The 115,957-nt window shown below is 41.8% G+C and overlaps 5 protein-coding genes and 1 long non-coding RNA gene across 8 annotated transcripts; 5 read left to right on the top strand and 1 right to left on the bottom strand.

Moving 5' to 3' along the window:
* Nucleotides 1-12,714: 12,714 nt before the first annotated feature.
* On the top strand, nt 12,715-51,221 carry NRIP3 (nuclear receptor interacting protein 3). The gene is made up of 8 exons (XM_047072016.1): nt 12,715-12,760; nt 13,206-13,366; nt 30,708-30,869; nt 31,370-31,452; nt 33,365-33,504; nt 34,924-34,976; nt 35,098-35,192; nt 50,990-51,221. Exons 1-8 carry the CDS (start codon nt 12,715-12,717, stop codon nt 51,219-51,221), a joined length of 972 nt encoding a protein of 323 aa, XP_046927972.1.
* Nucleotides 51,222-51,345: 124 nt separating this feature from the next.
* On the top strand, nt 51,346-65,711 carry TMEM9B (TMEM9 domain family member B). Of its 2 annotated transcripts, XM_047071567.1 has the most exons (5): nt 51,346-51,541; nt 53,655-53,746; nt 57,846-57,954; nt 59,847-59,981; nt 64,528-65,711. In XM_047071567.1, the coding sequence occupies exons 1-5, from the start codon at nt 51,437-51,439 to the stop codon at nt 64,681-64,683; spliced, it is 597 nt and encodes a 198-aa protein (XP_046927523.1). In that variant the 5' UTR covers nt 51,346-51,436; the 3' UTR covers nt 64,684-65,711. The 2 variants fall into 2 exon arrangements, with proteins under 2 accessions (XP_046927523.1, XP_046927524.1); XM_047071568.1 differs by lacking the exon at nt 53,655-53,746 and having other exon boundaries at nt 51,458-51,541.
* Nucleotides 65,712-73,128: 7,417 nt separating this feature from the next.
* Nucleotides 73,129-73,674, top strand: ASCL3 (achaete-scute family bHLH transcription factor 3). Its single transcript, XM_047070728.1, has one exon. It carries the CDS (start codon nt 73,129-73,131, stop codon nt 73,672-73,674), a length of 546 nt encoding a protein of 181 aa, XP_046926684.1.
* A 3,728-nt stretch (nt 73,675-77,402) lies between these two features.
* Nucleotides 77,403-85,254, top strand: CUNH11orf16 (chromosome unknown C11orf16 homolog). The gene is made up of 5 exons (XM_047070013.1): nt 77,403-77,569; nt 78,841-78,997; nt 80,793-81,027; nt 81,624-82,283; nt 85,121-85,254. The coding sequence occupies exons 1-5, from the start codon at nt 77,403-77,405 to the stop codon at nt 85,252-85,254; spliced, it is 1,353 nt and encodes a 450-aa protein (XP_046925969.1).
* A 713-nt stretch (nt 85,255-85,967) lies between these two features.
* Nucleotides 85,968-94,216, bottom strand: AKIP1 (A-kinase interacting protein 1). Of its 2 annotated transcripts, XM_047072396.1 has the most exons (5): nt 93,777-94,216; nt 93,233-93,313; nt 90,727-90,831; nt 89,070-89,144; nt 85,968-86,875 (listed from the first exon to the last, which is right to left on the bottom strand). In XM_047072396.1, exons 1-5 carry the CDS (start codon nt 93,996-93,998, stop codon nt 86,735-86,737), a joined length of 624 nt encoding a protein of 207 aa, XP_046928352.1. In that variant the 5' UTR covers nt 93,999-94,216; the 3' UTR covers nt 85,968-86,734. The 2 variants fall into 2 exon arrangements, with proteins under 2 accessions (XP_046928352.1, XP_046928353.1); XM_047072397.1 differs by lacking the exon at nt 89,070-89,144 and having other exon boundaries at nt 93,777-94,214.
* A 923-nt stretch (nt 94,217-95,139) lies between these two features.
* LOC124504626 (uncharacterized) lies at nt 95,140-115,535 on the top strand. The gene is made up of 3 exons (XR_006960495.1): nt 95,140-95,268; nt 96,952-97,022; nt 115,282-115,535. It is a non-coding gene; the product is annotated as an uncharacterized LOC124504626 (long non-coding RNA).
* Nucleotides 115,536-115,957: the final 422 nt, after the last annotated feature.

Raw genomic sequence — 115,957 nt, 5'->3', positions numbered from 1 at the left:
CTCTTTTCACCTCAGTTGTTGTTTTTTTAACCTACTTACAACATTGATTAAAAAAAAAAAACCCTAATCCAAATTTTCTTCTTTATTTGCATGGGTCCTAAATACCCATTTCCAAATTGCTTTTCAAAAATGTGAATATTTTCATTTTTTACAATCATCATCAAAATAAGCACTTGGAGTTTGTCATACAAGGACTTTGTCTACATTTCTGAGTCTCATCATAAGATGAAAATTCAAATGTAATATAACCTGAGTCAGTGACCCGATCCATGTGGAGGAGGGGTGAGCTGAACTGTGCCATCCTGTCCTAAGCGCGTTAGTAACTCTATGTTCATGATTGTGTGATGCTGTATTGCTGAGGTCACAGGAAGGCTAGGGATGGAAATACACTGTGGGCTGAGACCCCACACGAGAGCTGTGCTCCTGGCACAAGCATGAGCAACTGAGGTCCTCCCTAAGCTTCCTCTCTATCCCCGTCAACCACCCTGCGAGATGTTGTGGTGGGCTGGCTGCCTGGGGCTACTGTTGCTACCTACTAAATCAATCAATATTTATTGAACCTCTGCTCTGTGCCAGGTACTGTTCTAGGCCTTAGGGATGCCCAGTCACAAGGCAGACAGGGTCCTTGCCCTCATGGGACTTACATTTTAGAGGGAGGAGATAGTCAATGACTAAACAAATCACCACAAAAAAGTATCAGCTAGCATTAAATGTTATGTTGTAAGTTAATGTGACACATGACTGTGTCACTACTTTAGAATTATGGATTATGGATGTCCTTTCTGGGGAAATGACACTTCAAACTGAAAATAGCCAGAAGGAACCAGTCTTAGGACAGGAACAGTCAGGGCAAAGAGTACTCCAGAGAGAGGGAAACCAAGTGCAAAGGCTGGCAGGCAGAAGCCAGCGTGTGTGGGGGTCACAGTCCAGTGAGGAAGCAAATGGGATGAAGTGAGGCCAGGGGACTGGACAGGAGCCAGAGCACATCAAGCTTTGGAATCCAGAATGAGGGGTTCGGGTTTAATTCTGAATATGTTGTGAAGCTTTTAGAGGGGTTTAAGCAGAGGAGTGGGATGACCTGATTTATGTTTGTAAAAGATCGTTCTGGTTACTATATGAATAGATTTCAGAAAAAGGCATGGAGGCAGAGAGCCATTAACAAACTATTGCAACCAACCAGGCAGTCATCCAGGTAGGAGATGAGTTTGTCTGGGTTAAGGTTGTAGAAGTGGAGATGTGAGAATAGTTTCTGGGCATGTTTTGGGGCAGAGTCAAGAATTCGCATGAGGATTGGATGGAGAGGAAGGGAAAGGCAGCAACCGAAGAGGCCTCCTACTTGCCTGAGCAACTGGTAGCTGGAGGAGACCACAGGAAGAGAGAGTCTGGGACATGTGACCATTTTAAAACATGTCCACAACTTCTTTGATGCTTCTTCCATGGAAAGTTGGTGGTCTTTTGACCCTCCCCTTAACTTGGAGCTCTGTGACTGCTTCCCCAGTTTAGTGTGGCAGAAATAACATTTTACCAGTTCCCGGGCCCAGGACTTCAGACACTGGCAATTTCCACTTCTTTTGCTCACACCGAGAACTCAGTCACCACAGCCTGTGGAGCAGCCATGCAGAGAGGAACCGCGGCCCCCGACCCATAGCCCAGCTGAGCTCCCAGGTGACAGCAAGTAAAACTATGTGAGTGAGCCATGTGGGAGTGAATTCTCCAGCCCCATGTCCAGCCGCCCTGGCTAGTACTTCACAGAGCAGTTCCCATCAAGCCATACCAAAATTGCAGACTCATGAGCAAAATCAATGGTTATTGTTTTTTTCCGTCACTAGGTTTTGGGGTGATTTCTTATGCAATAATAAGATACTGGAAAAGGAGAGCTCAGTTTGGGGCATTTCAAGTATAAGGTACCTGTTTAGGAATCCACACTCAAGAGTTCAGGTAGGCAATTGATTCTGTGAAGCCCCAGGAGAGGTCAGTGCTGGAATATGAATTTTAACATCACAGAATTTTAACATCATCATGAGACATGAGGTAGCGGTCACCTGGGAAAAGTATGTACATAAAGACCAGGGAGCTCTGAATTCTGGGATTCCCTGTGTGGGCACAGGACCAAGACTTGGAGGAACTGCTTGTTAAGTAAACAGGAAGAGGTCAGAGCTGTTTCCCCTGCCCTCCAAGAGAGCTCTTTCTGTGGGAGGACACTGAGTGGAAGTGAAATCTGTACAAGACCTTCCTTCCAGCTGTGGATATTGTTCTTGAACCATTTACTTAAGTGCTGCATTTGTGGATTTAGCAACGTTTCCCTTGAGTTTCCAGTGCTAATAAAAGAGTGTTTGCCTTTTCACACTACCAGATGATTATCTTCACTGTGGAAAATTGCTTCCTCTGAATCATTCTCTGAGCTGTTAAATGTGTTGTCTGTAGGCATTCACTGGATTTAGGCTTGCAGGTGATTTTAAAATTGTCATGTGGTAATCTGGGATTGTGGCTGCACAGCACAAAGCAAGGACTCACTTGCCCTCAGGCAGATCTTTGTGGGGAGAGCATCAGGGCTGTTGCTGCAGGCTGCTTTAGTGGGTGGGCCCGTGTGCTGGGGAAGTGCACCCACACCAAGCCCAGCCTCTATCCTCTCTTCAGTCCAGAAGGGATGCCTCCTCCTAGGGCTGTCAGCATCTCTGCTTCCTTTCACACAGCAGGGTGAGTCCTGAGAGCCTTACCCAAGCCTATATCACTCTTAGCCAGTATTTGGGAGGCAAATGGATTAGATGAGGAGTAAAGCAGTTTCCTCACCAAGTTCAGGGAGGTTTGTTATCTATGGCCTCCTTGCTTGGCAAGCCATCCTCAGAATCCAGGCCCTACGTGTGGCCACTAGGGGCCCATCCATAGGAAGTGAGAAGCCTTGGTGAGGCTTCCTTTCTGTGGCATCTTCTACTCCAGGGGACTGTGAACCCAGCTTGGGTTTCCTGAGTATGTGTGGTTCCCTGCTTCCTTCTCCCTTCAGGTAGTCCTGATTGGCTTGCAGGAGACCATCCTCAAGGATCTGATGGCCCAGCAAGGCTGTTCCTGTGATAGACAGTCACAAAGACCTAACTACTCAGTGGGGATCACTTTCCAGAGAACACAGTAGGATCAAAATAGAATTATAGATTTAGAAAGTGAAACCACTCTAATTCTCAGGGAGGCTGCTTTAAAAGCTGAATAAAAGGTCACAAATTCACCTACTGCAAATAATGATAGTAACTTAGCATTATTTGGTTTTCAGAGTATCTCATTAGGGGAATGCTACTACAGACATGAGTTACTAATAATTATTTGTTATGTGTTCACTCATTTATTCATTTATCCAACATATTTCTTGCACACTTACTAAGCACTAAGTACTGTAGGAGCTGGTGTGCTGTAGTGAGCAAAATAAAGTCATTGCTTTTGTGTTTATATTCTAATGGAGAGAGACAGAAAATAAATAAATATAAATAGCAAAGTCAAGTGTGGTAACTGTTTAAAGGAAATAAAGAAGGGTAAAATGGTAGAAGATGAATAGGTGGTGAGAGGGAGTTGCTATTTTAGATAGGGTGAGCTCATCGTTGGAGTCATGAATCCAAGCCTCTCCCAGGGCACTCGCTCCTGAAGTCTACCATGGCAGTGCTGGCCCTGGCAAGTTCCCCTACGCACCCAGCAAGCACTTGACATTTCATCTCATGCCAGGCTGACCAGAGCTCCAAGTTGTGAACAAGCCATTTTGTAATTTCTAGAGCAGGCACCACCTAGTGGTTGTAAAATGGAATAGATCAGTGTCTCATTCACTCCCCTGCTTTGGAGTTTAAATGGCCACAATTCAAGGCAAAATGTTACCAGTGAGATGTTGTGAACCAGGGCTGTGACTGATTGCATGTTGTTTAATACAGCCCTCAGAATGTATCTGTTTAGATCTTTTCCTTATCTCTGCCTGGCCTAATGACTAATGACCAGGTGGGAAGTCATTGAGTTGGGTCTTTTCAAACTGTCAACAGTGCTCTGAATCATGCCCAAACACACACACACACACACACACACACACACACACACACACCTCATTCATTCATTCATTCATTGTTAATGGTCTAGGCACCATGCTAGGTTGGATATATACTGCTGAGACAGGAGGGAAAAGGAGTTGAAAGAATGAGGGGGGAGAATCCCCATATTGTAATCTTGTGAAATCTTTTAGCACATGTAGTTCCAGGAGCTACCATACCCCTGACCTTGGACTGTCCTCTGATCCTATAGTCTACACTAGGACTGAAGGATAACTTTGAAGCACAGTTTGGAGTTTTCTGTCTTTTCCCTACACAGTGCAAAAAGCAGAAATACAAACCTACCTCAAATGGGCTTTGGTGCTGGCTTTGCCTTATTTTTTTTTTAAATTAAAAAAGTGTTTATGAGAGAGAGAGAGAGAGAGAGAGAGAGGCAGAGCATGAGCAGGGGAGGGGCAGAGAGAGAAAGACACACAGAAGCAGAAGCAGGCTCCAGGCTCTGAGCTGTCAGCACAGAGCCCAATGTGGGGCTTGAACCCACGAACCAGGAGATCATGACCTGAGCGGAAGTCAGATACTAAACCAACTGAGCCACCCAGGTGCCCCTGGCTTTGCCTTATTATACACACTTTGTGATTAAAGAAAAATTAATAGCTGCTGAGCAGGAAATGAAACTAATGCCCCAGGGAGGACAGAGCCCAGCAATGTGTAACATCAAGACAGTGTGGCAGTTAAAGAGTGTGAGCTTGTGGTAAACCCTGGCCAGGTCTTCTGTGCTCAGCCCTCCGCAGCCTTGTGGGTAACTCACTGTGTGACCACAAACTGGTCATTTTCACACACTGCCAATGCAGCTGCATGTGCATGATATCTGTCCAACATATAAAACTGGATGATATAGCAGGATGGTAATGGCGACAAAGCAAGAATGTGTGTCCAGAATACCATTGTTAGATCCAGGTGACCTGGCTTGAGGAAGGGAGCTTTCAGCAGCCACAAAGGTACCCAAGCAGGAATTTTAGGTGATGTGGATGCAGGTATCAGAGGCCTGGTAAACCCTTACTGAGGACTTCCAGTAAGGAACTGGTGTGACTCAAGCAGCATCGGTCATCCAATATCCCCCCTCCCAGAATTCCCAATGTTCTCTTTATGAATGCATTCTCTCTGTTTATCTTAGTGAAAGGTTTCTCTAAGAGTGTTTCCTAATGCTCATTTTCTCCAGGACTCCTATTATGTCCTCTGCAGTACCTGGATTGGTATCCCAGCTCTGCCACTTAATAGGTGTGTGACCTTGCACAAGTCACTTTACCTCTCTGTGCCTCAGTTTCCTCATATGGTATGTACACTGACTGGATAGGGTTGTTGTGAGAATTAAATGAGTTCCTCATGGAAAACTCTTGGAATACTGCCTGGAATGTAGGAAGGGCTCAGTAAATGTTAACTATTATCATCACCATTATTTCCCACTTCTGAAGACTTGAGAAGTTAAATCCAAGATGCTTTTTTTTTTTTTTTTTAACATCTGCTGGGTTTATTTGAACATTCAGAAGACAAGGTAGGAAACAATAATAGGAAAGAGGATGGGGTGTAGCAATCAGAGCTCAGAGCACCTCCCAGAGCCAGGAGACACTTAACTTAGCTCAGTGAGTAGTCAGGGGTGCCAGGGCCCTGGAGCGCCAGCCATGTCAACACCATGGGAAAGAGGACTCAGGTGAGTCCACAAGCAAATCTCTGGCCAGCAGATGTGCCCACCTCAGGAGATGCGATGGCGGGAGGTGTCCGCCATTGGTCACCTACTGGAGGGTGTGCTGGGCCTTCCAACCACCCCATGGGTCAGCCTAAATCCCAAATCTATTTTTAAATGGGTTCACACTATGCTGGTTTCTCCCATCTCACTGAAACACAAGGTCCTTTAGTCACAGACTTTGTAGTGGGATGTGTTCTAGGAACAGAATTAGAGCTTGAAGCAGGAAAGAAAGGCCAGAATGCCTGACTTCGGTTCTCACACAAGACCTCTGAAAACCCTTATCTTCCTGAGCAGGGAAAGTGAAATGGACTTGTCCAATCTCCTCAGACTGCTCTCAGGTCAGGAATAGCACACCGCACAGAGGCCTGTCTGTCCTTCATCTTTCCTTACTTCCAGTCTTCATCCCCTGATGTGTGAGGACGTCTGTACATCTTGCTGAGTCCAGGACAACACATTCTCCAGAAATGTCTATCTCGAATTTGATGTTACCAACATGGCAAAGTCCAACTTCTAACTCCAGAGAGGCAGTAATCAGGGTTGTAGGCAAATCAAGCCTACAAAGAGACTCACTAGGCCAGGATGTGAACTCGGGGCCCAAAAGGAAAGAGTGAGGAATCTGTATGAGCCCTCACGATCAGCAGGACAAAGTCCCTGATGAGACATGAGGACACAGGCCTGGCCAACGTGGGTGTGACCACCACGCAACACGTGCCTGGGAGAGCACCGAACTCAAATGTGCTGATGGAGTATAGACAACCTGGAAAAGAGAGAATTTCATCTTTTAAAAAGTCATGAATGGGGGACAAAAAAAATCTAGTAATTATACAGAAGAGAAATCAGGCAATACCTTGATCAGATGTTCAGAATTATCATCTCCAGTAAAAGGCATAAGGACATCACATGGCTCCACATCCCCTGAAAGAACATACCATCACCTATACAGTACTCAGGCCAAGAATGCAAAGCCTCAATGTCAATACAAAGAAATTTCAGATACAAACAAAATGAAGAATACTCTATTTTTAAAAAGGGAGAGGAGTTGAAAAACAACTTGTACACCAATGAAATTTAAAACTTTTGCATTTTAAAAAATACCATCAAGAAAGTGAAAAGGCAACTCATAGAATGGGGAAAAATGTTTACAAATCATATATCTAACAAGGGTCTTGTAGCTAGAATATATAAAGAACTCTTATAGCTCAATCATAAAAAGGCAAATAACAAAAATGAGCAAAGGATCTGAACAGATATTTTTCTAAAGAAGATAAATAAATGGCCAATAAGCACATGAAAAGATGTTTGCCATCATCAGCCATTAGGGGAATGCAAATCAAAACCACAATGAGACACGATCTCACACCCACTAAGATAGCTACAATTAAAGGGTCAGATAATAACAAGTGTTGTTGAGGATGTGGAGACATTGGAATTCTCATACACTGCTGGTAGGGATGTAAAATAGTGTAGCCACTTTGGAAAAGTCTGTTCCTCAAAAGGTTATATCTCTATAAAATAATTTTTTTCTATAATATGGAAGACTGAATTCTTCAAAAATGTCAATGTCATAAAAGACAAAGCTTTGGAACTATTCCAGACGAAAGGAGGCTAAAGAAACACAGCAACCAAATACAATACCTGACCCTAACCTGGGTCCTATATTGGAGGAATATGTCACAAAGAACATTATTGGATCAATGGATAAAACTGGAATATGAACAGTAGGTTAGATAAAAATGTTATATCCATGTAAATTCAAGAAGTTTATATCTATACTGTGGTTACATAAGAGAGAAATCCCTATTCTTAGAAAATACACAATGAAATATTAGTGGTAAAGGGTGATGATATGGGTAACTCATACTCAAATGGTTCAGAAAAAAAAAGTGTGTTATGTGTATTGGGAAAAGCAAATGATACAGCAAATGGAGTAAAATGTTAATAATCTGGTTAAAGGATATAGAGCTGTTCTTTAGACTGTTTTCATTTTTGCAACTTTTTGTAAGTTTGAAATCATTTACAAATAACCACAAATGACTTTTCTCTATGGGCCGTGCAGAGCTGTGTGAAAATAGGTCAGAGTAAATGTTGTATGAGTGTGTGTGTGTGGTGTGTAGATGTCTGCACACCCAAGTGCCTATACATGTTCCATAGGGCGCTTTGTGTCTCCTATACTATTTGCCCCATTTGGCCTTGGACTTGCTCAGCAAGGGCCACTGGCCTCTCGCTGTCACACCCAAGGAATTTTTTTAGCTACTGTGGGGAAAGCAGTAGAGCCTCTGTGTGCCTGAGGCAGGCGGAGGTAACCAGAGTGAGCTGCCCTGCAGCTTTCTTGCCTTCGGCTGGGAGCAGGCAGGTCAGGCCTAGGCTGTATTCTGAGAGGCTTGCCATCTTCAGAGGTCTGTTTCCAGACTGAAGAGCTCTCTACTGGCCTCTGGAGGGCTGATCTTTCTCCAAGTTCTCTGCAGTCCTGGAGAGGGGAATGAGAGGGAAAGAGGACTCATATTTATTGAGGGCTCACTTTGTGCCAGGCCCTGTGCTTTACATGTTATTTTATTTAAACCACTCAGAGCCCTGCCAGATGGGTAAACTGAGGCTCAGAGAGTTGCAGTAATTTGGCCAAGGTTCCACAGTGAGCAGGAGGCAGAGCCAGATTTGGAGCCAAGCCTAGATTCCCCTCTTTCCCCCAGAAACTCTTGCTTCAGATACTGAGATTTTTCCCCCTTCCTTCTCTCCTCTTTGCTGTCTGATTTGAGGTCACAGCCTGTCCTTATCCCAGGAAATGAAACAAAATCATTGCTAACAGGAATGAATCCAAAAGACCTAGCCAACTTTGGAAAACACCAGCAGGGCTGCCATCAGCCCTGTTTCTATGAGGCTACGGTGATGCTGGGAATCACTCCGAAGGAAGAAGACAGAAATATCTCATCTTTGCTTTAACCTGCCAAAGGAGACATAATCTTTGGGGCTGTGTGCCAAGTCATGGCTTCTGTGTAGCCAGAGATCCTGGCACACATATGGTACCTGCAGTGGACAGGTGTTTGAAGAATCTTCCTGACAGAGGGAGTTGGGGTGGGGTGGAGGGCACCAGAGGAGAAAGCAGACTCTGCAGCTATAAGGATGGGGGTGGTGAACAAAGGGGTTCTGGGCAGTGGCCATTACTTCCAGGGGTGCCCAAGGGCAAAGTCAGAGCAAAATATGCATAGGTGGGAAAGAGGGGGATAAAAACTCTTTAGAAATCTCCACTTTCTCCTCTACTCTTCCATTTACTCTTCTGGTCTCCTGGCCCCAGCACTCTTTCTATACCCCATTCTCAAAGGTCTTCCTATTAGCTGAAGACTCAAAGGAGGGGTGCTGGGAGAACAGATTATAAACTGGGAGCTGCTGACAGTCACAAGACAGGGAGAGCCTACCTACGGTGGCATCACCTCAGTGCCTAGAGTGGTAATGTCATTTGAGCCCTTGGATCCAGCCATGCCTGAAGTCCCTGCACTTTTAAATAAGAGGACCCAAAGGTTTACACTTTTGTTTAAGAAATTTTCAGTAGGGCTTCTGTCACTTATAATAAGAACAACACAAATAAAATCCTGATTGAAACAGCATCAATTTGTCTAATACACTTTTCAAGGACTAATCCTCTACAATAGCCAAGGCAAGATGCAGGGAACTTTAGTACAGAACCATATGAATGGTAAATTCAGAATCCAGAGGCACCATGGACAGGAAGAGAGCTGGCCAGCCCCTGCCTCAGGAGGCCATGGCTCCAGAGAAGGTATAAGATGCGCAGGTCCAAATTGCATTGCCTGGAGCTTTATAGAAAGGCTTGGAGCAGGCATAGGTCAGGGCCCACTCTGAGACTTAGCAACCTATGGGTTTTCCTGAGCCTGTCTCAAGTGACAACTATGGTAGCTACCTTCTGCTGAGCCTTTACTCTGTGCCAAAATGTGTTATGTGTATTATTTTATTTAATCCTCACAGCAGTCCTGAGACAGAGATGTTACTGGCATTGCTTTCTAGATGAGGAACTAAAACAGTGGTGAAGTAACTTACTAGTCATATAGCTGGTAAGTGGCAGAGCAGGGATTCAAGCCTAGTTGTTTTTAAAATTTTTTGTAATGTTTATTTATTTTTGAGAGTGAGAGAGATAGAGCATGAGCAGGGGAGGGGCAAAGAGAGAGAGAGGGAGATACAGAATCCAAAACAGGCTCCAGGCTCCAAGCTGTCAGCACAGAGCCCAATGCGGGGCTTGAACCCACGAACTGTATACGATCATGACCTGAGCTAAAGTAGGACGCTCAACCGACTGAGCCACCCAGGTGCCCCTCAAGCCTAGTTGTTTTTAAGAATTACATTATACTTCTTCCAAGACGGGCCAATAGGGCAGGGAAGGTTGGCTATATGGAGAATTAATGATCTTTTCTGTCGGTAAAGCCCTCCAGAGTTCACAAAGATTAATTTTATATGCAATCTTACTGTACTCATCTTACAGATAAGGAAACTGAGGCTTAGAGGCAGGAAGTGACTTTCTCATAGTCATTTGGGAAAACTGGATAAACTTACCAGGGATGATACTCCTCAAACAGAGCAGCCAGGCTGCAGTTTGCAGAAACTCATAGTGTATGTGCAGGCTAGCCTCACTACACTGACCCATGCTTAAGTGAAGTGATGCTATCAGTCTGGCTGAGGATGATCTCTAAGAGATAAGGGGACCAATTGTGGTTTGGCCACAGATCCAATTGCAGAACACAAATCCCATTATAGCAAAGAGCTCTGCATTCATAAAAAGATCCCTAGCTCCAGCCAAAGTCCTGTTTAGTTTTCAGCAACACTTGATATGGACAAATTCCAGTTCAATCAGAGACATTCAGCTTCCTGGTGTTCCCAGAGGGGGAGCAGGGAATCTTGCTATAAAAGGAGCCCCTTAGTTCCACTGGGCCATCCTCAGCAAAAGGGCTGCAAGACTGAGTTAGTTGCCTAAGAAGTGGTAGCTGGAATCTGCCTGCCTGGCTTCCTCCCAGAGGAAAGTCGCTGTCCCAGCTTAAGCCCCAGGGGCCCTCACTGTTGGACCTGCCTTGATGCATTGCCCAGTCACAGGTACCTGTCCTAGAGAGACAAGGCAAGGCTGTCTTTCACTGTTCCCTGGGTGATTCATGCCTGGAGGAGTGACCAGGCAGGAATCCAGGCAACAGGACAGAAGGGGCCAGGGCAGCCACTGTTGTTCACTGCTGGAAGCATACCAAAGGACTGGAAGGTGAGCTGCAATCCCACCTCCTTTTTGCCCCTCCCTCCAAGAGATCCTGCCCTTGATGAATGGGGCTAGGGGGCAGGGGCTTTCTTGAAGCCAGGTGAGTAGCCTTCCGGACTTCTGGATTTCTTTTCCCACAAGCAGGCTGTGAGCTGTGAATCTAGGACAAGTGTTGAAGACAGGAATGGAAGGTAAGAAGCAGGTTCATGAGTTGAAACCCAGTCCTTCCAGGTCTGGGAAGTCCAGCACATGTTCTGGGGGCAGACAGTCTTTCCCAGCTGTGCCACTTGCCTTCCTTGGGCAAGACCTTAACTTCTTGCCATACTTACACTAGTATTATTGAGCACCTTGTATGTGCTGTGCTAGGGATTTAATGGTAAGCAAAAAAATAGACTCAATTGCCTTCTTAGAGCTTACAGTTAGTAAAGAAGATAAATATTAATCAAACAACCAATAAGATGCCCACTACCACATACACACACGAGAAAAGTCCAGGAGAGATGTAGAGCATATAATTAGGGAAAATTCACCCACTCTGGGAATTGAGAGAAGGCTTTCCTAAAGAAATGATAATGGACCTGAGGTCTGTTTACTGAACAGGGTAGAAGGGACATTCCATGCAGAGAGAACGAGATAGTCAAGGGTAGGCCATGTGGCAAGGAGAATGGCTCCTCCAAGGAACGGGAAGAAGGCTCAGGAGGCAGAAGAAGTGCAGATTGGAGACCCAAGTGGGGACAGACCATGCAAGAATGTGGGTCTTAAGAGCAATAGACAGTTTTTTGTGGTGCTTTAAACAGAGAGGTGAGATTAACACACTTGTAGTTTGAAAGGTTTACTCTGGCAGCAAAAAACAATGGATTAGAAGAGAATCAAAGAACATTCAGGAGAGCAGTTAGGAGGTCTCCGGCATTTGCCTGTAAAATGGGAATAATAGGTAATACTATCTCATAAGCTGTTACCAGGATTTCATGAAATACCGCATTTTAAGTATTTATGCCAGCACCTGACACACAGTAAAAGCTCAGTTAATGTCGTTATTGTTACTTTTGTTGGTTCTCTTCGTAGAGCTGATCTTTCTGCTTCGTATCTGCTCCTGTCAGACAAGGTGGGAGAGGGTAGTGGCGGTGGTTTCTAGGGTGAAGTGTGGTTTGTCTTAAGTCGCAAGGTAGAGGCCAGAAGCCAGATGCCTGAAAGGCTCTTTAGAGTGGCTTGAGAGTATCAAGGACTCACAAAGAACACCGAGCTCCGATTGCTCTCGGAAGCATGCTGGAGAGTGAAAGACCCTCCGACGGTAAGCCCTAGGGGTGCTTTTCTCCCCGGTGTTCCGAAGAGCAGGTGTGGGGCACTATGCACTCCTGTGCAGTAGCGCGGAGGCGGGAGCCATTGCCACTCCTCAGCCCTAGGCTGACTCTCAGGATTCCAGCCAGCCCTGCGCCCCCCGGCTCGCAAGTGAGGATGCGGGTACATGGACAGAGGGTGCCAGGAGGTGGAGTGGGGGGTGGGGGAGGTGTCCCCGGAAAGCCGGCTCCAGCCAGCCTGCAGGGGCTGCCCCCTCCCCAGTCACGTGGCCTGGTGGGTGGGGACCGACCTGAAGTTGCAGAAATCCTGAGCCATCCCAACTCTGAAGTGCGCTGTGGACGTTGGGGTTCCTGGAGGGGGCGCGGAGGTGGGAATTTGCAAAGCCGAGCAGCGGCGCGGACGGAGGGACTTGGGGCATGGCTCAGCTGGCGGTGATCCCGGGGTCCGCCACGGCGTGGCCAGGTGAGCGGCAGTCGGGTGCTACGGCGGCTGGGGTGGGAGAGGCTGCTCCACCAAGGGGCCCCCACACCCTATCCCGGTCCAGGGGATGCGGGGCACCCGCAACAGGAGAGGGAGGTGGGATAAAGCGGCCGTGGTAGAGCCTCGGCACTCTGAGTCAGTTCAGCCAGCGTCACCCCTTGTCGCCGGTCCTTCCCTTCAACGAGGTGCCTCAGAGACCCGCAGCGGCCCGCGGACGCTGGGGAGCCGTGAGCAGGGAGGGGGCGCTCCGCTGGCCCCGCCCCTCGCGCGCGCACTGGCTGCTCCCCGTGACGTCACGCTCGGCTATAAAACTCTCGGCGCGCGCCTCTCGCGGCGCTGGAGGAGCTCGAGGCTGACTGAGGGCTGCTGGGGAGAGGAGAGCGACGCGGACGCCGGGCCGCGGGCGCCTCAGCGATGTTTTACTCAGGGCTCCTCAGCGAGGGCGGCCGCAAGGAAACGGACATGCGGGAGGCCGCGTCGCTGCGGCAGCAGCGCCGGATGAAGCAAGCCGTGCAGTTCATTCATAAGGACTCCGCCGACCTGCTGCCCTTGGACGGCCTCAAGAAGCTGGGCTCGTCCAAGGACACGGTGAGCCCCCCGCAGCCGCGCCACCTGGGGATGCCCGCACGCGGCGACCGGTCACCGTCGCGCCGTGCGGTCTCCCCGGGCCCGCCCTTGGCCGCTTTCACTGAGTCACCCGCCCGGCCTCCGCCCCCGCCTCCGCCCGCCGCTGTCCGCTGTCTCGCTCTCGCTGGCTCGGATTCCTGTCCATCCAGCATCTCCCTGCTTCGCTTTCTGTCGGGATTCCGTCGTAGCTTTCTTTTCTAGCTCGCGCTGCCTTCTGCTTCGTGCCTCTGTCTAGAGTAGGAGACCCTGCCCTGCCTTCTGGCCCTCTGGTCGCCGTTCCTTCCCGTTATTCTCATTCGTAGTACCGAATTCGATTGCATGGGGCTTGAGCCTCGCTTGGCCGGGCTGCTTGGCCAGTCCAGTGACCCAGACAGAGGTGACTCCTTAATGGGTGTGGGAAGGAGAGGAAGAAGTGGGAAGGCGGGTTTCTTGGCAGTCACCATACCCAGATGATTTTGCTACATCCATTTCCCCCTTTGCCAAGTCTACTTCTCCGTTTGATTTTGGGCTTATCTACCTTGACCTTCTTCTGAGGAGGGAGAGAGAAAAAGGGTCGAATGTGAAGGTTTTTTGAACCCCAGACATCTCTTCATCATTCTCATCCACCTCTACCTCCAAAGAGTGGATACAGGCAGCCAGGCTGCTCCATCTCGCTGGCCAGCTAACGTGTGGAGCTGGAGCTGGCGCAGGCTTTTTTTCTAGCAGGGTCGTTCTTTGCCTTAAGAAGGAGAAACTCCAGGACAGGAGGTCTGGGTTCAAAGACCATGCTGTCCTCTCTAGGAGGGGGGTGGATGGTTCAGGATTGCTAGTTTAAAGAACTGTGCTTGACTCTCATCCTTCAGTCACTGTAGTGGAACTGGGCCAAATATATGTTTAGGTTTGCAGTTTTATCTGGAGTTTTCTTGTAGTTTACTTGTTTTCTTGAATTTCACAATCACGGTATTATCTGGGCAATAGGTTATGAAGCACTAATTAAATGTCTTTTAAATGAGGTAGGTGGTCTGCATAATTTTTTCAGTATTTTTTGAGATTTTGGAATATTTAACTTGGCATTAATTTGGTATAATATTTGGCAGAGAAAGAAAGGTGTCAGCCTGGTTCACTGAAATTGCCATTGCAAGCCCTAGATAGTATGGAAGGTAGAGCTTCTGAATCCACTTCCTTTTTTTTTTTTTAACCATGACTAATGACACACAGATTCCAATATCAGATTTGCCCTCCCCCATTATGATAGAGAATAATTTTAGTTATTTTTGAGCAGGGAAAGGCTATCCAGTTATTTTTCTCTGATTTTTCCAAGGTATGTTACAGGATAGTCAACCTAATTCATACTCACTCAGAATCGTGAGTGACTGAAATGCATTCCTGGAAAAAAGATAACTCTCTGTCTTCCCTTCTTTCACTTTAAAGTGGTCTAGATTCATGTAGCAAACCAGGTCTAAATCTTACCTTTAGGCCAAAATAATCCTAGTTCCTAAAAGCTTCAGGAACCAATAAAGAGGGAAGTATTTAAGAAAAGAAGTAAAATGTGGAATGTTTTTCTTCCCCTTATGCTGGATATAAGAAATGATTGACATTTGGTTGTCCTGGGCTGTTGGAGTTCCCTAGCCCTGAGGAACTACCACTCTATCCTTCTGCTTAGCATTCCTTATATTACTTCATCCTGTGTAGGAAGAATTCTGTCTGCTTTTCTGACTCCAGTCTGTGTCACTGGAGTCACACAGGAGCTGATAGCATAAAACATAGGCAGTCAGTTGGAAGGAGAATGTATCCTCAAGAAGCAAGTTATTGCCACGGATATGATGCATAGCAGTTTACTGTGAGACCTTGAATTAGGATTCACACTTTTTCTCTGAAAAAGAGAGAAATCCATTGCCATGGATTTGATATCCCTCTCTCACTGTTCTCACACTCTTAATGTGAAAATGATAACACAGAAGAGCTAGAACAGGTCACAGAAACCAAGGCAGATTGGGGTAGGGAAAGAAAAGCTATGAGTACTGGGGTGAGGTAGCATGATTAAGCTCTCTTGAAACTGATGTTGCTGCCTCAGTACAATCTAAGAAATAACCTTAGAAGTACCCTATCACTTCACTTTATGCCTATGTCTGGTAGTGTAGACCATGACTGAATTTTCTTTCACCGAAGTGAAAATTTGAGCCAAAACTAATTGATAGGTCTGTGGTACAAGCCCAATAGAAGAGGAACGAGAAAAAGAGGGAGATGAGGGAAAGAAAAAATTAGGTTTTTGTTGTTGTTGATGGTACAGAAATAAAGAGAGGACAACTTAGTTTGAGATTTCTTTTTTTTTAATTTTTAATGTTTATTTTTTAAAATTTTTTTAACTTTTATTTATTTTTGAGACAGAGAGAGACAGAGCATGAACGGGGGAGGGTCAGAGAGAGGGAGACACAGAATCTGGAACAGGCTCCAGGCTCTGAGCTGTCAGCACAGAGCCTGACGCGGGGCTCGAACTCACGGACCGCAAGATCATGACCTGAGCTGAAGTCGGCCGCCCAACCGACTGAGCCACCCAGGCACCCCTTAATGTTTATTTTTAAGAGAGAGACAGAGAGAGTGTGTGCAAGTAGGGGAGGGGCAGAGAGAGAGGGAGACACAAAATCTGAAACAGGCTCCAGGCTCTGAGCTGTCAGCGCAGAGCTTGACGCAGGGCTTGAACTCACAGACAGTGAGATCATGACCTGAGTCAAAGTCAGACGCTTAACTGACTGAACAACCAGGTGCCCCAGGACAACTTAGTTTGAATTGACTTGGGTTTGTGCCAGTGAGGAGATTGTGGTTTGTTTTCCTCACCCTAGTGACCTATATTAGAATTATACTGTTGAGTTTTATGAATTATCTACCTTTTAACATGCTGTTTCTGAAATATTCACTATTTGATACCAGCCTGCCAACTTTTTTTTTTTTTTGGATTGGCAAAGAGCACCTGTAGGCAATAAAATGTGGTCTTGTTCTCTTGGACCCAGGGAAGTGCCTTTGTCCTATTCCTGTTTATGTGTAGTTGGCTGCGACAAAGTCTGCTGTGGATATAATCTTACTTCTTATGTCTGGTTACCTTATTTTGTTTATCCTTTCATTTTGTGATTTTTTTTCTGTATTAGATTAAGAACCAAAATCAAAGATATGAATGAGTAATATTTTATTTGATTTATTTTTTTTTAAGTTGATGAAGTTGGAGAAAAAAATTTCTACTCTTGGAATTTTGCCTCTTGTAATTTCTTTTGTCTTAGCTACCAGTTTCATAAATGTTCTTTTCATTGAGGTAAGGACTTTTTATTTTTAAAAAGTGTTTGTTTAATTTTGAGAGAGAGGGAGAGAGAGAGAGAGAGATCTAGAGTGCAAGTGTGTGTTGGGGAGGGGCAGAGAGAGAGAGAGAAAGAGAGAGTCCCAAGCAGGTTTTGCACTGACATTGCAAATCCCAATGCAGTGCTCGATCTCATGGTGATGAGATCATGACCTGAGCCAAAATCAAGAGTTGGATGCTTCACCGACTGAGCCACCCAGGTGCTCCAGGACTTTTTAATTTTTAAAAACAATGCTGTCGGGGCGCCTGGGTGGCGCAGTCGGTTAAGCGTCTGACTTCAGCCAGGTCACGATCTCGCGGTCCGGGAGTTCGAGCCCCGCGTCGGGCTCTGGGCTGATGGCTCAGAGCCTGGAGCCTGTTTCCGATTCTGTGTCTCCCTCTCTCTCTGCCCCTCGCCCGTTCATGCTCTGTCTCTCTCTGTCCCAAAAATAAATAAACGTTGAAAAAAAAATTAAAAAAAAATAAAAATAAAAAAATAAAAACAATGCTGTCAAATAGCTGTCTTTCCTACATGATAATATTATTGACCATCAGGTTATATCTTTAGTTTTCTAGCAATAGAAAGAGTTTTTCTTTCCCATCTATGATTGAATCTACTTATAGCCAAATGCTTTAGAAAAACTCACTAGAATTAGGAATGAAGGCTGCAGTACGGATGGTAGAACACAGCAAAGCCACCTGACCATGAAATCACTAGTCCTATACTCTGAGCATCTGATCTACCTGATCACAGAATGCCATAAGACATCCCTACTGGTATATATTTTGAATCAGAGAACTTTTGGAGCCTTAGAAGAGAAGCATGAAATACCAGTATAACACCAGGATCTGGTGCAAACTGAAGAGTCAGAGCTGTGATTGTATCCAATTATAGCAAACATTATTTGAACACTTGCTGTGTTCAGGACACAGTACTAGGTGCTCAGACCACAAAGAAGATAGCAGTTTCTTTCTACAAGAAGTTTATAAATCAGGGGAAGGACAGGATAAATTAATTTAAAACAAGTAAATGTGTAATATATCAAGTAGCAATAAGTGCTATGGAGAAAATAAACCAGGGTAAGGGGAATAGAGAGTACAATGGCCAGGGTAGGGTGGAGTGGAACCTTGTACTTTATACAAGGTGGTCAGGTAAGGCCTCTCCGATAAGATTACATTGTAGAAGATATTGAAGGAAATCAGAGAGCAAAATATCTTGGGAAGGAATGTTTTAGGCAGAAGGAATAGAAAGTACAGAGGCCTGAAGTGTCAGTATGCTTGATGTGACTGAAAAACTATAAGAAAGTCATTGCGGTCAGAGCAAAATGAGTAAGTGGGAGGGTGATAGGAGATAACATCAGAGAAATAGTGGGAGGCCAAACTACTCAGGACCTTATAGGTCATTGTAGATTTATTTGGCTTTTAATCCGATATGGGAAACCAGTAGAAGACTTTGTACAGAGGGGTGACATGACATGACTTATTTTATAAAAAGATTTCTCAGACTACTGTGTGGATTAGGCTGATGATGGGCAAGAGTAGAAGCAGGGTGACTGATTAGGAGTTTTGTTATCTAGTAATCCAGGCAAAAGATGAAGGTGGCTCAGAGCAGTGAGAAAGCAGTGAAGGGGACAAGGAAAGATCAGGTTCTTGAAGGTAGAACTGACAAGTTTAGTTGATAGATTGGATTAGAGATCTGAAAGAAAGTAGTCAAGAATGACCTTAAGGTTTTTGATCTAGCAGTTGGAAGAATAAAGTTGCCATTTACTGAAATGGCTAAGACTACAGGAAGAGTAGATTAGGGATATGGATTAGGAATCAGGAATTTGATTTTTGAATGAGTTAAGTTTGGGTTATCTCTTAGTTAATCAGGAATCAGGTGTAGTTGTTGAGTAGACAGCTCCATGAGAAGACAAATAACACCATCAGGAAGCCTATGCTTGTTGCCAAGGTGTTATAGTCTATAAGCACTAGAGGAGCAGTGGAAGAAGTGATTACTTTGGCTCAGTGTGGCAATAGTAATGGAGATCAACATCTGATTACAATGTCACCATTTCATAGTGAGTCAACTGACTACAAGATGTTATGGAGAGGAGGCTGCCAGAGTGTGCCCTATAGAACCTCAGAGCAAGAACTTTACAGTCTATCTGGTCCAGTCCCTGCCTGTGTGAATCCTTCCTAACAAAAATGCAGCCTGCCATGGGCACCTGAGAAACGGCTCAGACTAATCCACAAAGCAGACAACAATCAGGAATAGGGATCTTCTCTTTGAAATAACATGTCCGTGAGCTACACAGAAGGTCTGGAGCAACATAATGGCCTACCTTAGACAGAGCCCCATTTGTTGTTGTTGTTATAGTTGTTGTTGTTGTTTATTTTAGAGAAGAAGAGAGCAAGAGCAGGGGAGAGAGGCAGAGGGAGAAAAAGAGACTCTTAAGCAGGCTCCATGTTCAGTGAAGAGCCTGATGTGGGGCTCAAACCCGTGACCCTGGGATCATGACCTGAGCCAACATCAAGAGTTGAATGCTCAACGAACTGAGCCACCCAGGCGCTCCAGTCCCCATGAGTTTTTGAATAAATGTAAACCCACAGACAACTTGTCTATGTTCCCATGGGGGTAGAATGGGTCACATGTTATATATGCAATGAGTAAACAAAGAAAAGGCACAGATACTAGTGCTCTTTTAGATTTCCAAGGCCTGATAGATCTGTATATTCAGCTTGAAATGAGAGTCAATCAGGAGTCCATGTTTATCCACAAACTTTAAATGAGGACTAAATGGAGTAGGATAATTTCATGCCCTTTTAGGGAAAAAAAAAAAAGAATGGTAATCAGTTTCAATTTTAAGCTGAGCATGAGGATTTTAAATATGTATATACATATATATATACTTACTAACATTTAAGCGCTTACTCTATACCTGATGTGGTGTTAAATGTTCATATGGATCATCTCATTTAATCCTCACCAGTGCACTACAAAGTGCTTACTAACTTGAACTCAACTTTGTCTGACTCCAAGGTATGTATTTTATTATTATTTTTTTATTTTTTATTTTTTTGGAAGGTGGCAGGTTTAATAAGCAAAAAGAACTTACATATGAGGCTTGTCTTGGGCATCAGTAAGACAAGAAGACTCTTGCACCTGCCCACCACATCTTAAAAGTTTATTGGGAGGCCTTGATTAGGTTCACTTACACATACCATGAAGGTGTTCTCAACACATCTCTACCTCAACACTGTCTATGTTCTTGGAGCAGCCTCTGGGAGTGGGAAGGGCAAGTGGAATTCACATTCCGAGGACAGGGGTGGGGGTAAGAGCCTTGGATGGTACAGTGCCAGCTCATGGGTCAACCCAGTGATCATATCTTTTCCATGACCTTCCCCAACATTTTATAATAACAAGAAAATCCTAATTCCTTTTCCCATCTCTTGTGTCATTGCCAGTATTAATTTCATTTCACCTATACATAAGAGTATATCAGCATCTACTATATAAAAGCATTGTATAAAATCATATGTAATAAAATATATTGTTGCTATTATAATTTTGAAAAAAACTGTTATTTGTTACCTTAATTAAGAATAAAAAAAAGGAAAGGCCTTATTTTAGTTTCACTTATTGCTTTTATAGTACTCTTCCTATCTTTATATAGATCCAAGCTTCTGACATGTCATTTTCCTTCTCTCTAAAAAACTTCTCTAATATTTCTTGCAAGGCACATCACTGGCAACAAATTCCCTTAATTTTTGCTTTTCTGAGATACGCTTTATTTCTTTTTCACTTTTGTTTGTTTGTTTATTTTGAGAGAGAGAGAGAGAGAGAGAGAATGCACAGGTGAGCAAGAGCAGGGAGGGGCAGAGAAAGAGGGAGAGAGAGAATCCCAAGCAGTGCACTGTCAGCGCAGAGCCTGATGTGGGGCTCCAACTCAAGAATTGTGAAACCATGACCTGAGCCGAAATCAGGAGTTGGATGCTTAACTGACTGAGCCACCCAGGCTCCCCACTTCTTCACTTTTGAAGGATAATTTGGCAGGTACAGATTTTGAGATTAGTGGGAGTTTTCTCTCAACACTTTATTAATTTAATTTATTAATTTTATTTTATTTAAAAAAATTTAAAAATGTTTATTTTAGAGAGAGACAGAGAGACAGAGCATGAGTGGGGGAGGGGCAGAGAGAGAAGGAGACACAGAATCCAAAGCAGGCTCCAGACTGTAAGCTGTCAGCACAGAGACTGACATGGGGCTCGAACTCACAAACCATGAGATCATGACCTGGGCCGAAGTCAGATATTTAACTGACTGAGCCACGCAGGCGCCCCTAATTTTAATTTTTTAAATATAGTTGACACACAACGTTATACTACTTTCAGGTGTACAACATAGTGATTCAACTTCCCTATAGGTTATGCTATTCTCACCACAAATGTAACTATCATCCATCACTATACAATGCTATTACAGTATCATTGACTATATTGCCTATGCTGTGCCTTTTGTTCCCATGACATATTCATTGTATAACTGGAAGCCTGTATCTCCCACTCCCCTTCACCCATTTTGCTCACCTCTCCCACCTCCTTCCCTCTGGCAACCATCAGTTTGTTCTCTGTATTTATAGATCTAATTCTATAAAGCATATATTTTAAATACTATTCTAAGCAAGGGTTGGCAAACTTTTTCTATAAAGGACCAGATAGTAACTGTTTTCAGCTTTTTAGTCCAGTCTCTGTCTCAACTACTCAACAATGCTATTGTAGTGCAAAAGCATCCATAGACAGTAAATGAGTGAGGTTGGTTGTGTTTCAATAAACCTTTATTTACAAAAATAGGTATCAGGCTGGATTTGGCTTATGGACTGTATTTGCTGACCCCACTTTCAAAGTGGTTCTAGTTGTGGTTCTATTGCTAGCTAGAAACCTTGGGTCTCTCTTCTGGGAATAAAAGCTACAAATGGGAGAGACTTATGTAATTTCAACTCTATTGTCTGGTCTGGTCTATTCTGTGGACCACAAAATTCCATTAGTTTGATTCTGTCTGGCTTCAGTGCAGTATAGGTAAAGGGATTAAGAAAGTGGCCTTAGAAGTTCTTGCTCAAAACATGATTTTGTGGCATTCTGCAGTATAATCTACTTCCTCTCACCTCACTTTTCTTCCCACTCTATAGCCTGATTAGAAGAAGAGATATTTAAGCAGATTGGATGCCAGATTGAGGAACCTCAGCTATTTCCACCCAGAATACGACACTGCCCACAGAGTGCATTTCCTTCAGAAGCTCCTGATAATAGTGAAGGCAGCACATTTGAGCTTGCTGCTAAGGCTTAGATGCCTAAACCCTGGTTAGGGTTTAGCAGCCACATTTCAGGAACAGGAGAGAACCAGGGACTGCTTAGGTTAGTAGTACCTTGTTGAGGTAAAGCATAAAGCAAGATCCATGTCAGTAGGATGACTGGAGAATTATGTCCAAAGGTCACCAGAGTGCCTGTAGCACCTTTCTAACTAATTACTAATGTGTGTCTTGAAGGACTTCAGGAAACTAGAATACAGTTCTTGGAAAGCCAATTTTTCAATAAACATAAAAATAAACCACCTAAGTAAATTTCCTAAGCAATAGTCAAGGAGTGGGAAAGTAAATTACGAACTATGTAATGTGTAACTATTGAAGGGATTCTGAAAGAAAGATCTAGATGATGTTAATCAAGAAAGGCTTTTTGAAGAAGTAAAGAGTAGAGATTTGTTTATTCAGTACTATATCAAGAACTAGGGGTATAGCTGTGATCAAGACATTTATGGTCCCTGCTCTTGTGGAATTAACAACCTAGTGGGGAAGTGAAATAGTAAACAAGTAAATAAGCAAAATAATTGTGGATTTATAGTTACTATGAAATAAAGAGTAGGATATGTTAATAACTGAAGAGGTGGGGTACCCACTTTAAATAGTATAGTTGGGGGGGCATCTTTGATGAAATGACATTTGAGCTGAGACTTGAAAAAATGAGAACAAGCTAACTATTTGAAGTGTTAGTGGGAGAACATTGCAGACAGAGGGAATAACAGGTGCAAAGGCATTGGAATGGGGAAGAGTTTTTGAACAAGGAAGTATGGATGAATAAAGGGAGTGTAGCATGTATATGGTATGTAGATGGAGGTTGGAGCAATGGACAAGAACCAGATGATGCAGAACCACATAGACCATGGTAAGAAGTTTGAATTTTATTCAAAGAACAATAGGAAGCTATTGAAGGGTTTGGAGTAAGGGAATGTATTATCCAACTTATATTTTTAAAAACTCACCCTGGTTGCTATGTAGAGAATGAACTGGAAAAGGATGAAAGAAGAGGCAGAAGATAAGTTAGGAGTTTTTTTGCAGTTCAGGTAAGAAGTGATGAACCAACATATAGAAGCAACCTAGGTGTCCATCTGTGGATGAATGGACAAAGAAAATGTAGTATATATATAATATTCAACCATAAAAAAGTATTAAATCTTAACCATTTGTGACAACATAGATGACTGTGAGGGTCATGCTAAGTGAAATAAGTCAGAGAAATACAGATACCATATGATCTCACTTATAAGTGGAATCTAAAAAACACAACAAACAAACAAAACAACCAAGGTCATAGATACAGAGAACAGATTGGTGCTTCCTGGAGGGCAGGGGAGCGAAATGGATGAAAGTGGTCAAATGGTACAGACTTCCAGCTATAAAAAAAATAAGTCATGGGGATATCATGTCCAGCACGATGACTATAGTTAATACTAGCGTACTGCATATTTCAAAGTTGCTAAGAGGGTAGATATTGAAAGTCCTCATTATAAGGAAAAAAGGGAAAAAATTATAACTATGTATGGTGATGAGCGTTAACTAGACTTATTGTGGTGATCATTTTGCAGTATATACAAATATGAAATCATGTCATATACCTATAACTAATATAATGCATGTATAATGTAATTATACCTCAATATTTAAAAATTGCATTGTTTAAAATAAAACTTAGAGGATGAGGTCAATTAAAGTTACATTGCATTTTTAAGGTCTAACAAGCTTTGAAGGTTTTCTGCAAGTATAAAAGACAAAAAAATGATGATGGCTTGGATTAGATTGGAGGTAGTAAAGATGGGGAGGAGTAGATTAATTCCAGATATGTTTTAGAGAAAGCAACAATGGTACTTTGGGATGGAAGTTTAGGGAAAGGAAAGAATCAAAAATAGATGGGTGTATGGTGGTGCCATTTTACCAAGTTGGTGGAAAGGGAGAGATCCAGAATGTTAAAACTGAACAGGACTTGGAAGCTCAAACAAACTTATTTTATTACTGATGAAGAAAGCAAGGCTTGAGAAAAGTAATGCCTACCAAGATTAGTGATTGGCCCAAGATAATATATGACAACTGATCATTTCGCTGAAAGTAGAAAGTCTTCCTGGAGGAATAAAGATAAGTTTGGGAAGGAGGATGAATGGTACTGGAAGATCTTTAATGTTAAATTGAAGATTTTGTGTTTGATATACCTGGCCAGAAAACCTCTGTAGGTTAAGGAGACCATGAAACTAGTCTTTTAGGAGATTTCTTGGATTTAGCAATAACAGTAGAAATGGAGAGGGAAATATAAGGTGTTAAAGAGGTAGCAGAGTTTCACTCACCGAGATAGGGAATAAGGGAGAAAGTTCAGGTTTTGTGGGAAAGATCAGTGCGACAAGTTAAGTTTGAAAGTGCCTGTGGAATGTCTAAGTAGAAAGTTCAAAGTGGCAGTTGGATCTATGAGTCTAAAACTCAGAAGTGAGATCTGGGCATGAGACAGCGTCATCATCATAAAGGTAGTAATTTATGCAATGAAAGTAGATAAGGTTGCCCTGAAAGAATATGTAGAGTGAAGAAAGGACCAAAGACAGATTAGTGATTTAAGAAATGCGCAGAGGTAAGGGAACCAGTAAAAGAGATAGATGCCAAATAGAGACAGAAAGGTGGTTTTAGAAGCTAGTGGAGTGTGTCAGGAAAAATGGAGTGGCTGTGTTTTGTTGCAGCATTGTTTCTAATGGCAGACATATAGAAACAATCTAAATGTCCATCAGTAGTTAAATAGTTAAATTGAGGTATATTTGAACCACAAACTCAAATGTCTGCAGAGGATATGCTGTTTTAAAATGCAGAAAATAGGGCAGATGTAAGAGAACAGGTGCCAAGGTGGTTACCTGCCTAAGTTACATTGTTGGTGCCTGTGCATACACGCATGCACACACACTTTGGTTTTTGCATGATTGGGCTGATACTGTTGGATAGCTAAATCATCACCCATTCTCAGACCTTTTCTACCTGCATGTCTCCTCTATAGAGATTAGAAAAGCTGAATTCTCTCCCAACTCCCTTTGCAGTTAAGACTGGACATGTGAATTCTGATCAAGAAGATATAGGGAAAATACTGAGGGAACTTCTGGGAAAACTTTTGCTTTCCTGATGAAAGGGATAGATGGCACATTGTCCCTTCATCCTTCCTCACTCCTTGAGGAATATTTATATGACCATGAGGGGATATCCAAGAGTACAGAGACAGTAGCCCCGAAATTGTTAAACTGCTGAATTATTGCCAACATCTGTCTACCTCCAGACTTCTTGTTATATGAGAAAAAACACACTTCCATTTAAGACATTGTAATTTGGCTTTTCTTGTGGCTGAACATTTTCCTACTATATGGGGTATACTGTTTCATGTAATGTTTGTTTTTATAAAAGATACATTTAAAAATTTAGACTATTCCTTGTGTAGGGATCTCTATATATCTAGGTCAATGGTGATATTATTATTTCTTGACTTAATTGATTTTATCATTATCTATTGATTTTCTACCATAATAGGTAAGGGTTTAATTCTCTTACACCTCTTTATTATGTCCTCTCTCCTAATATACTAATATTCTGTTAACTGTTTTGGGTCCAATCAGCATTTACTGCTTAGTAAATAAGAAACTGGAACTGTTCATATTATTCACAGCTGGGTCAAATAATGTACTGTATTTCCTTTCTCATACAAATATTTGCTTTTCTCAAAATTAATAGTTGCCAGCTTATTTTTTATGTAAAATTTAAATCTCCAAGTACCTTAAAACTGTAGATGATATACCAGGTCCATCACTTTTTTCTTGGAGACATCCTTCCTGGAGCCCTCCATCCTCTAATTTCATTTTGGACTGGTTGCTCTCAAGGCCTGTTATATATCCTATATCCTAGACTTTTCCTTCAGCATCATTTTCAGAATATCCTTTGCCTCTATTCTCTATTGGATCCTTTGTTCTTGGACCATATGATTTTTTTCTTTGTTCATTGGTTTGCCTCACTTTGGTGGAGCATGTCCTTCAGTAGTTTCTTAACGATTCATGGGAAATATCTTTCCTGAGTTTTGATTGATAGTTTGGCTACGTTAGGAAACTATGCACTGTCAAATTTTTAAAAAGTATTATTCCATTGTCTTTTAGCTTCTCTAGTTGTCCCTATGCCATTTTGGTTCCAAATCCTTTGTATTTGGATCATCTTTTTCTCTTTGGAAGATTTTGCAATCTGTGTCACCCATAATATTCCAAAAATTCATAGTGATGTGAAATTTTGTTGTGGGCCTTTCTTCTCTTACTAGATGAGGCTCTACGTGGATTTTTTCAATCTTTAAATCCATATCCTTCAGCTCTGGCTTAGTATGGTACTCCATCCTCACCCTTAGCTGTTCTAGAAATCTGACAGTACATAATTTCTAAGCCTAGATAAACTATTAACCAGACAGAGTTTTTTTGATTTACTATTTAAAAAAGAATAAACTTTCGGCATACTTCCCATTTGTCTGGGTCAAGTGGCAGTTTTATGAAGCCTTTATACTGATCTATTTCCAACCCTCTAACTGTAGAGGTTCTAATACCTCTAACTCCTCAGCCTTTTCAGAGTTTTAGTTTGAGTAGGAAAACTGCTTTTACAGCTAGACCCCAAAAATATAATAGCTCAAACATAATAGTTTATTTTTTCTTAAGTAACAGTACTAGTAGAAAGGTCAGCAAGACAGTCTCCTTCCATATAGTCATTTAGAGACCTAGACTGACAGTGGCTCTTCTGTCTTTAACATGTCACCTCTAAAGGTTGCCCGGGTGGCTCAGTCAGTTGAGTGTCTGACTTCAGCTCAGGTCATGATCTTGTTCATGGGTTTGAGCCCTGCATCGGCCTCTGTGCTGACAGCTCAGAGCCTGGAGTCTGCTTCAGATTCTGTGTCTCCCTCTCTGTCTGCCCCTCCACTGCTCATGTTCTGTCTGTCTGTCTGTCTGTCTCTCTCTCTCAAATACACATTAAAAAAATTTTTTTGAATGTGACCTCTAAGAAGGTTATCTTAAGGATCATTTCCATTCCAACCAGTCAGAAGAGAAAAAGAATGGAGGAATGTGCACAGGATATTTTTATGGATCAGGTCTAAAGTGGTACATGTCGCTTCTTCTCACATTCCGTTGGCTAGAAGTCAGTCATATGACCATGCCTAACTACAAGGAAGTTGTACTGCACAAGAGAACATGGATTTTGATGAACAACTGGCAGTCTTTGCCACTCTAGCATTGTATGGAGTGGAATAGTGTGAAGCTTTCTTTAGTCTAGGTCAGTTACCACTTTTCTGTTTGCTTCTCAGATTCCACAATCTTGTCTCTTTTTGTCTCTTCTTTTTTGTTATTGTTGTTTCCTGTATATTGTTCTTTTTGTTCTTATAGGTTTAGGCCTTTCTTCTTCCTTGACTATTATTTTAGTGCAATTTTGGTTGGGAGCACAAGTAAATATGCAGTTGCATGTCATTTAAAGCCTGTAGGCATAATAAAATGACCACAGAAAACTATTTCTGAGGTTCATGTGGGTTTATTGGCTGTGAATTTTCAACTCCTAAACTATATTATGAATACTTTTAGTTATGAAATTGAACAAAGAGAATTATATGTATGACATAGAAAAATGTCTTTCAAATATTAAACAAAAGTAGAAAATGTTAGAACTGTGTTATAGTATGATCTTATTTTTGTATGTGTTTGTATATGTACTAAAATGTTTGGAAGGATATACTTCTAAATTTAATGGTGGTTATTTGTAGAAAGTGGGACTGAGGAATGGTTGAGTTGAGGGACACTCCCTTTTGATTTTATATATTTCAGTGATATTTGAATTTTTTCACTGAGCATGTATTGTGTTTGAACCTTTTTTGGTTACTAAAGAAAAGAACACATAAATTGTCAGCAGGGTCAAATGCCCCAGATAACTCAAGGAAAAATGAAGGCTGAAAAATATCTACCAGATTTGGAAATTAGGAGATTATTATTGGTGTTGAGGGATCAGAAGTAATCTCAGTGAAGAAAATATAGGATATCAGGAAATAGACATAGTGATTTGGGGCTTCTTTAAATTTAAAAAAAAAAATTTTTTTTTTCAACGTTTATTTATTTTTGGGACAGAGAGAGACAGAGCATGAACGGGGGAGGGGCAGAGAGAGAGGGAGACACAGAATCGGAAACAGGCTCCAGGCTCTGAGCCATCAGCCCAGAGCCCGACGCGGGGCTCGAACTCACGGACCGCGAGATCGTGACCTGGCTGAAGTCGGACGCTTAACCGACTGCGCCACCCAGGCGCCCCTGGGGCTTCTTTAAAAATAGACTATTCAGTGGGGCGCCTGGGTGGCTCAGTCAGTTAAGCTTCCACATCTTCATTTTAGCTCAAGTCATGATCTCATGGTTCGTGGGATCAAGCCCTGCGTTGGGCTCCATGCTGACAGTGCAGAATCTGCTTGAGATTCTCTCTCTCTCTCTCTCTCTCTCTCTCTCTCTCTTAAAATAAATAATTAAACTTAAAAAAATAGACTATTCAAGACAAGGGTGTGATTAGAGGAGGATGCTGAATTGAGGGTCTGAGGTTATGTGGAGTTTTCTCCCCAATATATGAGCACTTTGAGTATGTTTTATAACCTGTGGAGGAAGGATTCTATATGGAGGGAGGAAAATTCAGAAGAGCAATGACTTCAAGGAAAATAATTTCAGAATTTTCCTCATCTGTCCAGTGATGATTAGACTCCTTTGCAAGATTAGGAGTAGTGAGGTAAAGCCATGTTCAGCAAGACTGATGTAGAAGGAAAGCCCCAAACTTTCAGTGAGCAGGGCTTTCGTTAAATGGCCTTTGAATCCCTTCTAGTCTTCAGTTCTACAAAGGTAGTTTATCTGAGTTGGTTCTGCTGAGCATGGACTTGATCGAAGCAAACACCCTGCTTTAATATGACTTGAGCTAGGAACCAGGCTTATTAGTGAGAGAGATAAGAATGAAGAATTTCTGTTTCTTTTGAGGAGCAAAGCATTTTCCAGTGTCACATCAGGAAATCTGACAGAGTTAGCACTTCCTCTATCTCCTTATCAAGTTAAGAAACTCTCATTTTCTTTTTAAGTGCCTCTCTCTCTCTGTCTCTCTCTCTCTCTCTTTTTCCCAAGGATACTAATTTAGAATCTGTTTTGCCAAGAGTCTGTGTATTTTGGGAATCCATTTCTTCACCTCACCAGGGTTACAGTGAGTCATGGCTCTGACTCCATTCTTCCTCAGAAATTGTAAGGTGGTAGATAATTAAGACCTTATCCAGTTTTAACCCCTTTCTTGGGAAAATTCTAGGCTCTAGGCTTCTAAGAGTGATCCTCTTCGCCCTAAAATTGGAGAGGCACCTGGTATGTGTTATATAGAAACTTGGAGTTAGACTCTTTCCTCTGAGAGATTTTAAATATTATTGTAAACTGAGGATAAGATTCTTGTGTATAGAAATTACTCAGGTCAAATGAGTTCTTATCAAGAGGTAACCTATATTTTCTACAGGCCACTTTGTGTAGAAAGAGCAGAGCATGGATATGGCTGCCCTATGAACTCTCCAAACAGAATTTCTGTCAAAGAGCAGACTTGAATTCACATTCCTCATTCTGCCTCCTAATATTAGGTATCCTGGCATAGATATAAGGTCTTATTAAGTCTCCTGTTTCTTGGTCAGTCGCTTCCCCTTTTACACTCCCACTTTTTGGCCCATTGGAGAGAGAGAGAGTGGATAACAAGCATCTGACAAGGTGCATCTTGAGGTCCAGAGGATGTCAGTAAGGATTAGTCATATGGGTTCTGCCAGGTTCCAAAGTGTCTCCTGAGAGGGTTGCTCAGCAGGTATGGATTCCTCTCTTCCTGCCCCAACCACCCCATGAGTTGCCTAGCCCACAGAACAATCAGGTCACGAAGGCATATGAAGACTGGGTCCAAAAGATGAGACTGTAAGGGAATGAGACTTGAAATAAAAGTGGGCAGGGACATCTGGGTGGCTCAGTCGGTTGAGCGTCTGACTTCAGCTCAGGTCATGATCTCACATTTGTGGGTTTGAGCCCCATTTTGGGCTCTGGGCTGACAGCTCGGAGCCTGGAGCCTGCTTCGAATTCTGTGTCTCTCCCTCTCTCTGTCCCTCCCCCACTCGCTCTCTGTCTCTCAAAAATAAATAAACATTAAAAAAAATTTTAAAAAAGAAATAGAAGTGAGCAGAGCTTCTGACAACCAGTACTGGGTAGGTTTCTTTGGTCTGTGAGAATGAGCTGCCTCATCTGTAAATTACCTGGGAGGATACATTTCTTCCACATAGACTAAGGTCACTTTAGCCCTTGTAAGGGAAGGGAAGGCAGTAGGCCTTCCAAATCACAAGGGTCCCTCAGTTCTCTTTAGTCATAGAATATTCACTGGCCCTATCCACATTTTCCAATGTCCCACCTTGCTCTTTAATTCATTCAGGGTGGCCTACTGCAAATTGATTCATAGTACCTGCTCTGATAATACCAATGAAGTCTCTACTTGAAGGAAGAATAAATAAGAAGCAAAGGTAGAGCGCAGTTATGTGAAGTTCCTTCATTACTTCTGTGGGACCTGGGGGACAATAGGAAAGGGGGGAAATGACCTGTCACTAAGATGCCTCTGCTTTCTATTCCTCAAGCAACCTCATAACATTCTGCAGAGGCGCCTCATGGAAACCAACCTGTCTAAACTTCGAAGCAGCCGTGTTCCTTGGGCCTCCAAGACCAACAAACTGAATCAAGCTAAGTCTGAGGGACTAAAGAAGTCTGATGATGATGACATGATTTTGGTTTCTTGCCAGGTAATATTCTGAGAGTAGTTTTTCCAGGGTTTTCTGGAATAGGATTTGGGCCCATTGTGATCCCCATAGTGGGGCCCTCTCCTCCAAACTATAGAGTGTGGGTCTTATCATGGACTCACCATAAGTGAGTTTTACCGGAAGCATATGCAGCATTTTTATGCATGTATATCTTTATGGGAAAAAGGACCAAAGCTTTCATCATATTTGCAAGAATGCGTAATACACACACACACACACACACACACACACACACACACTTAAAATTAAGAGCTACTTGGTGTATAGAACTATAAACACACAAAATTCTTTGGGATCCTCTGTCAGCTCTAGATTCAGCAGGAAAAAAGCTCCTAAAGGAGATTCTGCCATGGATAAAGATGAGACATTACCAGCCCATAATGGTGAGATGCTCTCCAGCCCTGCCTTTCATATGACATCTGCTTGCTCCCTTCCCTTTTGCTTCTCTAGCTCCTGCTGAACAGTATGTTTCCTCTCCACAGTGTGCTGGAAAGGATGTGAAAGCCTTGGTTGACACAGGCTGTCAATATAATCTCATCTCTTCAGCCTGTGTGGATAGACTGGGGTAAGTAGCCACTTGTACTGGGTGGGAATCAGATGCTAATGCACTCTTTTCCTGAATCTATTTTGAGGTTAGAGATGGTGAGGGTCTCTACCAAGGCTCCAAGAGAAGTGTACAGAGTTCAACTAGTCAGCTGGAATTAGTCCTTAGTAGAGGGGGCATGGTAGATTCCCAGGCACGTGGGAGAAATCAGTGAGCCAGGAAAGCCTCAGGTTTTCCATCAACTCCCACCTATTAATTTCTGAGCAAAGACTTTGAGGGTCTATAATGAGAGAGTGTGAGATCCTTGGTTCATTGTTTGCCATGGCCTGATTCTGATATGTGCCCTGCCAGGACAACGGATTAGAAGGAGCTGTCCTGTTGGTATATCCCAGATGAGTAAAAGCAGGGATGCACTTTATCTTAGCTTACTCAGCATACTTCTGGAAGCCATACTGCCTGTCCCAAGAAGATAGAACTTAGAATAGGATGGCTATTGCTGCTGGGCCTGAACCATCGTAGGTGTGATTAGCTAGCTGTTCCTTAGTGCCTTTCCTCTCTGTAAAGAACACGTAAAATCAAATCTTACTGCTTCTCCAGCTGGGGATTGGGTGTGAAGCAGATACTTCATATATTGAATGTCTTTGGTTATTTAACAGCTAGAATTGGGTTCTTCCTCTTCTGGTCAGAGAAAGTCATTTTGTATCTTTCCTCCTTTTCAGTCAATGGGTACTTTTATTTCTTTCCTTCTTCCTTCTCTTTCCTCCTAAGTAGCAGGGGGGGCCCTAAGGTCTAGCCCAGAATTGGAAGAATCAATCCAATGTCATTTTCTACTTTTCTAGCCCTCAGTACAGCAAATCATTCCCAGCTCAAATATCTTTATTGAAACAATCACTAGTGTAGATAAAATGGTCCATTCTAAGCTACTTTCAAGATGTTCATATTCTTAGGTGGGACTGGAACAAAGCTTGGTTTGTATAGTTAGTGACCTCTGCCACCTGATCTGTTCCTTCTTGTTTCTACCCTGTCCTCACCCTCACTACCACTGTAACTCTTTGAAGCTGGCTCTGTGGGATTTGTACACTGATATTTAGGCTGGTGGGAGGAGCCCAGGACACAAGTGCTCCAGTGGGAAGAATCCTGAGCTTTTTTATGTGGTGAAGAGGTGAAATACAGTGTAACATGATGGTTCCAGAAAGACTAATAATGTCCTGATGCATAATTAGGCACCAGTCTGCCATGGTTCCAGCAGAATTAATAACCATCTGTAAAACTGCAGTTATTTTTCTTTTGGATGAGCTATAACACCAAAAGAGAGGAAATGGAGTAATGCAGAAGTATTGGCACAGAAAGTCCATAATTAAGTTTTTATCCACCAACCCATAATAACTTGGGTGCTAGCTGTTCCAATCAGCTTATATAACTGTGTAAAACCTGGGTGCTGTTCCTTTCTTTTCTCCCCTGCAGAGACAAGTTAAATTAATTATGAATTTCTCCATGATATTCCTTGCTGATATCAATATCAATGTGATTACCAAATAAGTACCAGCATCCACTAACCTTATATCCTAAGACTGATGAGGATAAACTGCCCTCTCTGAGGGCAGTTAGCTGTTAACTAAGTTGCCTTGCATATAAGTGGGGATTTTAGGATGCAGAAGAGGATTTTCTGAGTGTATCAACTTTCATTTACACCAATGCAGATAGTGACATAGCTTTTTGAGAACAGCAGCTAAATCTTTCAGTTTTTGTATCCCCTGGCATAGGTAGGACAAAATTCTGAAACAAGAAGTATAGGCTTTCTAGCACTTTTTTTTTGGTAAATTAAACCCAGGAAAGCCTGGAAAATTACACCTGGGGGCCAGAAGGTAGAAATTGCCAGATTTTATCAAAAACCTCTGCCAACGGGATTCTGATAGTTCCCTCTCTGATGCAGACTCAAGGAGCATGTCAGATCTCACAAGCATGAAGGAGAGAAACTTTCTCTACCCCGGCATCTGAAAGTAGTGGGCCAGATTGAGCACCTGGTGATCACACTGGGTTCCCTCCGTCTGGACTGTCCAGCAGCTGTGGTTGGTGAGTAGAATTGAAAGTGGGACCTATGGACCCCTTTTGTAAACCCTCTCCCTTCTTCCACCAAACCCTTGTGAGGTCTCATGCCTGTAAATAACTGACTTCTTCAAAATCCCAGGTTTCCACTTTTTCTGTACTATAGACTTGTCCCAATTTTTACTCTCCAAAGTACCAGATGGGCTCTGAGCTACATTCAAGACATGTTGAGAATCACTAAGAAAAAGGAGTGTGTGATTCAGGATAAAAAAAATTTAAGGGTAAGAAAATAGACATTTTTGTGTGCCAGTGAAGATGGTTCCTGAAAGCTTTCCCTGAGCTATTGGAGGTAGAAGGCAAGATCCTCTTACTCCTTTGCCATAAATCACTTTCTGCTACCTCTTGTACTTTCCCTTATGTAGTCTCCTCTACACTACTGTAAATCCTGAGTTTTGTCTAAAGGCCTTTGGCTTTTAGAGTTTTTTTTTTCAATATATGAAATTTATTGTCAAATTGGTTTCCACACAACACCCAGTGCTCATCCCAAAAGGTGCCCTCCTCAATACCCATCACCCACCCTCCCCTCCCTCCCACCCCCCATCAACCCTCAGTTTGTTCTCAGTTTTTAAGAGTCTGTTATGCTTTGGCTCTCTCCCACTCTAACCTCTTTTTTTTTTTTTTTCCTTCCCCTCCCCCATGGGTTTCTGTTAAGTTTCTCAGGATCCACATAAGAGTGAAAACATATGGTATCTGTCTTTCTCTGTATGGCTTATTTCACTTAGCATCACACTCTCCAGTTCCATCCACGTTGCTACAAAGGGCCATATTTTGTTCTTTCTCATTGCCATGTAGTACTCCATTGTGTATATAAACCACAATTTCTTTTTTTTTTTAATTTTTTTTTCAATGTTTGTTTATTTTTGGGACAGAGAGAGAAAGAGCATGAACGGGGGAGGGGCAGAGAGAGAGGGAGACACAGAATTGGAAACAGGCTCCAGGCTCTGAGCCATCAGCCCAGAGCCCGACGCGGGGCTCGAACTCACGGACCGCGAGATCGTGACCTGGCTGAAGTCGGACGCTTAACCGACTGCGCCACCCAGGCGCCCCACAATTTCTTTATCCATTCATCAGTTGATGGACATTTAGGCTCTTTCCATAATTTGGCTATTGTTGAGAGTGCTGCTATAAACATTGGGGTACAAGTGCCCCTATGCATCAGCACTCCTGTATCCCTTGGGTAAATGGCTTTTAGAGTTTTAAAGACCTAGGTTTGAATCTTGGCTCTATCATCTTTTAACTGTAATGATCTGGGAAAATTATTTAATATAATAAATGCTCAACAGATGTTTATTGGATGGATGGATGGATGATTAGATGGAACCCAATAGTGATAAGGCTGACTTCTAAACCAGAATGGCAATAGTTGAATCTTACTTTTTTTTTTAGAGGACAATGAGAAAAACTTGTCCCTTGGTCTCCAGACTCTCCGATCCCTTAAGGTAGGGTTGATTTTATTTTCCCTTTGATACTTACTCTCTGGGTGGGGGTGGGGTGGGGGGGATCCTTTTGCACTGACAGTAGGATTATTGACAGTGCCCAGTGATTCTCCTTTGTTTTCAGTGCATAATAAATTTGGATAAGCACCGACTGATCATGGGAAAGACAGACAAGGAAGAAATCCCTTTTGTGGAGACAGTTTCCTTGAATGAAGACAAGTAAGTGCCCAAATGAGTCAGGTCAAGTAAAATCCACTTGTCATTAGGTGGAGGGTTCTCATACAGGATATTGGGTTGTGTTTGTTCTTCAGTCTTGCCATAAGTACATTCACCCCTAACCCCTAGAGTTCACCATCCCACAAAACTCTCTAGCCCATATTCTGGAATGAGTAGTAATGATACTGGTGGGGAAATTAAGTAGCTTTTAAACTAAAATTGTACTTGCCTTCAACCTAACTTCTTTGAATTTGGTATCATTTCTTCTATTTCTTTCTCATTTCAGCACTTCAGAAGCATAACTACAGACTGCAGCATGTCTGCACGTATGCATACATACCAGGTTGACAGATTGAGAAACCTGGGTTTGAACCAAATGCTGTAGCAACTTGCTGTGGACCAAGTCCTTTCCTCTGATAGAAGCTCCAGGGGCTCCTTCCCACCCAGACCTCTCTAGACTTTAGTCTGTGCTTAGAGATCTTATCTGGTTATAGCCATTGTTTTTTACTCCTCTGATCACTTAATTTATAGACCTTTTGACACTGCCAGGTCTCACTTGTGGCCTACTTCTCTGCTTCTTCCAGGAATTTGCTTTTATTAGTCAGGTATAGGGGCTGTCAGGTTCTATTTCTCTATAGATACACTTGCTTCTTTTCCTATAGCTAAAATGTATAATAAACAGGAACCTGACCTTTATCTCCTTTCAGCTGTTTCAAAGAGGTGCAGGATACCTAGGTCTCAGAATTAGAATTTCTTCTAATTCATTCGTTGATTTATCAAGTACAAATTTATCTGAAAGGGCCAAGAGAGATCATCTAGTTAAACCCTTTTATTTAAAGATCCAGAGAGGCAAATGAATTGTCTAAGCTCTTATACTAAGTCAGTGGCAGAGGAACCTAGAGACTCAGACTTGACAAGCCAAGACTATGTTCATTCTCCCATTCTGCTACTTTTGTCTTCAGGCCTTGAGAGGAGAATGAAGAGGTGGGGGGTTGTAAAAACGCAGGGTAGGGGAAGAATCTGCTTTGGGGATGGGTGCCAGGAGGATCTGAGTAGCCCTCCCTCCTGTGTGCTAAGTCTACTAAAAGTCTCTGCACCCAGTTGTCACATATAGGGCCTTATTTTGGTGCCTAAAAGCTGAGGGTACAAAGATGAATGAGATGGTCTCTCACTGTGAACTTCTTAGAGGGGAGAAGGGGGAAAGGAGCCACAGACAGAAGAACATTAATCACTTTCTGAGATGGAATTGAAGGCTATGTTAAATAATCAGGGGATCACTATTAGACATTGATACCTCCAAGATCCAGTCATTATTTCTGCCCAGTCTATTATTTGTCTGCCATGGACTCAAGTAGCTGGTATCATGAATAGGGAAAGGAGATGCAAAAAACCTGAAGAGGTCCAGAATAGAAGGAAATACTAGGTAGAATAAGTTGGTGGAAACTCCTACCTATGGAAGCCTTTCTGGGGTGGTGGTCAGGAATGAAACTTCCAGGCAGGAAACTGAGGGTTGGGAAGCTCTTCAGCTTTGCTCTATTTTAAGGAAAGAGGCAGGGTAGGAGCTGGCAGTGTTAAGGACAACTTTTTCTGACTGCCCAATGTCCCCTGCCTCTTCTCAAAACATTGGAGGTCACAGGGGTATCTTGAAGCTTTTTTGTTGGGGTGTCAGCTTAGGCACACAGATACCTATAATGGAATCTCCCCTTCAATTTGGTCATAAAAGTACTTGGAGAAGTCAGAAAAATACTCAGCTATGTCTTTTTAAGAGATTCCCTACTCTATCCTTGCTTCATGGAAGTAGTTTCCAGCGCATTTAACAGATCCCATGTTGAACTTTGCCAGGTCCCACCTATAATCTCATCTAGTGTTCAGCTACTGCCTCTACCAAACAACTTTTTGGAACTGTGAATGTTTTTAGGCTTACAGAAGCTCCCTAAGGACTAGGAACTTGGTGACTCCCACTTGAACAGCTAGGCAGCCATAGTACAGCCTAGGTCACCCCAAGGCTCCCCTTCTTATCAGCCTCTATAGCGGAAGCAAGATGGAAAACTAAGCACAGCCACAGCAGAGGAGGCCATGCCTGAACTTCAGCAGGGGTGATCCCAGTTTACCAGCCTTCAGTGCCCCCTCCAAATTTACCACATTTTTTCCTGGGGTGAGGGAGACCTGTGCCTTTCCACTGAGGCCTCTCCACTCTCTTGCCCTACCTATCATGGCATCACTTTGGCCTGCTCTTTACCCTAAGGCTGAGTTGAAATACTTCACCCCTTCCTTCCCAGGTTGAAAATTCCACTCCAAGCCTTGACTCTTGGCTACTCGACAGGCATATTGTAAGTTCCTTCACCTGGTTTATCCTTATTTGGATTCCTGGTGGACCAAGTGAGGCCAGAAATTCTTAGGTGTTAGAAAGATGTGACTGATTCTGTCAAATTGAGTTGAGGATTATGTGGTGTCAGAGGAATGATCAGATGGCCTTTAGTGATCTTTCTGGCCTCTGAAAATTAATGATTTTCCAATTTTGGAATAGAAACAATTGGGATGATCCGAGCTTAGGATATCATAACCTCATTCAGTGCAGTCAGATCATTTGAATTCACTAACCAAATAATTGTGCTTTAAACCTCAGGCTTTATAGAGGTACCTAAAAATGTCTAAAGACAATTATGGGAAGTCTTGAACTTCATTAATCTTTAAATGCTGCCAAGTTTATTATTCTGGTAGCCCATATCTCTCTGGTATTCATGAGGGAGCACCTGATCTACTTTTTGGGAGCTGGCAAGGTAAAAAAGTAAAGTTATTCTCCCCAGAATTCCCTACAAAATTCTCTCTGGCACCTCTGATTCAGGATGTGAGAAGAAAGTGTCTACCCAGGTCAGAGTTCTCAAGACAGGCAGTAGCAGGCATTAACCCTGCAGAACTAGTACCCCCCTCATTCCTTATTAGATCTCCATCTCAAGTACAAGAAGTTTGAAAAATATTGTTTTTGTTATTTGGTATATCTATGCCTGAGTTATTTGAGGAACAAATGTTTTCTGACTTTTCTATTTCCTTGCCCTGCACAGACCCCATCTGGTAAGATTTTCTATTCCTTAGCTCAAAGTGTCTGTAGAATGGAATGCTTATTGTGTCAGCTGCCCTGACTCTTGTGTAATAGAAGCATCCTTCCAGGCTGGAGACATGGAGGAGATGAACTGGATTCTTCCCTCCTTCTGTTGCCAAGCCTCTACATTGGCACTTTACCTGCTCAGTGTTTATGGCTGTGTTGGGTTTATTTGTGAGATTGATGTAACAATAAAGTGAAATCTTCCCCTCTGTGTGCTTGTCTGACAAAGTCTCTGTGTCAGGGCCCCTGGAAGGTGAGGGAGCCCAGGCACAGCCTAATTGCATCAGTGTTTCTCTCATAGGGTCTTCTGAACACAAGGCTTTGAGGTCCTCATTTTTCCATTGCTACTGGTCCTTTGGCAGTCTCTTACTGGCTGTATGTCCTTGGGAAAATTAGTGACCCTTTCTGAGCTTGGTTTTGTAATTTTTAAAACATATTTATTAATAGTATTTGCTACACAGTATCAAATGTAAAGAGGCTGTCATATAGTCATCCCTTAAAGATTTAACTGCATGTGAGAATAATCTTTCATGGTGGGTCAGCAGAGTGTAAGAGAATAATTCTTCCAGAAAGGGAAATATTATTTAGTTAAAATAAATAGCACAGGCTTGGGAAGGGGAAATATTATTGAATGAGCCTTAATATATATTAAGTTAAAGCCATTGTCTAAATGACATTTCAAATAAATGCATTTTACAGATGATAGAAACTTTTAAGCATTAATATTTTAATATTTAAACAGTATGATTAAAGAATCAGCAATAAACATTTTTTAACTATGACAGTGGTTATCACAATCTAGAATTATGGTTCCACTACTACTCAGATGATACCACCTTAAAAGGTTTTCTCTTATTTTTGTCCATTTACTCTAAATTTTAAAAATTAAAAAGATTTACCCAATGTTACTCTTAGTCAATGGATGACAGATTCAAGATTCAAGATTATCTTAATAGAATGAAATAAAGAAAAATAAGTTTTAAAGAGTTAAAAAAATAGATCCTGACTTTCATTTAAAAAAAAAATCTATTGCTCTTGCACAGTGGGGGAAATCTTGGATTAACAGGTTTACATGAGGATGATGTTGGTGTTTTAATTAAGGAGTGTAGAATTATTCAGGACTCTGTGTAGGAGATGTCATTTGTAAGATAGGAACATGTGCACAATTTGTGGAACATCTAGAACAAGGCAATGACAACATGATTACTGGCTTCAGGGCTGTCGTGGAAAGTGTTCCTTCTGGAACCAGAAGGCAATCATTTCCAGTAGGTGGAGGTTTCAGGGAGGCATACAGATCCTGGTTCAGTTGGAGGGAAGCATCTACTATAAACCAGGGACTATGCTAACTCCTGCAAAGAAGGTAGTATTTTTCACAGTTTTGCAGAAGGAAAAGCTAAGGCTCAGAGTGGTATCAAGATACAACTGTTTGGCACAATTAAATGAACTGTCTCTAAATTTTCTTTCACTGGAAGTGAAAGGTGGAATGATCATTTTCTAGCAATATTGTGAAAGATTTCTGTATTGCGTAGAAGGTTGGATAAAGAGACCTCCAACATAATTTCTGATGCCAAAATTCTTTGATTCTAGGATATCTTTACTAAATGGCATTGTGAATCAAATATAGTCTCTTGTCAACTCACTGCCATCACTACAAACAGACTCATTAATTTGGACTTAAATTATGATCTTTTTACCCAGATTTGAAGGGTTGCAGGTTACTGATCTTATGGAATCAGAAAGCAGAAAGAAACTGTGTATTATAGCTTGGACTCCTCTGTTGGCTGTCACTTCTTCCTTCCATTATTAGTGCATCCTGAGCTATAATATGCTACTGTCTTATTTTGTGCTCATTTGTCTGGCCAATGAACTACTGGCAGCTGTTTCTCACATGGTGTCAAGCATATGGGCATTGTGACAACTGTTTTCTCAAAGATGTTTTTATTCATGGGTCATGGTATATTCTGGAAGACTGGGGCTACCAGATGCCTGACCAGAATAGAGAACAATGGGCCTTTATCTAATTTTATTAAGTGATTGGTCCAAAGGTTTTAACAACCTGATGACTACAAGCCTTGTTCTTTCTCTCCAGCACCTTTATCACATTCTTTCCTAGACCTATGCCTCTAACCAGCAAATCCCAGCCATAAACATCAGAGAGGGGAATTCAGTCTTAGCATTGCTTTTACTAGAACCATAGTAGCCTCCAAATTTGTAATTAATATAGAAAACTTAACTCTCCAGGGAACTCACATACTTTGATATTGACATACTCAAACCATGCCTGTTGTCTAGAAGAGGAGAAATCGGTTGGGAAAGGGGAGTATGTTTGATCAAGTGGAGATACTTGTGTTTGCCAGGGGAGAAACTTGGAGGGGAAAGGGAGGGGAAAATATAATCTTCTGTACTGTGAGCCTAGATAACAGGCATTTAATAACCTTTCTTTCATCATGTGGCAAACTAACGTGGAATGTCTTGGGATTCTTGATTCCTTGGATACACTAGATGACCTTGTAATTGGGGGAGCTGCTAAAGTGGTTCTCATCTTACGTATTTTAAAAATGGGTAAGGAGATGAGAATTTGATTGGTACTGGGGCTGATCATATGAAGAAGCAATTACTCTTTTTTGAAAGTTCTACAGAAACTGTCTCTTACATGACTGACTGAGTTCATAATAGTTTGTGGCATATATGAACCAGTGGGGAATAGAAAGTATATTGAAGTTAACAGGTTTCATAAAGACCAATTAGACCGTAGGTGTGTGTGAAAGGGGCCAGTTCTAAGCTCTGAGGAAGGGTAGCCAGAGAGTAAGGCCAGCTGGGGATGCTCATTGGAGTGTAGAATTTCAGAAATAGTAGGGCTCAGTATCAGCAGGTAAGGGGTGAGGGGAAGGGCAGGAATTGAAAAGAGTGACAGTTAAAAGGAAGCAAAACCAAAGTGGGAATGCCAGCATAAGTTGATTCCACCACTGGTGTTCAGATCCGTCTGTATATACCAAAAGCCTGGATGGTGGGCCAGTCAGAGCCTATGTATTTGAGGGACTGAGGAGCATCCTGGGAAGAGTGAACCAGTCAGACATGTCTGACCCCTTAACAAAATTCTTGTTAGCAACATCTTACTAAAAATGGTGGACTGAAAATACAGCTTCCTCCCAAAACTCCACTAAAATAACAGTACGGGTGCTTGGGTGGTTTAGTCGGTTAAGTGTCTGACTTTTGATTTTGGCTCAGGTCGTGATCTCACAGTTTGTAAGATCAGCCCTTTGTCAGGCTCTGTGCTGACTACATGGAGTCTGTTTGGGATTCTCACTCTCCTTCTCTCTCTGCCCCTCCCCTGCTTGTGCTTGGTCGTTCTCTTTCTCAAACAAACATTTAAAAAAATAATGGTAAAAAATATTAAATGACATAAATCAATGAGGACAAAGAACGTGGGAGAAAAGATAATAGCACCCAAACAATGTCAACAAAATCTTTGAATATGGAAAGTAAAAGACAAGCAACAATTGTTGGAGCAGTCTAGAGTAAGTAGAAATCTAGTGTGGGGAGTGGGGGCTAGGGGTGGGGGATAATAATAATAATAATAATAATAATCAAGCACATGTGTGCCACAGAACCACAGAAAAGACTGAGTGAGGAATTGGAGACATCAGTCATCTGAATATCAAGTGGCAGGGGTAGAGGGCTAAAAACACAATGATTACTTCGGCTATAAAGTAAGTTAGAGCTGAGATCCTCACCTGTTATTCATTTGTTTGTTCATTCCTTCGTCCCCTGGAGAAGCTGAATTAGTCGGAGTCACCAAGAACAACTGGGAGGTGGGAGAAGACATCCCACTGAAAATGGAGATTTAAAGTTGAGCATTCTGAAGCATCAGACACTTCTGTCCCTTGCTCTTTTAAGACAGTGCTTTCACTGCAGCCCTTTCAAGGTGGTTTTTTTCCTCCCACATTCCTATTATTGATCTAGAGTTGGAGTAGATGTGCTCCTTGTTCCTTATCACTGCTTCCAGATATTTCTCCCTTTGTCTTCCTTTAAAACTCCCCAGCTTTGAGTCTCATGCCATCAAATTGTATCCCTTATTTCATTATTGCTGTCATCTACAAAATCTACTAGTCCCTGGGTCATTCACTATCATTTCTCAAAAAGTTTAGCTCTTGGCTTATTTCACTCCCCCCAACACTACTCTGTTTTAATTCTTGGTGATTTAATTATATACATGGATGATCCTTTCAACACCCTGACATATTGGTTCCTTGAATAACAGTGTTCCATCGATTTTATCCTCTCCTATTCCCTGCCATTCATTCCCATGTTCATACCTTTGATGTTATTTCCAAACACTCTAACTCCTCCATGTCAGGCTCATGTATCTCACTGTTTGACCACCACATTCTATCTTCCAGCCATGTCCTAGTAACTTGATTCCAACACTCCTTTGGCTACCACCTTTCACTGTCCCTACCCTCTCTCTCTGAGTTCCTCTCTTCCCATCATTAACCAATTTGGGTCCTAGGGCCAGTCATTACAATGATTCACTTGCATATACTTTTAACTCTGTATACCTCTTTTTCTCACACTCACTTCACAAAACTACAATGTTAGTTAAAACCAGCTCTTTGCTTACTCTGTGCCTGCACATGTGCAGCAACCATGCTGACTGGTCTCACTTTCAGTTTTTAATTCCAGTGTAGTTAACATACAGCGTTATATTAGTTTTGGGTGTACAATGTAGTGATTCAGCAGTTCCATATATTTACTCAGTGTTCATCAAGATAAGTGTACTCTTAATCCTCTTCACCTATTTCACCCATCCCACCACTAGTCTCCCCTCTGGTAAAAGTCTGTTTTTTGGTTTGTCGTCCCCCCCCCCCACACCGCTTTATTCATTTGTTTTGTTTCTTAAATTCCACATATGAGTGAAATCATATGGTATTTGTCTTTCTCTGACTGGCTTATTTTGCTTAGCATTTATACTTGCTAGATCCATCCATGTTGTTGCAAATGGCAAGATTTCATTCCTTTTTATGGCTGAATAATATTCTGTGTGTGCGTGTATACTGCATCTTCTTTATCATCAGTCAGTGGACACTGGGCTGCTTCCATAGTTTGGGTATTGTAAATAATACTGCAATAGGGGCGCCTGGGTGGCGCAGTCGGTTAAGCGTCCGACTTCAGCCAGGTCACGATCTCGCGGTCCGTGGGTTCGAGCCCCGCGTCAGGCTCTGGGCTGATGGCTCAGAGCCTGGAGCCTGTTTCCGATTCTGTGTCTCCCTCTCTCTCTGCTCCTCCCCCGTTCATGCTCTGTCTCTCTCTGTCCCAAAAATAAATAAACGTTGAAAAAAAAATTTATAAAAAAAATAATACTGCAATAGACATAGGGGTACATATATCCACTCTAATTCATGTTTTTGTATTCTTTGGATGAATACCCAATAGTACAATTACTGGATCATAGGATAGTTCCATTTTTAGTTTTTTGAGGAAGCTGCGGACTGTTTTCCACAGTGGCTGCACCAGTTTGCATTCCCACCAATAGTGTACAAGGATTCCTTTTTCTCCATATCCTTGCCAACACTTGTTGTTTCTTGAGTTTTTTATTTCAGCCATACTGACAGGTGTGGGGTGATACCTCACTGTGGTTTTGATTTGCATTCCCTAATGATAAGTGATGTTGAGCATCTTTTCATGTATCTGTTGGCTATTCTGTATGTCTTCTTTGGAGAAATGTCTGTTCATGTCTTCTGCCCAATTTTTAATTGGATTATTTGTTTTATTGCTGTTGAGTTGTAGAAGTTCTTTGTATATTTTGGATAATAGCCCTTTATTGGATATGTCATTTGCAAATATCTTCTCCCATTCAGTAAGTTGTCTTTTAGTTTTGTTGTTTCTTTTTCTGTACATAAGCTTTTTATTTTTAGGGTGCCTAGGTGGCTCAGTTGGTTGAGTGTCTGACTCTTGGTTTGGGCTCAGGTCATGCTCTGATACTCATGGGATTGAGTCCCACATCAGGCTCCATGCTGAGTGTGGAGCCTGCTTGAGATTCTTTCTCCCTCTGTCCTCTCCCTCACTTGATCCCTCCCTCTCTCTCTAAAAAGAAAAAAAAAAAGAAGCTTCTTGATGTAGTCAATAGTTTGTTTTTGCTTTTGTTTCCCTTGTTCAGGAAACATATCTAAAAAAATGATGCTACAGCCAATTACTGCTTGTGTTCTCTCTTCTACGATTTTTATGGTTTCAGGTCTGACATTCACGTCCTTAATCCATTTTGAGTTTATTTTTGTGTATGGTGTAAGAGTGGTCCAGATTCATTCTTTTGCATGTAGCTGTCTAGTTTTCCAGCACCATTTGTTAAAGAGACTATCTTTTTCCCATTGCACATTCTTGCCTCCTTTGTTGAAGATTGTGACTGGGCTCACTTTATTCCTTTTAAATAATTTTTTAATGTTTATTTTTGAGAGAGAGACAGACAGACAGACAGAGAGAAAGGGAGACACAGAACCGGAAGCAGGCTCCAGGCTCTGAGCTGTCAGCACAGAACCTGATGCGGGACTCAAACCCACAAACCATCAGATCATGATCTGAGCCGAAGTCAGACGCTTAACCAACTGAGCCACCCAGGCGCCCCATGACTGGCCTCACTTTAAATTCATGTCCATAACTCTCAGGTCCTTACCTCTGCCCAACAATCCTATTTCCTTAGTCATTCCCCTTCCCATTCTCCTAGATCAGAGATCTGCAAACTATTTACATAAAGGACCAGATAATAAGTATTTTATGCTTTGCAGGGCATACAGTCTTTTTAATAACTAATCTACTCTGCCATTGTAGCAGAATGGCAATATGTAAATGAGTTGAATTTGAATTTTATATAATCTGTGTCACAATATAGTATTCATCTTTAGATTTCTTCCCCCAACCATTTATTTTTTTTTTAATTTTTTTTAAACGTTTATTTATTTTTGAGACAGAGAGAGACAGAGCATGAACAGGGGAGGAGCAGAGAGAGAGGGAGACACAGAATCCGAAACAGGCTCCAGGCTCTTGAGCTGTCAGCACAGAGCCCGACGCGGGGCTCGAACTCATGGACTGTGAGATCATGACCTGACCCAACCTGACGCTTAACCGACCAAGCCACCCAGGCACCCCTCTTCCCCCAACCATTTAAAAGTATGAAAATTATTCTTAGATTGCAGGTTGTACAAAAACAAGACTTGGCCATAGGCTGTGGTTTGCTGGGCTATGTCCTAAGTTATTTCATACCTTCTCTTCTTCTCAAGTCTCTAACACCTCTTTTCCCATTCTCTCAGATGATGACCTTGCTTTCTACTTCATTCATAAAATAATCAGCAACACTTACTACCCCTACCTTATGTAGCCTCTAACTACCCTCTCACTTGCATCTGTATACATATATTCAGCTTTCTCTTCTGTTACTGTTACCATAGCACAACACCTAACTACTGTATAATTTACCACTTTTGTTTATTGTCCGTCTCCCCCTCTAGAAGCTTAGTTTCAAGAAGATAGGGAGTTTTTCTGTTTTATACACTGATGTATACCCAGAACTGGAACAGTGTTTACCATGTAAGTATTCAGCAAATACTTGAATGAATGGACACACACTCCCAGACCAGCAAGCAGAAGTTTAGAGAATTTTTCTTCAGAGAAACTTATCTCTACTTCCAAGAGAAAAGACTTACCTATCTTGTTATTTGGAGATCTCCTTGAGCACACCAAGTGGTAATTTTTCAAATTTCTTTAAAAAACATCCACAGTAAGAAATCCCCATTTTATGGGATTGACCCAGTACTTGAAATGTACATATGGTGTGTACATAAAAGTTCCATAGAATAACTTTTTTATATGTGATATATTCTGATATATTTTCCATTCTTTTCTGTCATTTGGGGCAGCAAGGGGCAGGGATTGGTTGCAACTGATTACATTTATTTCACAAACCACTAATGGGTTTGCAATCAGAATTCTGAATACTGCAGGGTGTCCTAATTACAAGCCCTGTCCATGTACACTGAGCTTCCAATCAGCTTTCTAAGACTGCACTCTTAGCCAAGGATCTCTAGACATTAAGAAAAGCTTCTCATACAAAAGATAGAAACAAAGACTGAAAAACTCAATGCAGACAATTCAAGAAATAAAACATTAGAAATATTCTCAGATAAATAAGATATTGCATCCCCCAGATGGAAGAGAATGCTATTTAAAGGGTAGAGGGAAGGGTGGACAAGAAAGTACTCTAGTAAATATAAGGCAGGATAACTGAAATGTAAAAATTCAAAAGAAGATTTGGAATATGTAAATCTTTCAGGAAAAAAAGTAGAAAAGGGAAGAAATGATAAATTATCCTAGGACAAAAGCTGTGCAGTAGGCTTAGAGAATAACTGGTCCAGAGTGAGGGAGGATGATGGATTCTTAGAGGGTTGTCTCCAGTTTAAAAAACAAACTGATTTATTTGAATGTATTGAGAGAAGACTTTCAGATAAATTAATTATAGATACTTGAGTGCTAGCCACTTAAGAAAGCATGGAAAAAGAGGCAATGGCTAATTTCAGTCAAAAAGCCAAAATTTAGTATTATGCTAATGGGGTCAACTATGAATAATACGTAGTCATAATATATTGAATGGTTATTTACCTAAGGTGTTATTAGATACATTGAAGGATAGAGAAATATGTGTTTATGAGAGGGCATTAAAGTATAAATGCATAGTCTATTTCCTATAGCAAGAGGTAAGATAATAGACCAAACTGAAAAATCAAGAACTAGTAGTATAAGCATGTTATTAAGAAATATGGAGAGGGGCACTTGGGTGGCTCAGTTGGTTAAGCATCCAACTCTTGGTTTCAGCTCAGATCGTGAACTCTTGGTTTGTGAGATCAGTCCCATGGCTGGCTCTGCACTGATAGTGCGGATCCTGCTTGGGATTCTCTCTCCTGTTCTCTCTGCCTCTCCCCTGCTCACACACTCTGTCTCTCAAAGTAAATGAATAGACATTAAAAAATATGTATGGAGAGGGCCGCCTGGACGGCTCAGTTGGTTGAGTGTCCAACTTCGGCTCAGGTCATCATCTTGCAGTTGGTGGGTTCGAGCCCCGCGTCAGGCTCTGTGCTGACAGCTCAGAGCCTGGAGCCTGCTTCAGATTCTGTGTGTCCTCCTCTCTCTGCCCCTCCCATGCTCATGCTCTGTCTTGCTCTATCTCTCAATAATAAATAAACATTAAAAAATATATATATATATATATATATATATATATATATATATGGACATAAATCCCAAGAGATAGCTAAAAGGTTAAAAAAAAAAAAAAGCTTGCCTCTGAGGAGCTGAAATTGAGAGTGTAGAGGGCTGGGGCAGAGTCTGCTGTGAAATCCTATTTGATTTTTTAAAATATACTATATTGGTAAAAATAAACACAAATGTAGATTTCATTTATTTGAAAATCATAATGGTTTAGAGAGGAGGGACTGTTATCCTTAAGTGTTCCCTTAGAACACTGGGAGACCAACAATACAGATTTAGCAGTCTTCTGAAAGAAACTCTTAAGATCCTCCCAGCTTTGGTACTAAATCTTGTATTGTTTTGTTATTTTAGGGACTCCAGTAACTTATCAGCAATAGTTGCACCAGCATTTCTACGAATAGGGAGAATATTCTGGCCCCATATATTGTTATCATGGTGGGGACCAGCAAGTGATGTGGTATGGCACACTTAACACAGCTTTACAGGCAGCAGAGGGCAGAAAATCTCACTAAAGGAGGTCAAGTAGGAGGAAGTATCCTGGTCAGGCACGTGGTAAAGGAGAGGGCTCATATAAGACATTCCTGGGTATGTTCAGAAATAACTGGAAGAACTTGTGTGTGTGTGTGTGTGTGTGTGTGTGTGTGTCCTGTCCTGCCATAACCACTACAGGCACAATCCAAGGAAACCATTATCATTCATGTTGTGCATGACTGCATTTGTTCTGGACTGGCATGGCCTGGGAAAGTGTTGAGTAGATCGGGTAGGGTGGAGAAATAAGAAAGGGGCATCCAGAGAGCTGTTTGATCACTGGAGGGGAAAGGAGGTGAGGAGGCTACAGACAGAGCTGGCAAAACCTTGGTCCCAGATACACTTGTCCTGGGTTGTTGCTTCTGTGCTTCCTAACCTTCTAACTTCCACATTTAAATCCCCCCACCAGGGAAATTTTCAGCCCTCAAAAAGAAGTGAGAGGGCCCAGGCCAAGTGGGAAGGTGCCCCTGGATCTATGTCACTCCTTAAAAAAGAATGAAGTCGGGAAACCTAGTCACAGGGAAGCAAGAAAAAAGGAGGGGAAGAGTGGATTCTGACTAAGGGAAAAGATTGGGTACTAAGGCCAGTTTTTCCTATAAAAAGAACTCTGATGTGGCCTGAAGGTCTAGGAAGATCCTATGTCAGAAATCTCCCCTCTCCTGCCTACTATGGTGCCCCAGATCCCATCCATAGTTCTTTGGGCTCAGCATCACCTTCTAATGGTCAGAAAGGAATCAAGTAGGGATTCAAGTAGGTACCTGGTTGTTTGACACAGACCAGAGGAACCTCTCCTGTTCACCCTTTCCCTTTTCTGGATCCCCACAAACATTTATTGGTTTTTACACTATCCCAGTCTCCAGGTACGAAAATAATAGGCAAAGTCCCTGCCCTCAAAGAGCTTGCAATATTTGAGTGGAGGCTGGGAATATAGAGGCAGATGTGAAAACATAATTTTACCATAATGGGGTAAGTTATGAGGTATTTGCACAAACACAGAAGGGAGTGCACTTAAGTCAGGTAAGTCTCTCTAGCTTAGAAGACCCCCGACCTAAGGGGAAAGTGTTATCTAGGTGTGAGCAGGGCAGAACAAGAGGAACTAACCTCTCTACTTCTTTTGCATCACCTAAAATTACTTTCTTTCCTTTTTTTTTTTTTTTTTTTTTTTTGGCGGAGATCTACCTCCCCTAAACCCTTGGCTCCAGATGTGCCAATTCCTCCCAGTCACCTTTCTCTTTACCCAAGCCTGAGTCTTCATTCAGCCTCCAGCCAGGCAACCACCTTACAGTCACTCTTCACTTATGGTAGCCATATTCCATATTCTACAACAGTGATACCTAACATAAATATTAAATTCTCTACTAGCTACATTTAAGAAGTAAAAAGAAACAAATGAAATTATTTTAATAACATTTTATTTAATCCAATGTATCTGAAATATTTCAACCTTAATATAAAAATATTGATATTTTGGGGGTTTTTTTTTGTATGAAGTCTTTGAAATCCAATGTCTATTCTACACTCAATTCAGACTAGTCACATTTCAAGTGCTCAATTACCACATGTGACTAGTGACTATGTATTGGACAGTGTAACCTTAAAATTCTGCTTCCATGAGTGTACTTGGTATTTCTCCATTAAACAGATGAGGCCTATCAGAGGCATTACTATATATTTATTTTAAGCCTTTGTACTGCCAGTCAAGGGAGAACAATTTTGAAGAAAAGGCCTATGAGGTTTTAGCCAGAGTACTCCCTTTAAATGCCAGACCTAGACAATTAACCCTAAATTGATCCCAAACTTGCTTTTAGCAATCACAGATCCACAATGCCTCACAGGCACATCTGACCTCAGGTGTCTACAGGTTGTTCTCTGGCCAACAGACCACCCACAACAAAGACTTGATATTTCACTAATGTGACAGTATCTTCACAGGGCAGCCTGGAGGGACTTTGATGGAAGGTCATCTAGTCCTACCCCTCTGATTCTGGTTGGGACTAGGTGCCATTTGGGATCGAAAGGGGTTAAATATTTGGGGGGCAACATCAGACACCTTGTGTTACATTCTAGCATCAACAATAATCACATGGGAGAAAAATACCGAAAAAATTCTATTAAAACATTTCTGCAAACCAGAAAAACCTGTAAGTTTTGTTTAAAGAAAGAAACATGGGTATCCCATGGGACAATTTGAAATCCACAGATAAAAGTTCAATCTCATACTGAACCAAGAACCAGAGGCTCAGAAAAGGTAAGTGTTTTGCCTAGTCATTCAGCAAATCTGTAGCAGTGGTGATGAACCCTGTATCCTTTCCATTATCCAGCTCCACTCTCCACTAAGTGAAAAATATTTTAATTGGAGACACTGTGCCATCTCCAGGGTTCTAAATTACCTATAGAGGATGACCTGCACTGGAAAGACCGGTCAGCGCTCCCCCAACTCTGACTTAGGGGCCAGTCGCCCTGAATAGGATTGCAGCACCGGGATCCCCCACCTTCTGGAGTCCTGGGCAGAGGAGGCCACTAGGGTGGTTCTTTCTCCAACTCCACACCGTGCGGAGCCTGCCCTGGCCTGGCCCACGCCGCGTCGCTGTGGCCCAGTTCCGGCATCAGGGTGAGCCTAGACGGTCAGCCCCCAGCGGGAGGCAAGTGGGGAGACCTAAACAGAAGCCAGACCCACGAAAGCAGAGACTTAAAAACCCTGCGGGGAGCGGCGTTCGAGAGGCGCACGGGCGGCAGGTTGGTACCCAAAGTGCCAGAGAGGACCCCAAACCCCTGGTTGAGGGGGTTAGGCTTCCCGGGAAAGGATGGCTCGGCCAGTCAGTCCCATAGCTCCGTTTCCACGCCTGCCACCCGCCCCCCTGCGCCTGCGGGATGGGCCGCCCTCTCAAACAATCCCTGGGGCTTGGGCTCACTGCAGCCTAGTGTCCGGCAACGAACGGCTCCGGCCTCGCAGGGGTCGCTGGAGGTTCCCATCTCAGCTCCTGGGCTTACTGGGGGTCTCCCTGGGCGAGCGGACTTTACAGAGCACTGGCGGTCCACAGCCTCCACTGCTACTGCATCCGAGAAAGGCAGCCTCGCGCCTCAAAGTTCTGCCAGGCCAAGGCTGCGCCCCCGGAGGCTCCCCTTTCATTTTCGCGGTCCGAGTGTAGGCGGGACAGGCGTCGGCACGGCGCAGCCTCTGGACCCTTAGCACCGGGAACCGCTTCCGGGGCGGAAGCTTTTTGTAGCTGACCCGGCGCGGCCGTGACGCCAAAGCCCAGACGGAAGTGCGGGCGGAGGAGCCGGAGCCCGAGACTGAGCCCCAGCCGGGAGCAGGTCTCGGGGGGCGGGCTCCGGGCTGTGGGAACTGCTGGGCCTGGCAGCGATGGCGACTCTGTGGGGAGGCTTTCTACGGCTTGGCTCCTTGCTCAGCCTTTCCTGCCTGGCGCTCTCAGTGCTGCTGCTGGTGCAGCTGTCAGACGCCGCCAAGGTGAGTCTGCCCAGCCTGCGCTCCAGACTGGAGCTCCTCCCCTGCCCCTGGCCTTGCGGAAACTGAGTCTGTCAACCTGCTCCCCACCCCACTCCTCTCCCAGCCCTGCCAGCCCGACCCCTGGCTTCACAGCCCTAGCAAACCCCCCACCCAACACCCTACTGCCTGATAGCACTCTCGCCCTCTGGTCCTGACAGTCTGACAGTCACTGCCCCCACTCCCACCCCTAGCCCCGACACTACTCTCCTCTTTCCCGCCTGATACCCCGCCTGCGGCCCCAGCTCCACCCAGCCCTGACAGTGCGCACAGCCTGGAGAGGCAACTCCTGTAGCTCCTAGACACTTCCCTTCCCAGCCCCTACAGCACCCACCTGAAACTTTACAGCCTTTCCAACTCTAAGAGCCTTTAACTTTCCACCCTTAATTAAGCTGCAGACAGTCTACCGCCGCCCTCTACCTGCCTCACAGACAGCCCTCTTCCTCACCCTCCCGCTCCATTCCCTAAGCCAAAGTGATAGGAAGCCCCCATGTCACGGAAATCTTCCCTCTTAGGAACTGACTCATTTCAACTCATCCCTGAACGATTCCCTCCCCAGTGTAAGAACTTGCCTTTCCTGGCAGCCTTCCTTCCCAATAGAACCTACACAGAGTCTCTCTCACCAACCTAGTAACCTAACCTAACTCTCTCTAGGATCTCTTGGCCCTTGTTTGCCTTCTCTTTCCCTGATAATTTAGGGGAGAAGGGAGGATGCAAACTGCAGGAGAGGTGAAGTTGTGGCCTTCTCCCCTGCTCCAGTTCTTGGTCCTTCTAGCCTCCTCATGCTGCTCTTTAATCCCCTTCATGCCCCCACCCTCCAGACGTGCTCTGGCCCCATACACACTTGTGTTTCCTCCTTGATGAGCTAGCTCCTTCTTGGAGAAAACAGAAGGAATTCACATTAATGTCATGGGAAAACAATGACATTTGCATTTTTTAAAAATAGGAGATTTAATCTATAATATCTTTAAATATAGGGGCTGAGAAAGACGGGTTACATGCAGACATATCAGGGGGTTTTAAACTGGGAGTTCTTTTTGAAATCTTCCTTACCTCCCACCAGAAACAGGGACAGCAGCTTCTCCTGACTTTCAGAACATTGCTGGCATCCTCTGCATATCTCCTGTGTCACTTTAAGTATTATAATCATGTATTTGTTTGTCAGTCTCCATTACTAGGGTGTGTCCTAATAACTGGCAGGAATCTGAATCTACTTCCTTGAGCACAAGTTCTGGTACTGAACAGATGCTCACTAAGTGGTTGCTGAATGAATGAATGCATTGTCAACAGTTCTGCCACACATAGCATCACATATATAGCAACACTGGGCCTTGTCCTCTGGGGACTAATGAGCCGCTGCCTTCTCAGATGAATTCCCTTTTGCTAATGAAGCTTCTCCTACTCCCTGTACTCCTATATTTAGTCACCTCTTTCTCCACCTCTTGCAACTTGCTTATCAGTAGTTATACTCTCTGTCTACCAGAATTGGAAGCAAAGTTTCCTGGGAAGGGTAGACCAAACTGATCTCATCTAGACTCAGCTACTTCCCTGTGTACTTCCTTTCTAAATTATAGCTGAGTGCCTCTAAAACTTCATACCTTGTATAGAGTTCTAGTACAACCCCTTTTATCCATATCAATGCCATTTTACCAGAGGATGGAAGAATGGTGGATAAAAGAATTGTGACTTGTTTTATAAGTAATATTTAGTTTGATTCTTCCCCATCCTTTTGTAATTGGATTCTTATTTGCAGGCACAGCTGTCTGCTGTGTCTTTTTACTAGCAGGCAGAGGGTGATAACATGAGCACAGTTTGACTGTCATATGACCTGTAAATTGTAAGTAATAAACCACAGATCATGTACAGGTATTATTTCAAAATAATTTTATGTAATATATAAAGATTCATTAGCATTACCAAAAAGAACCTGACTTTTTAAAAGTTTTATTTCTCAGAATTAATGGTTTTAGAATATTTGACAGGGGATGCTTAGTAAAATGTATATGGTACAGTTTTTAAAAAAAATATCGATGCTAACATGTCAACAAGCTATACTAAGTTTCCATTTTGGTTACAGAATTTCGAGGATGTCCGATGTAAATGTATCTGTCCTCCCTATAAAGATAATTCTGGGCATATTTATAATAAGAACATATCCCAAAAAGATTGGTAAGTATTCTAGATTACTGAATTACCTGTCAAATTTCTTTCTATGGGTGTCATTGTTAGCCCAGAATGTTTATCCAATGTATTGTTTCCTTTTTAGGTACAGCTGATCTTTGAACAACGTAGGGCTTAGGTGTGCCAACCCTGGTACAGCCAAAAATATCCCCCAAAACTTAACTACTGATATAGCCTACTGTTGACCAGAAGGCTCACCAGTAACATAGTTAATTAACACGTACTTTGTATGTTATATGTATTTTGTGCTTTACTCTTACAATAAAGTAAGCTAGAAAAAGAAAATATTAAGACAGTCATAAGAAAAAGAAAATACATTTACTGTGTCTACTGAAAGAAATTTGTGTACAGTGGACCCATGCAGTTCAAACCCTTATTGTTCAAGGGTCACCTGTATTTCTTTTTAATTGTAAGTGTCAAATTCCACTTCCATTTGAAAAAGTGAGAGTAAGGCTCCGCGTGCTTGATGTAAACTTAAAGGAATATGGCCAAAACACAAAACCCCAAGTAGGGAGCATTTTATAAGGGATGGAATTGAGTTTGTGGCACCTACCTGCCCATAGCTACCTTCTGGCTATCTTAGTCCTCCCTCTTGGTTTTCAGTGGAAGGTAAGCAAGCCTCATTTATCTGGGTTATAATTTTCACACCTTGTAGGTTTTGATGATATATTGCCAACTACATAGGAGACTATGTTTAGAAGTGTCAAAAGGCTCAGGACGGAATGGGAAGGAGCCGTGTATAGCATAGTTTCCCAGTCGGTATGCCATGGTTTAAGGTGTGTCAAGAACTCCCTCAGCCCTTGGGGTAATCAAGCAGGCCTATGATGACGGGGATCTTGCCTCACTGGTCACCAGTAGCCCCCTCTATTTATGGACCTGACAAATGATAAGTTTTCCACATATGGCATAAAATGATTGGGAAGCAGTTGTTTTGTAGCAGGATGGAAGGGCTCCTTCTCATGAAATTGTGATATTTTATGGTTTGTAACCATGGTGGAATATTGCTGGGATAGGCTTACAAGAAAAATAGCTCTTTATGCTAGGAACTTTTCACACATACCTGATTTCACAACTAAATATACAGCAAAATTTTTGAAAGCAAAAATTAAGTTCATTTGGTTACAATATTCCAAATTGATTTTGAAAAAGAAAAGGTAGCCTTTGAGCATGTGTATTTTTTCTGATACTGTTGTCTGTTCTTCCTATGATATGCATTTAGGTTCAGTCTGATATTTGATAAATGTGTTCTTGAAAATTGCTTATGAACTTCCATGCTCCACTTTAAATTGTCTCATATTAGAGGGGCGCCTGGGTGTCTCAGTCGGTTAAGCATCTGACTCTAGATATTGGCGTAGATCATGATCTCATGGTTTGTGAGTTTGAGCCTCACATTGGGCTCTATGCTGACAGTGCAGATCCTGCTTGGGATTCTCTCTACCCCTCTCTCTCTCTCTCTCTCTCTCTCTCTCTCTCTGCCCCTCTCCTAGTCATGGCCGTTCACATGCTGTCTCTCAAAAGTAAACAAATAAATGTCTCATATTACAAAGTGATTTAGCTATATTTTTATAGATTTGTATATCATCAAGTTACTTTTATAAGAAAGCTCAAATAAATTACGTTATTCCTATAAATTTTCCAAATACATTAAACACATTTAGGTTAATCTATTATTATTAATAGAATATGATGCCTGTTATTGGAGGGGCAGGTAAACTCACTGTTCAAGTGTTTAGCACTGATCTTTTCACTGACTTTATAATTCCAGGTTCAGACAGAACTATATGCCATTCATCTTTGGGTATTGGTCAAAATAGGGGGCTTTGAAAATAAACAACTGAGAACAAAGCTTGTTTCCGATTTTTCTTCCCTTTCTCCCTTGCTTCCTTCCTGCAGCTCAGCCTTTTACTGAGGATATGTTCTCAGTTATTAACTGGCTTTAAAAGGGTAGGCAGGTTATGATTAACCAGGATGTTATGGCTTTACAAAGCCTCCAATAACTATTTGGTCCTAGGTATAGTTTTACCTTGTGGCTTCCATTTCATCCATTGTTGGCATTAATTTTTTATTGACTTACACTGTCTAACTTAAGAAAAGTTTGAGTTCTCTGGTTTGTGTTTGGGATATGATGTAAGTCCTCCTTTTGGCACTAGGGGGAGGTGTTGCCTCGTTCCCAGAGTGGTTGCGTTCTTTACCTGGGTTCTGTGTTTATCATGACCAGCCACCCAGAACCAACCTTCCTGCTTCCTTTCCCACCCCGCACAACTTTTGCACAATGCTCAATATCTCCTTGTTATTAAACTACATCAGTACTTAAAAAGAAACACTCAGTACTCAACATTTAGATTCTCAAGTAATTCCTGGGTATTGTTATGAAGGCTTCCGAAGCTGAAATAGGAAACTAGGAGATAAGTCTTATTTTCCTGAGGTTTAGAGAAATACAGGGGAGCTGACCTAGGTGGTAGGAGCCCTGGGTTCTATGAAAGTGTTGGGCTAGGATTCTGAGATAGATTACCTTACCATACTACCAGTTGAGGTTTCTTTTTCATTAGTACCTTTGTTAAAATTAAATAACCTGTTAGGGATAACTGATGGAATTTTTATCATTTATGCCATTTTGGGTTTTCTCTCTTATGCCATGGCTTGAGGGAATGGGACACATAAAAAAGTACAGCAAAGGAAAAGCTGTAGCCTAGAGAATTGTGTGCCCCCAAGAAAGATGGGTGGGGTGAGACAGGATGCTATTGTAGAGTTCTTTAGGCAGTCAGAAGTGCCTAAAGAAGAGATGACAAAAGAAAATTGCCCAGCAGCTGGCAGGACAGGAAACTTTTGCCTACTTTTTAAAAAAAAGTTTTTTAATGTTTATTTATTTTTGAGAGCGAGAGACAGAGCACAAGCGGGGGAGGGGCAGAGAGAGAGAGAGACCTAGAATCTGAAGCAGGCTCCGGGCTCTGAGCTGTCAGCAGAGAGCACGACGTGGGGCTTGAACTCACAAGCCACCATGACCTGAGTGGAAGTCGGATACTTAATCAGTTGAGCCACCCAGGTGCCCCTTGCCTACTTTTGCTGAAGGTGAACAGAGTAGTAGGCTCTTAATAGCTGGGAAGAGTAATAATTTAATTATTTCCTAGAATTCACAGATTTCTGGGAAAAGATTTTTTGGATAGAATTTCTTTTTTCATAAGTGGCCTGGAAAATGGGGGGAAAATAAAGAATATCCAACAACAAAAATATTCTGCCTTTTATTATTTTTTATATACTTCTTCTGGGTAATCAGTTTGCACTTTTAAATATTTTTGTTGTCCTAAGCCTATTTTCCCATGCTTTTTCAATAGACCTTTGCTCATTAAGAAAAGTAATTGTTTTTTACTGTGCCTGTGAGTGTTCAGAGTTTCAGAATTTACCAACTGTTAAGTGTGATTAGCCATTCAGATACCACACTGTGGCAGTTAAGACTAAATTCATTCATAAAAGAGATATCTCATATTTGAACAATGCCCCAAGATACTTTAAATCATTTAAAGCAGTTTTTCTTGGTAACTGTACAAGTCTAAATATAACTTGATATGCTAAGTAATTTTCAATGCCTTTTGGGATTTTTAACTGTTAACAGCAGCGCTTTTTTTTTAACTTCTTTTTTTAATGTTTATTTATTTTTGAGAGAGAGAGAGAGAGAGAGACAAAGCATGAGTGGGGGAGGGGCAGAGAGAGAGGGAGACAAGAATCTGAAGCAGGCTCCAGGCTCTGAGCTGTCAGCACAGAGCCCGATGCGGGGCTCGAACCCACAGACCGCGAGATCATGACCTGAGCCAAAGTCGGATGCTCAACCGACTGAGCCACCCAGGCGCTCCAACAAGCAGCACTTTTGAAAATAGCTACTTGATATATGTCTTTATGATTCTTAGACTCTTAAATCTCACTAAATTGCTAATATTGAGAAAGCAAATGATTTCACTTCCCTTAATAGTTGTTCCTTAAATTCTGTAATTGGGTAAGGTCAGTGATTATTCTGGATTTCAGGAAAGTTTTGATCAGTACAAGTAGAACATCCAGGTAGCCTGATGCAGTATTTTTATCTTTGTTTTTTCAGCGATTGCCTTCATGTTGTGGATCCCATGCCCGTGCGCGGGCCTGATGTAGAAGCATACTGTCTACGCTGTGAATGCAAGTACGAGGAAAGAAGCTCTGTTACGATCAAGGTAAAAAAAAAAAAAAAGAAAAAAAGAAAAAAAATTCATCTTTTTTGCTTCTGGAATAGTTCTTCATGGTATCTAGACAAGTAAGAAAATTTTGGACATCTGGATTCTATTTTAGTCACTCAAGTACTGTTCTTCTCTCCCCTCCTCACCACCCGCGAACACTTTTCCTTCCTCACCCTCAATATCAACCCCAGAGAACTGTGGGCCTGCTCTCTGCCCACCTCATTGAGATACTTTGTGGGTTTATTAGGACACGTTACATAGGTGTGATATGAAATGGCACAAAAATGCCCTACATGTATATCCCAAAACATATCCTGGCTTTTTTGTGGGCCATGTTTGCCAGAAGCTAGTAAAAGCACAGCATGACTAGGCCCTCTTCTTCCTGCCTTCTCAACCCTTAGGGAAAAAATTATATAAATAGACTACTTTGTTCTAGAAATAACACTTCTGGATTCTAAGATTTCCTTTCTTTATTTCTTATAGGAAATAGAATATAGGTCACTCTCCTCACCATTTGGACCTCTAATGAATTAAATTACTTTATTATGGTGGCTAACAGTTCTCCTCCCCAATTTTTTACATGGAACTTCCTATTCATTTTCCCTGAGAAAAGACTTCATGAAGAATCTGGGGTGGTCAGTGTAACAATTACAAAGATTTCTGTGGGAGAGTTTCTGTTCCAGCAGGATGCTATCCGGTAGAGAAATCCTCACTGTACGTTTTTATTTTTCAACTAAATTTTTGATGTGTAATTACACATGAGTGACCCTGAAAGTCACTCACTGTAAGTGTATAATTGAATACATTTGGGGAAATTTAAAACAATTAAAAAAAATTTTTAGATTTAGTGTTACAACATTCCCATCACCCCAAAAAGATCCCTCATGCCTATTTACAGTTAATCTTATTCCCACACCTTAGCCCTTGACAATCACTATTCTGCTTTGTAGTCTCTACAGATCTGGATATTTCATATGAATAGAATCATACAATATGTGGTCTTCTGTGGCTGGTTTCTTTCACTTAGTATGTTTTTAAGGTTTATCCATGTTCTAGCATGTTATCAGTATTTAATTCCTTTTTTTTACTGAATAGCATTTTAGTATATGAATATACCACACTTTCATTATCCATTCATTAATTGATAGACATTTGAGTTATTTCCACATTTTGATTATTATGAATAAATAATAAATATCTGTCATAAATATCTGTGCACATGTCTTTGTGTGAATATATGTTTTCCTCTCAGGTAGATTCCTTAGAGAGATAAGTTTATTTTAACTTTTAAGAGACTGCTGGAATGTTTTCCAAAGTGGTTGTACCATTTTACATTCCCACCAGCAATGTATGAGGGTTCATGTTTTCCACATTCTTGCTAACATTTGGCACTATCTTTAATTATAGCTGTTCCAGAGGCTGTACTTTTTGACAGCATACAAATTAAGATCTCAGGGAAATCACTGACCTGAAGTGTATTTTTGTATATCTAAATTGATCTAAAAGAGTATTCTGTTGAAATTCATCTGAATTACATTTTTTGTAAGGGTTCCTTTAAGTTGTCTTAACACAGTGCTGCTGAATCTAGGATACCATCTTCAGGTGCAAAAAGCAAACTGTGTGCTAGCAGCTTTGACAGATGATTATCAGTAGGTGAAGACGGAGTTTTGAAAACTTGCAAAAAGATCTCAAAGACAACATGCTTACTTTCCTCGTTCTATTTAAATAATACTTTGGTGAAGAGTTGAGTTTGTTTATGTTGGAATCTGGTTTGTATAAGAATCCTATATGCTTTGCTGAAAAATCAGTCTTCACTGTGGTGTCATTATTACACAAAATTCTGATTTCTTGGCTTGAATAGAGATTAACTTATTTTCAATTTCCTTCAGGTTACCATTATAATTTATCTCTCCATTTTGGGCCTTCTACTTCTGTACATGGTATATCTTACCCTTGTTGAGCCCATACTGAAGAGACGCCTGTTTGGACACTCACAATTGATACAGAGCGATGATGATGTTGGGGTAAGTACTTGGCTTGCCCTAGCTGTGAGGCCAGTCTCTGTCCTCATCTGATACAAAGAGCAAGTGAAAAATGGTCGCATATAGATGTTCATGTGCTGGAGCAGATGCTCAAATAGAGAAGCTAAGGACTGGTCTGATTGTAGTGTATGTCTCTTCATGAGGAAATTGCTCTGTAAAGCCATCAATATGGTAGTTTAAACTTGGTGAGTGTGCTGCGCAAGGCTTTGCCCTTTAGTATCAAGGGCACAATCTTCATTGCCTTTCCCTGTTTACACTGAGAAAAGCTTCTGAGATAGATTTCTCCCCAAGCTCCTGCCTGAATACCTTTCCTGTCAGCATGACCAAATATATTAGAGGGCAGAGGCTTTAGTGAAGGGAAGCATGAAGACAATGTTCTTTTCTTAATGAGGTGCAGCTTGATAACCTGCTGATGTTTTATATTTCTTTTTCCCTCCTTCTAAAAAAAAAATCTCTGATCTTTGAAGGAAAATAAAACTATCATTCTCAATTCTCTTCCTGTCTTCAAAACACATTTATATTTGTACATATACTTGGTATAATGTGTGTAAATTAGTTTGTGGTCTCCTTTTTATGTTAACATTACTTCATTCACAAATGTCTAGTAATGAACATACTCCACAGACTTGTTATTTATTCAGTATAACTTAGAGAATTATATTGTTTTGTTATTATCCTGTTTGGGCCTCTTTCCAAATTTTCTACTATTTCATTCTTCTATATGTACATATTTTCAGAAATTACTTTTATTTTGGATTACTCTATTGGCCTATGTTCCTTAAAATGGGTAAAATTCAACAGTTTCAAGAGCCAATCCCAAAAGCTTAAGCCAGCGTGAGCCCTTACCAACCATAGTCAGAAGTCCTTTTACTCTGGAATTGCTTGTGGACTTGTTGCTAAAAGATGGGAAAAGGATATCCTGACTAGATGGCTTGAGTTATAACTACAAACAGAGCCTACTTTTCAATGAATACATTATCATATGAATATCAATTATGAATACTTAACTGATTTGGGCAAGATTTCATTTATGTTTTGTCAAGAACTTTCATAGAAACACCTCTGCCTCTTTTTTCCTTGCTTCCTTATTAATTCAACCAATACATAATGAGTAACTTTTCTGTATCAGGTCCTCTGCTATGGACTAGGAATAAAGAGATGAATGAAACAGAGACAGACACATAAAAGAAATGACTAATTAGAGTACGTTTCCACCTTTTATTTATTTTTTTTTTTTTTTAAATTTTTTTTTTTCAATGTTTTTTATTTATTTTTGGGACAGAGAGAGACAGAGCATGAACGGGGGAGGGGCAGAGAGAGAGGGAGACACAGAATCGGAAACAGGCTCCAGGCTCCGAGCCATCAGCCCAGAGCCCGACGCGGGGCTCGAACTCCCGGACCGCGAGATCGTGACCTGGCTGAAGTCGGACGCTTAACCGACTGCGCCACCCAGGCGCCCCTCCACCTTTTATTTTTAAACATGTAACAAACGCCTATTTATTTTGTAAGAATTCAAGGCAGGGAGTGATAGGCTGGGAGAAAGGTCAAGACTGGAGATCTGATGTGGTCAAAAACTAGGCATATGGGGCTAAAGGGACAAGAGAGCTAGAAGCACAGGAGGTTGTACACCAGAAGCATTAGAGTCTCAAATACTGTTCCCATGTTACTTTTCATTCACATATGACAGATTTTCTCCACCTCAACAGTATTGACATTTTGGGTTGGATAATTCTTTGTTGGGGGGTATTCTCCCGTCCATTGTAAGGTACTTAGCCGCGTCCTTGACCTCTGCCCCCTAGATGCCAGTGGCACCCTTTATCCCAACCATGATAATCAGAAATGTCCATGGATATTGGCAAATGTTCCTGGGGGGCAAAACACTCCCAGTTGGGAACTAACATGAAAATGTTATGTATTAAAGGCCACATAAACCATTTCATAATAGGCACCCAGATAGAAAGTCTGACTTAAAACTATATTCTTTGCAGTATAAAATATCTGGCTCCTGATTTTAGAAATAATGTAACACACATAGAACATACAAGAAGTGGATGCACAAATGCGTAGAAGAAGACATGTAGGAAAGTCATGTGATTGGTAGGGTAATGTGCTTAATAACCATTTTGTTCACCAGTGATTGATTCTGTGCATATGTTAACTGAAAACATGTTCTCTGAGATGTCTGGCTGACTCTTGGATATCTATTGACTTGATTCTGGGCAGAGAGAAAGGTTTTCTAACCTCCAGCTGTGAATTTATGGTAACAACTCTGTACAAAAAGAAGCTAAATTTAAATTCCTACAATTGTTGCTTATCTATCATGAGGGTTCTTTACTATTTATGTGCTTTTAAAAATGCTATATTAAATTCTGTTAAATTCTTTTATTTTTTCCATTTTTGTTCACTGTAGAGCATTTTAAATCAAGTGAGAATTAGTACAAATAGTTAAGAAGCTCACTGCAAGTAGTCACAATATTTATCGTATCATGTATCCATGACACATCATTGCTGTTATCAAAGCATTGCATTAAAACATGTTTTGTATTTATTGTAATTTTATCAGGTGTAAAAAGAACAAACATATAAAAGGGGTAAATCTCTATTTGCATTCTCCCAGCATCCATGACCATGAGCAGCTAGTTCAATCTTGTTCTGATAGGTGGAGAACTGACCAAAAGGATTAACTGGTTTGTTTAGTCCTTTAAATTTGTCCCTTAGAAAGTTTTTTCTCCCCCTACCTTGAAGGGTAGATAACAGGACTATGAAATCGAGAGCTGCTCTGCTGATAAAGTATATCCTTCTTCCCACTCTTGTTTATGTCAAAACAAACCAATGGTAATACTATTTTATATACAAGTTCATTGAAGCACCATATTCCCATAGAGTCATTTTAATCTACTTGGACAAAATCAGTGTGTAGAGATGATGTAACACCAAGTCAAGGTTAGGTGAGGTAAGCCTTGTGTTTGCTTGTTAGATGACCTCGGGTCAGTGTATTTCAAGTAATCAAACAACTTCAGCCTTTCTCTTTCCTGACCTTTTTTCTTAAATCTTTGAAACATTTTGAACTTTATGGAATATGTTTTTATTATTTTCATTTGTAAGGTTAAAAATTTTTTAAAGGGGCAGGGGGCTTGCCTTTTGCCTTTGTTGTAACAAGCTGGTACCTAAAGTAAGTGAAAAGTTGAGGCGGTTTTGGCAGAGAAGGCAGGGAAAAAGATTCCTTATAGAAAACTCTTTGATGTATTTGAAATGTAGACATTGTGTAAGTGTCTTTCTATAAAAAGAAGACCAGGTGTTATAACTCCACATAGTGAAAGTTGTATATATAGTTAATGTGGTTATGGATAGCTTTCTATAGACGTGCTGACTCCCGCCCTGGATATATAATAGAGCTTTTGCAAACGTGCACAGCAAAACAATATTTCTTTCTTTGAGGCAAGGTTTAATGAGAGAGGTACAACTTGTGACTTGGATCCTATGTTGGAACATTTAGAAGCTTTGCTAACACAGGGTTCAGGAAGAAGATCAAGGAAAAGGCAAACAAAAGCAATGAACTAGTATTGAATGCTTTTTTTCATTTAGGCAGCTGTGTTTATATCAAATCCATAGATAGATTAGCATAGTGGTTTCCTGTGTAATGACTACAAACATCAGTGGCATTGGTTTACTTTCACCAGGATAGCTTGGTTTTCTACACAGGTGCCTGAGTAACCCTTCAGTAGCTTCTTTCCGAAAGCAGCAACTAACATGGAAGCCCCTGAGTGCCCAGTAGTGAAAGATTCAAGTACTTATCAAATAAAAAGGCTGAAGTAATAATTCCTACTGTCCTTGGTAATAGATGGTAATTGTAGCACTTGAGCTATGTCTCTTTTCCTTACAGACTCGGGGAGGGGGAATGAAAAGGATTTTGGAAAACAGTCTATTTAGTGTATGTGTTAAAGATGCAGGGAAATATTAAAACCAGCCAAGATAAGATCCTGTCAACTCCTCTCCCAAGGATGAATGTGGCCCCAAGCTGGCAAGTTAACAATTCTAATGTAATGGGAGTCAGGAAATTAAATGACAAGTCTTTCCTCTGCAAGATTAGCTATATAGTATTGAATAAAACAGGGAGAAGTCCTGCTTTTCATATCTGTAACAGGTAGCTATTAATGTGGAAATGGATTTTCTTTCCCCTACTTGTCAGGGAAAGCTTGTCTTTAACATAAATGACCACTGTCTGTCTTGGTCCCTGCTTCTTCTGGGAAATGTCTTTGGAAATGGTGACTCAAGGAAACATTTCACAAATACCTCCTCATCAGTCATACTACTTGAACCACCTATTACTGTAGTTGAGTTCATCCTGCTTCTGGCACTTGGGTACCTAGGAGTGCTTGGTCAAAGAGATGGTCTGTTGTTTGTAAAGTCCAGCTGCTCCTATCTCTGTGGCTGGATAATGGCAGTTTTGTGTGTGTGTGTGTGTGTGTGTGTGTGTGTTTCACACTATCATGCCACCTCTGATGTTCTCCATTCCTGGACTTTTCAGGATCACCAGCCTTTTGCAAATGCCCACGATGTGCTAGCCCGCTCCCGCAGTCGAGCCAATGTGCTGAATAAGGTAGAGTATGCCCAGCAGCGCTGGAAGCTTCAAGTTCAAGAGCAGCGAAAATCCGTCTTTGACCGTCATGTTGTCCTCAGCTAATTGGAAATCATACTGCAGGTGATTAGAAAGAAATAAGGCAGACAACTGAAAAAAAATTGACTGAGTATTCCTGGGTTTTGTTTTAATACCCTGTTGATTTCACCAACTCTTGCTGGGAAATTCAGCATTGGAAACAAAAATGTGCTTGGTATTTTCTTTTCTTGTTAAGGTATTAATACAGACATTTTTAAAAGCACACACCTCAAAGTCAACCAATAAACCTTTTTCCTATTTGTGACTTTTACTAATAAAAAATAAGCCTGCCTGTAAATTATCTTGAAGTCCTTTACCTGGAACAAACACTGTCTTTTTCACCACACAGTTTTAACTTGGTTTTCAAGATAATTTTCAGGTGTTGTTGTTTTGTTTTATTCTGTTTTGTTTTTCTGGCAGGGGCAGGGAGGGATGTGTGGGAAGTGGTTAGCTTAACTTTTCTCAAGTCACTTTACTAAACACACTTTTGTAAATAGACTTAACATTCTATTTTCAAGTTTCATTTATATTTTGCAGTGTAGCCAGCCTCATCAAAGCCCTGAATTACCCATTTGAATTTTGCACTGACTATATTATCTAGGTATCTGGTTCGCCTGTGGCTGCACTTCATGGTAAAGTGGATCTGAAATACCTGGTGGCTCTTCATAAAATGCAGATTTTCCTCATGTACTGTGATGTCCGATGCAATGCATCCTAGGACAAACTAGCAATTTGCTAGTTTACTCTAATGACTAAACATAGTCTGGTGTGTGTGGTCTTTCTCATCTTCTTCTAGTATCTTTAAGGATGAATCCTAAGAACTTGGACACTTGCAATAAAGGAATTTTCTTTTACCCCAAGCCTCTCTGGATTGGTGACATACACACCTTTGTCAACATTTCCGGTCAGGTGGAGAGGCAGCTGTTTGAGCTCTAGTGTGTTCTGGGGTTCTGGGGGCCTCCTTCTGAAATGTGTAACAGTTATTGGATAACTGGCTTTTTTCTTTGGACGTCCTCTTTGGAATGTAACAATAAAAATAATTTTTGAAACACTTACCAGTATATCTATGTCTCCTAACTTTTCTCTCCTCCTTCATTTGCTGCATAATACATTCAAAGATACAAAGACATTTGGTATCATGTTATGAGACTACTGTTTTATGACAGTTTAATTATAAAATATTGGTACTAAATTGTGTGTGTGTGGAGAAAAAGGGAGAAAGAGAAAATGTATGGGTATTTTGATGTGGCCCTGAAAGTATACAAATATTATTTTGACAAATAGATTAAAATTCATGTAAAAAAACACATGAAGGAGTGCTTGTTCTAAGAAATTCTTGGCAAAATGATAATTAAATTACATTAAATTAATAAGGCCAAGGTTTTAGGAGCTCTTAATGGGTTTTTTGGCTAGTCAAAAACATTTTTTTTGAACCTACGAACCTAATCTAAACTTATTGATTTTATTGTTACTATTAAAAGATGTAAGTTCAACTACGACCAAGTGGAATTTATCTCATGTATGCAAGTCTGATTGAACATTGAAAAATCAACAAATCTATCACAGCAACAGGCTAAAGAAAAATGACATGATCCTATCAATAGATGCAGAAAAAGCATTTGACACAATTCAAAACCCATTTATGATAAAAACTCTTGGTAAACTAGGAATAGAGGAGAAATCCTTCAACTTTATAAAGAATGTCTACAGAAACCTATAGCTAACATCATACTTCATAGAATCCAGAAGATTTCCTATTAACCAGGGACAAGGCAAGGGTACCATATCTTCTCATCACTTTCTTTTCAACACCATACTGCAAATTCTAGCTAATGCAATAACAAGAAAAGAAAAGTTCTATGGATTGGGAAGGAAGAAATAAAACAGCTTAGATGATATGATTGCTTACAAAATCCAAAAGAATTAGCAAAACAAAACCCCCAAACTCCTGGAACTAAGTGATCTATACAAAGGTTGCAAGATAGAAGGTTAATATACACAGGTCAATTGCTTTCATATATACTATCTAAAGTGAAATTGAAAACAATACAGAGGCACCTGGGTGGCTCAGTTGGTTAAGCGGCTGCCTCTTCATTTCGGCTCAGGTCATGATCTCACGGTTCATGAGACCAAGCCCCACATTGGGCTCTATGCAGACAGCACGGATCTTGCTTGGGATTCTCTCCTTTATTCTCTCTCTGCCCCTCCCCTGCTCCTGTTCTCTCTCTCGCTCTCAAAATAAACATAAAAAAATACAATATAGTTTACATTAGTACCCCCCAAAATGAAATAAGTATAAATATAACAAAATATGTACAAAATATACATGAGGAAAAACTACAAAACTAATGAAAGAGATCGAAGAACTAAATAAGTGGAGAGATATTCCATATCCATGGATAGGACAACTCAATATTGATTGACAAGATGTCAGTTTTTCCTAATGATCTATAGATTCAACACAATCCCAGCCAAAATCTCAGCAAATAATTTTGTGGATATCAACAAACTGATCCTCAAGCTTATATAAAGAGACAAAAGACCCAGAAAGCCAACACAATATTAATGGAAAAGAACAAAGTTGAAGGACTGACATATCTGACTCTAAGACTTAATATAAAGCTATAGTAATCAAGTCAGTGTCAGTATGGTATTGACCAAAGAATAGATACGAATAGAACAGAGAGCCCAGAAATAGGCCCACACAAATGTAGTTAACTAATCTTGACAAAGGAACAAAGACAATGCAATGGAGAAAGCATTTTCAACAAATGGTGCTGGAACAACTATATCCACATGCGAAAACAAAACAAACAAAAACACTAGATAACAGACCTGAGACCCTTCAAAAAATTAACTCAAAATAGATCATAGTGCTAAATGTAAAACACAAAATTTAAATGCCTAGAAGATAACATAGGAGAGAATCTAGATGACCTTTGGTTTGGTGATAACTTTTTAGACAAAACACTAACAGCGTGAATGGTGAAAGAAGTTGGAGTTCGTTAAAATTAAAAACTTGTGCTCTGTGAAAGACACTGTCAAAAGAACAAGATGAGCCAGACTGGGAGAAAATATTTGCAAAAGACATACATTTCTATGATCCAAAATATACAAAGAACTCCTAAAAGTCAACAAGAAGATAAACAACCTGACTTAAAAATGGGCCAAACACCGGAACGGTACCTCACCAAAGAAGATACACTGATGGCAAATAATTATATGAAAAGATGCTCCACGTCATGTCATTAGGGACATACAAATTAAAGCAACAATGAGATAATACTACACACTATTGGAATGGCCAAAATGCGGGACACTGACAACACCAAATGCTGGTGTGGATGTGGAGAAACAGGAACTCTCATTCATTGCTGGTGGGAGCTCAAAATTGTATGGCCACTTTGGAAAACAGTTTGGCAGTTTCTTAACAAAACTAAACATGCACTTATTATATGATCCAGTAATCACACTCCTTGGTATTTGCCTAAATAAGTTGAAATCTTATCTTCACACAAAAACCTGTCCACGGATGGCTATAGCAGCTTTATTCATAATTAGCAAAACTTGGATGCAACCAAGATGTCTTTCAGTAGGTTAATGGATAAGTAAACTGTGATACACCCAGACAATGGAATATTATTCATCACTAAAAAGAAATGAGTTATCATGCCATGAAAATACATGGAGGAACCTTAAATGCATATTACTAAGTGAAAGAAGCCAATCTGAAAAGGCTACATACTGCATGATTCTGACTATATGACATTCCGGGAAAGGCAAAACTATGGTGGCAGTAAAAAAATCAGTGGTTGTCAGGGGAGGGATGAAAAGGTGAAGCATAGAGGCTTTTTAGGGCACTAAAACTATTCTGTATGAGACTGTAATGGTGGATGCATGTCATTATACATTTGTTAAAACTCATAAAATGTACACTAAGAGTGAACTGTTGGGTAAACTATGGACTTTGAGTGATGTGTCAATATTGGTTCATCAATTGTAACAAATATGTTATTGGGGCAGGATGTTGGCAGTGGGGAAGGATGTGCAAGTGCAGGGAATGGGTATATGGGATCTTTGTACTTTCTGCTCAATTTTGCTGTGCATCTAAAGTTACTCTAAAAAATAAAGTCTAAATAGAGGAAAATATAACAGGTATCTTAACAAAATGTATTAGGTTTATATTTAGGTTCATGTTTACCTCCCTGGTTATAGCCTTAATCTCTATTTAAAAGAATATTGACCAACACTATGAGACTATTACTTAAAGATACTTTCCATAAATAATTTTGATAGAAAATCATATGAATCAGATGGCTGGGAGGCATTCTTTTTACAAAATAATTTGTTATAAGAGTCCAGTTTTGTAAGCAAACCTTTCTATTTAGCATTGTTATGTGTTGTCATATCTACATATTAAGTAGAAAAAATGGCTAAACCAGAACTAAGCAGTTCTGTTTAACTGTAAGCTACTTTGCATACAGTTACTAAATGATCACCTATAAATCAGGTTACGTCTGACACAGCCCAAAATACAGCATCTTAGCTACAAAACAGGTAAGAGACTCTTTTCCAGAGTGGCCCACAGAGGGAGAATAAGAATATGGCTTTTAAGAAAATTCCCAGGCGCAGTTGGTAAATGATGAATTTTAGCAACTGATTATTCCATTGTCTTAAACTATCAAATAAGCCCATAAATTGAAAGATCCAGATTTTGCTGGTGATTAGATCTGGAGAAGTGGAAAGGGTTTGGTTTGGAAATCAGGAGACCTAGGTTCTGACCCCTGCTCTGCTATGAGCTCTGCAAGCTTAGCCAACTCACAACCTATGAGGGATTGGATAAGAGGATTTGTAAGATTCTTTCCATCCCTAAGATTCCATAAATCAATTATACGTGCAGTTGTAGCTTTTTTTTTCTTACAGGCTAGATATTTTTAATATCTTTGAAAAGTTGAAGTTTTTATGCTCAGCAGAACTACCGGAATCTCTTAGGATTTTATCATTAAGACCTCATCATTTATTTCCCAGAAGACAGAAATCTGAGATTTTCCCAAGATAGGTGCATTTGTTAGCTGTGCATGTATCTGGAGCTGTGAAGCCCCAACACCAATAATCTGTGTTGCTTTATTTTAAAAATTTGTACTCAATTTCTGCAAATACTTCCATCCTCCAGTAGGTTTCTATCTTGACCCTCTTCTTTACTGCATTTATCATTGTATCACTCTGTTGTGTTGTGATTAAATTTTATTCTTTGAGTAAAAGATAATCATATTTCAATGCTACTACATTGATTGGTGAACTTTTGGGAAATGCTTAGTAAAAAAAAAGCTTCTCTACAGCGTGTCTACAGAGACACCAAGCTCTTTTTCTAAGAATTATGCATAGTCTAGTTAAAGCCTAGAAACTTTCAAGTACCTGTGGCATATGTAAATTACTCAGATTTCATCTGGGTCAAGGTTTAAGACATTAAAACTATCTGTCAGGGTAAAACCATACCTATAGAATTCTTGTGTGTAATTGGCTTTGCTGACATCTGCTTTACATTGTGATACTCTGTTGTGTCAGTTCTGGCTTATTAGCTATAGGCAGAAATAAGGCTCTGCTGTTCTCAGAAATGTAGAAATATAGACTCCATACCCACTGTGCCATTTTTGTAGCTTCTGCCATCCATGTTAACTTTATCTCTTATCCTCTGGAATTCCTGCCTTGGGAATTTCCTAACTTTTCTCTCAGCAACTTTTTATTTTTGATAGAATCTTGGCTAGTTTTTAATCTTCAAGAGATTTTTGTTTTATGTTAGTTATTTTAGGCCAATTTGGTCAGTAATTTGGTATCTTTCATTTCTTGTTCCTTTGTTTTGATTTTTAATTGCACCTACACACTTGTCTCATCCCCACCTCCAACCCCCAACCCCATATTAGGAAGAGCTTTTCCTGGCATTTGCTCCTTTCCTGGGTGTTTCACCATGACTTCTTATAGCACTCCTCACCTCTCACCCTCCCCACCCCCATCACATACTGCCCTCTCTGATTCTATAGTCTTTTTCATCTTTCAGTAGCCATACTAGATGGGATAGGCTTTTTCGCACTTTACTTTAAAATAATACACTTCATTAGGGGCACTTGGGTGACTCAGTTGGTTAAGACTAAGACTCTTGATCTCAGCTCAGGGTTGTGAGTTCAAGCCCCAGGTTGGGCTCTTGGGCTGGGCATGAAACCTACTTAAAAAGAAAAAAAGGGGGGGGGCACCTGGGTGGCTTAGTTGGTTAAGTATCCGACTTCGGCTCAGGTCATGTTCTTACGGCTCCTGAGTTAGTTCTAGCCCAGCATCGGGCTCTGTGCTGACAGCTCAGAGCCTGGAGCCTGCTTTTCATTCTATGTCTCCCTCTCTCTCTGCCCCTCCCCTTCTCATGCTCTGTCTCTCTCTCCCTCTCTCAAAAATAAATTAGCATTAAAAACATTTAAAAAAAAGAAAAGAAGAGAAAAGAAAAAAATATATACCTCATTGTGTTTGAATTCTGGTGCTTAGAGGCTACACCACCCATTGCATAGTATAGCTTGCAGGTTGTTGCTATGCTCAGGTAGAGAAGCAAGTGAAATGTTACCTAATCTTGCTCATAAACAGGTCTGAGGTTTTTCAGGTGGGGAGGGGAAGTTGCCTCTTTTTCTTTACACATGCCAACTATAGAGGCCAAGCCCTCATTCCTAAAGATGTTTTAAAATCACATCCTTGAGGAATTAACAGAAAGTCATATTTCCCTCTTTTCTGGAGGCCCACAGGTAGATTTCATGTTGCTTTTTCCATTTTAGGTATGATCGTCTCTCAACCAATATGTTTTAGATAGGCCAATGTTTGATTTTCCAGTGTTAGGGAAAATATAAGCCAGGTTTTTCTGTGAGCTGCAATTTAGAAAGGGACACTACACAAGTATTCATCTGTAAAGAAAGGAAAGCGGAAAATAACTGATGCCTGTACATTATATATATTTTTTCATTTGATCCTCACAACCACCCTGCAGAGTAGTTAATAACTCAGTTGATCATAGGAAAAAAACTGAAGCTCAGAAAGGTTAAGAAGCTTGCCTAAGGACACATAGCTATGAAGGGGCAAAGCCAAGTTTGAAACTCAAGGGTGTTATAACTGAAAGAAAAATGCTCTTTTCTTACAGCACTACCCTACCTCCCAGTTAACTCGTTACTCTGAAGTATCCCTGTAAAATCTGCTGTGGCTTTATTATTATAGTCAAAGGCAAAAAGTAACGGTTGTTTAATAAATGAGGTGCATGAAGACCTATTCAGAAAAAAGGAATGTATTGGTGTGGGACTTCTTGGGTATAATGTTCTATCCTTATGTTCTGTTAAAAAAACAACAACAAAACACCTAAATACAGATGGACTTCATTCAATATATTTAAAGTTCTATGTAAGTAAAAATATGTAATTTGACTATGTTTAAGTATATTAGGGGAGTTTCTTATTTAAAAGAATCTTAAAGTGAATTTTTAAGAGCAAATGATTCCTTTCTTATTTTTATTTTTTATTTTTCCTGTGGTGTATCAGGTATTACTTAAGAAGGCTATGCCCGTGAGGTTGCATGATCATTAACTCGTTTGTAATGTTTCCAGCATGTATTTGAATATTGTGGTATTTCAATGTTTCCCAAACTTTACTTATTTGCATTGCATGCACTTTCACGGTCTTCATTATCTGTATTCCACCTGTACTATTATTTACTTACTACTTTTCTTTAAGTGAGATTTTTTTTACTCAAGCAGATGTATTTTTTAATGTTTTTTTTTTAACATTTACTTATTATTGAGAGACAGAGCATGAGCAGGGGAGGGGCCGAGAGATGGGGAGACACAGAATCCAAAGCAGGCTCCAGGCTCTGAGCTGTCAGCACAGAGCCCGACGCAGGGCTTGAACTCACAAACCATGAGATCATGACCTGAGCCGAAATCGGACGCTTAACCGATGGAGCCACCCAGGTGCCCCAAGCAGATGTATTTTTAAAAGAAATTTTGTATCACTTCCATAAATGTGAACTCAGTATAATTCACAATTAATAGAAATTAACAGCAAAGCATTATTAAATTCTAGCTAGATACTATTGCTTGTTGAAGGCCTCCATCTGGGGAGAATCAGAAAGCATTCTAGTAATGTGGAAGACACACTCTTACAAGACTAAAGCTGTATCTTTGTAATCACAAGGATCAAAAGAGCTGGAAGAGAATAACTTTCTTACAAAGTGAGTCAGTGTTATTTAATGCTGTTCCCCTGTACCACCAAAAATTCCTCTCTTCCTACCCACAGAGTATTATAGCCTAATATCGTTTTCAGAATGAGCTCAGAAACTATGCATCAAAGCAGAGAAGTCTTTAAACTATTGATCTCTGAGAAAATCAATGAGACCTGCTCTCTTTTGATCTGGCCAAATTAATAAACTTGGTTATGTTTCCAGGCTAAAGAGGAAATGATGGACAATCGAAGCTACTCTAATCTGCCAGAAAAACTGCCTGTTTTCTCTGATTCTGTCCACTTGCCACTGACCAGGTCCTTCTATCTGGACCCCATGGTCACTTTCCACCTGTACCCTGATGCCCCAGTACCATCCCCTTTCTCTGAAGACCTGCCATTGCTGCCTTTTCCCAATGATTCCCTGATCATGGAAAATTATGGTGAACCCTGCTCCTTCTCCTTCCCCATGCCTTATGCAAATTACAGAAGGTGTGAATATGCCTATGGGCCAGCCTTCATCCGGAAAAGGAATGAACGGGAAAGGCAGCGGGTAAAGTGTGTCAATGAAGGCTATGCCCAGCTCCGACATCATCTGCCAGAAGAGTACTTGGAGAAACGACTCAGCAAAGTGGAAACCCTCAGAGCTGCTATCAAGTACATTAATTACCTGCAGTCTCTTCTGTACCCTGATAAGACTGAAACCAAGAATAACCCTGAGAAAGTTTCCTCCATAATGGCAACCACCAGCCGCCACAGTGACCCCATTTTTAGAATCATTTGATCCTAAACAGAAACAAATAATTTCACAAAATGGAGTCTTTTACAGCATCATTCGATAGTTTTTCCTAAATGTAATTTCTGAATAGGCAAATAACAGCTCAAATGTTAACCTAGGCTGGCTATTTCTTACGGGGGTTTCAGACATATGACAATTACCTTATGTGGATTGAGAAGATGCATCTTAAGCTTTGGTGATTTCTTTCAAGAACTTTAGAGGAGCAGAAGTCCCCAGGATTCTCTGTAAATCTCCCCTAGCCCTTCTCACACACTTGGCCAGAGTCTCAGCCATGAGACACTCTCACAAAAGTATTGTAAAGTATGACTAATGACTGCTCAATGCTTGTAATGCGTTTTGCAGACACTTCACGCGAAATGACCACAATGAACCTCTCTTGATTTGTCAAAGTGTGGTGGTTTTTATTGCTAGCATTTGGGGTTGACAGAAAATCTACACATCTCTATCTTACTCATGTCCTGATGGGAGAACGTCCTAGGGCTGAAGCAAAGGTAGTTAACAAAGTCTTGTTGTCATGTGAAATTATTTTGGAGTCATCTTTTTCCCGCATGCAGAATACTTCCTCAGGCAGCCTAGTGTAGGGGTTAAGGAGGCAGTCTCTGGAATCAAACTGCCTCAGTTTAAACTAGGACTCTTGCTACCTTCTCTCCATGTCTCATTTCTTCATCCACAGAGTGAGAATAATAATAACAGGAACTGTCCCCCATGTTTATGAGGAGAATTAACAGTGCCTGACACAGAAGTATTCATAACCATTATTATGATTGTTACTATTATTTTTAAAAAATTTTTAAAGTTTATTTATTTTGAGAGAGAGAGAGAGAGAGAGAGAGAAACAGAGGCAGAAGGAGGGAGGGGCAGCGAGAGAGAGGGAGAATCTCAAACAGGCTTGGTGCTGTCAGACAGAGCCTGATGCGGGGCTTGAACTCATAAACTGTGAGATCATGACTGAGCCGAAATCAAGAATCGGATACTTAACATACTGAGCCACCCAGGCGCCCCATTATTATTACTATTATTAACCTTGTTTTGTCCATAGCATCACCATTCTCCAGGTTCTCCTGGCCAGAAAATGTGCATGTGCCTCGCCTTTCCTTCACCCCTGGGAAGGACTGTCACTGCCCCATATCTTGGAGTCTGCCTTCAAAATGTCTCTATTTCCATTCCCATGACCAGTGTCAGCTCTTCCTTCTCCCTTAACTCCCAGGTTCCATCTGTCACCAAGCCCAGTCAGGACTTTCCATAAACTGGCACATTCATCTCTACTGTCATCTCTGTAAAGTCTTCCCACTCCAGCCATTACTCGTTGCTTTATTTTGTACACATATCTCCTTGAAGTTCCTATCCTACTATCTTTACACTCTGTATTACACACCTATCTCTTCAGTAGACCAGTCTTATTCCTTCTAAATTGTTAGCACCCAACAAAGAGCCTCAAATCAGGCAGGTGTTGTGGGTAAAATATTTGGTGTTACTATTTTCCTATTCCACTCCTGTCATATCATATCCGGTCACTGTTAACAGTCTCCTCCCTGGCCTCCTGGGCTCTATTCTTAACTGGTTACATTCTCACTCTGATGTTTTTTCTTAAAGCATTTCCTGTCACTTCATTGTGTGAAGATGTCAAGACCCTATTACATATTCCCTTTGATTACCATTTTGTTTACATGTATCTTCTTGGTTTTCAAAGCTCCCACTGATCTGGCACTTTCCCAAATAGTCACATCTTGATTTTCTCATGACACCCCATTTCCTCCAAAAGAGAAAAGCAGTCTTGCAAAGGCATCCTTCTCTCTTAGCTCTTGACTCCTAAACTGGAATATTCTCCTTTTTCCCTCCATCATTGAAATCCTACCTGTCTTATTCTCTCACTGCCAGAGACTCCATTGGCCTTTCTTGGACTCTAATTTTGTGCACCAAAGAACTTGGCCTTTAGCAACAGTCAGTCAAATCTGTATAGCAATAGGGCTGCCTTCAGTCAGGGCTCAACAATGTCACCAAGAACCTGTTTTGTTTACGTCTATTCTCCCTTTCTCTGGGAATAGCTTCAGTATCCCACAAAGGCAGCCAGAAGCCCCTAGAACAATGTACTTTCTTATTTATGCATAGAAAGAGAGGAAACAGAAAGTCTATAATCCAGAATTCCCAACAAAAGTCTTGAGATTTATTCTGATTGGAGAGGCTAGGAACATGCCCATACTTAACCAAACCCCAGGAGCAACCCCAGGGGAATGGAATGTGCTGATTGACACTCATTATACCTGTGGAGCTGGGGGTGTGGTCAGCCTCTCCTAATCACACGAGTCTGCAAATGGAAATGGGAACTGTTGGAAGAGGGGAATGGATGTGGGGAAAAACACTTGCAAATGTCCCAGTATACTTTTTTGGTATTCTCCCCTGAACACAGTGCCAGGCACATAATCGGTGCACAATGGCCGTCACATGCCTCAAACACCAGCCTGTTCCATGGACATTCAAATAAGTGCGGAGTCCAGACTTCTGTTCCCTTGGTCACTGGTGTCCACTCCCATCACCCCCAAGTGGTAACCACAACTCTGCTCTTCAGCAGGGTCCTGTCTGTTACAGAAAAGATGTGCCCACATGTTTAGTTATTTTGCTTTAAACTACAGATACATTCTATCTTAGAGTCCTTTGGCCAGTCAGGGGCTCACCCGACCTGGTCTCCTGCCTGCACAGGGTGGAGACAGATCAGTAGCCCCTAGTCTCTGTAGGGACAGTTCCCTCCCTCACAGGACTCCCCTGGGTCATGAGGGCTTCCCACCATGACTGCCTCTTCCAGCAGTGGGAAAGTCTGAACTTTGGGGAAATGAGGCTGCAATGGACTTTCTCTCTAATGCCCTTTCTCCCCCTCTTCCAAGAGAAACCCTCTCCTCTCTCCCCTGCCATGTCTCCCAAGGCCCCCTGCCACTCCTGTGCACGTGCTCAGTACACTCAGTCCACAGTGTTCCTGCTGTCTTGGATCCATGGCAACCTGCTTGGCAACCAGGAGTCAGTTGGGCTGAGGCTCTGAGCTCCAACTGTCAGACGGGCTGAGGCTGAGGTGGAGGAGTTTGGGGCTGTGAGTAAGTCCCCTTGGGGTCAGCCCTGTGGGCTTGGGCAGGGGCAGACCCTAACATAGCTCTGGTGGGCTGGGGCAATGGAGTGTGATGTTGGGAGCAGGGTGGCAGCTGTCACCTCTAAACAGGTCTGTGGAGGACACAACCCTGGGATCTCAGCTCTACCTGGGGCTAGTGTTAGTCCTGTGGGCCACTAGGTTAGGAAGGGAGTCTGTGGCTTAGGTTAGGGGTCAGTTTGTCATGAGGGTTAGGCCAGTCATATTTGTATTGTTTTACCTCCGGGAGTCCCTACACCTGGGGAGAAGGAAAAAACTAGCACACATTGAGCTGCTTATATGCCAGGTGCATCCCATATATTCTCTCCTGTGCCATAGCTGAAGCACAGTGGTGGAGTGAGCACGCAGCCTGCAGGCTGTGAAGGATTTAAAGCTCGGTTTCTCTGAAGTCACAACTCTTGCCCTTTCAACCCCTCCTGTACCTTCTGAGCCAAGGTTCTCAAGGCAGGTGATTCAGAGAACAGTCTGTGGGAGCAGTTGGAGGCTGCTAATGGCAGAACTGAGCCCTGCTCCAGCCAGCAGCCCTCTGCTGCAACTTAGGTAATGGTGTGCTTGTTCTCAGGTGGTTTCCCTGAAGGCCATGGAATCCTCTGCGGGGCCCAGGATTCCTTTGCCCAAATACTGCAGTGTGGCCTCAACCCTGAAGTCCGCCTCCTGGGCTGGTGCTGCTCCCTGCTGGGACTTCTCCTTCACCTGCCCCTTTGCCATCCAGGCACCCTGGCTCAGCCGGCACATCCCCCTTACCAGGTACTAGTCTCTGCACCTCTGGCGGAAGGGGCCTTCCCCCCCCCCCCTTTGTTCCCCTCTGGTGTTGGCTCTCGATGGCATATCACGAGGGAGACAATTTGCTTCCTGGGAAGGCTGAAAGGGTTTCTTCACTGTGTGGGCTAGGAGTTGCTTGGGGTATTATGTCACTCGTGTGTAAACTGTACTCCTTGTAGCACTTAGTAGAGGGTGGCAGGTGTCAAGGTTAGACGTGGGAGAGAAGGCAGTCAGGCATTCACCAGTTAAAGAGTTTCTAGCTCATTTTACCATTACCCAAGAGACTTGCCCCGGCACTGTGTGAGAAATGAGGGTTTCTGCAACCAACAGCTAAGGCGAGGTCTCCAGGTGCCTCCACAGGTCCCCTCAGTATCCCTTGGTTATCCTGGCCTTTCCTAATTTCCTCCGTGGGCTGTCTAAAGTGTGATTGCAGAAGAGGGAAAGGGAGCTCAGCCCTCAAGCACACACAAGTGGTGTCAGTTCCAGGGACTCACTTGTGTCCGTGACACTCAATTCTGTTCTGCCCAGGTTAGGGACATGCCAGCTTGAACCCTTAATAGCCCAGCTTTCTGGATTCATCTATGCGGACCTTCTCGTTCAAAGCCAGAGTTAAGCATCCCTGTATCCAGGCTTTCCCACAAAGTAACCGGCTGCTTCAGAAAACCCATGCCCTGACTCAACCATCCCACACCCCCACACCCCTGGTTTGGCCCTGTCCACAAAACTTTTCAGGAGTGGCTTCTCCTTTATTTCTGTCTCTCAGGCCCCTCGTCAGCTCCGCCGTGCTTCCCTTGCTCAAATACTTCCTCCTCCCTTCTGAGCCCACAAGCATCCTTCCAGTTTTACTCCTTTGGCACTAGCATCGAAACACGCATATGAATCCATCCTGGATTCCCACACGCCACCTTAGGATATACCTCCCCAGGGCCCTTCCCTGGTCTCCTGTTCAGTCTCAGAACCAGTGTTAATTCACTTGAATATATCAAGGCAAATCACATTTTGATGACCTTGAAGAAATTCTCAATCCCCAAACGATATTCCCTTTCACTGTCCTCTCCTTCTGCCCCTTCCAGCAGTGTATCGTAGCATACTGGAAGCCACAGATTGCCAGCCACCTTTCACATGGATTTCTGTTCCATATAGCCTTACATGTCATACCCATGCCACGGTGCTGCTCAGATCTGTGAAACGTGTTTCTCGATGTTTTCAGGGCTTGATCGTCTCCATTCCCTAATTCCATTTGTGTTTTTTTGCAGATATGCATCTTACCACCCGTGTCTCCACATTGCTGACTCCGCATGGCAGGGGCCTGGCTGGTCGGGAAGAGTTGGAGATGCTGCTGACACATGGATCCTCGCAAGAAGGGCACCAGATGGCTTTTATTACTGGGCTCAGATAAAGGCTGCTCCAGAGGCAAGTTCCTCGCAACGTCCCAGCACCCTCCTCTGGGTGGCCCTGTCACACCTGCTATGCCTCAGCTGTGTGTGTCCAGCAGTTCAGTTTCGTGGATAAGCACATGTCTTTCGTGGCCACGTTCCAGAAGGGAAATGTAATGTCAGTGAGTGTATCAGTCTTCCAGGGCTGTGTAACAGAGTAGCACAAACAGGGTGGCTTAAATAATAGAAATGTATTATCTCTCAGTTCTGGAGAGTGAAACCCAGATGTTGGCAGAATTGGTTCTTCTGAAGGCTATGAGGGAGAATATGTTCCACATGCCTGTTCTGATTGACTTCTGGTGGCTTGCTGCCAATCTCTGCTGTTCCTTGGCTTGAAGAAGCGGCACCCCAATCTTGGCCCCACCTTCAATTGGTATCTTCCCTCTGTGCATGTCCGTGTTCACATTTCCCCTTTATAGAAGAGCATCAGTCATTGGGGGTCACCTGGGTGGCTAATTTGGTTAAGTGTCTGACTCTTGATTTTGGCTCAGGTCATGATCTCACAGTTTGTGACTTGAAGCCTCCCCCGCCCCCGCCCCCGCCCCCACCCCCCATTGGGCTCTGTGCTGACAGTACGGAGCTTGCTTAGATTTCTCTCTCTGGCCCTCCCCTGCTTGTGCTTTCTCTCACAAATAACTTAAAAAAAGAAGATCAGTCATTGGATTAGGCAGCCACCCCCCTCAGCCTACCATGACCTTGTCTTCACTAATTATGATCCTATTCCCAAATAAAGTCATATTTGGAGGGGCTTGGACTCTAACAGATGAATTCGAGGATACAATTGAACCTGTGACAGTGAAGAAAGTTTGCAGTAAAAAGTGCTTTGTTCAGGAAAATTCAATGTGTTGAATTATGTGCACCAGCCTAAAGGAAAGAAGCAAACCCCTCTGCCCACACATGTGCCTCTGTACCTGTACACACGGAAGTGTCGTCCCCCACATGCTGGGAGTCAGGCCTACCCTGTACTTCCGTGGCTGTTTACTTCTTTGGGATTTTTTTCTCTTCAACACTTCTTTTCAGACTTCGTGCATGTGGATTCATGGAGGGAAGACTAGTGTGAATTTCCATTCAGAAGTCATTTTGTCATTTTTCCAGTAACTAAATGTGAATTTCAATGAAATATTAGCACAGTTTTGTTCAAGTAATAGGTTGTCTCATGATTAATTTTTTTGTGATTAATTTGTAACCAGAATTTATTTCTCTTTAAAATCATACCGAGTTCTCAAAACAGCATGTACTTTCAGTAGCTTGAGTACTTCCCTGCCCTCTCTTTTATGATGTCCACTTGCTGAGCCAAACCTATCCTCACTGATGTAATGGCAGTGCTGAGGGCTGCCCTCATGTTAGGCCACAGCTGCTCCTTGCCCATGTGGATGTGGGCCTGTGGATGCATATGCGGCCCCTGGTTGGTCTTGGATGCAGGGACAACATTTTTGGGGAATGCTAGGAGGATGGGGAGTACACTGGGGAAAGATCCAGAGGACGCAGGTTATCCCTGGGAATTGCAGGCCAAATATATAGGGGAGCAAAGACAGACAGGAAAAGAGGAAGGGAAAGGAATGGCAGGAAGTGATAAAAGTTGCCCATGGTGAAAAGAGGTCAAGGGAAGAACGTCCACACCACAGCCGGCCTGTCCCTGTCTCTGTCCCCTGGCCCTCACTGTGAGTAAGCCAGCCCCTGGGTCTGGTTCTGGGGCATTGTAGGGAACTGCAGTGCTTCCCTGTTCTACTTCCCAGTGCCACATCTTACGCTGAGTGTTTTCTTTTCCACAGTTGGAGAGACAGGGGGCCCTGCTTGTGGAATTTGAGGTTCCCACTGCCACAGACCCAAAGCTGCCAGCCCAGCGGCAGAGTGTAGTCTTAGAAGAAGATGTCATTCAGTTCTTGCCGTGCGTAGAACACTCACCACGGCCAGGGGACAAGGTGCTTGCAGCCTGGGATCCAGACCAGCAGCGGTATGGCCCTGGCATGGTTCTCTTGGGCTTGGAGGCGAGAGACCCCCTGAGAGGTAAGGGGAGCTGCTCTGACCTATCAGTCTCCGGAGGGAGCCAGGCTGGTAGGAGAGAGCCAAAAGTGTCTTAGAGGGGAGTGTAGGGTCTTAGAGGTGTTAAAAAAAAAATCCTCACCCCCTCACTTGCAGCTTAATTGTGGATGTGGCAACAGATAAAAAAGATCATAACTTTTGGATTATAAAATGCTTTTCATCAGGGAAAAATAGCCTAAAACTATTATGTCTAAATAGGTTAGCTAACCTATGGTGCGATGGGGCCATACTCATGACGGGTCCCCCATCAAGTCATCAAGGGGACAGTCCCCTCTGCAGGGTGCACCAGCTAGCATCATTGCAGTTTAGACAGTGAGAAGGGGAGGCCTCTCCTCTTTCCCCTCTGGGGATGCATTTTGACTTTGACCTGAAAACTGAGACAGGGAGGTGCCTGCAAGTGCAATGGGAAGTGGCAGTAGGTAGATAGGGGGTGGGTGAGGGAATGTTCCGGGGAAGGCTCTCCAGGGAGGGGAGGCCAGCAGAGCAGAGGCTGCCCTGAGGTTTGCTTTGAGGCCATGACATAGAAGAGGTAACTGACAAAATGTTGCTCTGTTATGTAGCATCCAAAGGAGGAGGAATTACTGTTCACTTCTGGAATGGCAAGACAGCTACTGTGCCTCTGGGCCAGGTCAGGTGGGTGCCCCCAGCTGTGTGGAAGAAGGCTGTGGAGAGGCTGCACAAGCCTTTAACCAGGGAGCACCCCGGGCCCCTCCTCTGGGCCCCTTGCTGCTCTCCGCTGGGACCGTTCGCTGGATGTGTCATCAGCGGGCTTTCTCCAGGCACTCTGTTCCTGTGCCCGCCCTGCCTCCCCCAGGCCTGCTGCCAGCTGCCCTACCAGACCTGCCTCTGCTACTGTCCCTGGGCAGGACCCACCTGGTGGCCTCTAGCCAGGGCCTCAGGGGCCACAGCCACAGAACATCCAGAGGTGGAACTAAAGCCCACAGCACAACTTTTGCCTCTGGAGGGTCCTGCAGAAGAGAAAGCAGTAGCAGTGCAAGCTCCCATGGGTGTTTCTTCCTCTTCTTCCTCCTCTTCTTCTGAGGAAGAGGATTTGGAGAACGATCTGGAGATGCGCCTCCCGCAGAGACTGGCGGTGGACAGCACAGTCAACACAGACCCTATTCTTCTTGAGAAGTCTCTGAGGAGGCAGGGTGCCCTCTGCCAGCCCGAGTGGAGGTATTGGAGGAGAAACGGGCCTGAGCCCTGTCCTGGGAAGCCGGGTACAACACCTCCTGAGATCCCTGCTCCCTTCCCTCCCATGTATCTCTTAGGAATCTCATGCATGTGTCCACTGTACTGGGATTGGAAGTAACACTTAGGTGTGTGGCCATGTTGAAGGGGAAGCTGGGACAAGAGGGAAATAGTGGGTTTCCATCTGAACAATAAAACCCACTAAGAAAAGATGGGTTGATCTTTGTGTGAAGGTTTGCATCCCTATTTAACAACTGTATTTTCCTTCTTCACTTGTCTGTGCTGACAGGGCACTGCCATTGTCTGCTTTGGCCTGCCCCATACCCCTACTTTTTTTTCTTGGAGCCCTTGAGTTTTCTCTAGATGAAGAGTCAAAATGCCCCCAGGTGTCAATTAGTCTTCAGTGTCCCGAGAAGCACAGAAACTGGTCTTTAAATATTGGTCGTCAGGCCTTACTCCCGGATGGTCCCCTTAGTAAATCAGAGTGGGGAGAAGCAGGCCCTGCGTCATGCTGCTCACTCCTTACAAGGGATTGTAATCCCAATGGCTTACAAAGGGATTGTTGTTGGCAATCCACAGCCATCCTCACCTTCACCTTGAGCTATGAAGAGTGAGACATGCTCCCCTCATAGGTTTAGAAGCAGTCTATCGCTGACATGCTTCACCTCTGTCAAATTTAATTCCCAGTAAGCCCCAGCAAGAGCAGAAACCTAAGTCAGCTGGCAGAGGTGGATGGGATGAGCCCAGCCCTAGACCAGATCTTGGGGCTAACATCCAGTGAACTAAATGAACATTCAATCTGAGGCAGGAGGCTATGTGGTTAAAGAATACCACTCCTAAGGGCTTGAGGATCTTGAGGCACCACCCACATTGGGACCCACTGTGTGTCCCTGTTTAAGGCCACTGCCCTATTTCCAGGAGAGCTGAGGCTCAGCCAGAAGGACCTCTGAGCCCCTGAGGATTTCAATCTTGCCCCAGGGGTAAAAACTTTATTGGTCTTCAGTTCCAGAAAGTTAAATTATTTCTACACTGAGAAACTTTCTTGGTGACTCCTGGGCCCCTGGGCTTTGGGGTGGTTGGGAATGGACAGGGGTTGGCTGCTGTTGGACTTAAACTGAGGGCTCTAGACCTTCTTTGGTTTTCAAGATGGGGATCTTTCCCCCACCTCTGAGAGGGGGGTAACTAGAGAAACAAGAATCCAGCTGTGTGCAGCTGAGCTCCTCCTCCCCTGAGAGGAAACTCTGTATTGATAATATAAAGGGGGGGGGCAGGTTCTTGGGCTCCTGTAAAATAGATCCCTGATCTTACAGTGAGAGGCTGTGAGAGGTACTGGCAGAAGCTACTTGGAAACAACTGTTTCTACCAGATATACCCTCTCTATAAGTGATATTATAAAGAAAATGGTGCCCAAACCTAGAGTTTTCATGCTAAATTCTCCGTAGCTTCCACTGCCTCCTGGTTCAGCAGACTGGAGAGAGAAAAGCTGTACCTATCCGACAGAGAGGAGTCTGTAGGGAGCAACTGAGCAGCACGGGGTTCAGTTTCAGGGAGGAACGCTAGAGGGGTAACCAGAGGGGACATGGAGGTCAGACATGCCCCAGGCACCAGTCTGCCTTCCCACTGCTGTAGCTCTGCTCAGCACAACATTCCACCTAGACTGGTTCCAGACCTGGCTAAGTACAAACTTCCCCTAAAGCTCTTCTCTCCCTCCAGTGCCCAGCCACCCACATTCAGTCTCTCTGCCCCTCACCACATTTACACTGCTCCACTCTGAAGTGTTTTGTTCCCTCCCAAAGCAATTTCTAATTGACTATAAAGAAGATAAATATGGTACCTGCAGGTACTCAGCCTGGTTTGCCCTTAGGTATTAGATCACTTGTTACGCTCCAGGCAAAGGTTAATTCTTAGAGCTCAAACATGAGGATCACAGGACCTGCCCTCTCCCAGCTCACAACCCTGTGCCCAAAGCTATGGGGAATATACTCGAGTCGGGGTGTGGAGAAAGGGGCCATCCCTGACCCTTGTCACAGGTGGGGCATTGTGTGCCATAACTAACTAGTGAAAAAGAGGTGCAAACCATGTGTGCACCAGGGTTGGGAACAATGGCAAATGCCAGTACTTTCCTTTTCTCCCCTACATATTTTGTAAGTTTTTAAGGAAATCTACTTTGCTTCTCCTAATTGTGCTTGATGGCACCAATCAACTACCGATGTTTGACAGTCAGTCTTAGGCTCTGCCTTGTAAGAATCCCCTCGTGTGGGTCCCTCTGCCCTCCACACTTGGTTATTTTGAGTTACCGTTTGATCCTCACATAACAATTCTGGAGAGGTCAGGTTGCTGGCTGCCCAGTTAGGTTGCTCTTCTCCCATGCTTACAACCTAAACAGGATTCAGTCTGTGGTTTTCAAAGCCAGGACAGGGATGGATTCCTGTACAGCATTCCTTCCTTTTTAGATTGCTGTCCTATTCCCCTTGGAGTCACATCTCCCAATGTTTTGTTGTGCCTCGTTCAACCTTTCAAAACTTGTTTTCCCAGTAGCTTGCCACCTTTTCTTTGTGATCAGTGTGATTTACAAGCTCCTTTGACAGGTGGCAGTTGGCCACCTTTGCTTCCCCTACTGGCTGGCTTGAAAATCATGACTAATACCTTCTCTACCCAGTTCCAAATGTGGCTATCAGATATAACCTATCCAAAAAGCATAATGGCCAGAAATAACTACCAGACTTTATTTCTCTTTACAAACAGCAGTGCCAGACACTTACAGATAGTTCAGAGATTCTGGGATCCGTGATGTGGTTCTATTTCAGTCATCAAGACTCATCCCATGGTGGCACACACAACATAAGTAATTAAATTTGGGGTTTAGGAACAAGACGTGGCATCATCTGGAAAGAGAGGGGCGGCAAACAACAGAGGGTACGAACTGTAGTGGTGGGGAGAACCAAGGAGCTGGTTCTGGAAGCAAGCGGCATGAAGTGGCCACAGAGCAGAGGAAGCTGAACACAGAAAATGGAGCCAGGGTACAGTGACACACGGGAGGGAAAGGAATGGCCCTCAGAACGAACGCCCTGAGGAGCCAGGTAAAGCAGGATGGTCGGGAAGGGGCTTCTCAAGGACTCCTTGCGTGGTTCTTCATGCTCCTTTTGAGAACGAAAAATCCCATGCTCTCTTCCCAGGAAAACGCACAGACCCACAATTTTGCATTCAGTTTCAGAAGGCTTACAGAACCCACAAGGCTGATCACAGTCTCCTTGGGGAGGCCAGGATCCCACTGAAATGACACTTTACCCTAGGGTGATGGGCATGGGTCTGCTTTATCAGGCCTCTGTCCATGGGAGTCTGTTCCTCCCTAGGAATGCTAATATAGCTCTACATAAAACTTAGTTTTCATCATATAAAATATTGGCATTCATCCTGAGGAAAGACTTGTTACATTCAGAATGAGATGAATTACCAGGCAACCAAACAGACAGATGCAATACTGTTGACACGGTACCTTAAAGAAGTTTAGGGCACATCAAGGACTTTTGAAAACCAGTGACTTTTGGGGCGCCTGGGTGGCTCAGTCAGTTAAGTGTCCAACTCCTGACTTCAGCTCAGATCATGATCTCACGGTTTGTGGGATTGAGCCTTAGGTCGGGCCCTGTGTCAGGCTCTGTGCTGATAGCACGGAGTCTGCTTGGGATTCTCTCTCTCCCTCTCTGCCCCTCCCCAGTGCACATACATAAATAAAATCTGTGACTTTTGAGCCTTATAATTATAGTCAGCATAAGACTCTCAGGAATTTTTTTTTTAATAGGAAGCTAGAAGAGTAGTGGTGGTAAATACCTGAGGAGGCATTACAAAGTAGTTAAGTCCTTCTTCAATGGACGGAGGCAGAGTGCAGGCCTCAGGTGACAGTCGAATAAGCAGCAGCATCTTCACCCATTAAGACTTCCCGGCAGATGAGCGGCAGGAAGGCACCTGCCACAAGGGGCACAGGAGTCTGGTGGCCACGGCCAGGGCTCCCTGACAGGGGACTGGGGAGATTGCTCGAGGATGCCTCCTCCACAGAAGCTGCAGGGGGTGATTGGCCTGCTTTGGGCAAATGTGTCCACAGCCTCTCTGCCATCGTTTCATAAGCCTCCAGCTGTGCGTGAGCGACACTGTTTCACCTCTTAATACCAATAAAAAGGAATTCATTTCCAAATCATCTCCCTTTATTATAATTAGCCTTTACCTGGAAAGTAAGCAGTTAAAAACAATTCAGATAGCATCATTACATTATTATTTTCAGCCAAGGGAGGGGGGGGAGTGGGCGGGCACTTCCAGAATTTTAAATTAAAATAGGAAAGAGACAAACTCCAGTTCCCAGGAAGACTGACCCTCTACAGTCAGCAGTAAAAGCAGGAGTAATGTGTAAATATTAAGAGAATCATATGGTGACTTTATTCTTCTTGCTACTTAAGAAAAGGTGATGCGATGGCTGTGATGGTCAACATCATACGGCGAAGACCAAGTCCACACTTTGTCCTGAGTCCACTGCTACCACGTGAGTCTTGGTTAAATCATTTGCACCCACAGTGACGGAATAGGTCCCTGGATATACTTCTATGTAGAGGTCCTTAGAGATGTTTTCAGCCTGCAAGAAAAAGCATGTATTAGCAGTTTAGAGATTTTCTATCACAGTGCCATCAGGGCACCTCCAGCAAGGTGACCCCTGTGTGCCAGAAGTACAGTGGAACAAAGCACTGATGTGGGACATGGAGGTCCTGCTTTCAAGTCAGCCTGGGAAGACAACAGGAATGTCATTTAGGTAAGTCTGTGCCTTGTGCCTGTTCCCTTATTTCTAAAACTGTGATACCTACCTCACAGCATGTATGTGAAAACACTTTGTAAGCGCTAGAATGTTACAAGAACATGAAGGGTCATAAATGGGACACTCCAATCATCGTGTTGGGGATCAAAAACAGACAGTGGCACCTGTTAGCACAGATTAGCAGTAATGACAAGGCACCATGGAATAACGAGACCCTTTTTAACTGTGCTTTGCTAACTCAGGAGGAAGATGAACTATTCTCTTCTCTGAAAGTGGAGCACACTAGAGTAGATCCCATTCCGTCATGCAGCAAGGCGGCTGGCTGGCCAAAGCCTCCCCCGGAGGATTGGTTGTCCCATAGTACAAAGCACGGGAAACTGGAGTCAACGGAAAGAGTTGTGTTTAGAGCTGTGCCGAACACAGACCATCTTCCAAGGACAGATTCAACACATGGCTGGGAAGTGGGTAGATGTGCGGCCAGGGGAGGGGTCTCAGTTCTGATGGCAGATGGCAACACCGCACACAGGAGAAGAGAAGAGCCTGTAGTAAAGAGCCAAAGCTCACATCCTACAGCTGGGACGTCCTGCATGCTTCCTCAGTGCTGGGCGGGGTGGGGCGGGGCGGGGGGGGGCAGTAGCCACAGGGAGCAGCTGCCCTTTCTACCACCATACCCGCGGCCCAAACCAAACCACCGGCCAGCAAATTCCACAAGGAGGAATAAATGGTAATATTTATACTTTTATGAAACTGCCTCCCCGCCCTCTACTTTGCAGAGATTTAAAGTGAACTTTTCCTCGGACGCCTGGGTGGTTCATTCAGTTGAACTTCCTACTCCCAGTTTCGGCTCAGGTCATGATCTCACAGTTGTGTGGGTTTGAACCTCGCATCAGGCTCTGCACTGACAGTGAGGAGTCTGCTTGGGATTCTTTCTCTCACCCTCCCCTGCCCCTCCCTTGCTCATGTTGTCTCTGTCTCTCTCCAAATAAATAAAAGTTAAAAAAAATTAAAAATAAAGTGAACTTTATCCAAAGCTGCTTTAACCTCTGTTCTTTCACGCTCAGTTACTGCAAAATTGGCCTTATTATCATTTAAGTGACACGAATGCATAGGACTCTACCACAACTACGCATTGGTCATCAACTAAGTACACAAAAGTCGGTTTCAGAAAATTCGGCTATATTGGAATCACAGAAAGCCAAGGATACTTCATTTGTCTGCATAAAAGGAAACACAGGGGTAAGACTGGCATCTGTGATTTCAACACCATGAATATCGGGCAGATTAGCATTACCAAAATTCAGCAAGCATGGGAGGCATCTAAACCTTACAACTTATCTGCGCTAGAAGCAGAATATTGTTCATTGCCACTAACTCTAGCATATTCTGAATCCTGGCTAGTAGCACACTGTAGACAAATAAAGATTAAGCAAACTATTCCAGCAACATGCTGGAGTTCTTTTTCTCAGAATTCCAGCCCTTCCAACTTCCAGAAAATTCCCTGGGTTCATGAACTAATGAGTACTTTATTCTAAAAATGAAAAACTCATCACTGCGTTTTTACAGGGAAACATTTGTGGAAAATGAGAACAAATCCCTTCAAATGTTTTGGAACTCGATCTAACCAAATTTATATGTTTCAGAATTTCAGCAATGGTTTTCACTTTGTAAGCAGGAGGGTCAGCACCCCCCTGCTGCTTGAACAGATGGTGGGATTCCAGCAGGACCCAGTGCCAGCCCAGCTGGGCCGTAGGAATGGAGATGTGAATACTTCACATTCTTTCCAACCGCAAGTATGAGCCCAAGCACAAAGAGTATCCCTTAAGCTTCAAGTGAAGGAAGGATACCAAGAAAACATAATTTTACATTGAATCAAAATGCTGTATTCTCTCTTTCCTCAAGGGTGAAACCTCCCAACTTCAAATACTATGGATCTGGTACAAAGAACACTCTAACCAGGTCAACTGGTTCATGGAATGCACTGGTGGTGAAGCCCAGAACACAGAAGATCTGTACTCACAGGCTGCTGAGAGGCCTCTAGAGCACACTCTGATGCGTGAGAGATGACTCCAAGACCAAGAGAGGTGTCTTTTCTCTGAAGAGATAAGTTGAAACACTGATTAGTGCCCAGACTTCTGGATTATAACAAGAAACTTTCTCTTACTTTATTAGGGTTTAATAATTGTTCTGTCAGTTTCTTCTAAGTTGTCACCTAAGTTATTAAGGCTTTTAGTGAACTCTGTGAGGTATTTGTAGTCAGATGTTTACCATGTTATTTAATTAATTAATTTATTTAAAACATTTATTTTAGTGACAGAGTGCGAGGAGGTAAGGGGTGGAGAGACAGACATACAGAATCCGAAGCAGGCTCCAGACTCTGAGCACAGAGCCTGACGTGAGGGTCGAACCCACGATCTGTGAAATCATGACCTGAGCCAAAGTTGCATGTTTCCCTGACTGAGCCACCCAGGCACCCCTACCATGATTCTTTTTTATACTTATGTGGGCTTTGGAGACAGACCTGAATTTGAATCCTATCTCCTGCTTTACAAAAAGGGGTGGATTAATTTCTCTAAGTCCGTTTCCTAGTCTACAACATGGGGATACTAGATTGGAGATTTTAAGTGCAAGAGTGACTGACACTTAGCAGGCTCTCAGAAAATAAAATTCTCTTCTATGCTTCTCCCAGGAGTGGGGGTACTAGAGGAGAAAGGCAGAACTGATAAAGTCGATCTCCCTTAGAAGCACTAACTTACATTTTATAGGAAGGGATGGGAGGGGCAGGACTGACCCTTGCTCACACGTAACCCCCTTAGGATCAGGCAAGAAAAGGGAACCCAGGATTTGGGCCGTGTTGGTGCTCCACACATGCCAGGGAAACGGGAGGGGCTTCCAGCGTGCATCCAGCCCTCACTCACATCCCTGTGGCCATTCTTCTGTCCTTTCCCTGAACCCACAGGCCAGAGAAGTCAGGAATCCAATCTGTGGATTAGACTCTGAACTTAAGTTTGCTGTCTTCAAGTACAACTAGGAGAGTTTAAAAAGAGCAAAACAAAACAAAACCCTACTCTCTTCAAAAACAACAATGGACTCCTATGGCATCAGTTCAACAAGTAGAATCTTCGGCTTCCCCAGAACATGTGGTAAAAGACAGGTAAGACTGTAGTAAGAGGCCTATAATTGTTCCTAATACTAGTAGTTTATGTTCTAATATTTTAGGAAAAGAATTCTGTTACAAGAGACCCCCCCCCCTTACACTTCCTTTTTTAAAATTACCAAAGACATGATAATTATCACTAACTTAGGGTGAAGTATGTGATTATTAAAAACCTCTTTCGTATCTGTAGATGTAGGTGAGGACATCTGAAGCTCTCCTCTTTAAGCCTGTCCAAGGATCCTGGGACTCAGGATTTCAGGCTCAACTGAAGATGCTGCAGTGGCATCAATCTTATCTTTTGGACAAAATCCTATTTCGTGTTCATTGCTGCGAGGTCTCCAAGGTTGGGGGTTGATACATTTCCATTGAACACTGTAATGCTGAGACACAAAGTAATCCCCCAAATACAAATCCAGCAGGAACTCCTAATTACAGGGTATCACTTCGGGGGTGGTGGTGGGTGTGTGGGTGTGTGTATGTGCGTACTAAGAGCATGGCACGGACAGCTGAGGATACATACCTGACCATTCCTCCTGTCACAGCACAAATGCAGTTCCGACTTCCTTCTGTGATAACGAGAGACGTGGGCTGCCCCTCCATCCTCCAGTACAGATGAATAATATTTCTATAGAAGTGATGTGAAAGATATTGGGTAACCAAATAGTCTGATCAAATTAAAAAAAAAAAAAAACAAACCCAAAAACCTCCCTGCTACTTGGGGGAAATGTGGTTACGGAGGGAGGCATCAGAGCAAAGGTAAATCATCCAGTCTCTTGACAGGCCTCTGAAGTTAAGGAACAACTCTGAGCCCACGTAAAGTAGCTGCAGAGAAGGAAACTGCATTTGGCATCACTTTGCTGCCATCTGCTGTCTTTGTAGGGCAAGAATTCTGACCACCTACAGTTGGGCAGGACGATGCTCTCTGCCAGGTTAAATAATTGTCACAACGTCTTTGCCCCAATGTCAAGTACATATGCCCTTCCACCTCCTCTCATCACAAATTCTGATGAGCTGTTCCATTTTTATTGTCTAAGTCCCAGACAAGGACAAGGGAAGAGGGGTGCATCTCCTTGAGACTTAGAAATACAACAGGAAATGTAACAAAAACTCAACAGCTAGGCAATCGTTCTGTCCATGCGGGGGAGGGGGGGAAGAGGTCTGTAATTTAAGGACAATAATCCAAAGGATCAGAAAGCAGTTACATTTTTTCTTGTCTATTTCCTTCCTCCCCCTCGAAGTTAACCTTAAACTTGCCCTTGATTATGACTAATGATGAGGACATCACAAGCCTGCTTGTTTTGAACACAGTGTACAAAAAGTGTTTAAGGCATGAGACCAAAAGAATGAGAAGCTGGGGATAGCACTTCAGGACATAGGTCTAATGATGTATTTTAGGGGCTCCTTCAAAATTGTAAAGGCAAGCTCAGAACACGTCTTAATTCTATCTCGAGAAAGCCACGGGATTCTGAGACTCGATTCAGAGTGAAAATCTGAAGTATGGACTGAAAATCAAAATGAAGAACACCAATTTGCTAAACCTCAAACCAAAGATCAATGTTATTCCTTTTACTGAACCATGTACCAAAATGTTTAAGTTGATCACTTCACAGAAAAGCTGAAGTTATGGATTTTTCTAAAACTAACAGAATAACATAAAAATATTCTCTGGGCCATATCTCATTGATAGGAATCCTGTTCTTGGAGTCAGAGGGCTTTTACAAAAGATGTAGAGAGAGAAGAGATTTTTAAAAACCTTAATAGATGAAATTGAAACAAGGTATTTTCTTCCTTCTCCCTTGTAGACCAGCATCCTTATAACCACATTAAGAATCACATCATGTTAAGGCTGGAAGAGACCAGAGTCTGCCATAACTTCTAGATAACAGAGTATCTTCCATGCAGGTAATTTCCTTGAATGCAGGCTGGCCTGCCTTCACCATTCCTTCAAAGTACTTAAAGATGACTTAGTGTATGGTTTTGAGAAGAGAGTCTTTAAAACCTTTGTACACTCATTTCAGTGAATGGTACCAAAAATATCCCTCAAGTCCCTCATGCTGACACTTCATGACAATTTTCTGGTGTTCATCTCTCAGTGGAAACCGAAGAAACAGACTCTAGAGGCTGGAAAGCACTTTAGAGATCTTCATTTTATGACAGGGAAGGTAGGCTGAGAGAGACCAGCAGGCCCAGGGCATCATAGCCAGAAAGTGGCGGAACACGGGTGTGATTCCTGGGAGGTTGCTCTGCTAGTAAGCCACACCACCTTTTTTTTTTTTTTTTTTCAACGTTTATTTATTTTTGGGACAGAGAGATACAGAGCATGAACGGGGGAGGGGCAGAGAGAGAGGGAGACACAGCATCGGAAACAGGCTCCAGGCTCTGAGCCATCAGCCCAGAGCCCGACGCGGGGCTCGAACTCACGGACCGCGAGATCGTGACCTGGCTGAAGTCGGACGCTTAACCAACTGCGCCACCCAGGCGCCCCTAGCCACACCACCTTTGATGAGGGCACTCATCAGGTTATGAGGGTTCCACATAACCATCTTCGTGGCCAACAAGTGATATGGACTCATGGGGACATACTTAAAAACAAATTACCGGGGACTTGAAACAGAGGTTAAATTCTAGTGTAGGGAATTTGTTTCTGTTTTTGTTTCAATACATTTCGAAAACCAGAAAGGCTCAGTTCCAGTTTAGAGTGACCTTACTGATGTTTAACTTTAGTTCAGTTCTAAGTTAAAATCCCTAATATCTGGACTCGATTGTTTTGGAAGTCAGCAAATAGTCTGACTTCCCCCAATAGTCTGTATCCTCAATAATACCTACAGAACTGGACACGCAATATCTGTTGAATAAATTCTAATTTGGATTTATCACCCGGTTTAAATCCCTGTTTACAACCTGCCCTTGAAGGCGGGGCAGGGCAAACAGGTAGTCTCCAGATTCTCCCTAAATTCTGCAAAGATCCACTTTGTGATCCATCTGCAGGTGGATCAAGGGCATGGCTTTGGCTTACACCAACTTACCCCACACTGACTTGAAGTATAGTCCATGAATTCTGCCATTGTTCTGAAGGAAGCACTGAGGGTTGGTTGTCTTTCTTCTCTCTATTTAAATAAATGGCAAATCACAGGTGAGATGTGGTATTCCCTACTGGAGAATGAAGTCATTTGGAGAATGGAGTCTTTCTTGCTTTTCAAAAGGCCTCTGCAAGTTTAAGTCAGTAAGAAGGACCTTAGTGAGAAAGAATTCCAATCTAATAGGAATTTATCCAGGACAAGGAAAGGTTTCTAGCTTTCCTGTAAAATCAGGTGGTAACATGTAAGATTTTTTTATATATATAAAAAAAAGTAACATACCAGGGCCGACCACTAGCGGTACCCTAAACTACCCAACAAGAATCTATCAAATGTCAAGAGTTTTCAGGGGGCTTTCCGTTCATTGTCCCGTTACTTTACAGCTTCCGCCAAGAACAGGACCCCTCAGGTGCTTCTGCTGGGCGTGCCCAGGTTGCCAGCAGGCCACCAGGAGCGAATGAATGGGCTGGTCCCCCAGCACAGGAGCCCTCACCTCTCCCGGGAGAAGGCGCTGGGGGCCGGCTGCTGGCCGTCTTTCTCGGTCAGGCAGTTCCCGGGAAGTGACCCCCACGCTGCTTTGGGGGAGCTCCCGCGAATGCCAGTCCACCGCCCTCCTCTTGGCCCGCTCCAGCACTTCTTGACCCAGCCTAGCCGTGCGCTGCAGGGCACGTCGGTCCACCCCGTTCAGCGCCGCGGCCGCCAAACAGTTCTCCATGTCTCCCTGCGCGGGTACATACACACAAACACGGGCTGGTCAGCGGGCCGCCGCGACCCTACTCCCGCTGCGGGTGGGAGCCCCGACTCGACTTCCCCGGCGACCACCGCCCCCAGTTCCGCCCCCAACGCGCCCTCGGGCCGGTGCCCGTCCGGGGGCCAGCTGGTGCGAGCAGATTCCCTCCATTTCCGTCTCCCCCCTCCCCTCGGTAGGTGGCCCTGACCCACTCGCCTTTCCAGGCGCATGCGCACAGCCCTGTGTTGGAGAGGGAAGGCTGGACCTGGAGAACCCGGCGCCGGCGCAGCAGGCCATTGGCGGGGGGCTGGGCCTGGGGCCTGCGCCGACCACGCCTTTTGCGTCCTGGCTGCTGCCCGGGAGCGCCGGTTGTCGGGCTAACTGCCGGGCGCAGGGGCGGGGCTTGGCGGCGTGCGGGGCGTGGAAGTCTGAGTCGAACCAGGGCCGGGGCCGGCCAGTCTGCGCCTGCGGTGGGACCCCTGGGCTGGGGGCCATGTCCTCCGAGGTCATCTCCAGCGCTTTACGTGATGGACTCAGAGTAAAGTTAGTTGGTCGCCTGTTGGGCTAAGAAACTGTGGGGAATAAGACACCTGCCTCCAGGAGCCTTTTTCTGCCTGGTCCATAGTTTGGGATACCGCTACTCTAAAAACTTTATTTGAGATGAGGTGAGGCCACACAGTGAGGCCGCCAAGGTGGCGCTTGGAGAAGAGTGTGGCCCGCCGGCTGTGGGCAGTGGGACTCGGGGCCCTCCGCCAGAAGACAGGTGTTCAGGGCCGGAGGGGCATCTGAGTTCTACGTACAGCTCCGTAGTCTCATCGTGGCGGCTTTCTAACTTCTCCGGTGGAGAGTAGGGACTCACACATTTTGGAAGCCTCTTCTCTTGGGGGGTTGAACCCAGCTTTCAAGAATAGTTGCAGCAACGTTTGAGTAAGAAGCTATGCATCGTTTTCTTCCTCTCCATTCCTCACCTCTGGGTTATTTGATAGAAGGTATAGCCCAAGGTCTCGCTGCTAATTAGCGACTGGGCTACACCACACTGCGCACAGCCAGCACAGCAAAGCCTTGACGTTCAGGAAGAACCACTTTAAGGGATACTGCTCATTAGGGGTCATTTTAAGGGACTCGAGGAAATCAATGCTGACCTCGTCTCCTCAGCAGATGGCTTGATCAGCAGTTCTGGGCCACCAGGATACCACTGCAACCTCCATCTGCACTGTGGCTCATTTCCTGCTTTCCTCTCACAGAAGGAAATTAAGTAAAAGTCTTCATTATCATTGGGATATTTTCAGTGTAGTATAAAATATTCTAAAACTTTTCCTTCAGTAAATGGTTTTTATTGCCTCCTTTAGAACTTAGTGGTTAGGCGCACATGGTCCCGAATATCCAGTCTGGAGAGCTGAGTTTGAATTCAGACTTTGCCACTTTTTTGCTGTGTTGATTCTGGGCGAACAAGTTACTTCTTTGAACTTCGCTTTTCCTCTTCTCTATACGTAGGGATACTAATAGTAGCAACCTCCTAGACTGTAAGCTTCTTGAGAGTGGGGACCATGTTCATTTTGTTTACTGAGTTTAAGGCGCATCTAGTATTTTTTTTATCTGTGACAGAAGAGGCTAAAAATAGCTCTTGAATGCAGTGAAGTAGGAATTGGGTTGCTGGGTTTTTTTGTGTGTGTGAGATAAATCCTCTAAAATGCTTAGCCCGATGCCTTGCAAACAGTAAGTGCTCCACAGATTTAACTAGCATTATAACGCTCCAAGCACTGTTCTAGGACTTGTGGAAAATAGAAATGGATCAGGTTAAAGCAGAATAAAAACGAGAGAATGATGCACATAAAATCTGTAATGCCAGAGGCCAAATATTAAGATTTTGTTCATAAGCTGTTGTTATAAGATTGGTAAAGTGCTATGAGGCTTAGAGGAGAAAGGGATACTTTTCAGTTGGGGGTATCAAGAAAGGCTCGTTAGAGAAGAAGGCATTTGAGCAAAAGTCTTGAGGATGGCCCAAGAATTAATAACAGATATTTAAAATCCCTGTTAACTGCTTTTATAATGAATGTGGTTTGAACTTTTAACTGTGTCTATGTAACCATGAGCACATATTTAACCGTTTTCTACCTCAGTTTTGTCATCTTTAAAATGGGAATAATAATAGTATATTCCTTATAGAGTTGTTGTGAGAATCAAATAAATTAATACATATAAAATGCTTTGAATAGTACTTGACACATAGTAAATACTCAGTAAATATTAGCTAGTATTATCTTAATCAGACTTCAGCCTTGTCTCCCAATATGTCCTTACTAACCTGATACTATATCCATACCTCACATCACTTGGCTTTCTTCCACAGGATTCTGTTACTACCTCCCATTCCCAATTCCATTCCAGTTGAAGCATTACTTTTTATCAAGTCAACTTTTTGAAATCTGCTATTCCCAGATGCAACCTCTGTTTCCATGGCTTTCTTTTTTTTTAATATTGATGTACTCATCCCAATCTGATTTAAATTATATTAGTTATGCTTCATTTTCTTTCAAGGTGGAAATTATTCCTGATTTGTTTCTAAACATCCAGGGCTTGTTAAGCAGTAGGTGTTCATTAGGCATTTGTTGGATTTACTGACTTAATTTTTTATTTAAATAGATCCCTGTTAGGCCAGATAAGAGTTGGCTTCTTGGAAAAAAAAAAAATCTACCTACATACTTGAGTGAATATAAGGAATATTCGGTTGTAACTAATTTTCCCAGAATTTAACAGTTAGAAATATATGGAAAGAAGATGCTTGGAATGAAACTAAAGCCTAAAGACTGACATGAAATTAAGATTTTGCATTTATTTTTATATTTATAAACATATTTATATATATCTTTTTAAAAAATGCTTTCAAGGTTTGAACCATAAACCACAGATTGAGAGGCTCCTTTTTCTCTTTTTTAAGATTGGATGGAAATAATGATGGAACATGACCTACCATCAGGCCCCATGTGGATCAAACACAGCCCAAGCCAGGTATTCCTTAAAGCCACTGGTGGGACTTGGAAATATAACAGAAAATAGAGGGAGGGAATATGATCAGGAATGTATCTGATCATCAATGGAGAAAGGAACTGTTGATGTAAGTCTTTCATGATTTCTTTCTTCATGACGTAAATACATTACAGGGAACATACAGAAGTTGTCTAGAAGTTCCCCTTGTATTCTGGGGAATAGTTGAGTTGGAGGACATCTTTATTCCCGGAATCTGTGGAAAGAGATTGGTGCTGTATTTGGGACTTTTTGAGGAGCAGAAAAACCAACTTTAGTGAAGAGAAAATGTAAATTATTTTTCTCTGTGTGAAGAAGGCAAAAGAAGGGTTAAAAACCTATGATGTAAAAGTGGGTATCATGCCAGAGTTAGACAATGATTTATACTGTACATACCAGAGAATGTATAAATCACTTTATTTGACAGGTGGTATTTTTATTTCTTCAACAGACTTAGGGAGCTTTAGAATCATTACAGCTTTGTAAAGTAGTATTATAGACTGAGTTATTAGATCATTCATTTTGCCTGATTACATCAACTCATTGGGTTTTTGGAGAATGAAAGAAAGTCATTATCAAAATTGTCATCTTGATTATATAGTTTAAAGAAAATGGATCAAAGTTCTGAGAATTAGCTTTCACAACCTGTTAAAAATTAAAAAATTGGAAGTTAAAAAATTGATTGCAGAGCAGGAATGATTAGGGAAAAGTTTTGTCATTTTAAAAACCATCAGAGATTAAAGGAATAGTAATTTTGGTGGATATAAATAGTTGGAATCCATGTGGAGTTTTAAAAAAACTACCTTATTGAGTTGAGGTATGATTTACCTTACATTACATTATATTCACCTGTTTTAAGTGTATAATTCAATAAATTTTAGTAAATGTACAGAATTTTTGCAGACATCACCACAATCCAATTTTGGAACATTTCCATTACCTGAAAAAGATCCCTGTGCCCACCATATGCAGTTAGTCTCAGGTCCTATCTCTAGAACCAGGCAACCATTATTCTGCTTGCTGTTTCTATAAATTTGCCTTTTCTAGGCAGCTCATATAAATGAATCATACAGTATGTGAACTTTTTTGTTTGGCTTCACTTAGCAAAATGTTTTTGAGGCTCATCCATGTTGTGGCAGGTATCAGTACTTCATTCCTTTGTATGACTGAATAATACTCCATTATATGAATATCCTACATTTTGTTTATCCAGTCACTAGTTGATAGCCATTTTAATTGTTTTCACTTGAGGACTGTTATGAATAATGCTGCTATGAAAGATTAGGTACGAGGCTTTGTGTAGGCACAGATTTTAATTTCTCTTGAGGAGACACTTAGGAGTGGAATTGATGAGTGGTTATGTTAAATTTATGTTTAACGTTTTAAGAAACTGCCAAATTGTGTTCCAAAGTGGCTGTCTCATTTTAAATTTCCACAAGTGTTGTGTGAAGGTTCCAGTTTTTCCAGACCCTCCACAGTACTTGCTATTGTTTGTTGTTTGATTAGAGTCATTCTACTGGGCATGCAGTAGTAGCTCATTGTGATTTTAATTTGCATTTCTTTAATGACTACTGATGTTGAGCACATTTTCTTGTAGCTATTAGCCATTCCTATTCTATTGTCTATTCAATATGTCTATTCAATAGATGTCTATTTGATGTCTATTCACATCTTTTGCCCATTTTTTTAAATGTTTATTTTTGAAAGAGTGAAAGTTGGGGAGGGGCGGAGAGAGAGGGTGACAGAGGATCCAAAGCGGGTTCTACGCTGACAGCAGTGAGCCCGATATGGGTCTTGAGCTCACAAATTGTGAAATCATGGCCTGACCCAAAGTTGGCCACTCAACCAGCTGAGCCACCAAGGCGCCCCAACCTTTTGCCCATTTTTAATTGGCTTTTTAAAAAGTTGTTATTGAGTTATAAGAGTTCTTGCTCTGAACAAGAATTCTTGATCAGATGTATGATGTATAAGGATATTTTCTCAGTCTGTGTCATGTTTTTCTTAATGGTGTTTTTTTGAAACACATCTTAAATTTTGATGAAGTCCATTTCTTAATTTTTTTTCTTTTATGGATTGTGCTTTTGGTAGCTAGAAAATCTTTTTGCCAAATGATCTGTGTACAAGTTGGGGAACAAAACATCAAGTCTGCTATGACTTACTTTCTGTTGTGTGCAAGTCATCACATTCAGGCAGTGAATACCTAGGACACGTGCACACCTTCCAGACCACCAAGGATGTGTGAGAGTTTATCAAGGTCCACTATGGCTAGCATGCTCCTGGGTCTCACTGTTAAATTTCTGCTGGTCTGTTGCTTACCCCAACCAATACTGCAGTCTCAGCCAGCTGTGATATTGATTTTCCCTGATTGTTTACCACTTGTTTTCTAAGATCATTTGTTTCTGACAATACCCTAGGCACCAAATCAAGTCAGTGCCCTCCAACGGTAGAACTACTGATTTTCATGACTTGTCCTGTCTTAACAGAACTACTGTGTTGGCGCTGGGGTCAGGGAAAGGGAGTGGGAACAGCCTCTGTTGTCCCAGAGTCCCACTTTTCTCACAGAGGTTCAGTAGTTTTATTATTTATTTATTTTAAAAATAAATGCTTTCCAAATGTTTATTTATTTATTTTGGGGGAGAAAGAAGAGAGAGAGAGAGACAGACAGACAGACACACCATGGGGGGGGGGAGGGGTGCAGAGAGAGAGAGGAAGGGAGAGAATTCCAAGCAGGCTCCACACTCAGCATGGAGCCTCACATAGGGCTAGATCTCAACGACCCGTGAGATCATGACCTGAGCTAAAGTCAAGAGTCAGATATTTAACCAACTGAGCCATCCAGGTGCCCCCAAAATAAGTGCTTTTCAATTTGTTGTGTACCTCTGGTCAATTTCCAAAAAAAAAAAAAAAAAACCCCAAAAAACAAAAAGGCTGAAATGCTTTTTTTGACAATTTTGTATAGTTTTTTGTGGCTTTGGACAGATGATTTACCAATCTCCTTAATCTATCATTCTGGAATTACCCCTAGGTAGAGTTTTAATGTCCTAAAAACTGATACCATATATCCTGACTGATGTAGCAGCTTTTTAAAAATTAATATTTAGATCTTACCACTCCCTTCCAATTTTACATCCTTCCTAGCTTTTTAAAACACAATTGTTGACTCTCTTGAGGTTTACTTTTACATATTCTTTTAGGATGAAATTTATGTTTATTCTTTCTATCAGTATTTCTTTTTTTTTTTTTAATTTTTTTTAACATTTATTTATTTTTGAGACAGAGAGAGACAGAGCATGAATGGGGGAGGGTCAGAGAGAGAGGGAGACACAGAATCTGAAACAGGCCCCGGGCTCTGAGCTGTCAGCACAGAGCCCGACGCGGGGCTCGAACTCACAGACTGTGAGATCATGACCCGAGCTGAAGTCGGACGCTCAACCGACTGAGCCACCCAGGCGCCCCTCTATCAGTATTTCTTTATTTGTTCAGTGGTCATTTAAGTCTTTGTTCTATATTGATGTTGGAATGTATTTGCATTTCAGGAAGCTCTCGTAAGTCGAGTAGGAAGCCAAATTTCCAGGGTTGGAATTACAACATTTTTGAGTAACCCTTGGTTATATATTATATATATATATATATATATATATATATATATTCTGTGCTAAGTCTATCTAATTATAATTATAGGTGTATCCCATTTTAAGAAATAATAGAAATACATTTAAAAATTTAATAAGTAATATGGCGATTATATTATTTAAAATGTGCTGTTCACACTCAAATATTCGTATCCTTCAGCTTGTGACTTTTTTCCACTTATACACCATCCTCTTAACATTGTGTAGACAACATAAAATGGTCTACAGAAAAAGTTTCTGTATTTTTTTTTTTTCCTTACGAGACCCAATAGTAACTAAGGCAAAGATGTCCTATTTGGGAGAGATGGGACAGATTGGGGGGATATTGAAAGTTATGCCTGGTGGCTGTGGACAATGAGCGAGGATCCCAAAGTTGAGATGGCTCAAATTATTATCTGAAGTTGATTATAGAATGAGGCATGGCAGGTAGAGAGGTATGTCACCTTTTGTACTACTCTGTTCCTTGGGCCGGGGAAATTTTCTCTTTATCGTGGACTGGGCAAGATTGGGCATAAGGTGAGTGGGGCAGAGGATGCTTTCATTATGAGGAAGGAGGAGAAGAATATAGTAGCCAAATAGAACATGCAGTCTTGTGGAGAGAGGAGGTGCAAAAAGCTCAGTAGGCTTGACACAGGGCAGAAGATTTCCCTGGCTGATAGTAGGCGTTCTGAGTCAACAGCTAGATCCTCATCTTCCTTTTTGGATTTTAAGAAAGTAAAAGTCAAGTGAGGTCAAAGGATTATTTAATAAATGTGATAGCCAGATTTGAGGGTCCATTATCTGATGCATAACATGGACAGAGGGACAGAAGGAAATGGACTAGAGAATGTTTCAGACTAATTGGTTTTAGGTGTGGTCCTCTGACTAACTTATTCTTTGACTTAATTTTTGTGCTGACATCTCATTTTATAAGTCCTAGCTTAGTCTCAGTGCTAGCACTTATAAAATGAGATGTTAAAACAAAAATTAAAATCATGGATGTGAAATACTTGGAAAGACACATTGCTACATAAATGTAAGAAAATATCATTGTATAATGCTAAAATATTAAGAGCTACTGCTAAATGAAACTTTCTCATAAGATAAAGCTTCACCAAAATTGCAATGAAAATTAATGGAAAGATGAGGTTTAATTTACCACAGATTTCAATATGCATATATTGAGTCTATGCTCGCTGAACAGTTAAGGTTCTTGTGTGTTAAAAGTGAAGGACAGATCACTTAAGTGACATAAACCCTATAGGTACCATGATTTTAAAATCCTTTTCTGCTTACTGTGTTTATGATGCTAGTTTAAACTGAGTACATTTGCTTTGTAAGAATCCAAAGGAGAAGATTTTTCCAAAAAAAGATGATGGTCTGTTTATCTAGGCCCTCCAAAAGCATTTCCTGCCAGGCAGTTGACATGTAGCCTTGGCACAATTTCAGAAAACTATTTGCTTCTGTTTACCCTTCCAGATACAGCATCTCCTAGGAATTGAGATGAGGAATCTCCTTTAACTCTTTTAAACTTTATAAAGTTTATGTAACACTTTTGGGTCTCCTCTTTATGTTAGCACAATGAAAATTCCTGTGTCTTTAAATTCTAAAAAAAATGCCTCTGTTTTAGTAATTGACTAGCAGAGAAGTCAAAGCCTTAAAGTGAATTAACCCAATAAAATGTAATTAGAATATTCCTTTTCCCATATGATTGTTAAGCTAAGTCTCCTTTTCAGAAAACTCAATGCAATTATATCTGAATATATAAAACTTATTAATCATGGGATAAGTGTTAACATTTGCAAAATCCTTCTTCACTAAGAAACAGAACCCACTATTGAGTTTTTCTGAAGAGTATGCTCTGCTTAATTGACTTATAATATTTTTCTTTTTCTTTTCATGTAACATTTCAGAAATATTTTCTGAAGTGAGATAATAGTATGTTTAAAAAATAAAAATTACTCAAAATTTTTATCCCTTTTAGGGAGTCAATTTGTTTCTAAATGTTTTTAATATTCATTATATAGTTAGGAATATAAGAGCATATTATAGCTTTATTGTGACCCCAGAATGCATGCTATTTTAATTAAGTATAAATGTATCTTTGAGGGAATGTGACAGCCAGTGTATTAATATAAAGATGAGAAATTTGAGATACAGGAAAAATACAGTAACTTCAGTACCTACTACAGTTAAATGTTGGCAAATTTTGGTCCTCTCTGCACACTGTTGTTAAATATATTAATTATTACTTACCTTCTTTGTCCTACCAGAATGAACTAAAAAGGATTCTAAAACTCTAGCCAGCACCAGGGTAGGCAGCAGTAGATGAAGAAGGATAAGAAGCTGTGATGACCCCGAAATGAATGGCATAGGAAGGTGGCAAGAGAATAGTTTATGATCAGGCCTAGGCTGGGGAACTGGAGCCAGGTAAGTGGTTCAGATTCAGAGCGTATCCATGATCCAAGGTCAGAAGAAGGCCATGAATTGGAACAAGATGACTACTGAATGGCAAGGGTCAGGGCAAGCAACAGATCAGAGACAAAAGTACAGGAGATTGGCATACAAACACCAGTGAGATGGGCAGGTAGGGAATGATAAGCATATGTCCAAAGTTTGGGGTCTCAAATTTAAGGTTGCCATTAGAATTTGTCCCATTAATACTCTGGACAGCATAGATCTCACATTTCCCACCCTCCTTTTCTCTGTAATTTACAAGGTTTCAGACATAGTTGGAAGACATGACCCTGCTTTTCCACAACTGATACTGAAGGCCTATGTGCTGAGATGAATGGCTCCCTGCAATAAGGGAATCAAGAGTCAACATAGTCTAGAGTCTAGAGAGTTCTGTCTTCGAGGCTGGAATTGTAAGGGCAAAATGATTTAGAAAAGATAGGGTCACCATTGTTATCATGCACAAAGAGTTATCTTGGTCTTGTGAATTGGGGACATTGGTCCATTCCATGACTTCTTATCTGTCTTGAAACCATGTTGGTTCCCAGATTACCTGGCCCAGCAACAATCTGGGTACTGACTGACAGCCTCAGCCCAATCCTGTGAATCTATACCACCTTAATTTTTAGGACTTCCAGCTATATATTCCAGGGGAAGTAAAGAATAGGAGATCCAGAGTCAGGGTGAAACAAGCAGAATGACTGAGACAATCCTCTCTGTTAGTCAGGGAACTAGTATCACGGTCCTCCCAGAGACCGAGCTCATCCTCCCCCTCACTGCACTGTCTGTCATGGAGTAGGTCCTTAATAAATTTTGGTTGAATATTGAATTATTGCAGGGGCCTACAAGTGATGAAAGTAACTTAGTGGGAGAAGGAGTGGGAGAGGAACTCCTGATATAGGCACAGAGCCTGAATGCAGCTTTCATATATGAGAAAGATGAAACTATATTGCTAGGGATGTCCTAGAAATAAATGAAGATACAAAGAAGTTATTAACATACCCATGGTTATAGAGCCATCCAGGGCAGCACTAGAAATTTACCGAGTGTCTTTGTTTTCAGATTTATGCTGTGTACACTAAACAAATGGTGTGTAAAGATTCAAAACAGTGCTTAGGCCAGCAAAAAAAAATTTTTTTTAATTAATATAAAGTTTGAGTAAGTGAAATTTTGAAGATGATGGAATCTAATTGATAACTTCCTTACTCTTTAACCTGTAGATAATCTCCCTTTTAAAAGTGTTCATTATAGTAGTGATTATGCAGAGAAGAAGCCTGTGATGAAAATGTGGTATAAAATTGTGTTCTTTGTTCAGCAAGTTAAAACAAGCTGGTCTGTAAGCAATTATTATCTTCATCAAAATTCCTAGCTCTAATGTTTTGGCTTCATTGGCCCGGCACGTATGCCTTCTTGAACAATTGGATGGATTTAAAACACTTATGAGATGTTTGTGCTTATATCTTAACATAGCATCAGTTCAACAGGAAAGAGAGAGAGAAAAAAAGTAACATTTGGCATTAGGGCATGGTTTTAAAAAGAAAATCAAACCAAAACTAAAGTAAACAAAAATCCCTTACAGCGCTTAAATCCCTGTATACGAATGAACATTCTTTATTGAGCCTTGTAATGCCTTCAGTAGCCATGCTATAGTTAGTGTTCAGGAGTGTCTTTCTGTTCCTTACTCTTTAATCACCTAATGTTTCTGGAAAGATTACTGGAGGGTTGGCTACCCGTCACTAACATTTTTATATGGGTGATGCATTCTAAAGAAATCTCTTCTTGCCTTTTTTGCCGTATTTTTGGTTATTCCAAACAACAGCAACAACAAATATATACTGTAATCTAAGGAAACTCTTCAGGTGCCTGGCTGGGTAAGCAGATGATTTAAAAGTGAATTAGCTTTTTAAATTCTGAATTTGCATATGTGTGAGTGACTATGAAGAATGTGCCTTTGGATAAGATTGGGAATGTTTGGTTAAAAAATAATAACCTTTTAAGATTAAAAATATTCACAGGTGCATTTTTAAGCTTATATAATTTTTTCTAGGGGGTTGGGTTTCTGTTTACATTCTTTGGTTAGCTAATGATCACATAATCTAATATTTACACTATATATTCTTTTGAAATTACTGTAATGCAACAGCCATTTATTGGGTAGCTGTCATTTACTAGATATTGAAGATGGATACACCTTCAAGAGGTACACATTCTAGCAGAATCAACAGATTGGGTGTCATGGTGAACAATACTTGTGAACAGATGTTCTGGGCTATGGACTGTGCGTTGGGTGCAAAGAGAGGGAGTAATTCATTCTGCCTAGGAGCAGGCTTTACTGAAAAGGTGACCTTTGAGTTGGGCCTATCAAAAGTGTTAACCTTCTTGACATTTTCAGGAAATGACAAGTTATTTATGAGACTGAGCATAATGAAGCCAATATGTAGAGTCTGATAGAAGAGTTAGAAGGAAAAATGTACAAAATTTCCCATAAGGTAGAAGAAAAAGACAATGAGATGGACAAATAAAGGATCAATCTAGGAGGTCCAACATATAAATAGGAGTTCTAGAAAGAGAAATTAGAGAAAATTAGGGGAGGAAATCTATGAAAAACAAAACAAAACATTTATTGGAACTAAATCAAGGAATATGAGCCTCCAGATTAAAAGGGCCCACTTTTAATGTGCCTTAGAACAATGTTTGAAAAAGTACCCATATGCAGGCACATCATCATGAAATTTCAGATTTCAGATAGAAAAGATCCTCCAAGCTAGCAGACACAAAAAATGCATTATATTTCCCAGCTGCAATACTAGAAAGCATATGACCAGTAGAACAATAACTTCTAAAATCTGAATAAAAAATATTTTTTATTTAGAATTCTTTACCAGACTAAACTGTCAGTCCAGTGGGAGAATAGTTTGAAATCATTTTCAGCCTTGTAAAGTATCAATTTTTTTTTTTTACCTTCTATGTACCCTTTCTCAGAAACTACAACAGGGATCGAAAAAGAAAGAGGACATTGAGATGCAGGAAACAAAAGATCCAACATAGTAGAGTTATTCTTCAAAAGGAATAGGCATGCTTCTGGGATAAGAGATAGGGAGGCAAGCAGATGCATTTTGACATAGTAGAGGAATGTCAAGGAAAGTACACCTCTGCTTTTTCAGCGATGAGGGCAAGGTTGCCTGCTAACAGTAATTGGTTAGAAGTTTTGAAAATATACAAACTTGGGACAGTTGTTGTGGAAAGCAAGAAAAGAATCTTAATCACTAGGAATAATGAAAAAAGGATTGTTGAGCAGTATTCAGTACAGTGAGGCGGTTTGTAGTGAAGCCTGTCAGTTTCTTTTGCACCTTTCAGTAGGTTTTCAGAAATCATAAAGGTACTTCTTGTCAGTCAACTTCAATGCTCTTTATCAGAGATCACTTTTTCCTGAGATGCTCTGAAGATTTGTTTGTATAACACAAACTGAATTTTGGTTGGTAAAGGATCAATTTCCTCATGGTATTAGATCTGTATGCTGGAAAGCTGAGACTCTTAAAAAATTACAATTGGTAGTAAAAATCACACACACACACACACACACACACACACACACACACACAGAGGTTAGAGTGACAGCTTCCAATGCATCTGTAACCCAGACTTTTTGAGCCCTTAAATCTTGGCTCTTTAAGTCTTGATGACTTGAAGGTTGGTTGATGACTTAGATACTGGGGAGGAAGGAACTAAAGACCGAATGGAATGCTAGTTATTCTGCAAGAAAAGAAAAGAGGAAAGAAAGGAGGAAATAAGATAGATGTGAGTGCTGGGAAGAGGTTGGCCTTCCAGGAGACTGAGGGCAGCTCTGTCCTCTGACTTGAGTGTATCAGCCATGTTTCTCAAGCTAACAGAGATGTTGGGGTAGATTACACTTAACAATAGGGTAGGCACATACAAACTGTCACCCCCATCTTACTGATGTTTAAATTTTCAAAGTCATAACTATGACTATACAAATGGTAATGTGAGTAACTTTTTCATAACTATTTTAACAGAAGCTCTCTAAGCATTTATCATTCCATTTGTTAAGAAAATAGTTATTCTATTATACTGTTTGTTTGAATCCACTAAGCATGTAATTTTGGTCATCTCTGAGCTAGACATCTTTTCCTTGACTCTAACCTGTAGTCTAGAATCTCCCATAGAGTTTTTTTCAATTATAACTGCCTAGACCCTACCTCTAGAGATTCTGCATCAGAATCTCTAGACATGTCCTGGACTACAGCATTGCATTTTTATAAACTCCTCAGATGATTTTTCCCCCTGAGGACACATATTTTATTCTTTAAAGAAATGTAAAGGAATTGGAAGAGGACTACAGTTCTCAGGTGATTTCTGATGTGCACCAAGGTTGAAGACTATCTTTGTTTCTAATTTACTCAGCACATTGCATCCATAATTATATTCCTGAAATGCACATCATGTTACTCTTTTCCTCAAAAGCATTGTCTCTTCATGCCCTTCAGAATAAAATTCAAATTTCTTAGTACTGCTTTTTTAGCTTTCCTAGATCTGACCCTGTGTCAGTCAGAGTAGGTTTAGCCTATGCTGCAATAGCAACCCCTGAAATTTCAGTGGCTTAAGACAATAAAAGTCTATTTCTTGGGGCATCTGGGTGGCTCAGTCAGTTAAGCATTTGACTCTTGATTTTGGCTCAGGTCATGATCTTGCAGTTGTGAGATCCATGCTGAGCATGGAGCCTGCTTGGGATTCTGTCTCCCTGTGCCCCTCCCCTGTTGTCACTCACTGTCTCTCTCTGTCTCTGCCTCTATCTCTCAAAAAAAGTCTATTTCTTACTCATATAAGATGTCCAGCATGGGTCAATAGGGAGGCACTACTTTATTCAGTGACCCATTCTGCCCCATTGTCTCACATGGCTTTGGATCTGTGTGGTTAGAGAAGAGAGGCATGCACATCTCTTACTCATTCCTTTTCTTTTTTTTTTTTTTTTTTAGGTAGGCTCAACATCCAACATGGGGCTTGAATTTATGACCCCAAGATTAAGAGTTGCATACTCTACTAACTGAGCCAGCCAGGTTCCCCTCTCACTCATTCTTAGAAATTTTGGCCTGGAGGTGACATGAGTCATTTCTGCTCACAACCTGTTGGCTAGAAAGTCATATGGCCCTACCTAATTGTAGGGTGAATGGAACATATAGACTTCTGGGGACTGGGCAGGATATTAGTAAGCATTTGTTGTATCTACCACAGACCCATATCTCCCTATTTTTTTTTTTAAGGTTAACTTGGACTTCATACAACTTCATAAAAATTAACCATTTGAAATGTAGAATTCAATGGCATTAATTGCATTCACGATGCTGTGCAACAATCACTTCTGTCTAGTTCCAAAACATTTTCATCACCCCTAATGGAGACCCCATACTTATTTCTCCCTCCCTCCAGCCCCTGCCAACCACTAATCTTCTTTTTGTCTCTTGGATTTACCTGTTTTGGATAGTACATATAAATGGAATAATACAATATGTGGCCTTTTGTGTCTGGCTTCTTTCACTTACGTAATGTTATCCAAGTTCATCCACATTCTAGGATGTTTCAGCACCTCATTCCTTTTTGTGGCCAAGTAATATTTCAGTATATGAATATACCACATTTTGTTTATCAATTCATCTGTTGATGGACACTTGGGTTGTTTCTACCTTTTGGTTATTGTGAATAGTGCTATGAAAATTCATGCACAATTAATTTGAACACCTGTTTTCAGTCCTTGCAGTTTATACCTAGGACTGAAATTGTGGGGTCATATGGTTATTCTATGTTTAACTTGTTGAGGAACCACCAAACTGTTTTCCACTAATCTGCCCTTTTAGCCTCTGTTACTCTAGTCAAATGAAGAGCAGTCATTGTTCTTAAAGTTAGTAGTTCACAGCTCAGGCAATTCCTGTGGTTTTGAATTATCTCCTCCTCTTTTCTATTTATTGAAAAGAAATTGTAACAATTACTTAAGATTCAGTTCCGACCCTCTTTCCATCAGTTTTTGGGAGGAAAGTCTACTACTGCAAATTCCTCTTTTTTTTCTCCTCTTTATCTCTTTTATAACACATATTTTATTCTGATATATTGTTAATATGTACCTCCCTCACTAGATTTTAGATTTGCTTATATGACTTATCTCTTTTATGCTCCATTGATGTCAAAGACAGTTTTTTGCAGGTGTTTAATAAATGTTTGTTGAGTGAATAAAGAAGTAAATAGCTATAGCTATTTTTTTTCTCATTTGCTGTAGGTTCATTTTTTTTTTTTTTTGCAAGTAATATGGAAAATTACTAGAAGAGATCACATTCTCACAATTCTTATTTCGGGGATGCTTTTGGGGCAAAGTTTAGTGAGCTTAGTGACAGAGACAAATCATTCTTCAATCTAGGGATATTTTGATTAGATCTAAAACTGATACCATTGGAACAAAAATTGATAACCAGTGTTTCAAATCAGTAAATTTTTAGACTTTCATTTCTTCCAATTAAAAATTATCTTTAAGCCCCTGAGAGAAGAAGAAGGACCATTCAACAAGACATACGAGTGAGGAGACCTTTCAGTCTTCGTGAGCTTTTCTGAGCTTTTTCTTGTTTCCTGTCCATCTAAAGAGCATCCAGTATCTCATCTTATTCTTTATTCTCTCCCAGGTCTAGCCTGCCCAGCCTCATCAGTCAAACAGTCCTAACACTTTCTTTAAGTAAATAGTAAATAGCCTGGTATTTGGAATAAAACCCCAAATAGCATTACAGAGCAAAAAATAAATGGACCTAGGTCAGACTAAACCTTTTTGTAAGCTGATTATAGGAAAAGAGACTTGATTTTATGTACTATATCTCTCATACACTTAGGAAGGGGAGAGTGAAAAGTACTACATGGTATTCAGGCAAGGAAACAGATTCTGTTCTGAAAAAGGGGATAAGGGAAACTGTTCAGTTAGCCCTTAAGTACTTTAACAAACTAATAGCTTATTTGTAGCTTTATGTTAAAATCCCAATTATAACACTTATGAAAGTAATAATCACTTAAATCCAAATGAGATTTACCATCTTGACAAAAATAATGTATATCTTAAAACATAAGGTTCTTAAGATCTTTATTAATAACCTTGTAACTTATGTTAATTATACCTACCAAGAGTATACTAAGTCAATTTTCCCCCTTAAATTCTGTGTAGATATAAATAGAATCTTTCTCTTATTACAAAAGAAAAATTTCAGGTTGTGAGGGTATGTATATGCCAGAAGTTTTTGTACAGATTTTCACTGTCAGTCTATTAACACAGTAACAGAAGGAACTATTTATTGGAGGGCTTGTTTAAGAAAAACATAAAAATGAGGAAGTTATTTACAAACAGATGTGGCATTTTATAACCACATCTGCATGTTAACCAACATTGCTCGCTGAAGCTATTTTGTAGTCTGGAGTTGTGCGTAGTAACGCTCATAAGTAAAATGAAGGTTGCAATTCTGCTAATCCTTCCAGTGGACTGAAATAGAGCGTGAACCCTTAGCTTTGCTCTAGAATGGGGATTCCTATCTTTTTTGAGATCTTGAACCTCTTTGATAATCTGTTATAGGCTTTGGACTTCTTCTCCCAAAAATGCGTTATACACAATAAATAATTTTATGTTCCCTTTGAATATCTCTGGAAACATATACAAGAAACTACAGTGATTGCCTGAAGAGAGGGGAGCTGGAGGACAGGAGTAGGAAGGAAGACTTCTCTTTCTCCAAATATCCTTTTATACTGTTTTTTAAGTTTTCAACCAGGTATATATCTTACATATACGTATACATATACGTATAAAAAAAATATATATATGTATTTTAAAGTCACAATGAAAAAATGTTTACACACAATTTTGGGTTCTGTGTTTCTTATACCCTGCAATTAAAAAAATTTTTTTAATGTTTGTTTATTTTTTTGAGAGAGAGAGAGAGAGAGAGCATGCACAAGTGGAGGAGGGGCAGAGAGAGAGGGAGACACAGAATCTGAAACAGTCTCCAGGCTCTGAGCTGTCAGCGCAGAGCCTGACGCAGGGCTTGAACCCATGAACCATGAGATCATGATCTGAGCCTAAGTCGGATACTTAAACAACTGAGGCCTCCCCCCCGCCCCCCCCCCCCCGCCATCGCCCTGGTGCCCCACTTATCCTCTACAATTTTAAAAACTAAGTAGCTTTTAACAGAATATACATTAGGTCAGTTATGGATTATCTTACTTGATTACCAAAGATAGAAATATAATCAATAGTTTCAGTGACCTATTAGTGCTATTGTTTGTTTAACAAAACATGCTGAGTCCTCAATGATCTGTTTTGAAATCTTGTTAAACTTTGTTTAGTAGGAATATACTTTTTTTAAACATCAGTTTAAGGATTTTTTTTTCTTTCAGAGGTAGGCTGTAAAGGCAATTGTGACTAAGGAAGTTGCTTATTGGGAAGAAAAGAGCTATATTATGTTTCAATTCATATAATGTCTTGCTTGATTTCTTTTGGGAAGCCTGTGTGAGTGTGTGGTGATAGAGGGGCTTTCCTCTAAGGGAAAATTGGCCTATGTAGAACTGACAAAGATCTTACAATTAATTTAGTGTAGTGTTTCTTAACCTTGGAGATTCTAATTCAGTAGGTCTGGGACTACGGCCAGAAACTGTATTTCTGACAAGCTTCTTAGATGATTCTGAAGGGCTCTCAGCTTTAGGAACTAGTGTTCTAGTACATGCTATTATGCTTTACTGATTGCAAAAATTCATCATAAGGATTCATACTACTGACATTTCAACTGTGTGAATGTAAGTCCCGTTCACCTTTTGAGGGTCTTGGAAAAGAGGAAAGTAAAAAGCCAGAGGGATGACCTTGATAGCTACTCCTGAGGCATGCTGGGCTTCTGGAGATTACAGATCAGAGTTGTTTTATATTGAAACTGGCCCTAAGTCTTAAAGCTTATGGAAAAAGTTCAAGGGTGAATATTGGGTGCTTTAGAAATGAGGTTCTACTCAAATGTAGGGGGAATGGAAACAGAATTGGATTAAATAGTACTTGTTGAGGTTATGGATTAATTAGTAATTATTTAGAGTGATTGAAAATTATTACTAATTTTTAATAATTAGTAATTATTTAGAGTGATTTCAATATTTACCATTTAAGTTTAGTTATTTAAAACAAAACATAAAATTTTTATTAAAAATTTAAAGAAGGAAATGATATGTAGAAAAGCATGCCCTAGAAAACTTAAAGATAGGTCATCTGGGCCAAACTTCTTGCCCAGTTGCCTGCCTTAGAGAAACCTGGTTATTTGGATCATGAAGCATAATAAGACCCCAATTCCCCCTTTAATTAAGACCACATATAATATTGTAGGCAGAGTATGTAGGAGGAAGTAACTGCTTCATGAGTACTAGACCTGCAAACCTGGAAGACTTCCTCAAAAATCTTAATCCCTTTGTCCCTCGAAGAAAAAAAAAAACACTCCAAAGCAAAATCTATGAACCAGAAAACCCAAGCCACTCACCATGTTTAAGTGCAGGATTTAAAATAGCAAAAGGAAGTAAAGCCCATCTCTGTGATGTCAAGTGCTATTTTGGTATATAACAAAATAGTTGAATCATAAGTCCCTCAAAGTTAAAATATTAAACAGACTCTTAGCTATAAGATGTGTTGCCAGGCATCTGTATGGAATATAAGCATGTAATCAGAGTGTATTGTATTTCTCCACACAAAGAGAAGCAAAGCTACTGCTTCTAAAGATTAGGAAACTTTCATTAGACTGACAGAAGACAGTACAGAGGAAATGGCTTGGGGGTGGAGGCGATGTATTTGAGAGGATGAAAGGAACAGTATTCATACTATCCAAATTAGAGCCAGGATGTTTATGCTCAAATCTTGTCTTGGCTCTGTGTTGAGGGGACTGAATAATGGGGACTTGAGAAAGTGTATCTGGGAGATCCCTAAATTAGGCACCAAATATACCAAATTCCTCTTGTAAACTCTTCTTATTTGCGAATAAAGCCCAAAGCCAGCTAATGCTAATTACCTCTTCCTCTTTTCTGTTGCTAGTATCCTTCCTAAAGCTGTTATTTCATTCAGTTGTTTACAAGTCACATGCCTCTACAGGATTGTCACCTTATGGGGAGTGGTTTTATTCATCTTTCATTTACTCAAACACCATGTACTTATTGTGCACATATTTCATGCTGGGTACTGTGCTAGGCACATAACAATGTAATTATTAGCAAAGATAGACTTGGTCCGAGTCCTCGAGCTTACAGCTCCCTTAGTTTTGTCGTGTGACGTGGACATTAGATTAATGTAAATTACTTAATTAGCACCTTTTAAATTAGTATTAAAAACATTTCGGTTGTCAGTGTCTCTAATAAAATTTTGGCCAGTGTTAACTGACTGAGACTGACATCAGTGGAGTTTAGACTCAAGACTATATTTAGGCTGTATTTAAAAAACTTAATGGGATGTTAATTTTCTTTCTGAAAGAGCAGATCTAATTAAGGTTTTTCTTAAGAATTAGAAAAGCTCTATGCATAATTTGCAATAGCATTGGCAAAAAAAAAAAAAAAGAACTATTTGTATCTCATTATTGCCCTCTTACATTGCTTTAGTACACATAGGAGGCAGCAGCAGCAGCTCTTGGAGATGAAAACAGTTACTGTCCTGGGTCTGAATAGAGAAAATCTTGATGCTTTCTTTTGGGATGGCTTTCTTTACAGTTGTCATTCATAAGAAAGGACTTTAATAAGTAGAAGTTTTAATAGTCTTGCAAGTGAGAAACTTAAGAACCTCCTTATACAGCATAAGGAGCTGCAGGTGGAATTTGCCTGGAGTGTTATTACATTCTGTGGCTTGTGTCCCCTAAGGATTCTTCTACATGAATTCTCTTGTTGCTTTTGGAGAGTAGAACCACCCTAATTTGAGACTGAAGATTGGAGAAGGCTAAGTCCATCCATATATGGCCTTGGTCTCCTGAAGGGTTCAAGTACTTCACTAAACTAGAGGAGAAACTCACTGCTAGATTTTGAATTTGGAGTAAAACTTGTTTTGATTTGCCTAGTTTCAGGTTGTCATCTGTATTTTCCAGTGTGCCTCAACAATGGAAACCTTGGGTTTTCTTAATGTAGAATCAATTCACTTTACCAAGAGCTGATATATTTTTCACACACAGACAACTGTGTTACTCTGTGTATAAGGCCTTCTGCTAGAAAGGCCAAATGTATTCTCTGACACTAATATTACAAGATAAAGAGTTCGTGCCAGTGATTTATATTAATATCCTTTTCGGGCAAAGGAACAATAGACTATCGGTTTGATTCTTGCCACTATTTCTGTTTGATCATGAACAAGTTAAATTATTTTTAGGATGTGTCTTAAAGTCCCCATTATTATTATTTTTGAGCAAGAGAGAATGTGAGAGAGTAGGGGAGGGGCAGAAGGAGAGGGAGAATTCTAACCAGGCTTAATGCTCAGCGCAGAGCCAGACTCTGGGCTTGATCCTCACATCTTTGAGATCATGACCTGAGCTGAAATCAAGAGTCTAATGCTCAACCTACTGAGCCACCCAGGTGCCTCCCTGCCCCCACCCCTACCCCACCATTATTTCTGAGCTGAATAAATCCCTCTTTCAGACATGTGACAATTGAATTGGCCTGGGCTTTGAAACATGTCTTGGCCTTTATAGCCTGTTTATCTTCATTCATATACATTTGCTCCTTCAAGCTATAACTAGGTTTGTGAAAGTCAGATTCCAATATCAAAGTCTATTTATAGTGATTTATGGGATGAGAAATTGGGTAACATGGGTTCCTAACATCCCACCAAGTATGTGTGGGTTTGGATTTTAAGTGGTTTGCATGATTCTTTTCCAAGTGGATTGTCACACTGAGTTAACAATGTCTTTCAGAATTCCACTAATAAATCACAGATTCTCACTGCTAGTATTCCATTGCTTATTTAATGACACCCTATTCTAGTTTTGGGTTTTGCAAGCCAAATGGAGTATTTAAAACAAAATCTCAGAATGCCCTTGGAACTTTCGGTTCAGATCAAACTCCTTGGAACCCTACTGCTTTCAGAGTTCCTCTGCCACTGTCGGCAGTACCAAACGTAGCTTCTTGTAATGTCTTTTTGGGTTTTGCAGGGCTGCCCCAGGCCAAGGGCTGGAAGAACGGAAAGAGCTCATCGGTTTGTTTGAAGGCAGACAAGCTGTACAGGCAGCTTTTCCCAGACTCTCCCAGCTCCGGCTTTTCATGCATACCAGCAGAGCCGCTTTTTTCCTCCAGTGATTGAAACCATCTGGACTGCAGGGGGGTCACGTGTGTATGAGAAAATGACATAAAGTTTCAGATCCCCTTGTGTTTTGCTCCAGACCCAGACAATTCTTGTTCGGATGGTGCCGAGGTGAGGGCCGTCCGGTTTGTGGGCCAACTCTTCATCCTGCCCCCCACCTCCATTTTCCCAACCCTAGCACACCCTCCCCCCCCCCCAAGCTCCACACTCTCAGCGCGGGTTTTCTTGTTCCCTCCAGTGCCTTGGAGCACACCCCGCCACCGGGCTCAGCAGCCCACCCTCTCTGTCTCGGGTGGAGGCACACCTCCTCCACGCCCCCCTCCACTCAAATCTGTGCTCCCTCCCATCTCTCCCCCTAGCCCGGCCGCAGCCCCGGGCGCGGATGCCTGCCCGACCACCGCCCTCTCTCCCGGAGCGGCTCCTCCTCCGGGCTGCGCGGCTCCAGACAAGCCCCCATCAGTGCGAGCGCCCAGCCTGGCTGGAGAACTCAAGAGGTAAGAGCGTCCGGCCGCCGCCCTGGCTTTCCC

This window comes from Lynx rufus, unplaced genomic scaffold (genome assembly GCF_022079265.1).
Source record: "Lynx rufus isolate CCGP_SWC_20201006 ecotype Redwood Valley unplaced genomic scaffold, mLynRuf1.p SCAF_9, whole genome shotgun sequence".
In the NCBI taxonomy this organism is placed as follows: domain Eukaryota; kingdom Metazoa; phylum Chordata; class Mammalia; order Carnivora; family Felidae; genus Lynx; species Lynx rufus.
Note: the sequence above shows the minus strand (reverse complement) of the source record. Positions and strands in the feature narration are given on the sequence as shown.

What these genes read in the sequence shown, in the direction of transcription:
- NRIP3 (XM_047072016.1), top strand. Translation starts at nt 12,715, where the DNA reads ATGGCTCAGCTGGCGGTGATCCCGGGGTCCGCCACGGCGTGGCCAG. An exon ending in GTCCGCCACGGCGTGGCCAG is followed by an intron (nt 12,761 to 13,205) that starts GTGAGCGGCAGT and finishes TGTTTTACTCAG; the next exon opens with GGCTCCTCAGCGAGGGCGGC. An exon ending in TGATTTTGGTTTCTTGCCAG is followed by an intron (nt 30,870 to 31,369) that starts GTAATATTCTGA and finishes TCCTCTCCACAG; the next exon opens with TGTGCTGGAAAGGATGTGAA.
- TMEM9B (XM_047071567.1), top strand. Translation starts at nt 51,437, where the DNA reads ATGGCGACTCTGTGGGGAGGCTTTCTACGGCTTGGCTCCTTGCTCAGC. An exon ending in AACATATCCCAAAAAGATTG is followed by an intron (nt 53,747 to 57,845) that starts GTAAGTATTCTA and finishes TTGTTTTTTCAG; the next exon opens with CGATTGCCTTCATGTTGTGG. An exon ending in GAAGCTCTGTTACGATCAAG is followed by an intron (nt 57,955 to 59,846) that starts GTAAAAAAAAAA and finishes AATTTCCTTCAG; the next exon opens with GTTACCATTATAATTTATCT.
- ASCL3 (XM_047070728.1), top strand. Translation starts at nt 73,129, where the DNA reads ATGATGGACAATCGAAGCTACTCTAATCTGCCAGAAAAACTGCCTGTT.
- CUNH11orf16 (XM_047070013.1), top strand. Translation starts at nt 77,403, where the DNA reads ATGGAATCCTCTGCGGGGCCCAGGATTCCTTTGCCCAAATACTGCAGT. An exon ending in AGATAAAGGCTGCTCCAGAG is followed by an intron (nt 78,998 to 80,792) that starts GCAAGTTCCTCG and finishes TCTTTTCCACAG; the next exon opens with TTGGAGAGACAGGGGGCCCT. An exon ending in GGCGAGAGACCCCCTGAGAG is followed by an intron (nt 81,028 to 81,623) that starts GTAAGGGGAGCT and finishes TCTGTTATGTAG; the next exon opens with CATCCAAAGGAGGAGGAATT.
- AKIP1 (XM_047072396.1), bottom strand. Translation starts at nt 93,998, where the DNA reads ATGGAGAACTGTTTGGCGGCCGCGGCGCTGAACGGGGTGGACCGACGT. An exon ending in AGCGCCTTCTCCCGGGAGAG is followed by an intron (nt 93,314 to 93,776) that starts GTGAGGGCTCCT and finishes TTATTTAAATAG; the next exon opens with AGAGAAGAAAGACAACCAAC. An exon ending in ATACTTCAAGTCAGTGTGGG is followed by an intron (nt 90,832 to 93,232) that starts GTAAGTTGGTGT and finishes TCACTTCTATAG; the next exon opens with AAATATTATTCATCTGTACT.